Here is a 143,796-nt window from a genome sequence, read left to right as displayed (position 1 = left end):
ATGGTGGGGCTGAAATTTGAGTCTGGTAGTCCGACTCCAGAGCAAAGATCTCAAGCAAATCACATGATTTCTGAACACGTGATCTCTGCCTACTCTCTACCAGGTACTAGCTAAACTAGCTGTTGGCTGTGGTACCCTGCCTCATACTCAACTGGTAATATATATGCTAATATATAGTGTTTCTCTCTCTCTCTCTCTCTCTCTCTCTCTCTCTCTCTCTCTCTCTCTCTCTCTCTTTCTCTCTCTCTCTCTCTGGATTAGGTCTTACACTGTGGCCCCCAGGCTGGCTTTGAACTCAGCAATCCTCTTGCTTCCTCCTATGTGCTGATATCACAGACATAACCCACCAGGTCTGGCTCCACCACACACATAAGATTAAATATTACTTTTGGAAATAGCTCATCCTGCATCTTCATGCCATAGTACTGTTTGGGGTGGTGTGGCAGACGCTGCTGACTCTACGTGGCAGACTATTCACAGAGAAAAGCAAAAAGACTTCGTAAACATTTGAATTGTGTTGTAACAGGTATAGAAGGGCAAGGGCAAGGCTTTGCAGTAGACTCTGTAGGTGACACAGTGCCGTGGAGCATCCAGGACCGGGGTGCAATATGAGAGATGATGCTTTGCAAACCAATGTACAAAGAAAGAGAAAGAATGACAAGCCCACCATGATATTGTTATAGTTTTAAATAATCTTTTTGAAAAGACAGTATGCACACACAGTAAAATATGTCTAAGAGCTCAAAAAATCATTTCTACCTCCCTCTGGCCTTCATCTTCCTCCTTTACTCAGCACCTTACTTTCCATTTTTAATTTTACAATGTATGTAGGACACTATTTCATATCAGCATTTATCTACCAGCCTCCCTGCATGGCTGCATTGAATCTTACAAGATCTCATGGGAGACAAAGGACACACACAGAGGGGAGGAGGAAGGGAGAGAGAGAGAGAGAGAGAGAGAGAGAGAGAGAGAGAGAGAGAGAGAGAGAGAATAAAAATAAATAAATAAATAAATACACAAAAACACATGGAAAATTTCTTCACAAGCACAGAAAACTGGAAACAAGCTAAATTCCCATAACTAGGGAGGGGCTGACTAAATCACATAAATGCTCATGAGCGGACGCTGACGTCGATGATGCTTGTCCCCAGTCTGGGCTTTCACAATGAAGAGCTCAGTGTGTGATTAACTAAGAAGACCATCTTACGAATAGCTTCTTTGTGCAATTAGGTTTCTATAAATTCATTTATATGTTTGTGGTGATGCGTAGGCATGTTTCTTCTGTCTCCATATTGCCTGAGTTTTCTACATGAGTATGTGTTTCTTCATAGTAACAAGAACGACTGAACTGCTTTTCCAATATCTGATTACTCCATAGGCACAGGTTTTATGCAGTATGCACCTGCTGTGTGTCAGTTCTGTTCCAGGTGTTTCCACTGGGGTACCCTGAGCTGAGCCTAGTCTTCAGCTACTGTTTTTCATCTCTAGTCTGATTGTTTAGAATCAGAATGTTGGGCTTGTAAAAACATAGCTTGGGCCCTTGTTTGACAGGTGTCAGTACCAAACCCCAGAAAAGGTAAGTAATTTATTGAGGGTCACACAGCCATCTATTCCCCCAAAATAACAGACAAGCACTCAATCGAACTGTGCTGCTGTCCCTTAAATGTGAGTGCAGATCCCTTCCAAACAGGTTAGTCATCTTAAATGCCTCCTCCCCTGGGAGATCTTGTCTAGGCAAACCTGGGGTGAAACATAAAAGGGCCCTGAGTAAGACTGTCATTAGAGGGGAGGAGCCTGACCCTGCCAGGCTGAGAAGCAGCTTCATTAGAGCTCTCGACTCTGCCTAGGAAGCAGGCTGCAGGGCATCAGCGGTGGAGCTTCCCTGGCCTAGTGCCAGGAGTCACTTAATTACAAGGCACCGTGGGCCTGAAAATGGCCCATTAAACGTGCTCGCATTGCACCAAGCAGAACTCAGCCTCCTCGCCACTTTCTAAAATAATAATCATCAATGAGTTTTGACATTTTATATACTTTCCTGAATGTTTGTGTGATCCCTGGCAGAGCCATGTCACAGGGCACAGGCACGGGCACTTCTTGAGCATCTTTCACAGATACTCCCCTCCTGCCTTGGCTCAGCCCACACCAGGGCTCTCAGAGTCCAAGTCATCCATCAAAGAATTGTGCCTACAAAGAGAAACTTCCCAACCAGCTTCTATAAAAATAAAATTCCTCTATTACATTCCTCTCTAAAATTCTAGAGGGCTAGAATGGCAGAGTTCTGGGGCTCCAATCTTTGAGCTAGGATAGCCCTAAAAACTAACACTATGTATTTGGTTTATAGCTAGCAATCCCCTAAGGTTCTGGGGGGGGGAGGGAGCTTCCCCCCAAAGGCACAGACACGCAATTCTGGAGCCAGCTCAGAGAATCAGCGCTGGCTTTTAATCAAAGAACAAGATTTTCCCTTCTTATTTACATGCTCCCAAGAATTCAGGACTCTGCCCCCTTCTCCCAGCAGGTGGGCTGCGTTAGGAAAGCCTTGCAAGATGCCCACAGCCAAGCAAGACTCTTCCCAGGTAGGTAGACCAGATGTTCACAACATTTGTCTTCTCTCTTCAAAGCTCAGGCTTCCTGTGTGTGTAAGAATGTTTGCACACGTTGAAGGAAATAAACGCACTAGAATAAATGCCCCAACTCCCAGATTCCCAGTGGTGGGAGAACATTCAATATCTGTTGGGGGAGGAATAGTTGAGTCCAGCTTGCAAAGCATGTGTCTCTGCCCACAGGTTATCTTAATAACCCCCTTAGGAGCCCTAGTAATAAGGGGAGAGTGTATTTATACTCTCAGTGTGTTTACCCTTTGCTAAAGCTCAAGGATGGGGAGGACTCACTCTTCAGACCAGGTTGCGTGGGTTCAAAGCTGTCCCTCTAGGGCTCAGGGTTCCTCAACAGAAGCGAGGCCTGTGCTTGTATGTGCAGGGGGTTTTGGTGTGTATGGAGCGCTGGGTGCCATCCCTGTAAGATCACAGGCCAGCGCCTGTGGACCTAGAGGGCAGCTGTGGTCCCAGGACTCTGGGATGAGATGAGAATCTTGCTTAGAGGAAAAGAGACCACCTGGACTGGGCGCCATGACTCCTGGACTCTGGTCCCAGACACTGCAGCTCTACTGACATGCGCCTTCAAACGGCTCTGAGCTCCCAGGTCCTCCAGAGGGCTCCGGAGTAAGAATGGCTGGGAATAGTAACCATTATCTCCCTTCTAGTCTCCTGGGCCGCTTCTCATTAGTCTTGTGACCTTCCTGGGCCTGTTCATCCTGTAATGCAGCCCTCGACTCCATGTTTCAAAGGCATCTTGGCTGGAGCCACTCCCACACCAGACACCTTCTAGGTGCAAACCAAAGCAATTACTGGGTGATTATGTCTCATGGATGTCATTGCTGGAGTGAGGAGGCCACACCTCTTCTCCCGAGCTCTGACTTTGCTGCCTAGGAGTGTCCTCTGATGTTCTTCATTAACGTGGCTCTGACTGGAGATTCTGGCACAACAATCTACACACCGCTGCACAGGGACGGAGGTGTCCATCCGGCTGTTGCATGGCAGGTGAGTGGGCAGTGGCTAGGGACCTCAAGCGGTGGGTGTTCCTGAGAGGAGCTTTTGCACGTGTAGGATGGGAGGCGCTGTTTGGGATGAAACCTTGATCTTTGCTTGTTAGGATTTCAGATTTGGTTAGTCCACAAGATACTCTCTCAGAGTCACCAAGAAATGGAAGAGCTAGCCCTGAATTACCCTGTGAATCATGGCCAAGGCTCAGCTAGAGTCAGATCTGTCCTATATGTCTTGATAAACTAAAGGAAGCAGGAACTGAAACAAGAAGGAAGGACTCATATCTACACACACACACACACACACACACACACACACACACACAAACACACACACACTATACAGATTCAGAGACATTCCTGGACATAGTTGGGGACCATGGGTCAGATGAGACCTAGAAAGAAGTCTCACGTGGAACCTCATGAGCCACGTCCCCTCCTAATTTGAACCCACGTACTTGAGGGGAAGTGCAATTCTCTCTGAGGTGAAAAGTATCAGGTGGCTTTTCATAGAGAGATTTGCCCTTAGTACCTCATCTGAACTACAGGAGTTATAATACAAATGGTTTCACAGGCCTGCTGGGAGGGGGGAGCCAGGGTACTTCACTCTGCCACACAATAGCTCATGTGGGCCTAAAAGGAACAGCAGACTCAGGAAATGTATCCCCACAGAACGGCTCCAAGACAGGGAATAGGAACAGCAAACCCTGTTAGGTTCTGGGGCACAGTGAGGAACACAGCAGAACCAGGAACCTGCAGTCGGAGATCGCTAAGGGATATTCCCTACTTTACACCTTCTGTTTTCCAACACCATGGGAAAACGCATGGATCACCTCTTCTTCAGTTCTTTACTTTTGAACGCAGTGGCCTTTCCTTGTTTCGTAGTTTAACTTCTTCATGGAAGTTGATAACGCTAGTGGGCAGCCATGCCTGCCTGGCTCCTAGATGGGTGCTATCCTCTGAGTGGAGGCTGCGTCTCCATCAGCACTGCTGTAGACAGAGACGGCTTTGTTTCCCTCTGGGTTAGAGGTTTTCATGACCCTCATACTCCTCCCCTATGCATCGATTTAACACAGTCTAAACTTTATGGCTGAGGATGGACAAAGTCAACGAGGAAGCTCCAGTATCAGATCTGTAACTCTTTAGATAGGTGACCACCTGTCTCCATCTGTAAACTATGGGGGTCAAGTGCTAGAGAGATGCCCCTGTGAGCAAAGGCTTGCTTTCTGTACAAGCATAAGCTCCTGAGTTCAAATCCCCAGAAGGCATGTGAAGCCAGGCTCAGTGGCACTCATTTGTAGTCCCAGTATTTTACAATGAGAGAGAGAGAGATTAAAACAGGAGAACCCCAAGGGCTCACTGGCCAGCCAGCCTAACGTGCACAGCAGCAGACAACAGAGACCCTGTCCCCCAACAATGCTGAAGGTGAAGACTGACATCTGAGAATGTCCTTTGGCCTCCAACATGTGTGCCTGAATTCGCTCACGCAAATGCAAACTTACATGCACAGGTCACACACACAAATAAAACGAAATGTTGGAGTCAGAGCTAATATGCCTGGAATATAAACTGAATGTTTTATTGAATTCAATTCCCCAGGCTACCTTGGTCCTCCTGCCTTCTTTGGAGTGTTCTCTCCCTCCGATGATGGATATAAATGAGATATAAAAGCCTGATAACAAATATGTCCATTACAAAAAAGACCTCTCTCCTGCCCTGTGCAGGCAGATGTCACTAGTTGGTCCCAGAGCTCTTTCCTACAGAGCCTGGATATAATCCCAGAATTCTCTTCAGCATGGGTCTTCAGTATTGCTACCAATTGGTCAGTATTAGCAAATGCAGTGAGACCCTTTAGCCATCAATGAATTGCAATAGACTTTGAGATCAGAAATTCTAAGAGCTAGTGGAACACTCTGTATGGTACTGGCGCTTAGGAACCACTGGTTGAAGTTGATGGGCCATTATTTACTTCTGTGAGAGACCTGGCTTCCAACAGGAGCAGGAAGGCAAGGGGGATAAAGCGGGAGCCCCGGGAAGGCCTTAGGCAATTTCCCCCAATTAAGCATTTAGCTATGGAGTTCAGGTGCTTGTGATGCATACCAAAGGCAGAGTCAAAACAGGGCCCATTAAAAAACAATTATGCTGAGGCCCGAGTCTGGTTTCTGCACTCAGTCTTACTAGGTGCCATGCCAGGCTGGGACAGAGAATTGTCACTTAGCTCTGTGGTGTCACTGGTGTGGAAGAAGAGAGGTGTAGAAACTGGGTAGCTGTGGAGATCGTGGCAGAAAGCGATGTGTGTGGGGCACAAGCTTCTACGCATCAGCCTCCTTGTTCTGCTGGTCCTTGAGGACGGCTGGTAAATACATAAGCTAGAAGAGAAGGGAATGAAGCTGGCCTGGATGGGATTGGGGGAGGGCCAAACTGAGAATAGCCTGTAGAGCAATGGGATGTTTCTGAAACTCTTGCCCCTGGAGCTGAAGAAATGACATGTTGGCATTCATACAATAGAAGAGATCCCTGGACCACTTTGAGCCTCGGTGTCTCCATAGCAACGGAACGGCTTGAATAGGATGAACTAAAACAGTCGTTCCAAGGCTGGCAGGGCAGTAACTTCAGGCAGAGCTGAATAAGAGAGAGTGAAAAGAAAGCTAGTGTGTGAGTTGTGGGTAGGAAGGTAGAGTGGGGAAGCGTTTTTGGCAAGGAGACAATAATTTTAACCCCCCCCATCTACAGAGTTCATAATTGTGGGTCTGGGACTGTGCCAGGTGTCTCATTCACAGGGACACTGTCCCTTCTGGTTGGAACCTGTTGTTCAACAGTGTTTGTTAGTGGCTTCTTACACTCCCAAAATCTCCTTGTTTAACTGGTACAGTTGGTCATTGCCTACTTTATGCTTCTCAAGCCATAGGAGGAAGGTCTTATAGCCACCACTTCCCAGGGAAGGAAAGCTAAACCTCAGAGAGGCCCAACAATTTTCACAGGGCCACATAGGCAGTAAGTACATGAGTCAGGACGACACTAATTGGCCGAACACTGGAGTGGCAGCCAGGAGGTATTGCATAAATACTGATGACAGTAACACAATTAAAACATATTTGCTGAGTTCCTAGTATGTGTCAGGTGATGCTCTGAATACTATGGATCATTTCATTTAATCCTCTAATACTTGGTGACAGGACCTAACAACAAGCTGCGTCCACCTGGCGCCTGAGTTTCAGAGAGATTTACTCACTTGCTGCAGTGAGCACAGCCCACAAAGAATAAAACCTATATTGGGACTCAGCTGCATACCTCTGAGCCTGTGTTCATAGTATCTCTCCAAAATGCAAAGAGGAGGCAGTGAGTGCGCAAAGGGAAGGAGCCAGGGAAGCCGTAGGGAGGGCGGGGCATCTTGCAGTGCTCATATTGTGCCCTTTCTCTCTGCCTGGTGAGCACAGCCTCTGACCTAGGCTCTGGCCCAGTTATTGGATGTTCACCCTGCATATCCCTGAGGGAGAATGCCTAGGGGCTGGTAATGTGCTCTCCGCATTGTCCTCAGGCCTTAGGCTTTGTCAACCAGAGATGTTCCAGCTCAGGTCCTGCCCATCCCAGCCCCTCCCTGGCACCTGGCAAGGAGCTGTGTAACCATCCTCACATCTGCACACTGATCAGAAGATCAAGAGGAGCACTTGGGGACCAGAGGTACTTGTTTCAGCAGCTAGCCACAGAACCCCCAACCTGTTAGGTCCTTCTGGGTCATTTCACAGATAGAACCACTGAGGCCCAGAAGAGAGGAAGCAGCTTGTCCAGGTCCCACCAGGGCTTGGCAGCAGTAGGTAAGCATTAGGTTCCTCGCCATATCCCATCTAAGGGTCAGAGAGAAAGAGAAATTCGTCCACTTATCTAATACTCACGGAGCATCTCTTAAGTCTCAAGCCCTAACCCAGGCTCTTAAGGCCCAGGGAGGGCTGGGAGCCAGGGCTGACTGCGGTGGAGCTTTTAGTCCAGAGGAGAAACACATATCGGCAGGCAAGTCTAAAGCATCCTTGACCATGGTTACAGGCAGAGGCTTTGGTTTCAGATCGCAGCATCTGAGCTGGGATGAAGAGTGAGCGACGCTGTGTTGTGGACACCTGGAACCTGCATGTATCTGCCTCCTCCTTTACATTGCTCTGTCGGTCAGATCTCCTCCTCCTCCATGCTTCGTGTCTCACTGTCCCCTTAAGTCAGGGAGACCCCAGTTAGGATAGGATTGGATGTGAGCACCAGAGTGGTGGCTTTGTCCCCTGCCTCCCTTGCTCGCCAAAGCCTGGCCACCATCTCACTCTGATGGGTGTGATGTTGATGGGTCTAGATGACTTGGGTCACCTCAGAAGCATCTCCAGTCCCAGACCGTACCGAGATGGGGGCAGTGACCTCCCGAACTGTGAGGAGGTATAAAGCTGCCGTAAGACGGCAGCTCATGGTTTCCTGGTTACTGTGTCTGCAGAACCACCAAGGCATAAAAGGAAGAGCAACACTGAAAGATGAGGACATGGGGAGGAGCTGAAGGAATAAGTATATTAGCTTAGCAAGAGGAAGAGCGTGTTAATACGTCAGGGTGGGTAAGCTACCTCCTCAAGGGCTGCGACAATTCGGTGGAAGGCTAGTGAGATGATGGCCCAGTGGGTGTAGGCAGTCAGGGTGCTTACTGTGCAAGCCTGGAAACCTAAGTTCAGCCCCCAGAACCCATGAAAAGGTACAAGGCAAAAACTAACTCCATAAAGTTGTCCACTGATCTCCACATGTGAGCAACACACCCATGTCTCCTCATATACAGTATGCATGCATATTTATGCCCCCACACACATTGAACACACACACACTCATAATAATATATTTTAAAGGAATTCAGCTGAGGGATCCAGGTTTAGTGGCAGGTGCCTTTGCTGGCACTTAGGATATAGTAGCGAGAATAAACAGTTCAAGGTTTATCTACAAAAATGTTATGCAGACTGAGCAGGTTGTGTTTATGCACTTAAGAGAGAGAGACAGAAACACAGAGACACAGAAAAACTACTTAAGATAAAGAATTTGAATTTGAAAGAGCAACAGGTATATGGGAGGACCTGGCAGGAAGAAATAGAGGAAAATGATGTAATTATATTATAATATAAAAAAGTGAAAATTATAATTTAAAGAAGAATTCAAGGTCATCCTTTGACTACATAATAAATTTGAGGGAATCCTGGATTACATGAAATATTGTCAGAAAGGAGGAGGAGAGAAGAGAAGAGAAGAGAAGAGAAGAGAAGAGAAGAGAAGGAAGAGAAGAGGGAAGGAAGGAAGGAAGGAAGGTGAGCTGAGGAAACTTGACCCTGGTCTGGGAAACTATGAGAGAGATGGTCTCTGAGAGTCAGGGTTAATGATGACAGTGGTACTGACTCATCCCACAGAAGTAGGAGTAGGGATTGTGGTTATTGGGATGTAACTATCTCAGTCTTGTCGTGCCTGAATATAAAGGGGGTGGGATTTGAGGATTTGATGAGGGTGCTTAGGTCTTGGATCAAAGCAGATGAAACCAGAACCAGAACCTATCACATTCTGAGGCATCTGTATCCTTCTCACAGATAGGCAGGAAAGGATAGGAGGAGAAAGATGGGGAAAGGAAGTGGAGAGAGGCGAGTGTGGCCAGATATTGAGAAATAGCGTGGTTATAAGGAAAATTAGTCGCTGGGGAAAGAGGTCCATGAGCTGGAGGGAGTTTAGGATGGGGGAGGAAGCAAGAAGAGCTAGGATGCTAGCATGGACCATGTGTAAGAGGTATGTGGGATGCTGAAGGAGTCTGGAGGCCAACGTGGGCTCTGCTATGCTACATCACCACAGGAGTCATGTGTTCCTTCTGCCAGTGATAAGGAAAATGACTGCTTTTGATAGAGGGGGGCCAGCTTCTTCACACATGAGGAATTGTGGCTTTTATCTAACAGCCAGAAATTCTCCTAGAGTCCCAGCTGAGCCTGTTTCTGGATACTTGGACTGCTTTGGGAAACGGAGAGTCCTTTGGACCTAACATCCTCCTGGCCACAAGTTCATCCTGTCCACTTTTTCAGCTTCAACTCAGAGAATGTAACTTTCCCTTCTATCTTTTTTTTTTTTTTGGACAGTGACCACAAGCCTAAATGTGCTTTCCCTGACTCTCTGTGCCTTCTCATGGTTTAGCTGAAGAACCCTGCCCACCCCCGCGCCCTTCTACGGTGGCTTTTGATGTCTATTGCTGAATGCGCTTGCTTTCTAGGAGCCTAATGGAGGAGGCATGGCTCTCCTCTTCCCTGTTGGCATCTCTATCCTCCTATGCTGATATTTACAGCCCTGTTGTTTTTCTTTCAAATTCTAATAAAATGCTCAGTGAGCTAAAAACAAAAAATAAAGATCATACGAAGGTACTAGAATCTTTACAAAGGCAGTCATTTTTACCTAGCGCATTGGTTACTTCTCTGCTGCTGTCATAAAAGACCACGACCTGAGCGATTTATACGAGGGAGAGTTTATTTGACTTACTGCCCCAGGGGAATAGGAGCCCATCTTATTGAGGAAGTGACAGCAAGCAGCAGACATGGCAGCCAGAGCAAGGAGCCACCAGAGGGAGCGCAGAGCCTCAAACAAAGCACAAAGAAGAAAGAGAAAACTAGAAACTGGTGTGAGGCTTTTAATACTAAAGCCCGTCCCCCAGGGACACACTGCTGCCAGCAAGGCCACACCTCCTAAACTTCCTCTAGGATGCCTCCAACTAGGGGCCAAGTGTTCAAAGCCTGAGTCTATAGGGGACATTTCTCGTCCAAGCTACCACATCCTAATTCTTGCTCCCCATAGGCTTGTGACCATACCACAGTGCAAAATACGTTTGATCTAACTTTAAAGGTCCCAATAGTCTTTCATGATCTCAACACTGTTTAAAAGCCCAAAGTCTCTTCTGAGACTCAAAGCAATCTTTTAATTGTAACCCCCTGAGAAATTTTTTTTAAAAAAGCAAAGTACGTACTTCCAACATATAATAGCATAGCATATACATTATCATTCCGGTAGAGAAGGTTGGAGAAACAGAAGGAAATACTGGACCAAAGCAAGACCAGAAACAAGTTAGAAAAATGTCAAGTCCTGTAGTCCCATGTCTGTTGTCAAAGGGCTTAGGTGGCTCTACCCTCCCAGCTTTCCCTCCGGCAACACACATCTCTCTCTTGGGCTTGCTCCCTTCCTGTAAGCTGCTCTTCTAGATAGACGGCCCATGCCTCTGCCATCCCCAACATCTTTAATCTCCAATGCAATCCAGGCTTCGCTTTCACAGATTAACGCAATGGCCTCGGGGGGCCTCTTTTCCTCTCAAGGCTTTTATCCAAGGACTCCCTGCCACACGCTGTCTGGCCTCAGCAGCTCTCTGAAACTACACAGGAACAATCCATAAATTCTTTACTCTTCCATCCTTCATGCCCATAAAGCCAGCGCCATATGGCCAACACTGCCAAGTGTGGCTCCAGACTGGGACAGACCCTGGTCCCCTTGACTTACATCAGCACCAACATTTTTGTTCAGTTTCATTCCGGGAAAAGATAACTGCCTGCACTCTTTCACAGGTTGGAAGCTTAGCTGGGTGAGATCTTCCCCTGAGGGAACTCTCCCCTTTATTCCAGAACAGAGCAAAACTCCTTAACAATGGCAGTCTCTCTTCTAGTGCATGTGACTAGGCTGTGACATTAGGCACCCTAGTGCTCCTTTTCTCTCTAAACTGTACATTTTTTATTTCTTTTTGGCCCACTTGCTCTTCCTCACTGGAGACTTGCATACGGGTTATCAAAAAAAATCACCATATCATAGTTCCAACATCACGCAGTCTTGAAATTTCCTCCTCCTACAAAATTCTTTGCTTTTTAATTTAGCTTCAGGTAAGATCTCAGGACAAGACCAGAAGGCAGCTAGATTCTTTGCCAAAATATCACATGAATGGCTTCTGGCCCAATTACTGTTTTTAAAAAATCAAATCTTTGCTTCCTTCCGGACCCTCTTGAGCTAAGCCTCCACAGTTCACATTACTCTCGGCAGGCACTGCTGTCTTCAGGGCTGCTGCTAGAACAGCCCAAGTCCTGCTTACCGCAGTCAACAGCTTTTCTAGTCTAAAGTTCCAGAGTCTTCCATATTCTTCCAAAGAACAACATGGCCAGGTTCTTCTCAGCAGCAGCCCACTCTCAGGTACCAACATCTGTATTAGTTACTTTTCTATGGCTGTAATCAAACAAACAAACAAACAAACAAACTACCATTACTAATAGCAGCTTAGGGAAATCAGAGTTTATTTGACTTAGGGTTCCAGGGGGACAGGACTCTGTCCTGTCCGGGAGGCTTGGCAGCAAGAAGCACAGCCAGAGCAGGAAGCTCACATCTTCAAACACAAGCATGAAGCCCAGAGAGTGATCTCGAGGTGGATCAAGGCTTTTAATCTCAAAGTCCATCCCTGATGACGTACTTCCTCCAGCAAGACCGTACCATCTAATGCTCCCTAAGCAGCAGCACTAACTGCCACCAACTGCAGACCACGTACCCAAATGCCTGCGACTATGGGGACATTTCTCCCTGAAATCACCATACCTACCTTCTTCAGGCCACGACCCTTGCTAACTGCTGTTCTAATGCCTACGATGCAGGGTCCTCTTGTGTTTTAGAGTCCTAGATTTCTGGGTCTGCGATGCTTGGGGGGTCAGAAGTAAAGGTAGCAGTGCACGGGGTTCTACACGCAGACAGACTGCAGTGCCAGAGTCCACGCCGCACTGGTTACAAAGTTCTGTAACTCTTCCTGTTTCCATTTGCAAAGATCATAAGAGGCCCACAATAGTTAATGAAGATTTAAAGAAGCAGCGTGCATAAAAATACTTAGAAAACTACTGTCTCTGCCCACAATTAGTGTATTCCTGCTGTATGCACCAAACAAAATGGAGGCAGAAGCCCGGTTACCCCTAGGCAGGAAATAACTATTTAAAGATATTCCTAACGGTAGAGTTCTTGTTGCTAGGACAAAATATCTCAGAGGGTAACCTAAAGAAAGAACAGTTCGTTTTGAATGACAGATTCAGCAGTTTCAGGCCATAGTCACTTAGCTGCAGACATTTGGGCAGAAAAGCATGGTGCCTGAGCATGTGGGTTTGTTCATGAATATTAATAATTAATATTCATTCATATATTAGTAAAGCCTAGTTACTCCTCAACCAGCAATTTCCCCAAATAGCCACACATGGAGACTATGATTTATTCAAAAACTAAACTCAGAGCTGAGCATAAAATCTAATCTACTCTCCTACTATCACTGTATCTCCCACCCATCCAAGGTCCCCAGCACTTGCAGTTATCATCTCCTCTGGGATCTGTCCTCTGTCCTTCCCTCCTGTATCTTCATCCTCGTGGTCCCTCTCTTGACCTCCCTGTGCCCCGCCCCTCCCCCGTGCCTGAAACTGCACGCCTTCGCTTCCCTCCCTCCCTCTCCCTACTCGGCAATGATAATATCCAATCAGGGATAATTTGGGGGACCAGAGTTACAAATGTCATTTCGGGGTACATGAATGTCTGCTCAGAAAAGACAGCAAGTGGGGAGCGGGGGCAAAGTAATTAACATTAGAATATATAGCACCAGACCAACCCCCCAAGATGCTTCTATCCCATGAAGACAGGAAACAGACCTAAGACCCAACTCTCAAAGCTTCCAGGGCCTTCCAAAATAGCACCACCAGCTAGGAGCAGAGTGCCCGACACATTTTAGGGGCCACATTTTATATCTAACCCATAATAATATTGTTTCATATCACATCATTACATTTCTCTCCTTCTGTGTTGCTTTTAAAATACAGGTGATACATCAAGAAATAGGACGTTTCCTCTCCTTGAGTCTGGGCAGGGCTTTGTAACAGCCATAACTCACAGAATATGGTGGGGATCACAGAGTAAGACTTCTTAGCTCACAACACAGGTTTTTCAGCTTCCTCCGGGGTCTCTTAGGTCACTTGCTTAGAGGTACAGGACACTTCGGCAGTCCCAGGGAGCACCCCATGTGGAGAAGGCTGATGTTCTCAACTTAGGTCTGCTTCTCCATGTAAGTTAAGCCCACTGGAAACTGGTCCTCTAGTCCCAAGCAGGCTTGCAGAGAAGAACAGCCCAGCTGATGGGATTGAGCCCACAAGGAGCCCAGGCTTACGCACTGGCCAGATGAGCACTGAGCAAACTCGTGACTCACAGAAACCACTTGTAGTCAATTTACTTTCTGTCGCTATGATAAAACACTGACCGAGCAAAACCAGCTTGGGGAGGAAGTGGTTTGTTTAGCTTACATGTCCAGGTCACAGTGCATCATCAAGACCAACCAAAGCAGGAGCTCGAGGCAAGCACCTGGAGGCGGGACTAAAGCGGAGCTCACGGAGGAATTCTGCCTCCCAGCTTGCATGCCCTGGCTTGCTGAGCCACCTTTCTCATACAGCCGAGATCCTCCTGCATAAGGATGACAGTACCCCAGCCCTCCTACGCCAAATAATAATCAAAAAGATGCCCCGCAGATACACCCATAGAACAATCTGATGAAGGAGAGTCTTTGATTGAGGTTCTATCTTCCCAGATAACTATAGTTTGTGTCAAGCTGACTAAATAAATAAATAAATAAATAAATAAATAAATGGTGCACAGCATGAGGTAGCAATTCTGGTTTCCCTCAGCTAAACTCTGAAGTAAGCAACAGATTGCTAATATTCTCTTGTTGTTAATTTCTTAAAATGAATTTGATGCATATTATTGACTCCAGTTATCGTTTCAAAAATTATTATATTCTAAATATACCATAAGAGGTAAATTTTAAAAAATCAATTTTAGCTCAATACAGTTAGGCATAGGAATGCTTATCACAACTTTATCAGGACGCATGGCATTCTGGTCAGGCGACATGTAAAATACCAGGGAGTCACCAGCCACAAATGCAGACTTACTCCCATGGCATGTGGTGGGGACCAAAACTCGACTCAAACAGCATCACTATTGGTGACAGAACACACTTTGGAAAGCTCCAGCAATGTGTGTGTTAACAAGTAAACACCTGACATTGAGGAAGGCAGGTTTATTTTGGTTCGTGTTTCAGAGCATAACGTCTGGGTGGTGAGGACGCGTGGCAGGAAAGGGCGCTTCCCCCTTATGGGTGGACGAGAAGCAGAGGGAGAAATACATGGAGGGACTTCGCAGTACAACAGGGCAGCGCGCGGCCAGACAAGTACCACAGCCCAGTCCTCATCTCCCTCCAAGTCTTGGTGGTCTGCTGCTGGCAGCAATCCAGCCTGACAGGAGCTTCTCTTCAAGCGTCAGAAGCCACTGTGTAGGCTGTTGGGTCCCCAGTACTCAGTATGACACCCAACACCTACAGGAAGGGGCCTCGGATAGGCAAAGGGTGAGGACTCTGAGGTGGGCTCGGATTCGTCACTCTTCTCTCCCCTAGAGTGGCCCCGCCAACTGAAGACTTCGCCTCGATGCCACCTCCCCAAGGAAACCTTGTTTGTCGCTCTTAAGACTGAGTGAGGCCCCTCTGTCACTGTCCCTCCAGCTTTTGTCCTGCTCACAGCATGTATCTAAACAGTAATCTACCAAGTGTGGGCTCGGCTACTCTGGTGATGCCCCTGCGGGTTTGGAACATAATGGCAAACAGTTGTTTATTTCTCACACTTCGAGTGCTCTCAATGACAAGGAATTGTCCTCACAACCACTCCAGTCGTGTCATCACTCCCATTCTGCAGAGAAAGCAGACAGATCAAGTCGAAACTGGTCCCTCCAATAGACAGCCAAGTCAGGCTCTGATGCCCATCGTCGTCGACTCAGGGGCCCTACCCATGAGCACTGAGTGTCACCACGCCCTCACCGAGGACCACAGCATGTCTCTCTTGTTCATCAATTTATCTTGGTACCCAGACCCCAGACTGATGAAAAGAATGTGTCAGCAACCCTCCACACTGATCTGTTCTCTAGATATGAAGGAGCCTACTTGCTGAAATTTATTTTTTTTTTACTCCAAAACCAATTTTCTTGGCATTTCCTCGGCTATTCACAGACATCTCAAGCAGAAACTACAGTCTAGTTCCAACTTTCATGTTTCTGCATTTTGTTTGTGTGGGGATTTTTGGGTTTTGGTTTTTGTTGTTTTGCTAGTTTTTTAGGGGCTTGGGGTCTTTTTTGTTTTGTTTGTTTTGTTTTTGTTTTTGTTTTGAGACAGGATCTCACCATGTAGCTCAGGCTACATAGTGGAACACACTATGTAGACCAGGCTGGCCGACACTCACAAAGATCCTTCTGCCTCTGCTGGGACTGAAGACCTACTATCATAGGAACTTTACAGAACCTAAGTACAGTTGAGAACAAGAACCGACGGGCTGTCATAAGTGTAGATGGACCAGCGCTGACAGAGTGAAGCAGGCAGGAAAAGGAATCAGAGTCAGGTACAAAAGCTTGCCCTCATTTCTCTCCTCTCCCTACTCAGGGGTCAGGATCACCAAGGTGGGCTGGCAGCATTCAGAAAATGGTCCTGCCCACCACACCCAAGATTACCCCTGCCCTGAGCTGGTGGTTCGGAGGGGCCAGTTATTCAGGCTTACCCTGGAGCTGAGTGGCGTCCTGGAGAATGAGGAAACCTTCATCTTCACTGTGGAGACAGGTAAAAGGCCTTGCCAAGAGCTGCCCCTCGGCAGGCTACTGATTTAATGACCAGTCAGTACCCTGGGCTTTCTAGGGGAGAAGGAAGTCTCCGGGAAACTGGCTGAATCCCCAGGGGCCTCTGATAACAGTTTCCAAGGGGCAGGTGGAAAATGGCACCTGCCCACAGCAGCCAGCGGGTGAGGGGGACCCCTCTGGAGCCCTGTGTACAGAAAGAAATCCAGAGCTCTTGGTGGACATGGAAAAGTCCGCCACTTTTGGAATCCAACTTCTTTCCTTTTCCAGCCAGATAAAAGGCCAGCTGCCACTTTCTTCTTTGCTCAAGGGATGGTTGGGAGCCATGACAGCGAGAGGTGCCCACTCTTCCCCTGGGCTCCCTGAGCCTGCCCAGTTTTTCCCTTCACAGCCTTCCAGCTTGAGGGACCGAGTCTGGCCTTTCAAGCCTATAGCTTTCGCTCTTCTCTAAAGGAACGTTAGGAGGCAGTCTGTTGATCCTTTCCCCTCCTTTCCAGGGCCCCAGGCATCTGAGGCTCTACACACCAAAGCCATATTCCAGACAGGGGAGCTAGAAATAGGCGATACCTGGACAGCTGCGAAGGGGGACCAGACAGAGAATACAATCACCGTCAGCCTCGCGAGCCCTTCCAACGCAGTCATTGGCCGATACCTGCTGAGTGGCAGGGCCTCTTCCCGCCGAAAACACAGCGACCGAAAGCTGGGCCAGTTTATTCTCCTGTTCAATCCCTGGTGCCCAGGTAGGAACTGCCACATCTGAGACCGAGGGTCTCCTGGAAGCCATCCTCCTCGGAGGTGGGCCAACCCAAGGCAGTGGAGGCGGGGAGCGGCGGGGGGAGGGGGATGTGGAGTGGGGTCAGGGCAGGTGAAAGAGGAAGAAGGCTTGAAAGCAAGTCAAGGGATAGGAAGACAAAAACCAAAATCCAGGACCAGGAAGAGATGGGGAGAGGGGGCGGGGGGGGGGGGCATGGACTAGAAGAGGCTCAGGAGTAGGTAAGAGCGGCAGTGGGGGTGGAGTGTGGGTCGTTTTACTAAGCTGTATCTCTCAGTGTGGCCGGTTCCGCCCCTGCGAAGTGGGAATAAAAATAAACCTAACCCCGGGGATGTGGTGGGAATTCATTTCGGCTGGTGCTGCAACATACAGGTCGCTTTACGAGGTCAGCTAGGATCAGGACCTTGTTAATGTTTACCAAATTTAAGGCTACGCTGCGGGCATCAAGGTGGGGCAACAGACATATCAAGATTCAAGGGGTTTAGGCCCTACTTGGCGGGGGGGGGGGGCACTCAGAAAAGGTGAGTCCCAGCAGAGAAGGGCGTGGAGCCGCGAAGCCCCTTGCCCTGTCAGCATCAGGTCACCCTCCAGGCTCCATCATATTGCTAAGCCCTTCCCAGGGCAGAAGGGAGAAAGCCTCAGCCCACGTGGGGCCTCGCTAACTGCTTTTCAGATGACGATGTGTTTCTGGACTCAGAGGAGGAGAGGCAGGAGTACGTGCTTAACGACAGTGGCATCATCTTCCGAGGCGTGGAGAAGCACATCCGAGCCCAGGGCTGGAACTACGGGCAGGTCTTCAGGGGCACAACCAGACAGGGCGGGGAGGGGGGCTTGGGGGGCCCGGGTTGCGGGGAACCTGGGCTGGGGTGTGATAAAGGCAGCCTAGAAGACATCTATCTACTCACCTCTTCCTAGAAGGGGCAAGCTGTGTAGCCTCTTCCCGCCCCCCCTCCCCCATGCCCCAAAGACAAGGTTTCTGTTGGTTGTCCTAAACTCACTTTGTAGACCAGGCTGGCTTTGAACTCACAGACATCTGCCTGCCTCTGCCTCCCCGGAGTGCTGGCCCGCCCAACAGCTGGGTAGACTTTTAAGGCAGGCAAGTTCACTCATTCATTAACTCAAGTACTACCCCTGTGCCAAGGCCTGTCCTGAACCCCTGGGAAGGGGGAGCTTGGCTGGATGCAGTTTAGAAGTAGAAGTCAGTTCTGTGTGGAAATACACATGGCTTCAATCAGTGGCTCTCAAGCAAGCGCATGCATCAGAGTCACTGGAGGTCTCCTAAAAATCACAGGTGGCGGGTGCCTCCCTCAGAGAGGTGGGCTTAAGCATGCATGGGAGCAGGCCTAGAAATCTGCATTTTAAGCACTCTCCCAAGTGATGCTGACGCTGTCAGCTGAGACCCAGCTTTGACAGCCCCTCTGTGTGTGTAAAGAGCTGATTCCGTATCCAGTGTAGGGCTCAGCTCCCTTCTGTAAGAGGTAAAGATTGTGTGGGGCCTGAACCCCTGTGTGTGTGCTCAGGCCTCTCTAAGTCCTAAAGCAGTGGAAAGGCTGCACAGTTATGCTGCATTATTCAAGGAATAATGGGAGGAAGGCAGACACGATGCAGACACAAGGATGCGGAACATGCACACGCAGGGCTGACCGTAGGTGAAAGGAGCCACATCTGAGACTCTGGTCCTCAGAGTCTGGCAAGACGTAGGTGGGGGCGAAGGGGCGGGAGAGCAGCAGCCCAAGCTACTGGGAGCAGAAATGAAGGGAATACAGGGTCTCCTGAGGGACTCTGCCTGCTGGGGCTCCTGGTGCCACCTTGACTGCCCAGCTAGAAACAGGCTGGAGCTCAAAAGCACTAAGTGCTCGGGGACTGGTCAGCCATAGCACACTGCCAGTTTGGGGTCCATCTAAAAAGTCACCACCCTTAGCTTTAGCCTCCTCCTCCCATCACGGGAGCCCAGGGCTGTTAAACCTTTCCAAATTCTCAGAGGGAGTTTGAATGGAACATCCTAGTTGTTCAGTGTCGTCAGCTGATCCAAATGCACATGAATTATGTGGAACAAGTGAGCGTGTCAGTCAGATAGGTGTGTGGCCCAAGGACCGTCATAGGAAACCACGGGAAGGTTGGATTTCTGGTTCCACGGTGGCTATTTGAAGAAGGATTTTTAACGTCCCCAGGGGGAGTTGGTTCAAATGGCACAGACACAAGGGACAGATCAGGTGGGCTTGCGGGAGGGCCTGGAATACGGATAAGTCTCTGGCCTCTGAGTACAGCTTCTCTGGGGGCAGTTTGAAGAGGACATCTTGAAAATCTGCCTTTCTATCCTGGACCGAAGCCCTAGTCACCAGGACGACCCAGCCACCGATGTGTCCCACCGCCATGACCCAGTCTATGTCACCAGGATCATCAGTGCCATGGTAAGCAGGCCGCTACCATCCTTGCATAGCCTTCCTTCAAGGATACCCCAAACCAGTACTGTACCCTAGGGATCTCACTAAGTTACCTCTTGCATTCCACACTGCTGCGTGACCAAAGCACCCTGTGTTACATTCAAGTGTATAGGCCAAGAGTTTGGCAGGGCACCATGAGAATGGCTTGCCCCAGCCTCTGGATGCTTCTGCAGGGGGTTCCCAAGTGGTCAGGGAGAGTCACATATCTCAAGCCTTTGGCTCAGGTAGTTGGTAGCTCCGGGTTTCCTACTCATGCTGTGCCTACTAGACTTCCCGACCCTCACCTAAGCCTCCAGGCTGGCGGGAAATAGAAACTGGGACTGGCCAATGACCATCACTTCTGTGATCAAAAGCACTCCCAGGACATTTCAGGCAGAAGAATATAGGCCCAAACCCTACTTCTCCAGGAAAGGAGCGCCTACTTTAACATATCATAAGCTGGCGGATATAGGCCACAAAAGGCACCAAGCGAGCCTACTACTTGTATTGGGTTTTATTTTTTAATTAAAATACAATTACATCATTGTACCCTTTCTCTCTCTGCCCTCTAATTCTTCCCATGTACCTCTCCCCTTGCTCTCTCCCAAAATCATGGCCTTCCCCCCACCTCCGTTGTCATTGTGCGTGCATGCATACATGCAAGTGTGTGTCTGTGTGTATGTGTGTCTGTGTGTGTGTAATGCTTAAATATATAATATTTAAATATATAAATACAGCCTGCTTAGTCTGTTTAGTGTTACATGCATGTATATGATTTCAGGACTGGCCACTTAGTATTGGATAACAAATTAGGGCCCTCCTCCCTAGGGAAGCCAGTTTCTCCCAGTCTCAGCATTCCTTAGCTGTCTGTAGTTCTTTGTCTATGGGTAGGGCCCCATGGGATTGCCCTCTTCAGCATTAGCATGTCTATGGGTGCTGTGCTAGTCCAGGTCCCCTTTAGGCAGCCATACTACTGAGGCATCCTGGCTGAAGTTTCCCTGTTGTTCCTAGGAGACTTCCCTGGTCCTCTGTGGCGCCTTCTACCTCACAGGTGATGAGGTCCTGGTTGGGGACTTGGGATTCTAAAAGTAAATCTGTATTTCTTAGATGCTCTCAGATCCCCCAAGACTTCAGAAGGATGATGGAGGCCAGAGGGTCGGCAGCAGTGACAGATTCTAGGCTTGTCACAGTGCAGCCCTGGGACAGCCATGCCAGCCACAAATCTAAGTCCCAAACTCATGTATCACTCCTTTGCTAATCAATTTGGGCAAGTCTGCTAATTCCTCTGAATTGCACTTTTCTCTTCCTGGGGGGAAAACACCAGAGGATAAGAGGCTTTACCTGGTAGACTTAAAACAAGGTAACTCTCTGACGTACGTTAATCCATAGGTAATCCTTGGGCCAGTGCTTGATGCACCTGGCGGCAGCTCTGATTTCGTACAGTACCTCCAACAGCCCCCAAATTTAACTACCACGCGGATACTTAAAGCAGAAAATGCCCCCAAATCATAGGTGACTTTTGACAACAACAGACTATCCAAATTGAAGATAATTGAAAATTATCAAGTGTAAAAAGTAGGCTTTCTTTAGTTTTGTGTTTGGAGAGGTGTTTGCATGTTAATCATGTGATCTACATTCTAGACAGACAGACAGACAGACACAGAGAGAGAGAGAGACAGAAGCAGAGAGAGCTGTTTTAAGAAAGCAGAGTGCCCTACTTTTCAGGCAACTTAAAGGCAAAGAGTGGTCCCATGGACTTGCGATTCCAACGTTTGGAGATGCTTTTACAGAGCAAGCGGGGATGCCTGCCCAGTGACTGACTCCCAGCTCCTCTGCTCAGGTGAACAGCAACAATGACCGGGGTGTGGTACAAGGCCAGTGGCAGGGCAAATATGGCGGTGGCACCAGCCCACTGAAGTGGCGTGGCAGTGTGGCCATCCTACAGAAGTGGTTCAAGGGCAGGTACAAGCCAGTCAAATATGGCCAGTGCTGGGTCTTCGCTGGAGTCATGTGCACAGGTATGGAAAGACTTCTCTTCAGCACACACAGCCCTTAAATTTGCATATGTTTGCATAGATTTGCATTCGCTGCAATCAGTTTTCATTAATGAAGGGGAAATAGAAATCTGGTTAAAGAAGAGAGAAACCAAACAGTTCTTTTGTTTGAAATGTGTTGGTCTTTTACTTGGAATCCCTCATTGGGTGTCATGGATCAGCCCTGTGGTCCTCAGATCCCCTCAGAAAGGTACATGGATGGCACTGTCGTGTGGATCCAGATGAGGGTGACAGTAGCATCCTCAGAAGCCTCTGAGAGAATGCAGAAGACTTGGTGGTTCTTAGGGAGGAGCACCACAGTGGAGAGGCTGGGGATTGAGTTTAGAGAGGCAGATCAGCCAACCACAGTCTCCCTGCTCCACAGTCCTCAGGTGCCTAGGGATTGCCACCAGGGTGGTGTCCAACTTCAACTCAGCCCACGACACAGATGGCAATCTGAGTGTGGACAAATATGTGGACTCTTTTGGCCGGACTCTGGAGGACCTGACTGAAGACAGCATGTGGTAGGTCCTGGGCTGCCCAGCCCAGCCCTAAGTGTCTGAGCCTCTTCTCTTCTCCTTGTCAGACATCCCTTCCTGATGTTGTCACCTCCCTCTAAGCCCCAGATGTTTATCCACGTGTTTCTTACTGCCCCTCCTAACCCCGGTTCAGTAAAACAGGAATCAGGTTCCCCTCTGCTGCTTGCTTCCTGTGTGACCCACCCCCACCCCACCCCGCATGAGTGACCACTGCTCCTAACCTCATATTCTCACTGTGCACATAGAAGGTGACAATAGTCCAGACCTCCTCACCAGGGCTTACACTCTGCCTGCACCATCCCCACCCAAGATAAGCACAATTCCCAGCTCTTGAGCACACGAAGAATCCCCTGTCTCCTGACCTTCGTATATACTATTCCATACCCAGAATACTGTTCCCTTTGGTGTTTCTCTGGCTAATTCATTTGAATACAGGCCTCATCTTAGATGTCACTTACCTAGAGTAGGCTTCCAGCAGCCATTCTCCGGTGTAACCCCTCTTCTGCCCAGCATTTATTATAGTGTTGGAGGCTTTCCTGGCTTCCTGTCCATCCCTTTCATTAAAATGAAGACACACGTATGCACAAGGATACACACACACATTTCATACACAGAGACACATGCACACAAATAAAAACAGGCATACAGATACACATATACCTGCATACATGTAAACACACAAAAACAAAATATATACCAACATACAAGTAGAAAGATGCATAAACACAAAAACACACAAACATGCAAGCACACAGACATACAAACGTATGCTAGCATACAAGCACTCATAACAGACAAGGGCATAAACACCCACAACCAAGCAATCATGCACACACAAGTACATTCAAGCACACACAAACATAAAAGCACTCAAACACACAAGGGCACAAACAAAAATATGCAAGCATGCAGACACATAAACACAAGCATATGCACACATGCCCAGGCACGCATATTTGCATGTACACACATACACTACACACATGTTCACATAAACATAGACTCACATACACATACATAAAGACACACATAACAATTGGCTACGATGATGTCCTGACATTTTGCCTGGCATGGCAGTACATGCTTGTCATTTTAACACTCAAAGGGCTCAGACAGGAAGATCAGAGACCAGCCTGGCCTATGTAAGGGATTGCAAACCAGCCTGGCCTACATCAGCCAGATCTGAGTGACATCAAAAGTTCCTCGGCCTTACCTGCAGTTGTATTTCTGGTATCATGAAAGCAAGTTGTCGATACATGTATGTACAGACACGCACACACAAATGTGAATGTGCCCATCAGACCAGGCGAATAAGTGGTTCATGAGGTGCAGACCCAGCACTGGCTGGTCTACAAGAGGGCCTTCCCCCACTGTAGGTGCACAGCTGCCTCATCTATGTGTCTCCGGCAGGAATTTCCACGTCTGGAATGAGAGCTGGTTTGCACGACAGGACCTGGGCCCATCCTATGACGGCTGGCAGGTTCTGGATGCCACGCCCCAGGAGGAGAGTGAAGGTAGGGGTCATTGGGTAGACCCAGCCCCCCCCCTTGGCAGCACACTGCTCATGCTACCCCCTCCTGCCCAGGCATGTTCCAGTGTGGCCCTACCTCAGTCACCGCCATCCGCGAGGGTGATATACACCTAGCCCACGACGGCCCCTTCGTCTTTGCTGAGGTCAATGCAGACTACGTCACCTGGCTGTGGCATGAGGACCAGAGGCGGGAGCGAGTGTACTCAGACACCAAGAAGATTGGCAGGTGCATCAGCACTAAGGCTGTGGGCAGTGACTCTCGTGTGGACATCACAGGCCTCTACAAGTATCCAGAAGGTGAGGGCCGTGGGACAGCCTTTATCAGCCTCTCTGTGGCAGTCTGTGGGCTGCAGACAGCACCCGGAAAATCTGGGGCCAGATCTCCAAATGTGAGAACAGAGACAGTAGCTGCAGTTCACAGCATTGACTGTGCTGCCAGCATCTGCCTCCTCTGCTGGCTGGGCCGCTCTCCTGGGTTAGCTTTCCCATATACAGCAGTAGTAGTGCTGTTTCCTCAAGCATTTGCCATATGCCAAGGACTGTACAAGTATGCACATGGGGTGATAATTGGACAGCGAGTGATCATGGGGACAGTGGCAGGTGGTACAAGTGGCAGGTGGAAACACAGACTAGACTCCGTGCAAAACAATAGTAGCAGCCACTGGTGTCTGGCACCTCCCAGGCCTCTGCCACAGCCCTAGCTCCTGGTTTATGGAAGAACCTGCATTTGTTGTAGGTAGAGAAATAAGACAACTAGATGTTTTTTCTCATTGCCGCCTCCGGTACCGTACCCTGAAGGTCTCCTTTTCTCATAAGTAAGCAGGTCCCTGGACAGGGTGGTAATCTGACCCATATGTCCAGTCATTTCTGCTTGTAAGACATGCTACCAAGCGATCAAGATCTGCTTCAAACCAGAGTCAGTTTGTCACTGCTGCTCGTTGAGCACAAACCAGAGCGGGCGACACTAGCAGGTTACAGGAAGGAGGAAGAAGCTGTTTTTGGATGTCTCTGCCAAAGCTGCTGTGTCCACCCTAGTGGGCCCCTCAGGCTTTGCCCCTGCCCAGATAATCTGAGGCACCATAGGACTGGTGAGACAGCCATGGGGCTACCTCCCCCTTGTGGCAGGGTGCTCGATGTTTACCAACCACTCTGCCACTCTGCGTTGAAGCACCCCAAACCTCGCCTCAACTGTCGCAGGCATCCCACAGACACCAGCATCGTCTTGGTTCCCATCTCTGCTAGGGATCCCATCACCAGCCTTTCGTCCTCTTTTCGTTGCATCAAAAGTAGGCTGGTGGGCGAGGAGAGCTGGTCCACCATCTGCTGAGACTTTCTGGAATTCAAAATGTTGGAGTCTTGGGATTTTGTGTTCTGTCCTGAGTTGGCCTTGGCCTGAAAAGAAATCAGCATCCTATTATATGAGGGTAATAATGAGTTTCTTTTCACCCAGTTGTCAAAAACGCTGAAAATCTGCATTTGTATGTGAAATCTCCTGATCTGATGTGTTAGCAACTGTTGTAAAGTATATTTAAATAGAGATGCAAACCAGGGAATTTGGCAAAGGGATCCCAGTTTGAGCCCTCTAAGAACTGTGGGAATTGAAGGTGGTGACAAGCGTGGTGGGTTTGCCCAGAACAACAGAGTCTGGACCAGGGGGAGAGGATACTTCCTGCCCCTAATGTGAGGGTGCCCTGCAGGGTCACGGAAGGAGAGGCAGGTGTACAGCAAAGCTGTGAAGAAGCTGCTCAGCGTGGAAGCCTGGGGGAGGAGGAGGCGGATCCACAGGGCCGGCCTCTGGCGTGATGACCTCCTGGAACCTGCCACCAAGCCCAGCATCACCGGCAAGTTCAAGGTGCTGGAGCCACCGGTGCTTGGCCAGGACCTGAAGCTGGCTCTATGCTTGACTAACCTCACCGACAGGGCCCAGCGGGTCCGAGTCAACCTGAGCGGAGCCACCATCCTCTATACCCGAAAGCCAGTGGCAGAGATCCTGCGTGAATCCCACACAGTGAAACTGGGGCCACTAGAAGGTAAGATCAGGGTGGTCTATTGGGATCTGGCCAATACACCTACTTTCCCAGGTTCTCTGGGGGGATGAACAGCATTGCCAGGCGTTCCCAGATTTACATTCATCCTCAGGGAGAATAGCCCTAAGCTTTGATGTCAGTGCCTGCCTCTTGTCCCCACTTTACAGATAAGAAAATTGAGGGTCAGAGGAGGAGGGAATCACGATCATGTGGTTCACTGTCTTATGATGGCAACGTAAGTCCACAGGTGGCAAACCCAGCCTTGAGGGTGAGGGTGACTTACGTCCTAGTCATCACGACCAATGTGATTGTTTACAGACCAAATAAACACATGATTGAGAGCATGTCACGATGCACAGGACATGCTCTGTGTCCCTTTTCTAAAGTCTGCAGACCTCCTAGATACCGGCAGTGGCTCCATCCTTCAGAGAAGTAAACCCAAAACCAGAGTTCAAATTCACACGTGCTACACATGGTGATAGGACCCAAGCCCAGGCAGCCTGGCTTAGAGGAACTCCTGACCCAAGGCAGCAGGGCTAGGGTCCCACTCCCAGAGACTGCCAGTGCCCAGCACCTAGGTGCTCAGTCGTTTATCTCAGGCTAAGCAGTGGATGGCTCATCCCTGCCAGTGATGCTCGGTCGCTTGATGGAGCATTTGCCTGAAGTCCATATTTGGCATTTCACTGCAAAATGGCATGAGCCCACGCCTTTTGATAATTTTTGAATAATTTTAACTGGCCGTGTCGCTTTTCTTGTAATTCAGCAGGGATGTTTTTCATGCGCCTTGAACACGTCACACTCGGTGTTTGATTTCCCAGATGGACCTCGTTTGTTTACTCTCTCCTCCTTTTCCTAAGTGGGCTCTCTCCGTCTTGTTATCTGTCTCCACCTCACGTTTCACACATGCTGTCCCTTCGTGTCTCCCTAGCTGTGTGTCTCTCTTTTCTCTGTCTCTGTATGTGTCTCCCATTTCTGTCTCTGTCCCTACTTATCTTCGCTAACTCTCTAAATCTATGTGTGAGTTGTGTGTGTCTGTGAGTGTCATGTGTCTGTCCCTGTCACTTTTCTCACATGCCATTTGAATTCTAAGGATACGGATAAACAAAGTTTAATTGCTGTCACCCCTCTGGACCAGTCCCTGGCAAATGTGCCTTGTCAGCTTAGACAGGCATAAAAAGCCATGAGGGAGGTGCCACCCATCTTTTAGCTCTTTTTGTCATTTCTTGTCACAAAATCTTAATCACAAAATAACACTTCATAATGGAATAAATTAACGTCTCCTGCCTTTTAGGGTTTTTTTTTTCATGTTCAAAATAATACATATTCATTAAAGAACTCAAAAGCAAAAGAGAAAAATCTCTTATCTCACCACCTACCTACGGACTGTTGACAGGCTTTTTTTTTTAAATGTGCACTGCTTGTTTGCCTTTTGAAAAGCATAGTTCTAATTAAATATTGCCATGCTGTGTGCTCTTCATATTATATTATAGCTCATTTTTATAAGCTCTTCATAGGAATCATTTTACTTGGTTTAAATTTTTAGATAAATTCAAGGTGGCTTTTGGGTTTTGGTTTTTTAGGTTTGGAGTTTTTTGCCCCAAAGAACCAGTGTGAAGTTTGGTTGATTTTCTTTTCTTTTCTTTTCTTTTTTAATTTTTATTTTTATTTAAGTAATTTCTTCAGATTATATCTCAGTTACTATCCTCTCACTTGTATCTTCCTGTTCCGCCCTCCATCCCTCTTTCAGCCTATCCCCTCCCCCTAGGTCTGTGACAGATGGGGACCTCCTTCCCCACCATATGATCACAGCCTATCAGGTCTCATCCTGGTAACCTGCTTCCCCTTCCTCTGAGTGCCACCAGCGCCACCCCCAACCAAGGGAAAGTGGTCCAATAGAGGGCACCAGGGTTTGGTTGATTTTCAATACATTTTTTTATTTGTTTAATGTCCATTGATTTCTACTCTACTTAATATTATCCCCTTTATCTTCCTTTTGTATAGTTCTTTTTGTATGACTCCTGTGTGTGTTTCTGGTTGGTTGGTTGGTTGGTTGGTTGGTCGGTTGTTATAATACTGCAAATTAAAAATGTGAGGCTTTATGCTTTGTAGAATCTGCATACTGAGCTCCAGCCGTGCTCTCTTCACTTTTTCATTTTATTTTGAGTTGGGGTCTCACTTTCTTGCCCAGGCTAGACTTGAATGATCTTGTAGGTCCAGCAGGACTTCGAACTCGTGGTCCTCCTACTTCAGCCTCCCAAGCCACTACAGCTACAGACCCAAGCTGTCATCAGCTAAGGCTACAGACCCATGCTGGCAGCTACGTACAAACCCGTGCCATCAGGCCCAGCTGTTTCTATGCCTTTTCTTCTGCTGTGCTTTGGCCTTAATTTTCTAGCTTCCTATGGACGCTTAGATTAATGATTTTAAAGCCCCCTTTTCACTTAATATACTGAATGATTAAAATTTCCTTCTAAATCTTCTTAACTCTCACACAAACTCTGGTGCCCCATATTTGATCATGTCCCTTGGATGGAGATGCCTGGTGGCACTCAGAGGAAAGATAATAGGTCACCAAGGAGAGACTTGATACCGTATGAGCATATTCAGGGGGAGGAGATCCCCCTCAGACACAGACATAGGGGAGGGGAGTAGGGGGGGGAAGTGGGAGGAAGGGAGGGATGGGAGGATACATGGGATGGGCTAACAACTGAGATGTAATATGTATAAATTAATAAAAATGTATTAAAAAAAAAAAAAAAAAGAAAGTTATCTGAAATATAAAAAAAAAAAAAAAAAAAAAAATTTCCTTCTAAGCTCTCCTTTTGACATTTCCCCCACAAAGCATTCTCAATTTTCATTTTGTTCAAAGTATTTAAAAATGTGTCTTGATATTTCTTCCTTGACCAGTGTTCTTTTAAAAGTGTATTGAGTGAGGCACAGAGGAACAAACATATAATTCCAGTAGTCAGGAGACTTAAGCAGGAAAAGCCTGAGCTCAACGCCTGCCTGAGTTAAGTAGCGAGATTTATCTTTTTTTATTTCAAGTAATATATCCTTTAATCTGCTAACATTTTTTATTTTCCAGTTCTCTTCTTTATTGCTTTCTGTTAGGTTTGCCATGGTCTGAGGGCACATGTTATATTATTTCTATTTTGTAAATTTATTAATATGATATTTACATATCATGAAATATGATCTGTCTTGGTGACAGCTCTTTATGGTCTTGGGAAGAAAGTGCATCTGTTGCGTTGGATGACTGTTTACTAGTTGACTATGACTGCCAGCTGCCTGAGGTGCTGTGGAGAATCAGAGTCTCAGCGTGTCTTAACTGGGAATGGAGTTTATGATTTGGGGGTCTGCACACTGCAAGAAGCCACTTTGCTCAGGGGTCTAGACTGGTGCCAATGCTCTGCCGAAACACGTCGTTGGTGACATATGTTTGTTCTCTAAGATGAAGCTCAGGAATTTGCATTCCAACGAGTTTCTAGTTGATTCTGATAATGCTGGTCCTAAGACCACGCTAGGAGAGCCATGGCCTATGACCATAGACTTTCAAGTATGAGTGTACTGGCAAGAAATATCAGTGATGCTGGCTCACAGCTGACAGAGCTGACAAAAGCCAACCATTCATGGTCAAGAAATATTTGGAGACATTTCAAGGAAGTTTCCCTCAGTGAGCTTGGAAGTTGAAAGCCATTGTTTGATCTCTGTCTTCTCTGGACCTGATACATAATAAACTCTCAATAAACCATAAATAAATCCCAGGTGAGATGGACAGGTGGTGTATCAAACATTTCCATCTTAAATAATTATGAAGAGTTTGTGCAGATGTCTGAGTACTCTTGGAGAGACAGTGTGGTTCTTATAGTCCTCACCGGCCTGGATTTGAATCCAGTTGTTTGTGGGCTCCTTGCTGTACTTGCTGTGCACCTTTGGGTAAGAAAAGACCCTCTCTGAGGCTTGGGTTTAGCACGCCCCCCCATCTGCTCTACCTTTCAGAGAAGAAGATCTCAGTCACAATATCTTACTCTCAGTACAAAGACGATCTGACAGAGGACAAGAAGATCCTGTTGGCCGCCATGTGCCTGGTTAGTAAAGAGGAGAAGCTCCTGGTGGAAAAGGACATTACGCTGGAGGACTTCATCATCATCAAGGTGACTCTTGTCCCCATCATGTTCCTGCAGAGCTGGCGGAGGGCATACAAAGCTGGGGTCTGAGCCTTGGGCAGCAGCTTCATCTAACAAGATGCGTGGGGGGCGGAGGTGGATACAGCTAATCCCACTTTCTCTGGCTCAGCCAGAACCGTGGGCTCCAGGGAAGTAGGGATGAGGAGGACGCCGGGTGACTCGTGGGTACTCCTCTCCAGGTGCTGGGCCCAGCAGTGGTCGGAGTGGCAGTCGCTGTGGAAGTCTTGGTGATCAACCCCCTCTCGGAGAGTGTAAAGGATTGTATGCTGATGGTAGAGGGCAGTGGCCTTCTCCAAGGACAGCTCAGTATTGAGTAAGTGCTGGGCTATTGATTGACAAGGACAGGGCCAGATCAAGGAAGAGGCACTGAGAAGGTAGCAGGAGAGACGCTGGGCTTCAGGGACACACCCACTGCCTGCAGCATCAGCCTATGTCCATTTAGCCATGAGTTCACTGCCTCAGCAGATCTGCCACTCACACCTATTACCGACATTTTTATTCATTTACCCTCTTGCTTATTCACTTGCTGTCTTTGTTCAATTTGTATTTATTTATATATAAAGGTGTTGTGCCTGCATGCGTGCCTGTGCACCATGTTTATGCCTGGTCCCCAGAGGACTCCAGGAGGCATCAGGATCCCATGGATCTAGAGTTACATTAGCTTGTGAGCCGCCGTGTGGGTGCTGGGAATCAAGCCCACGTTCTCTAGAAGGCAGGCAGTGCTCTTAACCTCTGAGCCAATTCTCCAAACCCATTTACTGTCCTTCATTCATTCATTATCCACTCTTTAGTGCATATTGTCACTTGTCAGTTATTCACTCAGCTGAGTCATAACAGGTTTATTCATCTACCAATCCATTGATTAATTTGCTCCCTCATTTATGCATTCATTTACTCTTTTTATACAGCCCTTGGTCATACTGATCTGTGCTCTGAGCAACATGAAGCTTATTAGGGATGCTAAAATGGCTGCTCCCATGAGAAGAGTGTGAGGGATAAATCCCCATGGTCTAGGAGACCAGAGTCAGCCCTTGAGTGACGGTGGGGTGGAGTAAGGGAAAAGTTCTGGTGCCGTTGACATTTGGACTGGCCAGTAAACAACAATGCGAGGTGCTTTTCTGACTTTGAGAAGGAAGGCAGGGTTCCCAGGCAGAGGTCTGAGGAAAGGGAAGGTCTCCTTAGGGAGAGATTTCTGGTTCTGGTCCCCCTGGTGTGTTGGGAAAGGAAAGGGCAGCTAGAGCCAAAAGCCAAGAAGGGAAGTGCAAGATGTGCTCAGGACAGGGTGGGGGTAGGGTGGAGGGAGTGGGAGACTAACATGGCTAGAGTTGGGTAGAGGGAGGGTAAAGCTGGGAACATGTTGATCCTCCTAAGGATCTGGGGCACCCAACCTGACAAGCAAGACTCAAAGAGAGAGGACTGACTGTCTGCCTTTTTCCCTGCTCTTATCTCAAGGGTGCCCAGCTTGCAGCCTCATGAGAAAGCCTTGGTCCAGTTCAACATTACCCCCTCCAAGAGCGGCCCAAGGCAACTGCAGGTGGACCTTGTCAGCTCACAGTTCCCAGACATCAAGGGCTTTGTGATCATCAATGTGGCCACAGCCAAGTGATGGGCCAGGACCGACTTGGGGGAGGAGTCTGTCCAACTGCTGCTTCTCCCATGTGAGAGCCAGGTGTCCTGGCTTAGTCCTGCCTCTGTCTTTGCCCTCCTTCATGAGCTTAGGCAGGTCCTTCCGAGCCCACTGAGGTGCTGGATTCAGTAGGTCCTCATCTTCGGGACTAGCGGCTGACGTAAGAGAGGGGTTCTTCAACTCTCATCGCCTTGGCCTAGTTAGCTTTGCCATCACAGCCCAGGAAATTCACAGCTCCTTGTGTCTCTCTCATCTCTTCAAATGTCCTGGCCACATTTAGGCCCAAGAAGTCTCCAGGCCAAAGCACTCTCACTATAGAGGAGCCTTGCTGGAGCCACAAGGCAAAGTCGTAGCAAGATGGAGAATCCGCCATTCACCCAAGTGTTATCCCCAAACTTGTGTTCTTTCAAAAAAAGCATTGGATCATTGGATTTTAAGTAACAGGAGAGCTTTCCCTAAGTGGGGACACTGTCTCTGGATTGGGCGGGGGCGGCTAAAGCTGCCTGAGAGCATCCAAAGAAGACAAAACAGTTCTCCCCTAAACTCAGTAGCAGGAATATGCTCCAGCTCTGGCCATCCTGAAGTTCACAGGGCCACCCCCAGAACACTCAGCATCTTTTCTTGGAACCAGGATGGCTCGCACCGTACAGATCCTACACTTGGAGTCAAAGCAGGGCACGGCTGCCTGGAATAAGGACCAGAGTAGGCAGCACCAGGCCATGAAGAATACGACACTGGCTATAAAACTTAGCACTGAAATTTTCTGGACAGCCAAAGAAATTAAAATTAAGCAACAGTTTAAGAACTTTGAGCAAGACAACAGGTGCATCAGCAATGCAGTGTCGCTTGATGCAAATGAGGTTGAGGGGGCTGGAGAGACTAAAGGGACCTGTCTGCTCTTCTGGAGAGCATGAGTTTGGTTCCCAGAATCCATCTCAGACAGCTCACAACCTCCTGTGACTCCACCTCCAGGGGTCCAACAGTTCTGGCCTCTGTGGCCACCTACACTTACATGCACATACACCCTCCTCCCAAACACAATCAATTGAAATAAAGGAAATTTTTTTTAATACAGACGAGACTAATGTATGTTGAGAGAGATGATTCCTGTAGCACCACCACTCCGGTACTTCTCTGACAATTCTACAAAATGTGAGAGGAGACTTGGAGGCCAGATGTGTGTGAATGTGTCAAGAGGCTCAAAACAAGCCATGAGCTCAAAACCAACCTGGGCTACATAGTGAGTTCCAGGCCAACCTGAGCCACAGTATCAACACTGGTAGAGGTCAAGGGGGCAGGAGTAAACAGAGGGAGCAGCCTAGCCCTGATGAAGGCCCTGTGGCATCAAGGAAGGTGGAGACATGCACAGCCCTGGAAGTAAACTCACAGGGATGGTGTTTGTGTTCTGAAGGGGAGGAGGACTGCCTGCCAGCTCGCTGCTTCTCGTACAACTCCTTTTCCCTTGGTGCTTCCCATCTGACCTGAGGTAGACCTTTAATGGGAGCAAAACTGGCTCCATGAGATGTTCTATGCTTGGCCGTCAGCACTAAGGCTTTACGTGAGACTCAGACTTTCTACTTCCTTTAAATCACTCCATCCCCTAAAGAGCATCTGTTTTCCTGAAGTCTCTGAACAGCAAGATAGGTGAGGAATCATGTCCTCCACGTGCCACGTCTCCCCCTTTGCCCTTCCCAAGTCTTTAGTGCAAAGGCTGGCAAAGTCCAGCCTAAGAGTTTTAGGCTTTGCAAACTAGAAGGCCTCTGGTTGTAGCTGTTCAACTTTGATTCTACAGCATTGGATTAACATAGATGGTGCACAAACAAATATAGATCGTGATAAACATTACTTAAAACATGGCTGCAGGCCAAGTCTACCCACAGTTGGAGTTACCCAACCCTTGCATAGAACAGGAAGGGTTCCCTCAAATGCTAGGCTCCAGCTCAACCCAGGGCTAAGGCAAGCTTTGAAGAGACCCAGAGGGAGGCTAGAATAAACTCCTCACTTGGGACAGTGATTCTAGATTGAGTCATGACTCAAATCCAGGCTGGATTATAACACTGATATTAAACCAAATCATAACCCTTGTCTTCAAACCAAGTCCTGGCTGATACCAAACCGAATCCATAGCAACACTGGACCAAAGCTACAACTCAGAGGCTGGATGATGGTTCCTGCTCAACACAAGGTCCTGAGTCTAGCCTGTTGGTTGAGTCCTGATCCTAGACTGAGCCCTGGCCTTAGTTAGAACTTGTTCTAGCCTTTAGCTTTATCTGTTCTCTCCGAATCTGTGCTTCTAAAATGGGACCCATACCTGCTGTCCCAGTCACTGGGTGGATATGACCGTCTTCCTGGACCAAGTCTTCAAGCATTACCTTCCATCCTATTCAAAGTCACAGGGCAGACATACTGAAGAAACATGCGGCCTCCCACTCACCCCCTTACTTCTCACTGAGAGAAGCTAGGTCCGCAGTGTGGTCCTCACAGAGTGTGTTAGCCGGGGTTCCTATTGCTGTGATAAATACCATGAATAAAACAACATGAGGACAAAGGGGCTTATTTCAGCTTACAGTCCCACATCACAGTCTATCAGTGAGGGGAGTCAAGAATGAGAACAAGAATCAGGAGGCAGGGAATAAAGCAAAGACCATGGAGGAGTGCTGCCTACTTGCTCTCCATGGCTTGCTCAGCCCAGGACCACTGGCCCAGGGATGGTAATGTCTACAGTGAGTTGGGCCCTCCCATGTCAATCATTAATCAAAAAGATGTCCCACCGACTTCTCACAGAACAGTCCTCAAGACTCTCTCTTCCTGGGTATGCCTAGGTTTGTATCAAGTTGACAAAGTCCAACCCAGCACACAGAACATCTGATCAGACCTGTCTCTTCTGTCAGATGGGTCCCACTTCTCTGATGCATTGTCCCTAAAGAGAGAGGCACTATGAAAGTACCATCCCTGGACAGAAGGTCACCTGCTACTCCTATTGAAAGAGATACTCCCCATGCACAGCAGGAGCTACTGCTCAGCAGCGAGATGAGTCCCCTGGGTCTTCCAACAAGTCTCCAATATCTTCCAAGCTCAGCTGCTGTGGGTTGAGCTTCCCAAAAGATACTCAAAGGTGGAGTTTAGAATACAAGATGTTTCTAAAGCCTAACCTGGGGGTCCAACACCCATGGGCAGGGTTGGGAAAGCTGGAGTGAGCAGAGAGAGAAGTTAATCCATGATAGAAGCCCTGTGATAGCCCTGGGCAACGTGTCCCCCTCACCTCACCTCAGATAGCTCCAGAGCTGGAACTGCCTGTTCGAGTGTCCGGGTTGTCTGGCCAGCTGTGTTTCTCTGATGGAGGACATCACTGACTTGCCTAAGAACACGATGCTGAGCACAAGAGCTCTACAACTGGGATGTCCCTAAATAGACAACAGCATCTACTAGCACTGCTCCCTGCACTGCAGGCTATGTAAGTCCAAGGACAACACAGCGCCATATGTCCCTCACGCACTCTCAAGCCAGTGAAGAAACATGTTCAATCAGGACATAAGAGTGAGAAATAAAAGTAAACACATAAAGAAATCATTGAATGAATCAACTAATTGAATTTAGTGTTAAATTCCAAAAAGAAAACAAAAGTAACAGCCCCCTCACTGTGCCTTATTTTTAGAGAGAAGAGCCAGAGGAAAACTCTCTGAGAAGATTGGGGTTTTAAGTGCAATAAAAATAGTGGTTGAACTTGTGCATGCTGGGAGCTACCTTAGGATCCTTACAAATGTTCATCTTTCCGTCACAGCAACTCTATAAAGAAGACTCTATTGTTCTCCCTTCTTTGTAAAGAGAAAAAAAAGACAGAGTACAAAAAGGTTAAGTCGCTTGCATACAACCCATGATGGCTAATGTTATGTTTTAGCTTAAATTACTGTATTTAAGAGATCTATAAAACAAAAATGCCTCTAACCTGTAAACCCCACTTGCCAAAGGGCAGATGACTTCCTGGGATGCTGTGGGCTGTTGTTCAAGTAAGGTAACATGCCACGTGTTTTCACTTCTGTAAACAAGGTTGGTTGCCCCAAAGGCCCAGGTTGTGTGCATCATCACATGTTGGCAGGAAGTATGTCAGAATAGGTTCTTGTCTCTGATTGCAGGACAAAAAGGTAGGAAGTTTATAAACCCCTGACTGATGTAATTCAGCATCCTGTTCTCAGTACGTGTTTCAGGTATGGCCTGACCCAGTATCCATGGTCCTGGCCATATTGAATAAAGCCTCTTATTTGTGAAAAATTTATGAACTGTCAGACTGGTGAATCTCTGAGCAACCCCACACCCGTAACACACCTAAGCGGCAGTCTGCAGTATCAGAAGTTTGCTGCATATGAAAAGCAGGCTGTACAAAGATCTAAGAAACTCTGTTCCAGGCAGAGGAAAGTCTAGGGTTTGCCTTAGCTTTCTGTTACTATAACAAAATACCAGAGATGAACAGCATATATATGTGGAAATGTTTGGAGGCTGGACAGAGAGCTTAGTGGTTAAGCACAGGCTGCTCTCCTAGAGGGCCTAGGTTTGATTCCCGCCACCCACACACTGGCTTACAAACGTCTACAACTCTAGTTCCAGAGGATCAGTGCCCTCTTCTGGTCTCCATGGGGAATAGGTATGCATGTAGTAAGCAGGCATACATGCAGTCAAAACACCCGTATACATAAAATAAAATAAAAATTTAAGAAAAGGAAATGCTCATCTTGGCTTGTGATTTTGGAGAGTTCACTTCATGATCGTTTGGCCCTGCTGTGCTTGGGCCCATGCTGAAGCAGTGCATCATGGGAGGAAGCCCATGGTGGAGCAAAATTCCTTATCCATAGTGACCAGGAAGTGAAAAGGGAGTAAGGAGAGAGACCAGCGTCATGCCCACTTCAGAGGTCTGACAGATTTCCAACAAAGGCCAACTCCTTAGAAGTTCCAGTACCCTCTACTGGTGCCATGGCAGGGACCACACAGACCTGTGGGACTTCTATCAAAAGCATAGCAGGAACATTCAGGTAGCAATGATATTTGGCTCTTGGCTCCCATCTCAGCCTCTCTCTCTTCCTCAGGCTGAGAAACACTAAGTCTTCTTTAGTGTGTCCCAGCACAGGCTAGGCTGAGTGTCCTGACCCAGATAGCCATGTGCTGGAACTTTGACCTTAGAGATTAGAATGGAAGAAATGTGCAAAGGGCATTAGAGATGTTGGTGGTGTTGGCAGAGCCCTCAGTAATGGCCCAGATTCTGCCATGACACATTTGCTGTGTTCAGGTACCAACTGCTGCATAACAAGGCACCCCATAATTTTAGGGTTAGAATAATGACAAAGTGCTCATATCTGCCATCTGGATAAAGTTTGGAAGGGAGAGCTGCTCTCTGCTCAACTTAGCTCAACAACAACAACAACAATAACAACAACAACAACACACACACACATGTGCATTCGCAATCTCTCCACATGTCCTGGGTTTCCTTACCACGTGGCAACTGGTTACCCAATCACAGTCTGTGTAGAAGATGCTCTCTTATGCAGTAAGCACTTTTGTCCCACCCTTGCCTTCAACTGATGAGATGAAACCCACCCCCATTGAGGAGAGCTATCTTTTTACTCAGCCTAATGACTCAAATCTCACCGACAAGCACCCAGAATGTTAGGTCAAGTTTCCAGGCACTCCAAGACCCACGTAAGTTGACCCCGAAGCACCAGAGTGCTGCAGATGGCTGGCAGCTGTGTGGGCCTGGACCTGTAGTAGCAGTGTTACTTAGACACACTCTTAGGCTTTGGAAAGCTGGTCTGCACCAGCAGAGGCATAGGAGGCTAGGCATTCAACCGTGTGACAGCAGCACTCTGTGCTTCCCACATGACAAGCACACAGCCCATACTCTTGTTTCTGTTTTATATTCTGTAGATGCTGGGTTAGGCAGCTTCCCACAGCATAAGAAGTCTCCAACAGAGGAGCAAACAGTGAGCAAATGGAGGCCACCTAGGACCAGGACCCATGCCTACCACCCAAGGGGATGTGTCTTTAGCTCTTCGTGGTTGTCTGTGGAGTGAGCTCTCCTGATCACAGAGGCTGGATGGCTATGCCAGCCTATAGGCACATGTGTGGGGGAGGTTGCTGATATAACAGCAACTTGTGACTCTTACAGACTACATTGGCTGTGACTTCTTCCTGCAGCATTCACGGAAGTACTTAATTTAGGTGAGTGGAGTGGTTCTCAAATTTAAAGTTGTCAATGCTGGAGTTCCAAGAATCCCTCATACCTTAAGACAGCTTCCGGGTGAGGCTAGGTTCCAAACTCATGTTTTACTAGGACAAGGTCAAAGGTTATAGGCCAACCTGCAATGTCCCCTTTTCACTCTCTCGTGCCTCAGGAAAAGTTGTCAGGCAAAGAGCATGTGAGAATGGCTGTAGTCTGTGAGCTGAGAGATGTTACTTGGGACTGGAGACTTTTTTTTGCTCATTGTAAGTCTTCCCACTGCCACACACCTGAGCCAGTCTAACGACAGTGGCATGGTGATGCATTTCCATTTAAAGTCGTGCCCGGCATAGCTGAAGGCAAGGGAGAGTTGTGTCTTATCATTACTGTTCCTTCGCTTCCTACTGGAGTCCCCAGTGCAGTAAAAATAAGAAAGCACAACAGCGTCTCAGAGTTGGAGTCAACAAATCTTAAAAGAGAAAAGATGGAAACTAGCTGTCCACAGGGGACTCTGGAGTGCTCCAACATAGGCTTGGGACCTGGAGAGTGCCCAGGACTGGGTGCAAGCCAGGAACGACTAGAATGTTCTAAACAATCACCCCACCTCTAGCTGACCTTGCAGGTGGGCACAAGCAAGAAGTAAGGGGTAATGAAGAGTGGCGAACTTCCGGCCAAAGAATGAAGGTGTGTCTCACCTCCCAGAGAACCACAGGCAGCCTGGGAGTTTCCCACTCGAGGCACTTTCCAGCTAACACACCAAGGTTCCAGTGTCTCCACAGAGCTCTGTTGTTAGGTCAAGAAACTCACTAACAACAAAACCCCACAGCAGTACACACTGGGGAGACAGGGAGCTTGCTCCCAGATTCATTAGGTAAAAGTCTGGGTCGGGGATGAGGGGCCGACATATAAGAAGTGACAAAATATGGCACACGCCCAAAACAAAAACCTTAGAAACAAACTGTCCCTGAGGAAGCCCAGACAACAAGCCCACACAAAATCCACTGTCTTGAATATATTTTTTTTAACTAAAAGATGAAAAAAAAAAAAGAGTAGCTCAGTCAGTAAACTATTTGCTGTGTAAGCACGAAGACCAGGAAGCATAAGCCTCTAACGCAAGTTCTAGGCCAACAGCTCCCTGGGGCTTGCGGCTAGTTTGGACCAATCAGTGAGCCCCAGGCTCAGTGAGAGACCCCGTCTCAAAAACAAGGTGGAGAATGATTGAGGGTGACACCCAAGTCAACTTTTGGCTTCCATACACACGCATGCATGCATGCATATAACACACACACACACACACACACACACACACACACACACACACGCATATACCATATACACAGAGAAGAAAGGCATTAAAAAGCTAGAAGATGCTGAAAGCAATATCTTAAGACAAAAACTACCACTAAATGGTAGACATTCGATATAAGAATTAAACAGAAATTCTGGAGTTGTGACTAACAAAAACTTTGCTTCCAGTGCTCAACAGTAAATCTGTACTGCAGAGGGGGGAAAAAAACCAAAACAGATTTTCTGGGTCTTTGTTTCCTTGTGAGCATACTTTTAAAGCTGAGTCTTTGGGCAGTTAATTTGTAGGCTCAGCCAGGACTCTAGAAATAAAGTCCCAACTTCACATACACAGCCCATAAATTGTAATCCTGTTTATTAATGAGAAATGGTATTCACACAAAAATCTGAGTATCTATGTTTGCTGCAGCATAAGAACCCCAAAATGAAATAACAACCTACTTGTCTGTCTTCAAGTCTTTAAGTGCCTGGTGAGCATTTAAACATCTTGTAGCATACCCACGCTGTGGAATACTAAGCAGCCCTGAAAAGGAAGGAATATCAGTAACACCTGGAAGAGTGTAACAGAATTATGCCAGTTTTTGTTTTAAAAGCCAGGCTTAGAGCTGGATGTGTCACTCATTGGTAGAGTACTTCCCTAGGATACAAGAATCCCTGAGTTTGCGTCTAGTCCTGCATACCCTGGCTGTGGTGACATGTGCTCACAATCCAGCATCTGGGAGGGGAAACTGCAAGATCATGCTTGGCTACATAGCAAGATCAAGGCCACCTGGGGTTACTTGAGATCCTGCCTAGAGAATTCTAGAAGGTTACATCCTTTACGACTCCATTTAAAATGGTCTTAAAATGAGAAGGTGATAAGAATGGAGAACAGGGGGAAGAGACTCCCTGTCTCCCAGGGTCTAGGACACAGTGGGAGGAGTCTGAGTGTGGATATAAAGGAACACACAGCACAAGGAGGCCCCTGGGATGGACTTATGAACGCATTAAAGATAACATCTTAGCTGTAATTCTGTCTTACAGCTTTTCAAGATGTTACCACTGGGCCAAGTATGTGAAGGATACAGGGGATCTCTCTGCATTGGTTTTCAGTTGCAGATAAACATATAGTCATTTCAAAACAACAGGCTTAATTTTAAAAAATAATTGGGATTTATTTTAGTGCCCAGCATTATCAAGCCTCAAGAATGTCCCGTGTGTGCTTTGGAAGAATCTGTATATTGCTATTGGGTACTATAGTTTTGCCAGGTCAACACATTCATAATAACTGATGTCTTTGTCGGCTAAATCTAAAATCTTGGGCCACTTCAAGATTTGTGTATTGATTGCTGCCCATCAGCTTTCTGTTGCTTTGACAAATATGCCTGAGATGATAACTTATATAGGCAAACATGTAATTGAACAAAGCCCGTAGATCCTCCAGCCTTTGCTAAGTTTCAAGAACACATTGAAAGTGCCGGCTGTTTCCAAGCAGACAGCATCTTCCCTTTATGCTTTCAAGACCACACATTGGTGAGGAAGAAGTAGCCAACTGGTACACTCAGCCACTCAAGGTTGCTCACAGTCTCTGACCTTATCAAGATCTCTGGGGTGGGTCTCAATTCAGGCGAGTCATTGACTTGCTATTCCCTCAATCTCTGTTCCATCTTAATCCTTAAACTTGTTGTAGGTAAGACAAATTTTGGGTCAAAGGTTTTATGGGTGAGTTAGTATCCTTCTCCCTCCACAGGAAGTCCCACCTGAATACAGGAGATGATGACTTCAGGCTCCTTCACCCCCCTAATGCTAGGGTCACCCCCATAGACTCCCAGGATCCTCCCCTGTCCTGGAGTTGCCACTCACCACAGAGTCGCATTCTCTCTCCAGGTCTCTCCCTCCCAGTTCCCTCCGTACCTGATCCTCACCTGTTACCCTCCTCACCGCCTCTCCTTCCCAGTCCCCTCCCGCCATCTACTTCAGATGTCTATATTATTTCCTCTTCTGAGTAAAATTCCAACATCTTCTCTTGGACCCTCCTTGGCTTCTTTGGGTCTCTGGATTATAGCATGGTTATCCTGTACTTTATGGCTCATACCCACTTATAAGTGAGGACATACTATATGTGTCTTTCTGGGTCTGGACCTAGACCCCCTACACATATGTAGCAGATGTGCAGCTTGGTCAACATATGGGTCCCCTAACAACAGGAGTGGCGGCTGTCTCTGATTCTATTTGTCTGCCTTTGGATACCTTTCCTCTAGCTGGGCTGCCTGTGAGGCCTCAGTGGGAGAGGATGCACTTAGTCCTGCTGTGACTTGAGGTGCCAGGGTTGATTGGTATCCAATGGAGCCTCTCCCCTTCACTGAGATGGAGATGGGAGAGTGGGAGTAGAGGAGAGAGGGCTGGGACCAGGCTGTGAAGTGATTTTAAAGAAAAACAACAAACAAACAAACAATGACAACAACCAAAGCTCTCTGGGCTAAGAATGCATCCCAGTATAGAGCTGGATGAAGCCCCATTCATGCCCAGTGTAAACAAGCATTTCTTTGGCTTTCTTTTTCCAGCTCTTTGAGATTGCTGACTGGTCTCTCTGGTTGTGCCAGCTAGCGGTGACGTTGGCTTCTCTGGTTGTGTCCTAGCAGCTCTGAACATGAGTGTGCTGCGCCCTGCTCTCCTCACAGCCTGTGCTCAGCCTGCACAGGAGACAGCAGCTCTAGCCTAAACCACCCTGAGTTTTCATTGTTTTTACCAGAGTCAAACGGGTTTCCTTAAATGAATGCTCCTCAGTCTAGTGTTGGATGTCAGCCAGTACTCCTTGACTTACATTGCAGTTACAACCCAAGAAACTCACAGCAAAAATATCACCAGGTGATGCCCTCGACCTGCGCAGACTCCTTTTTAAATCTGCTAGAACTATTCATTAGTAAACTCCAACTCTGCTTCAATTCTTTTCAGAAGTTAAAAATACATTTAATGCCCTAACCTACAGAGCATAGGCCTGCATCTCAGGGCACTGCCATGTCTGGTTATTTGCCCTAGTGATCATGTTGCTGATGGAGACTGCAGCTCAGAACTGTTGTCAACACTCCAGACAGTACCACACAGCTTACCACTAGACTAGGAACAGTCTAGATTTATTTGAAGCATCATTTCTACCAAACACATGGCTTTTCTACAACAGTAAAAATCCAAAACTCCTAGATCAATCTTTTAAGGTGTAGATCGTGTGTGTGTGTGTGTGTGTGTGTGTGTGTGTGTGTGTGTGTGTGTGTGTGTCCTATTTTTTTTTCACTTCACCAAATCCAGCTGTCAATGTATCCATTTTACGTTCAATAAACACACAGAATATGATCCCATCATCACCAACTCCACTGGGACCCATGTCATCATCACCTTGCTGGGAACTTTGCAGTGACCTCATTAGCCTGCCTAGTTGCATCCCTCAGCCTCCCCCATCACTTCTCCAGGCACCCCGTCCCACTCACGGTGAAAGCGTCCTTCAGGGTTCTCTAGATCCTCTGGCTTCGTCTGTGATTATCATTTTACAGCTGGGGGCTGCATCAGCCAGGTCTCCTCAGAAGACAGAAGCTATGGAGTGATTTGTTAGTGAGAAATAGGGATGGCCAGAGAAGAGGAGAAAGACAGATTTCTAGAGCAGCTATCACTGTTACCACTGCGACAGAGTGTCCAAAGAAGGGCATATTCCCTGTCTGCCCCTACCAAGCCTGAGACCCAGGCCTAGCTGGATAAGGAGCCTGGGGCTCAATGGAGAAGCCACTGTGGCATCTCCTTATCAGAACTTTCTGTAAGTCCGCCAGGGGAAAGCATTGCTGAGGAACTGCCCACAAGCCACCATCCAACTATGCCCGAGGAAGCTGCTTAGTGCCTGTGCCCACTGTAAATTACAAAAGCCATTATTTTTCCTAGCTGAATCTTGGTCCCAGAGAAATCACCCAGGCTGCAAAAGAGAAAGCCCTGACAATGTCTCTCCAGCACCTGCTACTGACAAACCTGAACATCTGCCCTGCATAAAAAACAAAAGCAAAAACAAAAAAAAACAAGAAACTTTCCTGGTGTTGTCTGGAGAACCAAGTACACTCACATAGCAAGACCAGTGCCTCTGCACTACGTGGAACGCTCTCTCACCTCTCTTCCTCCTCACATGGCCTGTCCCCTAGCTTGTTCTTTGTGAAGAAGGCCCTTTGCAGTCACTCCAATGAAACAGAACCATATTCCAGACACAGTCCATCTCCTTCACAGTGATTATTACAACTTAGCACTGTTCATTTTCCATGTTCCCCTTCTAAATGCAAACTCCTCAGGTACAAGGAAATCTATTTGTTCACTCCTGTATGCCCAGCAGAGTTGACTAGACACAGTAGGTGCTCAATAAATATGTTTGGATGGAGACAGAGTTTCTCTGTGCAGCCTTGGTTGTCCTGGATTCACTTTGTAGGCTAGGCTGGCCTCGACTTACAAAGATCCACCTGCCTCTGCCTTCCTGAGTGTTGGGATTACAGGCGTGCACCACGACTCCTGGATGCCTGGTTTTATATTAGGAGCATATAGCGAGAGAGGACAAATCAGCCAGGATCATCTGGACAGAAACACACTTCACATGGTTGCAGTCTCTTTTACACTGTACCCAAGAGCTCCTGGTTGTCATGCTCTTCAATCCTTTTATAGGGCTTATGTACACCCAGAAATGTATTCATGTCAAAAATGTGCAGCACTCAGCAGGATGGAACAGGAAGATCAAGAATTTGAGGCCAGCCTGAGCTACATAGCAAGCCAACAACCCAAAACAGGAAGAGCTAACTGCATTCTGTCACAGACTAAAACACACACACACACACACACACACACACACACACACACACACTTCACACACATACACTTCTGGGGCAACCAGGACTCAGAATAAAGCCTCACCAGCCCCTGCATGCACCATCTGTGTCACTCTCCAGGGTCAAGGCTCCTCAATTACAGACGTTAGCTCTTCTACTTCATGAATGGAATTACATTGTCTGCACGCTTTGAGTTTGGACTCTGACATCTGTTACTCAAGGCTTTGTTTAGAAGATTCAGGTTGCCTTGCGTTGCTGAAGACCCACTGTGCGTCTCCTTTAGTGTGAGATACTCCACTGTACCAATATACACGCTGTCTAATTTAATGGTGATGAGTATTTAGGTCTTGTCCAATTTGTTAAGTGCAGGTGTGTGTGTGTGTGTGTGTGTGTGTGTGTGTGTGTGTGTGTGTGTTGGTTCCTTGAGACAAGGTTTTTCTGTGTAGCCTTGGCTGTCTTGGACTCGCTTGGTAGACCAGGTTGGCCTCGAACTCACAGAGATCCACCTGCCTCTGCCTCTCCAAGTGCTGGGATTATAGGAGTGCACCACCATGCCCAGCTTGTATACATTCTTATACATTTCTTTTTGTGAATATGTCGGCATTTCTATTGGACATTCATTTTAGTATGGAAACACTAAATCACAGGATCTGTGTGTGTGTCCAACTTTACCAAGCAAGCCCCCGCCTAAGACTGACTCTTAATCTGTTAGTTAATGCACTCTAGCCCAACTTAAGCGAAGCACCCAGTGATATTCACAGCCCTTAACAAGGCACTCTGGCAATGGGCACATTTTTCCTTTGACACCCAACTGAACACTGGTTTATTAAGCAGAAAAAGACAAAGATACAACATGCACAAGAGTAACCAACTCTGTAGCTAAGTCCATAGCTACAGATCTCACTCTTAAAGGGAAAAAAAAGGAGCCAGGTATGGTGGCACATGCCTTTAATCCCAGCATTCAGGAGGCAGAGACAGGCGGATCCCTGTGAGTTCGAGGCCAGTCTGGTCTACAAAGAGAGTCCAGGACAGCCAAGGCTACACAGAGAAACCCTGTCTTGGGGAAAAAAAAAAACAAACAAACAAAGACAAAACAAAAGAGGAAAAAGGGGGTGGGGTATAAGGAAAGGAGAAGAAAAGAGAAATGGAGACAGAAAACGCAAAGCAGAGAAGACGCAAACCGCAGTCCTATCATCCGTGCTTGAGAGCCCACACGTGCTGTGCAAGTCCTCCTCGAAGAGCGATGCTGCCCCCTGGTGGATCTGGACCTTTCCAAGATCATCATTTTAAATATCTCTGATTTACAAAACTAGATGATGCGCATATTTAAAAGGCTCCACATGATATTCAGTACAAATTTCCCCTTTCATTTTTGTTCCTCTCAAAGCAGATTCTTCCCGTAAGCAACCAGTTCCATAGACACAGAGATAACTGGTATGTGCACCTGGATTCAGTAGTTTCCTTCCTCCTTTCTTTTTTTATATTTTTTAATTTATTTAATTTTTTGTTTTTATTTTCTTTTTTAATTGACTACATTATTTATTCCCTTTACAGCCGTATCTCAGTGCCCCCCACCTCTCTCCTCCCACTTACTCACTTTCCCGTCCCCACCCCCCACATCTATCCTTTCTCTCCTCCCTAGAAAAGGGGAGCCCCCCCCCATAGTCATCAGCCAGCCCTGGCACATCAAGCCACAGCAAGACTAAGCACTTCCTCGTCCACTGAGGCTAGAGAAGGCAGCCCAGTTAGGGGAAGGGATCCAAAGGTAGGCAGTGCAGTCAGAGACAGCCCAGCTCCTGCTTTAAGCATCCCACATGAAGACCCAGCTGCACAATTGTTACACACGTGCAGAGGGCCAGCTGCAGTCCCATGCATGCTCTCTGGTTGGCCGTTCAGTCTCCATGAGCCCCCATGGGCCCATTAGTTGACTCTGTAGGTTTTCCTGTGGAATCCTCAATCCCCCTGGTTCCCTCAATCCTCCCCCCCCCCCCCACCCTCTTCCACGGGATTCTGGTCTAACTAGATGTCTGGATGTAGAAGAACACAAATAGATCCATGCTTATCACTCTGCAAAAAACTTAAGTCCAAGTGGATCAAAGCCCTCAAACTGGATCTGTTGGCACAATGCTCCTGTAGACTGTGTACACTTTACCCTTGTTCATTCAGATGCTGATTTCTGTGCCCCACTATCTGGCTTCAATCTGGACATTGCCTCATGGTGTTTATTCTAAGTATCCTCTGTCTCAAGTTTGTGTAAACATGTCACCATTTGTTCTCTGTATTGCCAATAAAAACCAACTAGCCAGTGCTGAACAATAACAGCCATCCTGGTGAGTGAGGGGAAGAGAAAGAGGAGGAAGGACAGGATGGAGCTATAAGGAAAGGACTGGGAAGCACCAGGAGAAATGACCTAGGATATGAGTAAAAAGCAAGTATAATGTGGGAAATCTGAATGGGAGGAAAGACTAACGTGGAGGTTTAGGATGGAGTAATCATTGCACAGCATTGTGCTATAGGCTAATAAAATAGATCCTAGTCTCTCTGTGTAGTTATTTGGGTATAAAACTGGTTAAGGAGTAACCACTGATTTCACTAAAATAATAATTCAATATTAAATATTAATAATCCTTCAACATGAAACACTAAGTCTAATAGAAGAGAAAGTGAGAAAGAGCCTTGAACACATTGACAGAGCAGGCAATTTCTTGAACAGAACACAAGAGCTCAGGCACTAAGATTGACAATTAATAAATGGGACCTCCTGAGGCACAGGACACTGTCAAAAGGACAAAACGGCAGCCTATAGAATGGGGAAAGAACTTCGCCAATCCTACATCTGACAGAGGGCTGATATCCAAAATATATAAAGAACTCAAGAAACTAAACATCAACAAAACAAGTGACCCCGTCAAAAATGGGTACAGATCTAAACATAATTTTCTACAGAGGAATCTTTAATGGCCAAGAAGCACTTAAAAGAAATGTTCAATATCCTTGTCATCAAGGAAATGCATATCAAAACAACTGTAAGATTCCATCTTACACCTGTCCAAATGGCTAAGATCAAAAACTCAAGGGACAGCACATGCTGGCAAGGATGTGGAGCAAGGGGAACACTCCTCCATTGCTGGTGGGACTGAAACTTATACAACCACTTTGGAAGTCAATTTGGCAGTTTCTTTAAAAGCTGGTAATAGATCTACCTCGAGACCCAGCTATACCCATATACCCAATAGAAGCTCCATCATACCACAAGGACACTTGCTCAACTATGTTCACAGCAGCTTTATTCATAATAGCCAGAGACTAGAAAGAACCTAGATGTCCTTCAGTGAAGAATGGATTTTAATAAGATGGTACATTTATACAATAGAGTATTACTCAGCCGTTAAAAACAATGACATCATGAAATTTGCAGGCAATAGACAGAACTAGAGAAGATCATCCTGAGTGAGGTAACCCAGACTCAAAGATATGAACACAGTATGAAGTGGATATTTGCTATAAAGTACTGGATAACCATGCTGCAATCCACTGACTCAAAGAAGTGAAGTAACAAGGAGGGCCCAAAGGGGCACGCTTGCCTCTCACTGAGAAGTAGAAATAGATTAGACATGGGGGTGGGGGAGGGGGATGGAGGAGGATGGAAGGAGAGAACTGGGTGAGGAACAGGAGGGATGAAGTAGGAGGACAGAGGGAGGGGGCACTAGGAGAGACAACTGGATTTGGGGGAGGGGGCATCTGTGGGATAAGCTAGAAACCCAGGACAATGTTAACTCCTAGGGATCTATGAGAGTAACTCTAGCGAAGACTCCTAGCAATGGGGGATGTGGAGCTGAAGCAGCCATCTCCTGTAACCAGGTAAGACTTCCAATGGAGGGACTGGGACATCAACCCAACCACAAAACTTTTGACCCACAATTTGTCCTCCCTACAGGATGTGCAGGGGTGGGAGATGGAGCAGAGATTGAGGGAAGGGCCAACCAATGACTGGCCCAGCTTGAGATCCATGCCATGGGAGGCAGCCCAGCCCTGACACTGTTGATGACTTCCTGCCAACTTGCAGGCAGGAGCCTGGCATAAATGTTCAGAAAGGCTTCCCACAGCAACTGTTGGAAGCTGATGCAGAGACCCACAGCCAAACACTGAGTGGAGCCTGGGGAATCTTAATAACTTTTGACTTTAGATCATAAATATTGCTCCTAAACTTTGGAAAATCCAAAGAAAAGAATTTCCACACAATCTAACTGTATGATTTGTGGTCATTAAAAAAAGAAAAATCAGGGATATGAACTCCCAAAGTGGGAGGAAGGACCAAATGTGTCTACCCATTGGTGCTCATTATGAACTCACGAGTCAATGTGGCAGCAACCGTCTCAGCAATCCTCTTTCCTCAACACAATAATAGGTGGAATTAATTTTATACTGCAAAAATAGGAACAACACATATATAGTTGGCACACCATCTCTCAGCTGTCACAGTAAACTTTTTCTTGATAATTACCAATTCTAAGGAGCACCTCGCAAACTGTCATCTGTGTCTAACAGCTCACAGGGCAAATAGACTCAAACTTTCAAGGTAATTAACTTTAATCAACTTTCTTGATAATTAAAATGTTTACCTCCTTTAGACTCAGAAATTCCATTTAATTAGCTATAGAGTAATATTTATGCAAAATACACCCATCATATTGTTAGTGAAAAAAATAAGTTAACTGTCCAATGACAGAGAAATAATTAATAGTAGTTCATTCATCATTATGTTTATAAAGATCTGAGGATGTTTTTGACAATACAAGCCTGTAATCCCAGCTACTCAGGAAGTGGCAAGGGGGACTAAATTTAAGGCCTGTCTGGATTTGAGTAAGCTCAAAGCCAGTATGGGCTACTTCAACTTAGACATCGTCTCAAAATAAAGAAGACTGAGGACATGGCATAGAGCAGTAGAGAAATTGCCAAGAATGGTCCAGGTCCTTAGGTTCAGTCCCCAGGACTACCACAAAGAAGTTCTTTATGGGTTGTTAAGATGGTTCAACAGGTTAAAAAAAAAAGTATTTGCATGATGACTGGAACCCACAAGGAGTAAAACAGCCTCCGTAAGGTATCCTCTGACCCTCATGTTCACACACATGGCATATACACCTTCACATACACACATTAAATTTAATTAATTATAAGCAATCAGAAAGGCTGGGCAAACGAGATGCTTATCAGTACCGGCTGCTCTTGCAGAGGAGTTGGGTTCAGTTCCTTACACCCACGCGGTGACTTAAAAGGGGATTCGGTGTTGAGGGTTGGTCTGGTGCACTGTGTGTTTAGATGCTGAATTCTGTACCCTGACATCTGGTTGCAGTCCAAACCTGGACATTGTCAGGTTCATTGTTAGATGTTCTGTAAACTTTACTCCCTGATTACTTCTGATTGGTTAATAAAGTTGCTAAAAAGCCAATAGCTGGGCAAGAGAGGACAGGAGGCAGGACTTCCGTTCCCAGTTGAGGAGTCTCAGGTAGGGAGCACACAGTAGAAGAGAGAAAAAGGGGGAAAGAAGAGTTAGAGAAAGGATGTGGTGAGGACTGACCTGATGGAGCAGTACCAGCCCAGGCAGGACCAATATGGTACTTAACTCGGCAAATGGCTGGGAAATAACAAGACTAACTCAGGTTAGAATAGATCAGTATCGCCCAGTTATAAATCCTAACGCTTATTAATAATCTAATAGGTCTCTGACATTCATTTGGGAGCTTTAATGGATGATCAGAAAAGGCCCACTAAGCTTGGCATGGTAGCACACATCTGTAACCCCAGCACTCAGGGAGGCAGAGGCAGGTGGATCTCTGTGAGCTCAAGGCCAGTCTGGCCTACAAAGCGAGTCCAGGACAGCCAGCCTATACAGAGAAATCCCATTTAAAAAAAAAAAAAAGGAAAAAAAAGAAAAGATCCACCTAATTATGACCTATCTTTACAATTTGGCACCTTCTTCTGGGGACAGTGGGCAGGGAGAGTGCACTTAGGTACATACCAAAGATATTCATGCATGTATATCTTTAATATGAAAAAAAAAGTTTAAGTATCTAAGATAAAAGAATAAACAAAAATAAAGCAACCAACACGCAGACAAAAGGCAAGCATTGGCTGCTAGGACTCCATTTTCTTTCCAGTCACTTTATTTGCAAACCTTCTGGCCCTCTCAGCTGCTTCATGTTGCTAGCATACTTTGGTGCACTAAACTTCACAGTTCTGATGAAGTCCTGGGTACCTATTTTCTTTTGTTGCTTGTGCTCTCAGTATCAAATCTAAAAACCCAACACCGTAAATAATGTAGTAATAATGACTTATATTTCCTGATTGGTGTATAGTTTTAGCTATTCTAGATTATTGAGTAATAAATGGAATGAGGCAGAGGTTTGCGGTCATTCTTGTTTCAACATTACTTGTTTTAGATGCTTTCTTTTAATGACTGCCAGCCCTACCTAGCTCATGAAGGGCTTCTCTTTCATTTCCATCACTACTCGGTCCTTGTTTAGATGTCACTATTGTATTATCATAGCTTCGACGGATACCTAGTGTTGCAGGGTATTTGATCCCCTTGTGAAGCCTGAGGTTGTGAGCTAGAAAAATGTTTCTTGTTGTGGTGTGGCTCAGCCCTGGCACATACCTTTAACCCAAAAGCTTTCTGTAAACAAGAGCTAAATAAAGCTGATCATAGATCAAGACGTGGATCATGCAACCAGTTGACAAGAAATTAATGTAAGTACACACAGGAAGGAGGGACATTGAGTTGAAGAGTATTCAGGACAGTGTGGGAAGGGCTTTTTTTTTTTTTTTTGGACATCGGTGGCTGAGTAGGAAGGTCAATTGGGTGCTTTCTCTGCCTCTCTGAGCTAAATGTTCACCCCAGCATCTGGCTCCTGAGTCTTTATTGGTAAAATGGAACATTTGGGTTTTTGTTTATAAAAACAACTAAACCCTCAACATCTTTGAAACTTTTGGCTTCTCAAGGCTCCCTATAGCATACAAAATTAGCATGTTTCTTCTAACTATAGCACTAGACTTTTTAGAGTACCGAATTCACTTAGGTACTACTAGCTTAAGATGAACATAGAACCTAATAATAAACCTATGAACATGAAGCATCTTCCCTCACTTCCTGTCACAACTGTTCATTTTCAGATTATAACCTTACATCTCTTTGATTCCTATTCTTCTAGTTGTTATCTGTGATGACTGTTTTTGGTTGTTGAGTACATCTGGAATTAACTAAAACTCTAGCAGCTGGGTACACCTATGAAGGATTTTCTTTTCTTTTTTTTCTTTTTCTTTTCTTTTCTTTTCTTTTTTTTTTTTTTTTTTTTTTTTTTTTTTTTTTTGGTTTTTCAAGACAAGGTTTCTGTTACACAGAGGCCTGGCTGTCGTAGATTCTCTGTAGACTAGACTGGCCTCGAACTCACAGAAGTGGGAAGACTCAGTTGCCATCTGGACCTTTTCAAGTGGTGAGATCCATCTTTAATCTGGGTCACACCTTCTGATGGCAGCCTGTATGAAGGACACAGGAAGACGGAAGCTTGCTCTCTGCCTTCTTGCTCTCCCTGGTGGCAAGTCCATTCCTTCACTAGCATTAGAGCCACTTCTTTGGAATTCTGGTGATTACCTATGACCGACATCCAGCCTTGTGGACTTAACTACTGGATCCTTGGACTTTGCACTGTTAGGCAGCCATCATTGGACAGCTGGACTGCGATCTGTAAGCCAGTCTCATAAAATCCCCTCTATATATTCATTTTATAAATTCTGTTCTAGAGGACTCTAATACATGATCCCAAGTGAAATTCCTAATTTTCTTTTCAGACTGACACTGGTATAGTTGTGTTGATTTCTACCCTACAACTCTGCGGAATTCATTCACACTGGCTACCTTATGAATTATTTGCAACTTCCTGGACACACAACCTTGTCATCTGCAGTTACTCTCCTAGCTACACATTTTCTCCCCAGCTGCCCTAGTTTCTAGGCCCAGGAGGCTTACAGTGAAAGCAGCTTTGTTGCTGGCTATGCTGCCACTCCCCTTATCCTGACAGTGCTAGGAATCAATCCAGCTTTGCAAATACTGGGCAAATATTGCATCACTAAGCTACACCACCCCAGCCCTAGCTGAGAGACTATGTCTAGAATTTCCTCTGTTCCCAATTTGATCATGAGAGGATTATGGATCAATCACGTTCTGTTATTTGACCGCTGCTAATGTGACTTCCAGGAACTCCTGCTGCATGCCAAGACACCCACCTCCATGGTTCGCCTCTAGAGCTGCTGTGGTAAGTTCTACAGTGCTGCTCAATATCTCACCATCTCACCCCCCAACCTGGGTAGAAGAAATCATGACAATCCCACATATAAGCCAGGTTATGTAGTATGTGCATGTGTGACCTTGAGACAAAGTTCTCCCAGCCCCTCTTGAGAAGGTTCTGCTTTTAGTGTTTGCTTCATGAAGATCTGCCTAACCAAGGGATGCAAAACAGCAGCGTATTTTTGTTCCTCAAAAATTATCTTAATGTTTGATGGGCAAGAAGCCTCATTGTAGTTCAGTTTTATAATTTTCTTAGTTCAAACAGTAAAATATTAACAGGAAGCAGCTAAGAGTAAGGTTAATTTTTCCAACGTAATCCTTACTCTTAGGGACTCAACATATCAAAGGCTTTTCTTTCTTTGGTTTTAGTTTTTCGAGACAGGGTTTCTCTGTGTAGACTTGACTGTCCTGGACTCACTTTTGTAGACCTCCCAAGTGTTGGGATTAAAGGCATGCGCCACCACCCCCTGGCTTCAAAGGCTTTTCTAAAGGAAAAAAAAAAGATGTATCAAGTGCATGTATAACAGTCTCTTAAGAGTTTATTATAAACCAGCTTCATAGGCCACAGGGGAAAAGGACTATGTACAGCCTTCTGGGAAACAGGCAAGGAACTGAGGAGGACCAAGCTGAGTCTAGGACCTTGGAGGGCACATTCCCCAGGGAGGGGGCCCTGAAAGGGAAACCAGACAATCCAGTGAGACTCTGTTAACAGCATAACAAACAAACAGGTCTGTGGTAACTTGGCCAACACCTCTGTGGAGCTACTGATGTAACGATGTCCAAGGATCAAAGCAGACCTGAAGCAAGAGAAAGTTCAGTCAGAACCTGATCTGTAACTCAAGTCCCAGTATCCCACACTCTGCAGGTAGCTATCAAGTGACTACAGGGACATACAGCACTAATTGGAGACATTCCTGGGGTTGACTCTGCTATGTCTGGAAAAACTACAAATGCAAAATCAAAGAGACATGAAACGGTCATGATTTTTTGTTTTTTGTTTTTCAAGACAGGGTTTCTCTGTGTAGTCTTAGCTGTCCTGGACTCACTTTGTAGACCAGGCTGGCCTCAAACTCACAGTGATCCGCCTGCCTCTGCCTCCCGAGTGCTGGAATCAAAGGCGTGGACCACCACACCCAGTGAAATAAATGGTCATAAAATTTGACCAGTAATTATCTTAAGACCTAGGATGACTTCATGGAAAGAACACAGGGCTGGTAGCCAAGATGCTCTCTGCCTTCCTGCTACCCTATAAATAAATAAATAAATAAATAAATAAATAAATAAATAAATAAATAAATAAATGCTCTCTGCCTTCCTGCTACCCAATAAATAAATAAATAAATAAATAAATAAATAAATAAATAAATAGATAGGAAGAGAAGAGGAAGAAGAAGAAACAGTCTCATTATAGACCTGGCTGTCCTAGACCTCTCTATGTGGACCAGGCTGGCCTTGAACTCAAGAGCTCCACCTATCTCTGGAGCACTGGGATTAAAGGCAGGAGTCAGCATGCCCAGGAAGAGGTACTCTGAATTAGTCAAGGGCACTGTAGTCTCTGCTGCAGGAATCTCAGCTTACATCCAGGGTATCTGGGGGGACACTGACCACACCTCTGTGCCACCAGGTGGCAAGGCCAACCTGTTAACTGCTTACTCCCTCCTCTGCTCTGGACACAGCTAGCCTTAAGAGCTCACTTCTCTAAATTGAGGCCCAAAACCAGATCTGGTCAAAAGCTAACCTCCAGTTCCCACCCCAGTAAGCTCTAGGAAAGGAAGCCAAAGTCACTATTGTAGGCACTTACCCCGCATGCCTGGAGGAGGAGGTCGCATCCCAGGAGGGGGCATGCCCATTGGAGTTCCTCGGCCTGGAGGGATCCCCATTGGGGGACCCATGGGAGGCCTCATGCCAGGAGGTGGGCCCATCATACCTGAAGAAGAAAAACCCAAGAATATAGCTCAAGTGACTTTTTAAAAGATGGAAGGAAACATACAAACTGTCTACCAAGTTGGAGGGTCTAGTCCATCCTCTTAGCCTCTATAAGCAAAGTGGCCCTGGAGCCAGAGTGGGACTCTTGTCCAGCTAGTTCCCAGTTCAGTCAGCCAGGCTGGATCTCAGAGTAATCCTGCTTAACTACACAAACTCATCACCAGTTTCAGTCAAGGATCTATTTCATCATGAATCCAGCTACGGCATCTTGTGACTCATTAGCACTGGTGTCCTTTGAGGCTATTCACCTGGAGGAGGTGCCCCTCGGCCCATAGGTGGAGGAGGACCGCCACGGCCAGGGGGGTACTGAGTTGGGGCTCCTGCAATACTGGCTGTGGCTGCAGCTGCAGCAGCTGCAACAGTGCCTCTTCCTTGTGGGGTCATCACCTAAGAAAACAAAGAGGAATTAGAACACTAGTCAGCTCATCTTCCCACTCTTCTCCCCGACTGCACTGAGCATCGTCTCCTAAAGCCACAACTACACCATCAGACTCTCAGCATACAAGTCAAGTATTAGGAAGCCCAAATGAATGACTTCCAGCCCCCTGGCCTGACATTAGTATTAAGGGTTCCCAATCCAACATGAGAAAAACACTTGCACTTTCAGTTAAAACTGATGACAAGAAAAGAGAAAGTACATTTAATGTCACAGGACCATTTTGCTAAATTCAGTTGACTAGAATACTTTTTGTACATCTCTTCTCGTAAATGCCAATAGCCTGACAACCATGACCCGTCACGTCAAGAGACTGCTCATTCTGGACTCTTAAGCTGCGGGTTCTCCCCTATCCTCTTGGCCACCAGAAACTGGAAGTCGTCCTCCAATACTTACCTGCTGGGATGGTCCTCCAACACCACGGACTGGCCCAGCAAGTCCTGCAGGGGCCTGGGGCATGGGGACACCAGCTGGGATTCCTCTGCCAGCAGCCCTGCCGATACCTGGCCCCCCAGCGGCTCCAGCAAGTGGCACTCGGGCAATGCCAGTCTGAAAAAAAGGAAAGAAAGATGCTGAAATGCTTAGTGGCCTAAAGAATTCTAAGTATGCCTTTGGAATACTGCCCAAGTCTCTCGGATTTATAAGACATCTAAACAGCACTAACCATATACATTAACACCATTCCACCAAGAATCTACCTAGCACCCCTTTAAGAAACTAGAGAAGCGTGTCACTCAATACCTATAATCCTTCCTATGAAAATAAAACCCAGAGGCAAAGCCAGGCACAGTGGTGCACACCTGTCCAGCACTCAGGAGGCAGAGGCAGGCAGATCTCTGTGAGTTTAAAACCGGCCTGGTCTACAGAGAGAGTACAGGACAGCCAAAGCTACACAGAGAAACCCTGCCTCAAGGGGGGTAGGGGAGAGAGAGGTAAGCACTCTTCATTCACAATGGATCAGTAGGCAGAGCACTTGACCTGGTAACAGACACATACGATCCACTGACTCTCTCTTACTAAGTAACAGTGGCCAAAAATAATACCTCTTACACACATTTACAAATGAAAAAGGCTTCAATGTAGAGCTCAAAATAATGAATGAGATAAACTACTCTGCACTCGATTGAGAGGCTATCTGTGAGGTCTAAGGCAAGAGGGCAACTGAAGAATGTTTACAAACTGAGAAGACAAAACAAACGTTTCCATGTGGTTCATGCAAAGAAGCATGTGTATGTGCAACATTAAACACAAAGGCGCTAAGGGTGCAACTCAGCAGCAAGAGCGCTTGCCCAGCACACAAAACACCTGGGTTCAACCCAAGCACTGCAAACATTAACACACACACACACACACACACACACACACACACACACACACACACACACAAATACAAGCTAAGAGTATTCTTCTGGTTAGCAATGTCTTGAAGAGAAAAATGTGGTTAGGTTCTTGTTAGACAGCTCTATTTATAAACATAATGGGTGTCCTGCAGAACCAAGATCTGGGATCAGTGTCAGGTTTTCCATTTACTAGCTGTGACATCTTAGGGGAGCTACTAAACTCACGTTTATTTCATCCATAGGGTGAGGATATCTCAAGAACAAACTAAAAACCTCTTATAATGATGCCCCTGGTACACAGGTAATAAATAATAATAAATACTTTTTAGTCTGTAACTACCAAATAAAGCTCCGTAAATTATACTATTTGGAGCTGTTCTGTTGCTGTGAGAGACAGGCTCTTACTGTGTATCCCTGGCTAGTACTGAACTCAGAGATCCACTTGCCTCTGCTGGGATCAAAGGCTTGTTCCACCACACCCAGGAGGAGCTTTTACTTATTTTAAATTATTTCTTTTTGAGATTATTATTAGTTTCCCCTTTCCATCTCTTTTCATTTGTTGTTATATACATATATGGAATTGCAGAATGGCCAAATGGCCTCACTCAACTCCCCTGCTGATTAGGGTTCCATTGATGAGGCGGTTGAAGTCACAAACTAGCTCTCTCCACTCACTGGCGGGACAGCTGTGTGATTACCTCATTTATTATCTGTGCAGGGGTGCACAGCTAGAGTACCTAACAGAGTTTGGCTCCCATGAGGGTGTTCCTTCTACAGACAGGTACTCAGGAGGGACTTACATCTTTAGGAGGAGGTCCTTCTACTGTCATGGAAACCAAGTTCTCCCCACGAAGCAACACCAAACCAAGGACTCGCTTCTCTTCCCTTTCTGCTTGTTTGGAGTTCTTCGGCCTAAAAGAAAAAGCAAATATTAGAAGAGAGGGAACCCCGGCTTACCTATCTAGGAACCACCAAGGCTGGCTGTAGTATTAATTACATCACCTGACTAATAGTAGAGATTTACAACTTTCTAAAACAGGTCCTCTGGACAGTTTCCCAGGCCCAGTGACTCATATGGAGATGGGTGGCTATTTTCTACCAAGCCAAAAAGATACAGACCAGGAAAAAGGACAAGCAGCAAGAAGGCCCAGGCCTGGCAACAGTGCCCCCAAAGCCAACTGCAAACGCCTTTCTCAGCTTTCTTAGCTATTACCTTGTTCTCCCTCTTCAGCGTAAGACCTCGCAGATAAAAGGCAGGCTGGACAATTCCTCAACCCACTCCACACCCACACAGTGTACAATTCAACCTCAAGGTCTACAATTCCACCCTCACCTTACATGAGAAATTGAAGGAATAGAGGAAAATAGAGGCATAGAAGTAAGAGAACTTTGATGCACACAGGAGTTGAATTTTTATAGTCACATAGAAACCTCACATAGATAACCTCAAACCAGTACCCAACCCAAACAACAAAGATGAATGAAATGAAAATATAAATCAAGAAAACCAACTGCAAGATGGGAGCAGGAAGCCAAACCATGGTTCTTAAAATAAAGACAAAATACCCTTTTTTAAAAAACTTAATACTTTACTTTTTTCCTTTTTTTAGTTCATACTGCCTGGAAAAGTAGGTATTTAAGCTTTTTCTCATTAATTTTATTTTTAAAATATTTTCCAACTTTTTAAATCAGAAAATAAGTGTCATTTTTAAAAAGTTCCACACTGACACTCTAACCCCACTCTAACATGAACCAGGCAGCCAGGTATCTCTACATTTTTATTCCATCCTTTCTTGGGCCACAAAAGAAAACAATCTCAAAAAGAATTCAAGGGAATTCCATCAGCACACAACACGAATGCTGCATATGGTGAGAGTTGTATATGACCACAAAGTCACACCATCTTGCTGAGCCTCAAGATGTCCTGAATACATAAAACAGGATTGAAATAGACCATTGTTTTAATGGGCCTGAAAGAAGTTAGCTAATAACTTACAGAACTGCAGCAAACCAGAAAATATCTCCAAATTTTTAGAAAGTGTCAACAAAAATGACTGGCCCCAAGCCCCGTGGGGAGCAGAGCACTTACCCTGAAGAGGGTCAGAGGCTTCTTAAAGCAGTTTCAGGCCAGGCTGCACTAGGAGAGCCTTTAGGCTACAGCTTTACAAATAGGTAATGAGGCCAGAAAATCAAGCTCTCCCCCCTCACACACCTGTGGGGAGAACATGAGAGCCCTTTACCCTAGTACCTGGGGGTGTGCAAACTCAGAGAAATGCAAAGCCTAGCAGCCCTCCTCACCAACTTCCACTGTGCTAGAATCCGAGAGCAAGGTTTGCTGGACTAAGGAAGTCGTCTTAGCAGCCAACGTTCCCTCACGTCACTCCCTCCACACGCACCAAGCACTAGCACCTAGCTGCATCACCTTCCCACACTTGGCCGCCCATCCCGTCCACTCCAGCCCCTGTCCTTCTCCCTCCCAAAAGCCCTCTCCTTACTTGATCTTCCTGAACTCATCACAGTCGCAGAGGATCAAATTCATATGCTTGTCAAAAGCCTTGAAGGTCCCGATGAAGATGCGGCCATCTTGCAGGATGCACCGCATCCTGTAGTCAATATGCTGCAGCATCTTGCTGCTCTTGCCCACAGTCTGCAAGAGGAGAGCAGGCAACAGTGAAGGCAGATCTTTTGGACTCACACATGTCTGGCCCTCCCCCAAATCTTCCACCACAGACTAACTTCTCAACAATTTCCAGCCGTCTTCCACACGAGGCCTTTGAATCTTCATTCAGCCCGGCCTTCAGCCTTGACTTCCGCCCAGTAACCTGCTATTCTCCCTACCCTTAAGAGTTGGGTGGTCCACGCCTTTAATCCCGGCATTCTGGAGGCATGGGCAAGGAGTTCAAGGCCGGCCTATTCTACAGAGTGAGCCCAGGACAGCCATGGCTACACAGAGAAATCCTGTCTCTACGGAATAAAATAAGATTGGCTGTAAAAAAGCAATCTTCCTCGAATTATATTGACTTTGTCTATGTTGTGTCTGCCTCAGGAGACTGTAGTATCCACAGATGACCGAATCCATGCACACTAGACATTAAGCCACTGTGCAGACTCAACGCTGTGAACATCTAAACCCATCTAAATAACTAAGGACTGGAATTTGACCGCCACTAGAAATCCTCTTAAGGAAAAGCTTATTACCAGAAAGCGAATCAGCCCCAAAGCAAGAACGGAGTCCTCAAATCAAAGTTCGTTAGTGTACCCCCAGGGCTTTTTGTAGTAGGGTAACTTTTCTGGTCTAGAGTGGTAATTAGTTTAGGTACTTAATAGTCTAATATATAACTTGTAACCCTTACTTTTTAATTAAGGCCAACATTTTCTATCCTGGCTCCCAATGTAGCTTTGCAAAAATAAAGACGAAGCCTATACACATCCCTGTCTTTTTTAGAAGCCTATCAGCTTCCCACAAACCTAACTGGCACTATGTCACCGCGTAACTACCCAAGTACCTTCTCTACCAGGAACTGCGAATGCTGTTCACCCCTGTGAACATTATCCAGGCCTAATCTGACGCCCAGATTATGTCTTTTCTGCTTAAACAATCATCTTAAAGAGCTCTGTCCTGAGGACCAGCATACATTGATCCATTTGCCTGGTAACAGCTAACACTTTATTGCGTACCCCCTTTATACCTCAAAAGGGACTGTGTATTTACTTCATCTGATCCTCAAAATTGGATCCACTGTCACTTTTTTTAATATAAAACAGGTTACAAAGGCTGAAAGGTAATTAAGGACTTGTCTTGCAACTCTCAAAAACGATGTACTACTGCTTCGCTGCCTCAGGTTTCTTCAGGTACACAGCTAGAGTAATATTTTGGGGATATTCGAGGTATTTATTACATCTTACTCTGTAGCCAAAACAATGTCAAGAGCCTCCGTCTAACTAAGAACAGAAATCACAAATTAGAAAACTGAGATTCCAAGCAACGCCAGTTTCCCTGGCTGAGCTTTCTAAGCCCAACTTAATGCTCATTGTGCTTGTTTGAAAAACAAAACAAAACAAAAAAAACCAAAAACCTTTCGGCGGCGATGTTTGACTACCACCATCAGGACAAAGCCAGGTTGGGGACTTGAGCGACCAGGTTCCTGCCAACTTCTGGCCATCTTAACTCCTTCGCTTTTGCAGCTCTCCAGATTCCCGCGGGGGCAGCCGGGCGGCTCCAGAACAATCCCCGGGGAGTCTGCTCTGGACCCACCTCCAGGGGAGAGCCCTCTCGCCCCGCCCCGCGCCGTTACTTTCCCCTGATGCTAAGCTAGCATACTGAGTTCTATTAGAACTGGCTGGGCGGGACACCTCAACTAAGGACAGAACTTATTTCAGGGTGCCAGCACCTGACAAACCCCAACATTTAAATATATATATTTAATTTATATGTATGTGGCGGGGTGGCGCTCTGCTTGTAAACACTCTCCTCCTCCTGCACCCCAGCGCTCCCTCCATCACTCGACTCGGGTCCCCGGCCGTGGCCTCCGCTCCCCCTCCGCCTCTCCGGGCGCTCCCTGGTCGGCCCGAGGCCCGCGTGGGCTCCAGGAGCCGGGGCTCACATCGGCCCCCAGCTACCGAGGCCGCGAGGACTGTAACCACCGCGCCTCCGGGAGACAACGTCCGGCGGTGGCCGACCACGCACGGCGGCCCCTGCGCCCCCGGTCGGCCTTCCCCTCCGCCAGCCCAGGGCCGAGCGGACTAAGCGGTTCGGCCCGGACCTTCTCCGCCCCAGGGTGGCTGCGACCCGCGGACGCCATCCAGCCGCCGCCCCGCTCCGCACCCCCCGGCCAGCCCGCCCTCCTCACCATGGTGGCGGCTCCGATGGCGCAGATTCGCGCCGGATTCGCTTCCACAGAGGCCTAGGCTCCAGCCAGCTACTCGACTCCCGCCGCCGCCGCCGCCGCCAACGGAAATGCAGCCTGCAAAATGCCGCCGCTTGTAAAGCTACTTCCGGTCCGGCCTCAGCCCTTGAGTTCCGGTCTCCGAAAGCCGATTAGGGCGCGGAACGGCCCTGCGGATGGTTTTGTTCGGGATTTTTTTTTTTTTCCGTTTTGATTTTTGGTTGAGCACCCCTCCCCCCTTTTGATTTTATTGAGCTTTTCCCCTCTTTTTGTTTTGCTTTAGGCTGAGTCTCACTATGTCGCCCAGGCTGGTCTTGAGCTTCCATCCTCCTGTCCATAACGTCCTTAGTGCTGGCTGCTGGCGTACACCATGCTACGCGGAGGCAAATAGCAAACTGAACGCCCTTAAAAGCCTTGAATCCTCATTGGACCTGCCCTATCAGTTAAAGAAAGCATCTTTTGGTACGCTTCAGTTGCCAGCATCACCAATCAAGTGCTTTAAGACTATTTTTATAAACCAGGATTTAGCCAGGCTCTGTTCTACAGAGCAAGTTCCAGGATAGCCTACCCTGAGAAACCCTAGGTTGAAAACAAAACAAAACACGAAAGAAAAGAAAACCCAGGGCCTACCTGAACACAATACAGGTCAGCCAACGTGATGATCCCCAGGACTGCTAAGTGGGTAACATATACAGCGCGGACACCTGCACAGAGGGATGATTTGTGGTTAAGGCGAAAACAGAATTTCCTCGTGCCATTCAGGATGGTGTACAACTTAGAACGTTAGTTGCTTACTTGTAGAGTTTTCATTCAATATTTTCAGACTGCTAGACCAAAGGTAACAGAAACCTGGGTAAGGGAGGAGTACTGTATGTATTTTAAGCTACTTTATTACCCCATTAGAGTGTAAGTGTCACTAGAATATGGATTTTTTTTTCTTTGTATAGTGTTTTTTGCTTAGATCACTGCTTAGCATCAAGGACTCAATAAATGTTTGTTTAGTGAATTCATCTCATTCAGCTCCATGACTTTTAATTATTACTTATATGCCCAGGACTTTCTAATTTATTCCTCCAACCTTGCTTTTTGTTTTTAATCTTGTAACTTTTGGTCTTTTGTTTGTTTGGTTGGTTGGTTTGTTTTGTTTTTCCAGACAGGGTTTCTCTGTGTAGCCTTGGCTGTCCTAGACTCACTTTGTAGACCAGGCTGGCCTTGAACTCACAGCAATCCACCTGCCTCTGCCTCCCGAGTGCTGGGATTAAAGGCGTGCGCCACCACACCTAGCTTAACTTTTGGTCTTTTATATAAAGCCACTTGCTTAATGTCCTTCCAGCAGATACACTAAATTTAAACATGTTGAAAACTGAACTCTTGGCCTTGTTACTCTTCCTCCAAACCACTTCCCTCAGAAGTTTTGCTGTGTTAAGAAAACAAGGAATGCTGCTACGAAGAATGTAGCACGCTTAGTGGAGTGCTTGTGGAGTGTGCACACAACGCCCCAGGTTCGATCCCCAGCACCACATAAACTGGGCTTGGTAACAGACGCCTGTAAATCCTAGCACTCAGGTAGTGGGTGGGAGCACAAAGAACTGGAACCCAGCCTGGGCTACACGGGCTCCCGTCTCAAAGCAAACAAAACAGCAGGGTAACGAGGGCATAAAGCACAGTTAATTCCTTTCTTCTGTTTTCTAATCTACCTGTCAGCAAATTGCATGGACCCCGTCACTGCTAGTTCTAGCCACCAGCATCTCTGGCTTGGATTACTAAATGAGTCCTTAATTGGTCTCTTTGCCTTCATGTTGTTCCCACTGCAGCCAGAGGGCTTCTTCTGAAGTGTCCTGGGATTCTCTCAAATGGCCGCACACCTGCTATCTACCTCCCACTGACTTCCCAGGACTCATGGGGGGAAAAGTCCAGCCTGCACTCTCCTTGGCTTCATCTCCTTCAACATCCAGCTCCTCAGTCAGTTTCCAGTTGCACTGGTCTCCTTGGTGACTCTCAAACCCAGCAAGGGCACGGTACCAACTCAGAACTCTGCCCCCTTCGCACCGTGTCTATGCTCTATCTCCATTGTCCCACTTCTGTCAGCCTACAGGTAGAGACATGGAGGCCCAACATGATAAATTAGCACGCCCAAGGGGACAGAACCAGAATGAAAATATAGAGAGGTCCATCTGACTCTGCTGTTTATTTGTCCCCAGCCTACCCAGTCACCAGATGCATAATTCATGGACGCATTTAGAAAGACCTATTTAGAGCCAGGCACGTGACACGTGCATACCCGTATATACCCAAATCACTTGAGAGATGGAGACAGAAGGAACAGGAGTTCAAAGCCAGCTTCAGCTACACAGCAGAGGTGTGGCTAGCCTGGGCTCCACAAAACCTTATCTTTAAAAAAAAAAATGCAAAACAAAAAATTTGTTTTGGATAAAGAGTATCTTGTCTCCAGAAGTGTTCTACTGAAAAAAATAAATATATAAACCAAAGGAATAAGTATATATAATGCACTATTACAGTAATGGGAACAAAAGCCAGCTCCATATAGGAAGTGGTGGTACACACCTTCGGCTGGGTGATTAAGGAGAGGCCCTTGTGCCAGTGCTTAGATTGAACTACGGATACCCCGCAGGTCCACAGAACTATGCCCAGACAACCACAGTACTCCCAACTTCCCAAGCTCATGCTAGTTTGCTGTAGCTCATCACATTTGCACATCACCTTTCCTTTCCAATGTGCCTCTCCGGTGCTCAGAAGCATCTTTTCCACCGTTTCTACCCTCTCTAATTTTTTTGCCAGTATATTCAGTAGTAGGACCCAATCTTAATGTTCTCACAGTTCCACTAATTTCTTCCCGTACATCCCTAATGTTGAAAAATATATTTACTCTAAGATTTTCTCACAGGTTACCACACACACAGACACCTCCCAAATCAAATAAGCCTCTGATAATAGCAGTTTACCAGACCTAAGTTTCAGACCTTCTACTTTTACTCAGGTTAATAAAATGACAAAAATCTCTCTTTTAAGTACTATTAAAATTCACACAACTAAGCCAAGTAGTGGTGGCTCACGCCTTTAATCCTAGCACTCAGGAACCAAAGGCAGGCAGCTCTCTGAGTTGGAGGTCAGCCAGGGCTACACAGAGAAGCCCTGTCAAAAAATAAATAAAATTAGTAAAATGTCTTTTTTTTTTTTAATTCGCACAATGGGCTGGAAGGATGGCTCAGAGGTTAAGAGCACTGACTTCTCCTCTAGAGGTCGTGAGTTCAATTCTAAATGGCTCAGAACCATTGGTAGTGTGATCTGGTGCCCTCTTCTGGCCTGCAGTTGTACATGCATGCAGAGCACTGTATACCTAATAAATAAGTAAATCTTTAAAAAAAAAAATCACACAACTAAGCTTTCTACCCACACCAAGAATGAAGCTGTCTAGATCCTAGATCCTAAAGGAGTGGAAAGTGGGGAGGAGATAAAGCCATGACTACTAGCAGTGAGGATCCTGCTGAGCCAACCGTGTTATGGCAAGGATGTGGGGGGAGGGGGAGGGGGCAAGGACTTGAGAATTGACCTGTGATCTGCATGAGCGGTGAACTAGAGTGTCGTAACCCAGCCTTGTAGACCGAGCCAGTCCTTAGCTCTTAGCTGTGCCCCACCACTCAAAGAAAGGATGCTTTATCCTTGTAAGAATACTAGCAAATGGCACACTGCAAACCTGGGAGTGTGTTTGTTAAGGGCTTTAGAATCTTGCGTTTCAGCCTGTCTGGACCGTCTCCATAATTAAAGAGTAATTTTTATTTAGCCGTTCTCCAAATTTCTGTATTAAAATTCACAGGTCTATATACAAAATGAGAATATGGAGTTAATATCTTGTATGCTTCGTGCGTATCTGACGGATATATAAAATACAGGCGCTTGTTCAAGCTCAGGGCCTCACCAATCCTCAAGGGGACAGGGTTGGGGGGGGGAACACTTTCCTCACTGGGCCCCTCATAGTCCAGAAACAGTCAGGGTATTTGTCCTGTTTTAAACTTGACCTGAGCCTGAGTCCCTTAGATGGAGACTGACCTTCCATCACAAAGGAGAGAGGGACACTCTACTTCCAGTGGTCACCCACTTTGCAGATAAGACAAGACCCCAGGGGAGGACTATATCCCCGTGGCCTTGGGCACTCCCAGGTGCAGTGTCTGGGTGGGCCACAGCAATAGCAGGAAAGGATCCTTTTCCCTGGGGCTAGGTTCTTTTATTTTTTTTGTTTGTTTGTTTGTTTTGTTTTGGGGGGGGTTGTTTGGTTTGGTTTGGTTTGGTTTGGCTTTTTGAGACAAGGTTTCTCTTTGTAGCCTTTGGCTGTCCTGAACTTGCTTTGTAGACCAGGCTGGCCTTGAACTCACAGAGCACCGTCTGCTTCTGCCTCCCTGAGTGCTGCCATTACAGGAGCACCTGTAGAGAGATGGTTTTCTTTACTGCCCATAACACCTGACCAAGCATGCCCAGCAGGCAGCTTGGCTTCCACTCTAGATTGCTATGGGTTCCAATTTCACACTCCTTCGTCCTCAACATACCCCTCAGGAGACAGACACAACAGGCTTTACCACAGCCATCCTGGGGGATGGAAACAAGCCTGTCTTCCTTCCATATGGAAAATCCTTAGCTGTTTTTACCAGGGAGTCCTTGCAGTCTGTTTCCAACTACAGTCAAACTACTGATGTAGAAGAAACTCCAATGTAGGATTGTTGTTAGAGAATGTGGTATTAGATTTCCTTAGGAGACATTAAGTCTCACACAAATAGACTTTAGGTAAGGAAGGGCTGCCTCCAAAACACCCCAGAGGTAAATAGGGTGCTAACCAGGCCTGCTAGAGATAAGTGAAGCTGTAATGCTAGGGTGTAAATGTTTGTTCATGAGGATGCACTAGCCTCACGCCCAAAGAACATGCCTCTAACAGGCAGCTCAAGGGGGCGCCACAGTGTCACAGTCACTATTAAGGCCCAGCCTGCCATAAGGACCCCAGCTCTCTTGAGAAAAGTCTAATCCTGTCAGCTGGGCAAGATGGATGACCCCAGGCAACCACTGTTTGAAAAGAGCAACATCACTGGACTTGAGAAACAACACTGGCAACACCTGTGTTGTATAAATCTCTCATCTGCCCAAACAGCCAGACTTGCAGTCTCCTGTCTCTGCATAAATTGTTCAAAGTGTAACCTGGGGCCTGGACCTGAACGAGAGATTGAAAGATGACAGCACACGTGGAATACACAAGCCTGAGGTGTGCATAAGTCAGTAAATCTTCTATCCAGGGCTGCCTCCTTTATGAGCACTATAGCCCAAGCAGGACAGATGCCATTAGAGAGCTTTCCGTCATTAATCTAAGTGTGCAGAGTGACTCCTCACTGCAAAGGAAACAACACGGGGCCCGCCACTGTGGATTCATCCATCCAGAGTTAAGACTCTCCATGACCAGAAGCTTAAGGTGCCTATTTCTTTGAGCCTTTTGAAAATCTGTCTCCTCCTGGGATGACATCCAGCTGGAAGCCACCCACAGACGTCTCCAGACCCTTGTGAGTAATCAAGACTCTCTTACTCTTATGAGTTCTATGACATAATTTTACAAACTCTCTCCTCTTGCTCCCCAGAATACCAGCATGTCCCACTACAACACCACTTGCAGCATATGGAGAACAGGCATGGTGTGGCATGGTCTTACATTATAATAACCTGCTCCTCCTCTAGCAGCTGACATGCCTTTAGACATCCCCATGGCCTTACGATCTCCCATAAAGCCCTACCTCTTAACTTCTTCACCATCTCACAGTACTGTTATGTCAGGGACCAAATCTCCAACACATGAATCTTTGGGGACAGATAATACATAATGGCCACAGTATCTCAATCCCTGAAGGACTCTAGAAGTCATAACACAATGGTATCCATACATCAGCTGATGAAAAAGAAGAAGAGACAGAAAAATCTCCAGTGTGTTGTTCATGGTCCATTCATGGTAGAGACTCATGGGGATGAGACCTCTGACTGATTCAGATGACTCCCTAATACAGTATTAAAGAACACATTTGCCTTGAGGGAATTGCAGCTGTGAGCTGTCTCTATCCCCTGCATGAACAGAAATAGCACAGCCTCTGAATCTTGGCTCTCTTTTCTCTCCCTGTCACTTAGAACGATGAGGAATGGGATGACTGGACCAAACAAAACAAAACAAAACAACAACAACAACAAAAACAAACAATGATGCTGGGGCTGGAGAGATGTCCCAGCAGTTTAAAGCACTGGCTGGTCCTCCAGAGGACTCAGGTTCAATTCCCAGTACCCACATGGTAGCTCACAACTGTCTAAAACTCTAGTCCCAGGGCTTCTGATGCCTTCTGGCCTCTAAAGGTGCACATGGTGCTCAGCTTTATGTGCAGGCAAGCACTTATTCACAAAGGGTAACAATAAATAGCACATACGCAGGATTCACAGATCCATAGTTGGTACCTGGCCATGAGTTTCATTGTGAGTTTTGTAAGATGTGCCTTTTGGTCACTTGGCTTTTCTCAAGTAACATCTGTCCCCTGGTTTGGGAAGTCGGTATCCTTCCCAGATTCAGATTCTGGGTGTGGGTTTGACATTGTAAGGGCCTTGAAATGGCAGTGACTACCCCAGCAGTCTCCACTTTCTTATGGCACACCTGCAGTGCCATAAGGCAAGGACGCCAACACTGCTCCAGTAAGCCTCAGAAGCTGCTCAGACTTCAGGCCTCAAATACGTGAAAAAACACTCTGCCTTCATCCAGAGTTCCCTGGCATCTTCCTCTGATGCACCACAAAATACCTAGTAAGGAGCTCTCTGCTGTGGGTTGGCAGGTGCAGGGCGACAACCCATGACAGCACCAGATCATGTTGTCCGGTGAAAGTGTTACCTGCAACGGATCCCTCCTCTGGGCTGCTTTACAAGGTTCTGCGAGTGGCACTGGATGTTTAGTAAGCAGACACCCATAGCTAATTATGTATATACACTTTTAATTGGAGAGATAAATTAACGAGCCAATTCAAGAAGCTTCTGTTGGTGAAGGGTTTGGTGACGCCCTGAAACATTCTGTTGCTCTTCTTGTGCCTTCGGCTTCCTCTGCTCACACATCAGAGGGATTCCTGTGGAATTCATCACCACCCTTAGCTCTAGCAGTAATGGTGTTCACCGTTCTCACCAGACACTATGTGAGACATTCCTCTGTTTTTTTTTTTCTGTTAAGCATGTTTTTTATTTGGGTGGCAGAGGTCAACAGAGGGTTGACCACCTGAGCACATAAATGCAGAGGGAAATTCCTAGTCCTGCCCACTGTTTCATTTCAATAATGCTGTCATAGTCAGGGGAAAATAAGCAATGAAATAAAAAAATACTGAAGCCTAGCATAATCAGATACACACACACACACACACACACACACACACACACACACACACCTACCTCTGACACAATTCTAATAGAAATAAAAGTCTATGAACAGGAACGTGTTAGGGTACTTGGTTAAACACAAAGCGCTGATGGCAGTCATGTGGCGGTGAGGTCAGCAGGAAAGGCTACTACAACAGCACCTGTGGCTGCGTTTATAAGAGAAGAACACCTTCGCCTCCCGCCTGGAGACACCCCTCTAGTATGATTACTTACCAAGAAAATGTTTGTTTCTGTTAGGTTGAATTTACAATAAATGTTAATCAAATGCTAAGGCTTCCTGTTAAAAGAAAAAAAGACAAAAAGTTTGCTGAAAGGACAGAAGGTGCATCTTTGTGATAGTTTGCTCTTCTCGAGTGAGATTTTTCTCCTGACTTGTAAATGTGTGAACTCAAGAAGTTTCTCACTGATTCATGCAGAAATCACCTAAAATAAAAGACAAGTCTCTATGAGATGTAACTATTCAGGCCAGAGAAAGAGTTATTTTAAAGGGAGACATTTGAATTATCAGACTATTGAAACAATGGACCCCAGAGAATTACAATTTCCCAGGGAATTAAGGAAGAAGGGACAAGCTGAAACCCAGGAACCTTACATTCTGCTGTGTCAAGAGATTAACAGAGTTCTGAACACTCCTCGGACCACCTTACAGGACAGGCCTCTGGCCCATCATTTATATCTAGCATAGTTAGTGCCCCAACTGCAGACTTGGGAGCTCACAAGATAACCTTTGTTTGTTCTTCTTCCCAGTGTGACCTCACCGAATGAGTCTTCCTCTGTCTTTCAGCATTGCTTATCCCTTTAATTGGTGTATTGGGCATGAGCAGCCATGCTTAGCTTATCAGGACTGTCAGAGCCAGAGCTTTTTCTCTTTTTTAACTTTTTATTGGTTCTTTGTGAATTTCACACCATGTACCCCAGTTCCGCTCATCTCCCTGTCCTTCTGTACCTGCCCTCGGCCCTTGCAACCTCCCCCTACCCCAAAAGAAAAAAGCATCTCATTGTAGAAGCTGTAGTGTGTCACCGTGTGTCACACAGTGTACCCTTCTGGCTACACTTCTTCACTCGCAAATGTTCTCCGAAGTGAGTCGCTGTCTGGTTCAAGGCCTCCAGCTTCTGCTACACCAGCAAGGCTGGATCCTCATGGGATTCCTCACAGACATCCTGTTGTTACCCTGTGTCATGGAGAGCCTACAGCTTTGGACTGGTAGGACCAGCCCCTTCACATGCTCCAGCAGTTGGTCTGTGAGGTAGATGTTGGGGTGGGCCAACTCAAAGCCCTAAATCTGGGCCTGGGTGGTGGTAGGTGAGTTGGTCAGCCTGCCAGCTCTCTTGCACCCACACCACCATGGCAAGCTCCCCAGCACTGCCTTAGATACAGGGGCCTGAGCTTTGACCCTAAAATCCCCAACAATAATTTCGGAATGTTGGTTTGGAGAGATTTCTTTCTAGATAAAAGCACTGGCTATGTGAGCAGAGGAACCGAGTTCAAATCTTCCACACCCACATAAAAGCCACACAGGACAACGTGGGCAAAGAGGTGGGAGGGCCACTTACTGGATGCTGGCCTGGTCCAGATACAGCGAGAGACCCTGTCTCAAAAGGATAAGATAGAAAGAGAGGACAGGGCACCATGTGCAGGCACGCACATGTTTGTTTATACACTTAACCACAAGCATGCACATCCCTCCCTATACACACACAACAGTTGTGGATTGTCAAGCCAGGAAGAAAGGCACCTGCATTCTGAATTGCTTGCAGGGAGTCAGTCCTGACTGGACCAGAAGGAGAGAGAGGATGAACAGACCCATGCAGCTTCCGAAGCCATTTAACTTCAGGAGCTTTTCCTCTCTACTTCAACCAATATTAACTGCTTTCTCTCTACTCAGTGATGCAGAAAAGGGAGTGGGCTCTAGAGACCCAGAACTTTGACCCTTAGTAACCTCAGGGTTAGCCATCATTTTTTGGGGGGGGGTGGTCAGGTTTGGTGTTTTTTAGTTGTTTAGATTAAGCCATTTGGCCAAATGTCATTTGTGTGACTAGCCTTATCTTTTGGGACTTTTCTGAATCTACAGGCTCTTTTTGTTTGGGTATTTTTGTTTGTTTGTTTGTTTGTTTGTTTGTTGTTTGTTTTTGAACCATCTGTTCAATAACTATTTGGGGGAGGGGAGGAGCTATAGATGTGCTATTTGTGGCTGAGCACTCCTTAAACAGTTATTTTCTGCACTTTGACCAGTTTATGCCCTTTGTATCAACTGCCATTTACTACACATAGGAGTGTCTCTGCTGAGGACTGAGCGCTGCACTAATATATATATATATATATATATATATATATATATATATATATGTGTGTGTGTGTGTGTGTGTGTGTGTGTGTATGTATGTATACACTAGCATGTGTATATATATAGATATAGATATATACACATATATAACTTTATACTGTGTCCTTGTAGTAAAACAACAGTGGCAGCTTCACTACTAGGGCCTATGAACTCCCAGACACAGGTTCTTGGGCAGATTTACATACCAGGTATGAGTTTCTGCCTGCAGGGTGAGCCTTATAATCAGAAAACAATTGATAACTCTGTAGCATTTATGCCACCATTTTACCCATTGCACTTTGCCAGGCTGGTCATTATTGTAGCACACAGGGTTTGTAGCTGGATAGGACTGTCACTGAGTAGTATGGACATCATCTTTCCAGCACTGTGAAGTCTAGCCAGCAGGACGGAAGCTTCTAGGTTGGAACCAGCTTGATCTCTCCATGTTCTGTGACCAAAGTGTGTGGTGTCTTTGTCATCAAGTTCTGATGAGCATCAAAAAGCAAGGGCAGCATCCTGTATCATCTGGGGAATTCCTAGGACCCCTATGACCAACAACATGTGGGAGGTTCACTCCACCTGGCACTGGGCTTTTCATTTGGCGGCCTATGGCTTCTAGAAGTAGCAGAAACCCCTCTAGTTAAACTTATATCCCCTCTAGTTAAACTTGTGGTGTGTGTGTGTGCGCACGCGCATGCACCCGCGCATGTGTGTTTTGTGCATGTGTGTGCATGCATGTATGTACATGCATGTGTATGTGTGCGCGCGTGCATGCATGTGTGCAGTTTATGAAATACTGGTTTTCAGGTTACACTAAGGCTTTGCAGCTCACAACCAGATAGCTCTTCTGGCCTCCATGGGTGCCCGCGCACACATGGCATATACACATACATATAAATAAAAGTAAGTCTAAAACAACTGGGTTTCCATGTGTCCTTTTTAATATACTCGGCATTAGTTATCCCTCATCCTACCCTCTCCTCTGCCCTACTCTCCCATCCTCCTCCCTACTTAAATCTCTCTCCCTCTCATTCCCCCTTTCCTCTCCAAAGCGCCAGTGTTCTACCATTCCCTATCCATCAAGATATTTAATACATACATGCCACTACCACCCTTCTCCAGTTTCAACAGGTGCTCCAAGTTATACACAAGTTATACACAAATGTTAAGATTCCACACTAAAGACGGGTGCAGTGGCGCCCACCTGTAATCCCAGCACTCGAGGAGGCAGGGGCAGGTGGATCACTGTGAGTTTGAGGCCAGCCTGGTCTACAGAAGGGGTCCAGGACAGTCAAGGCTACACAGAGAAACCCTGTCTCCAAAACCAAAAACCAAACAAACAAAAAAGATTCCACATTAGGATCTACTTACAAGTGAGAACATTCTATGCTTGTCTTCATGGACCTGGGTTACCTCACTCAGAATCTTTCCTAGTTCCATCCATCTAAGTACAAAGTTCATCCTTTTACTTTACAGCTGAATAATATTCCACTGTGTAAGACATTTTCATTATTTGGTCATCAGGTGATAAACAGTTAGGCTGCTCCCACGCCCTGGCTATTGAGCACAGATCTCAGTTGTAAGATATGGAATCCTTTTGGAATATGCCCAGGAGAGATATAGCTGAGTCGTATGATAGATTTGTTTCTAGTCTTTTTGCGGAAAAGCCACACTGGTTTCCATAGAGGCTGCACCAGTTTGCACTTCCAACAATGAGGGGTCCCCTGTCCTCAAATCCTTGCCAATATGTGTTAGCATTTGTTTCTTTAACTTAGCCATCCTGACTGGGGTAAGATGAAATCTCAAAAGTAGTTCTAATTTTCATTTTCCTTATATTGAGGATGATGAATATGTCTTGAAATCTTTTCAGCCATTTTTATTTCTCCTCCTGAAAACTCTCTGTTCACTTCCATAGCCCATTTTTAATTGGGTTGGTTTTTTTTTCTTTGTTTTGTTTTGGCAGATAACCCTCTGTCAGATGTACAGCTAGCAAAGATTTTTTTCTATTATGTATGTTGCATCATCAGTCGATTAACAGTTTCCTTCTCTTTCACAGAAACTGGCCAACACAGCAAGTCCCAGGCCATCCAGGACTACATAGCAAGGCACTGTCCCAAAGACTAAGTGGTTGATTTACGACTCCTGAGTAAGACAGCATATTAGAAGCCTTGCCAAGGAAAACAGTTGAGATAATACACAATATTTACTTTTCCAGCAAGGGAAAAGGTCTTTAAATCAACTTATTAATACAGGTAAGATTTCCACAGGGAAACAGCTTGGAGCCATGTAAATCAAACCCTGGCTGGAGAAAGCTTCACTAAGGAGTGCTGTACAAAGCAGGGGGAAGTGCTCCTCCTCGCACAGGCCAGCCCTGCCAGGGAGTTTTGTGGAAACTGCTGAGAAGACCCTCTCTTCCAATACTAGACCTTCAGGGTTAAAATAAACTGAAATACAGACAGTGGGTGAGAAGCCACCAGGCTACACCTTACAACCACCCTACTCCACACACCAGCGCGGAGAACACTGAGAAGATGGGTCTCATTTATCCTCGGACAGAGCACCTGGCTGACCTAAGCTGAAGGAACACCAGACTGACTGGACTGCTTCATGCCTGCAGCCTGCCAGAAGCTCACTTTGAAAGGAAGGAAGCCTCCTCCAGAGACACTTCCAGATGTCAAACCAAGAGCTGGAGCCAGAACCAAAGCCAGCCAGAGCCAGAGCTCTATCTAGACTCTGAAGGAGAACAGTCCCAGATAAACGATGCAGGATATTTGATCCCGTTATGAGCCCCGAGATTGTGAACTATAAAAACCTGTTTCTTATTGTGATGTGGCTCAGCCCTAGCACACAACTTTAACTTAATAGCTTTCTTCCTTCCTTTCTTTCTTTCTTTTTGTTTTGTTTTGTTTTGTTTTGCTTTTGGAGACAGGGTTTCTCTGTGTAGCCTTGGCTATCCTGGACTCATTTTGGAGACTAGGCTGGCCTCGAACTCACAGCGATTCGCTTGTCTCTGCCTCCCAAGTGCTGGGATTAAAGGCGTGCGTCACCACGCCCGGCTCAAGAGCTTTCTACAAACAGGATACATTAAAGTTAACCCTAGGCCAAGAGACAGAGCAAGCAACAAGACTGACAGGAAGCGAACGTGGGAAAAAAGCTTAGAGAGTGAGAGAAGCCTGGAGGACAGACAGACACCTAGGAAGTAGGAAGGAGCTGGACATGGTGGCACACACCCTTAGTCTAAGCACTAGAGAGGCGGAGGCAGGGGGATCTCTGTGTGTTTGAGGTTATCCTGGTCTCCAAAGCAAGTCAAGGACAGCCAGGACTACAAGAGAAACTGTCTTTAAAAACCATACAAGGCGGGGCGGTGGTAGTGCACGTCTTTAATCCCAGCACTAGGGAGGCAGAAGCAGGCAGATCACTGTGAGTTCAAGGCCGGCCTGGTCTACAAAGTGAGTTCCAGGACAGCCAAGGCTACACAGAGAGACCCTGTATCACAAAACAGAAACAAACAAACAAGAAAACAAAACAAATAGAAAGGCAGGGCATTGGGTTGAAGCAGCATGGAGAAGGCGAAAGGGCTTTTTCCTTCTGGGTCATGAACTGAGCAGGAAGGTCGGCTGGATGCTTTCTCTGCCTCTCTGAGCTGGCAGGTTTCACCCCAGCATCTGGGTGCTGAGTCTTTATAACGACAGGAGGTGGTCAGTGGTTAAGAGTGCATGCCACTCTTGCAGAGGGTCAGAGTTTAGTTCCCAGTACCCACATGGGTGACTCTCACAACCTCTAACTTCAGCTCCACGAGATCTGATACCATCTTCTGCTCTCTGTGGACACTGCACTCTACACACACACACACACACACACACACACACACACACACACACACACACACTTAAAAATAAAGTTAAAAAAGAAAACCACAAAATACTACAGTTGTCCACTGCCAGACGCATTACTATACCCACCATCCATCAAAGCTGTGTCATAATTCTTGAAGAGGGAACAACATCCTATGAGAAACGCAGGCTAAAGACATTTATGACCACTAGGAAAGCTCTGTCTGCAGAGGGTACCGTAAGGACTTCTTCAGACTGGAGAGAGTGATTAACGTGCCAAAGAGACTCCGGGGAGTGAAAATGGTACTAGAACAGTAGCTAAACAAATAAGGATTAGGATAATACCAACACTGCAAAATTTTGTGTAAGGTAGGAGGCTGGAGAGACGGCTCAGTGCTTAAGAGCATGTTCTGCTCTTGCACAGGACCTGCGCTTAACTACTAGCACCCATGGAGGGGGCTGCTCATAGCCAGCTGTAATTCCAACTCCATGGGGACATGATGCCTTTAGCCTCCACCGTCATCTACACTTGTGTGTATGTGTATATGTGCATACACACACACACACACATACACGCACACACTCCAAATACTTAAAAATAAAAATAAATCTTTTTAAAATGCAAGAATTACTGCATGCCTGAGTTACTAATACCTCTGAATATTAATGGTCTCAGTTTCACAATTAAAAGCACACAAACTAACAGACTGGAATAAAAGCAGGAATCAAGACCTACAGAGATGGCGCAGCAGATAAAGATGCTGCTCTGGTTGGTTTTTGTTTTTGTTTTTTTGTTTTTTTTTTTTTTTTTTTTACATCTTGACACAAGCTAGAGTTCTCTGGAAAGAGGAACCTCAATTGAAAAGAAAATATTCCCCATCCCCTTGCCCGTAGGCAAGTCTGCAGGGCATTTGTTTGATTAATGATTGATGCCAATGGACCCAACCCACTGAGGGTGGTGCCACCCCTGGGTAGGTGGTCCCAGGTGGTATAAGAAAGCAGGCTGAGCAAGCCAGTAAGCAGAGATTCCCCATGGCTTCTGCTTCATTTCCTGCCTCCAAGTTTCTGCCTTGAATTTATATCCTGCCTCAGTTTCCCTCAGTGGACTGTGACCAGGGATAAGTAAACCAAATAACCCCTTTCCTCACCAGGTTACTTTTTGTCAAGGTGTTTTATCACAGCAGTAAAAAGCCCATCCGAGGCAGATGCTTGCTGAAAAGACTCATGATCTGCATTAGATCCCCAGAAACCGACGTGGTAGGAGAGAGTCCTCCAGCAAATTGCCCTCTGCCCTCTACATGTATGCCATGGCTTGCGTGTGTGTGTGTGTGTGTGTGTGTGTGTGTGTGTGTGTGTGTGTGTGTGTGTGTCTGCACACACAGAAAGAGGAAAAAGAGAGAGACAGACAGACAGAGATAGACAGGCAGAGAGGAGTTTTATTGTGGCTCATATTAAATCTGCTTTTAGTAGGAGGGTAATATTAATAAAATTAATTCCTCCAATCATGAGCATGAGAGATCTTTCCATCCTCCAGTGTCTTCCTCTAATTCTTTTTTCAGGGTTTTCACATTTTCATTGTAAAGATCTTTCACTCCCTTGCTTATTAGGTTCATCCCAAGGCATTTTATTTTGTTTCCAGACAATTTTGTGTTTTCTGGTTTTCTTCTTCATTATGTTTACTAGCGTATTAGGAAGGCTACCAATTTTGGTATGTCAATTTTGCATCCTGACACTTTGCCGATCTACAAGTTTTCTGTGGGGATTTTGCAATATCATATATAGAGAATTGTATCCTACGGAAATAATACTTTGACTTTCCTTATTTGTATTACCTTTATTTTTGTCTCTTGTCTTATTGCTGACTAAGCACTGTAGTGAATAGAACTGTAGAGAGTTGTCACCCTTCTCTTTTTCTTGATCTTAGTGGGGACACCAAAGACCATAACACAAGACCTGAAACAACAAGTGGGAAGACACAGGCATAAGTGAGGACTTCTGAACAGAACGTTAGTCCTTGGGAAACAGGGATAACCACCAATCAGTGAGACCTCAGAGCTCAAAACGCTTCTTTACATCAAAAGAAATCACCAGTCACATAAAAGACAACCTAGAGAGTGGGAGAAAATCTATGCCAGCTATACAGCCCACAGAAAATTAATATTCAGAGTAATCAAACAGCTGTGTGGTGGTGGCACACGCCTTTAATCCCAGCACTAGGGAGGCAGAGGCAGGTGGATCTTTGTGAGTTTGAGGCCAGCCTGATCTACAAAGTGAGTCCAGGACAGCCAAGGCTACACAGAGAAACCCTGTCTCGAAAAAATAAATAAAATAAAACCAGATAATCGAACAAACAAGGAGGAGGAGGAGGAGGAGAAAATGGATGACTCAATCACAAAGAGGACTAAGGCAGGAGTAGGCTGCCTTCCTTCAAGATGCTTATCAGGGAGGCTCCTGAGACCCCCAGCTCACAAGGCCTCCTGTGCTCCCCTCTGAAGCTGACTGAAGCCGGTTCACACTCCTGGCACGGGCACAGAGGCACCCCAGAGTGCCTAAGGGTAACCTACAGCCTACCATAGTACCACTGGGTGGAGCTATAGAATGCTGGTGAGACATGAAGTTGTCTGGAGAACTATGCGTAGCAGGGCATGCAGGAAAAAGCCTCCCTGTGCAAGTGAGCCCCAGAGACCACACTAAGGTAACAGGGAAAAAAAACAAAAACAAAAACAAAACTCACTCTGCAGGATGGTTGAGCTGCTGAACCTTCCTGTCTCACCTAGACTCCTCCTTTGGAAATGTATCTCTTCCTAATACTGTTTCTGCTGCAGCTCAATTCCTTCTTAAGTGATGGAGGAGGCTGGAATTCCTCTAAGGCCACTCGACAAACTCCAGAATCAGCTGGTGACAACAGGAACCTTGGTACCATAGTGGTTCTGCAGCCTTGCCGCATCACACGATAACAGTGGTTTTCACAGCAGCCAAATGAGCCTTCCCTAAAGGCAGGCCGCTTTAGAGAATGAGTAAGCAAGCAGGTGACTTTAGGAGGGACAGTCACCAGTGCTGGCTCGGGTCCCAAGTGTAGATTCCGGGACCCAGGAGTGCTTGCCTTGCACGCACAAGGCAATGCTGAGCACCGGAAGGGGAGGCGGGAAAGCAAGGAGATCCCATTGTCCATATATATATATATATATATATATATATATATCCCACACTTTAAACCGAGCCCAGATGATAATTTATACCTTTGTCCCAATCAGGGATTCAAGACACTGGGAAAGAGCCGCGCAATAGAGCTCACGCCTTCCCTGGCTGGGATGCAAGTGGGTATCATTGTCAGGAGATGAGCCTGCAGTTCCTACCCCGCTAGGGCTCTCATGTATAAGTGATGCCTGAAACGTGAGGCCACACTGTCCTTGGCAGAGAGACCAGAGCAGAGGCGTGTGTGGATGGATTGACGTGCGGCAAATTGTTTCCTTCCCCATCTTTCGCCCCAACAAAACTTATACCTCTACCTTTAACCTCAGAGGACCGCAGCTGCTGTCGGGAAGAGGTCCTGGAGCATGACAGCACCCGGGGCTGGAGGCATAAAAAGATGTGAGCCAGAGCCAGAGCCTTGAAATCTCGGTGACCATGAGCCACCAGTTAAAGAGCCTGGAGGAGGAAGGTGAGCCTTCGTCTTCACCCTCATGGGTCCTACCTACCGGGCCTCTAGGCAGAGTGGGTATAGGAGGAGGCGCAGACTCAAGGGGCGTGGGAAGGCCCTGCACTTGAATTCAGACTCGGCAGCTCGAGTTGAGAAATCCCAAGGTTCCTACCCACCAATGGGATAAGGGTAGTTGTCACTCCCTTGCAGGGCTCCTAGAGGAAATGACAGTGACCTGTGCAGAAAATCATGCGGCGTCTACAGTAATGACCTTGCCGGAGCTGGCCACTCTTTGACTCTTCTGCATGATCCTAAGAGCCTATTGTTTGCAGCTGTCCCTCCTTAGCGATCCTCATCCATTCTGTCTGTCTGTCTGTCTGTCTGTCTGTCTGTCTGTCTGTGGCGCAGGGGATGAGGAGTAGGGGAGAGTTCTGAACTTAGGACTTTTCCCAAGGGATCAGAGAAATGTTGGACTTGGAGCTTCTTGCATAAAGTAACTGGAGCCGAGTTCCAGTCTGCGGGCCCCCACGGTGAACGGGGCTGCGGCCAGGAGAGTTTCAGACGGCAGCCACTGCCTCCTTCTTCCTGTCCTTGGCCACAGGAAATGAGACCGCCATGAGAGCAGCTCTCATGCAGGGAGGATGGGGTAGATGGGGTGAGGCAGTGTGGGGGAGCGATGGCCTCCTGGGTAGTGTGCCGGGCTCACACTAGCCCTGAACCTGAGCCACTCAACCCACATTTTCATTCCTCTATCCCCCTGCCCCCCCCACCCCCACCTCCATCCCCCACCCCCAACCCCGTCTCTCCCCTGTTTTTCATTCCCACTTTCCTTGATCATTAACAAGCATGAGCCGTTTCTGGGAAGCGTTTGGTTTAACCGGAAAGGAGGCATTAGGCCAAGCAGAGACGGCCTGCTTGCTGCTCAGCCTCAGCTTTAACAAGGACACTCCCAGAATTAGAGACACTTCGAGCTTTGCCTTGTAAGTAAGCTATGAACATTCGTTATCCCAGGGACAAGGCAGCACCTAGCACGTGGTACAGCCAGGACCCACACCCGAAAGCTTAGGCAGCTCCCCCGCGGACTGTGACTACAGCATTTCAGGGAGGCCCAGGCAGAAGGCTCTCAGGGAGGCAGCCCCAGGAAAAGCTAAAGAGGCCAGAGAAGCTACAAACAGAGATCTTCCTCCATTGCCGTGGCTTCAACTTCCTGTGCCAATTAAACATACCCTAACACAGAAGATCATGCTAACGCATGCTAGGTCCTGCCCGCTACTGCCATTTCCTGGTCTTCTTGTCCTTGCAACTGCATCCCGAGTGATGGGATGACAGCATGTGCCACATGCCCAGCTCCTTAGAAATAATTTGAAATACTTAATTTGTATAATCACTTATTTATGTTATAAGCCAATCCCATGAGCTCATTTAATTTTTTAATTTAAAATTTTTCATACACTATATTTTGATCATTTTTCCTTGCCCCCCCAAACTCCTTTCAGAGTCCTCCTACCTCCCTACCCACCCAATCTGATGTTCTTTCTCTCTTGATCACTCTTGAAAAAGAACACACACACACACAAATGTAAATCAAAACTAACAAGCAAAACTGAAAATGCCAAAACAAAACAAAATGCAACAAGTCCATGAAAAAATGGAGTTCGTTTTGAGTTGGGCAGCTGCTCCTGGGCGTGGGGTCTGCCTTGGAGTGTAGGTGACACACTCAGTGACACTCCATTGAAGAAAACTGATTTTCCCTTTCCCAGCAGGTATCCATTACAAAGGTCCTTTTTTAAAAAATTTTTTACATACACATTTATATTATTACACATATACAAAATAAACAACATATACAGCAAGAAGAACCACGAAACAATCAGGAATCATATTAATGTTATATTCATAGCGTTTTGGCTGTTTGTATTTAGCAACCTTGAAGAGAACATCTTTCCTATCTTGGTGAGTCTAAAGCAAGCAGTTTCTCAGTTAGGGGTGAGATCTCACATCTGCTTTGCCTCGCAGTGCTGGAACCCTGCCTGGCTTGGATCCTTGCAGGCCCAGTGTGTGTTGCCATGGTCTGAGTTCAAATAGGCATCAGTCCTGCTGTGTCCAGAAGGCAATGTTTCCTTGGCGTCTTCCATCTCTTCTGGCTCTTACAGTCTTCCTTCCTCTTTTTCCTCAGAGATCCCTGAGCTGTGAGAGGTGTGGGGTGTTTGATGAAGACATCATATTTAGGATTGAGTGCTCCAAACTCTTTCACTCCCTACGCATTGCCCAGTTGTTGGTCCCTGTGTTGACTCCTGTCTCACTGTAAGAAGTGTCTTTGATGTGGGTTAAGTGATCTATGGGTGTGGCGATGCCCCATTAGAAATCATTTTATTTCTATGATCTTTTAGCAGAATAATAATAGCATTTGGTTTTCCCCTGGGCCCATGGCCTATCTAGCCTCGTGCTCTAGGCCACTTTAGCAGTGTTGGATAGATATGTGTGAGCACCTCATGGTGGCCTTAAACCCAATTTTTTATAAAGTGGTTAGTTACTCCCACAACATATGTACCGCTATTGCACCCGTAGATCTCGCAGGAAGGTTGCTGTTGCGGGTCACAGGGTTTGTAGCTAGGAGATACTGATGATTCCCTTTCACCTCTGGCAGTGCAGAGTACCTTACAAAGCCAGGAACTCTGTTCAGGAGGGCCGAAGCTTCCAGTTAGGCACCAGCTGCACTTCTCCATGCTGGGTAACATAAGGAAGTGTCTCCAGCAATAGGGCCTTCCCATCAGGCGTGGAGACCAACCAATAGCCTGTCGTGTTTGGAGAGCTTCAGGGGACCCCTTTGGCCAATGGCCCAGCAGGATGCTGCCCATTCCTGGTACTGGAGGTTTTTGTTTTTTTTTTTTTACTTGATGGCATAAGATGTCTAGCTGTAGCATCGCCTCCCCGATTATTTTGGGATGCCATCTGTATTCCTTTCCTATGGCGTTTGTTTTAGGAGGCTTCTACAATAGCGGGTTTCTATTTGCTTTTCCAAAGGCCGTTAGTGTTAGCTGTCCCTCCCCACACCCCCTCTTTCCCACCCCTCTCCGTATTTTATCCTCCTATTTTAGTTTCCTCTTTACCTCTCCGCTAACACTATATTCTATTTCCCCTTCCTGAGGAAAGCCTCGCCTGCCCCTGCTCCTAGCCTCTGTGGTTATCCAGATTGTAGCACATGTACTGAAAGCCTAAACGCTAACATCAACACGTAAGAGAAAAACACAATATTTGTCTTTTGTGATCTGGGTTACTTTATTCAGGATGACTTTTTTCCCCCCTAGCTCTATCTATTAACCTGCAAGTTTCATAATTTCGTTTATCTTCCTTTATGGTGAGATGTATTGCTTGGATGCAGCAGAGAGAGGGATCTTGTCTTCTAACCCAGACTGTTAGTCTGTGTCTTTTTATTGGGGAATAGAGACCATTAATGTCAAAAGTTATTAACGAGCAATATTTATTGATTCCTGTTTTTGGTTCTTGTGGTGTGGGCATGTTTTCTTTTATTTACTGTTCTTAAGTTAATCATTCCTTGTGTCCTTTGATGTAGCTAATCTCTTCCAATTGAAGTTTTTTCTTTTAACGCCTTCTGTAGAGCTGGATGTATATACTGCCTAAACTTGGTTTTATTGTGGAACATTTTTCTTTCTCCGTGTACTGTGACTGCAAGTTTTGCTGGGTATGGTCGTCTGAGCTGGCATCTGTGGTCTCTTAGAGTTTGTAAATCATCTGTCCAGGCCCATCTGGCTTTTAGTATCCATTGACAAGTGAGGCATTATTCCAATGGGATCTGCCTTTATATGTTAACTTGGTCTTTTTCCTTTGAAGCTTTTAATATTTTTTGTTTGGTACATTTAGTGCTTTAGTTGTTATGTGTTGTGGGAGTTTCTCTTCTGGCCACACCTGTTTGGTGTCCTGTATGCTTCTTGTATCCTGATAGACATCTCTTTCTTTAGATTAGGGATTTTTTTTTCTATTTTTGTTTAAAAAAACAAACAAACCATTTTCTGTGCCTTCGACCTAGATTTCTTCTCCTTCCTCTATTCCTATTATTTTCAAGTTGGGTCTTTTCATAGTGTCTCATATTTCTTGGCTGCTTTGTGCCTGGATTCTTTTAGGTTTAGCATTTTCTCTGACTAGGGCATCTGTTCCTTCTATCTTATCTTCAAGACCTGAGAGTCTCTCTCCCATGTCTTGTAATCTGTTAGTGAGGCTTATCTCTAAGGGCTTTGTGTGATACCCTAAATTTTTCATTTTTGGTTTTATTTCAGTTTGCGTTTTCTTTAGTGATTATATATATATATTTTTGTTGTTGTTGTTGTTAAATTCTACTTTCATATCTTAAAATGTTTTCTTCATTCAACTGTGTTTCTACAATACCTTCTTCGAGGTCCTTGAGCATATTCGTAATTGCTATTTTGATATAATTGCTATTATAATATGTCTTGTACTTCAGGTACATTGCTTTTCTCGGGGCCTGTTGCAGTAGGCTTTCTGGCTTCCGGAGGAGGTGTGCTGGCTCCTTGTGTTTGCTTTTGTGCTGGGATCTAGACATGTGGACTTTTGATGTTTGAAGTGTTTATTGGTGTAGATACCTGGTCTCATCCTCACTGGGTTGGTATTCTGATCTTTGCTTGTTGTTGTTCGCTCTAGATCTTAGGCAACTGTGGCGGCTGATAGGCCCCTGAAGGCTTTTCTGATGGGCTTCCCGTAACACAAAGCAATAGAGGTGGGCTAGCATGAAAGGTTGGGAGGGACAACAGGAAAGAGCCATGGGGACTCTGGGTTCACACCAAGAGGCCAGAGTCTCCAGGAAATGGGGGTGGGGTGGGAGGAAAGTTTCCTACAGGCAAGCTATAGTAAAACTAAGGGTAAAGCCTGGAAAGGCCAGGATGAAAGAGCTAGGGGTCCTTAGGTCTGTACCAAGGACTCCTTAATCTTTAAAAGGATATTTTTTGAGTGTTCCCTCAAATTATCTCATTGATAAATCATCTTTTCAAAAAAAAATGTGTATGTGTTGTTAGACTGCATGTGTGTCTATGCACCCACATCCATGCCCAGTGATCAATGAGGCCAGAAGAGGGTGTCAGATCCCCTGAACCTAGAGTTGCAAGTGGTTGTAAGCCACCATGTGAGTAAAGAATTGAATTTAGTCCTCTGTAAGACCAGCCAAAGACCTTAACTGTAAAAAGAATTTTTATTCACCTGTTTCAGTTGTTGTCTTAGAGGTTTACTGCCTCCTTCTGCTAACCTAGGTCTAGTCCTGGAAGCTTCTAGCCTCCATACAATCTAACCTAGGCCTAGGATGTTTTCAGCCTCTGAGACTTACTGCTTAACAAGCTCACCCTTACTTGTTCTTTCTGAGCTCTGGGCTGGCTGATTTAACTCAGCTGTTCTGGCTCAAACTCTTCTCCCAACTGACTGATTTAATCTGGCTTCTCTTTCAGCCTGGAATTGCTCTGCTTGGCCTCAAGCTAATTCAGCAATGTGTTCTTATCTTTTGGCTTCTTCTCCTTTTTCAGCCTGTTCCATCTTCACCTGAGTTCTCTCTCTGCAACCCATCTCTCTATTACTGTACTAGTAAAAACTGCCTCCTCGCTCTGAAAAACTGCCTCTTAAGTAGCTTCCCTTTCCTCTCTCTTTTCATGAGAGTTGGGCGTATCCTAGTCTGTCAAATCTTCTCTGATTCATCACCTTTTCTGCCACTCAATTAGACATCACTTTCAAACATGGGTGCTTCCTTCTACAAACTAACTTTATCTTTGTTTGGGATTAAAGGCATGTATCACCATGCTTGGACCTAAACTTTTCTTTACCTGATATTGCTCTATACCCGGCTGGCCTTGAACTCAGATCTTTTTGCCTCTGTCTCCTGGATTAAAGGCATGTATCACCATGCCTGGACCTAAGCTTTTCTTTACCTGATACTTGCTCTATACCTGGCTGGCCTTGAACTCAGATCTGTTTGCCTCTGTCTCCTGGATTTAAGGCATGTTTGTATTCCAGTCGGATCACACAGACCTAGATCATCTTTGGATGTGATCTCTTGCCAGAAGAGCCATGTTCTGAATTAACATTCCTCTACACTTAACCATTAAGCCATCTCTCTAGCCCCAATATTTTATCACTTTGTATTATATTAAAGTTTAGCATAAATTACCTTCCTTTTTCCTTGCATTAGTGTGCTACATATTGTAAATCAATATTGATATATTCTTGTTAAAGTCCAGAATTAACACTAGGCTTCATTCATTGTGCTGTATAGTCTATGGGTGTTGAAAGTGCATAATGAAATAAGTATACTGTCACAATACTGTACAGAATAAGATGTTCCCAACATACCTTGCAGCCCACCTGTTCAGTCTTCTCCTCCCACTCAATCCTGGCAGCCACTGATGGCTTTATTGTCTTTGCGGTTTCAGCTTTCCCAAAATGTTGTGAAGTCCATATGGTGTGAAGCCTTCAGGGGGCCAATTCTCACTTAGACAAGTGTGCTCAGGGTCTCCCAACACTGTCCTTACATAGCTTGAAAGTTTATTTCTACCACTTAGTAGCGTCCCATCGTTACGTCTCACTGGGCATGTGACCTTCACATGTAGCCAGTTTCTTCCATCCTTAAATGAAACAGGGAGGCTTGAAGGGGCTGGAAGCAGACATCTCTTTGGCCCTGGTCCATTAGTTTCACTCTAACAAATGACTCCTCTTAAGGGCAGCACGTAGTAAGGACAGTATATTAGGGTTACTATTACTTTGATGAAACACCATGACCATGACCAAAAACAACTTACATTACCACATCACTGAAGGAAGTCAGGACAGGAACTCAGGAACTCAGGAACTCAAGCGGGAGCTGCCTGATGCAGAGGCCATGGAGGGGTGCTGCTTACTAGCTTGCCTATCATGGCTTGCTCAGCCTACTTTCTTATAGAACCCAGGATCACCGGCCTAAAGATGGCACCACACAGTAGGCTGGCCCCTCCCCCAACAATCACTAATTTGAAAAACGCTGTTATGGCTGGGTATATTATGGAGATGGATTTTCAGCTGAGGTTCCCTCCTTTCAGATGACTGTAGCTTCTGTCAAGTTGACATAAAACTAGCCAGGACAGACAGCATAATATTCTGGGCATGTTTCAAAATGTTCTTGCTCCTCCCTGATGGAATCACCAGTCTTCACAAGCAAAATGCTCTTGGCAGGAACACACATGAAAGTACTGAGGTGAAAGAAAAATGAGGAAAGTGGAGAGGACACGGAAGAGACAGAGCGCCTCCTCCACCTCCTCTTCCTTCTCTTCCTGCTCCTTTTCCTCCTCTCCCTCTTCCTCCTTTCTCTCTTCCTCCTCCACCTCCTCTGCTTCCTCTTCCTTCTTTTCTTCCTCTTCCTCTTCCTTCTCTTCCTCCTCCTCCTTTTCCTCCTCCTCCTCCACTTCCTCAGCCTCTTTCTCCTTCCCCCCTCCTCCTACCCCCCCCCATTCAAGTTTTCCATTACATGCTGGTTGAAATCAAGAAACTGCAACACAACTGATAAATCTAAAATCATCCACAGACATAAGGATCAATTTCCAAAGGACTTCTCAAACAGTCATCTTGAAATATGAAAATAAGTAAAACGTGTTTATTTAAGGTCAGAATATTTGTAGCTCTAAGTTGAAACATATTAGCACCTCTCTCCCATCTTCAAACCCAAACAATGCACGTCATAAACCTACCTTGCAGTCTCATTTACAAAAGGAGCTTTTTGTTAAAAAGATGAGTAAGCTAGCTTATGTTTCATTCTTGTTGGCTTTCTTGCTGCTGTGATAAACACCGTGACCAAAAGCAACTTAGAGGAGAAAAGATTCATTTAACTTCCACTTCCAAGTCCATTACTAAGGGAAGTCAGGGGAGAAACCGTGGAGGAACGCTGACCGGCTTGCTCTCTGCCTGGCTCCTAGCTGACCAGCTTGCTCTCTGCCTGGCCCCCAGCTGACTTTTGTTATATGGCCCAGGACCATCTACCTTAGGAATAACTGAGGCAGTTCCCCACAGACATGGCCACGGGCCAATCTGTTTGAAGAAATCCATCGGTCCCACTTCCCATGTGACTCTAGATTGTATAGACTCCAGATCAGCGGTTCTCAACCTTCCTAATGCTGTGCCTCATGTTGTGGAGACACACCCCCTCGCTCCAACCATAAAATTATTTTTGTTGCCATTTTATAACTATAATTTTACTGCTATGAATCATAATGTAAATATCTGTGTTTTTCGATGGTCTTAGGCAACTCCTGTGAAAGGGTCATTCAACGCCACCAAAGGGGTCATGACCCACAGATTGAGAACCACTGCTCTAGATTAAATTGACAATAAAAACTAACCATACCATATTTTACTTACATTTAAAGTTTTATTTTTAAGTGTTATGTGTATGGGTGTGTTCTGTCTACATGTATGTCTGTGTAGCATATTCATGCCTGCAGAGGCCGAAGAGAGCATCAGATCATCTGGATCTGGAGTTCCAGGCACTTGTGGTCCTCCCTGTGGGTGCTAGGAATGGAACTCGGGTCCTCTAGAAGAGCAGCCAGTTCTCTTCACCTCTGAGCCATCTCTCCAGTCCTGGTGTTGAGTTTTATAAAGTTTTAAAGTTTAAATTTTTCTTAATATTTAAATCTTGCTGTAAATTACACCTTTTGCAGGTACAACTCAAAAAGCCACAATATCATACACTGAAAAGACACTTGAGTGAGATTTTTTTTCTCTCTCTCTTGAGAAACCCATTTCATATTCTGACTAGATTCCCAGCCTCCTAAAATACAGTGTGTGTGTGTGTGTGTGTGTGTGTGTGTGTGTGTGTGTGCGCGCGCATTCCTTGTATGTCTGCATGTGAGTGCAGGTGTCTATGGAAACCAGAAGAGGGCGCCAGATCCCCCTGGAGCTGGCGTTTCAGGCAGTTGTTAGCCTCCTGACAAGGTAACTGGGAGATGAACTCAGGTCTCCTGCAAGAACAGTATGTGCTCTTAACCACTGAGATCTCTCCCTACCCCATCCCACGCCCATTTTTTAAGACAGGATTTTATGTCTCCCAGGCCAGCCTGTGTCTGAGGTTGGCCTTGAGCATCTCACCTCTCTGTCTCCACCTCCTAAGTTCTAAGAGCACAGATGTGAATGTCCAGGACCACTAAAAAGTGGCTGGAGAGGCAGCTCGGAGATGAAGAGCACCTGCTGCTCTTACAGAGCCCCCAAATTTGGCTCCCAGCATCCTTGTTATTTAGATCACGAGCGCCTGTAACTCCAGCTCCAGGGGACCTTGACACCCTCTTCTGGCTTCTTGCTGGTACTCACACCCGCATGCAGATATATACACAGAGAGGCATACCCAGAGGTACACAAATAAATAAAAATAAAAATGAATCTTTTTTTTTTAACTGCAGTAGCTTGCCTTAGATCAGGAAATGGAGCTCAAAGGACAAAGGCCTGTGTGAAAACAGTTCTCCAAGCTGGGTGTGGTGGCGCACGCCTTTAATCCCAGCACTCGGGAGGCAGAGGCAGGCGGACCACTGTGAGTTCGAGGGCAGCCTGGTCTACAAAGTGAGTCCAGGACAGCCAAGGCTACACCGAGAGACCCTGTCTCAGAAAACCAAAAAAAGAAAAAGAAAAAGAAAGAAAAGAAAAAAAGAGAACAGTTCTCCTACACTCCAAAGAGCATGTAGAGCTTATTTAATCAGTGAGGCAGGATGCACAGAATTGAGAGTGACTGTCACAGAGGGACACAGAGGAGGGATGCTCACAAGAGCTTCAGAACCAAAGACCCAAAACTCGAGGGAGAATTTCACTTTTATGAACAATTTGTGTTGGAGAACAATAGAACATGTGTTGCGGTTAATTTAGAAGTAAGGCCTAATAAATATTTATTATTAGGCTAATATTATTATGGTAGTATTTCCTAACCTGCTAGCAATCAATGAAAACACAGACACCGGATGCATTTTAGAATGAGCCTTTGCCTGGGGCAAGACAGATATTACCTCCTACGCTGTCCTCTAATAACTCCCAGTCTCCATCCCATTCCGTCTGCTTCTAATAATTTCTATTTGTGCTACCTCCCATCCAGAATCCCAAAATACTTGCTAACGTTCTCCACTCTTTCCAGGCGGAACTTCAGAGCTCCTTCTCCGGGCCCACGCGGCTCTATTCCTATCCCACGGCAATTCTCCTCCCATCTCTCCTAGCTCCCAAGATCCTCTCTCCCCAAAGCGCCTCCGAACCTTCCCTCCGCCCCTTCCTCTGCCTCACCCAGGTGTATTTTATTCAGCCAACCAGGGAGGCAAGGTTCAGGGCAGTAACTAGATCTTTCCAGCCGGCAATTAGCCTGAGAATGCATCAGACCAACCTCCAACAAGCATGAGCTAATGTCAATCAGACATGAGAAAGCCAGTCTGTCCAGTTTCATCTTCTTGGCTTCTCTTCTCCTAACATAGGACTGGACACCTCTACATCAGGGTGGGTCTCCAGGGATATGACGGAAGGTCAGAGAGGGACCATCTGTGGTGTCTCAATGTTCTTTGAGGACATCGTTTTTCTGAACTCAACAGAGCTAGCAGGCTCTGGGAAGCATGTTGGATTTTTGTTGCCCAACCCCCACAAGGGGGAGCTGCTCACATGGGCTGAGTCTTGTGGAGCCACCATTGTCCGTTTTCTGCTCTTGCAGGTAACAAGTGGGGAAGAAAATCCTCAAGGAAACAAACTTCCATAGCTGCATGTCCCCAAGACAGGCACTGCACCCAGGCTAGTCGGAAGGCGCCTGCTAAAGGTAGCCCGAGGCCAGGCTCTTCCCGGAAGAAGCAGATCGAACATGGAAGTTATCACAGGGGACCCCGGGGACCGAAACCACGCAAGATGGAGAGGCCTTCCCAGGGGCAGAAGAGGGACCGGAGGACTTCCCTCAAGGAGCAGAAAACACCTCGAAGGAAGGAAAAGGAGACTCTGAGGAAGGAGACTGGCAAGCAGCCGAGAAAGCCCAGGTGCGTTGTGGCTCTGATTGGGACTCTCCCTGTCTGCTCGGCTACCCACTTCCTGGCCCTGGCAAGGGTAAGGTTTTCACCTGTGGGGGAAAAGAAGCTACTGCTCTTGCTCCTGCGTTCCCAAACCATCACAGGTAGACCAGCCCCACGACACTGGTTTTGTTGTTGTTGTTGTTGTTTGTTTTTACAGCATCTCATTTTGCAAGTGATACTCTGTGTGTTGCGAGGTGGCCCAGACGCAGAGTGGAGATAAAATCTCAAGGTTCCCGACTTTCAGCTAGTGACTCCAGACTAATTAATGGCACTAGACTTGGAAGTCATACAGGGATCGCGCGCACTTTCCCTATGTGTATATACCCCCCCCCTTCCTTTTCTTTTGTTTTGTTTTTCGAGACAGGGTTTCTCTGGACTCACTTTGTAGACCAGGCTGGCCTCCAACTCACAGTGATCCACCTGCCTCTGCCTCCCCAGTGCTGGGATTAAAGGCCTGTGCCACCACACTCAGCTACCCCTCTCTTTTTAAAAATTTGGCCGTCTAGAACTTCAAGAGTTCTGCCAGTCTGAGGCCATGGACATTTGGGTAATCGACTTGGAGCCCTTTGTCCCACTAGCAAATGGGCAGCAGCTGTGTATACAGTAGTAGACAGGCAACTTATGGAACCGTCAGCTTCGGTTTCCTTCCATTTTGTGGCTACCAATTTTGATGGCTACTCTTTGGCACTCGTTAGAGATAGTCTATGATTTCCTCTCTTCTAGCGTTATTTGAAGAATCCCTCTTGATTGTGGGTGAGAGAAGCGTTTGAAGCAGGTGTGAGAAGCAGGGGTCTGGCAAACACTTGAGGTTCCTTCCGGTTTCCAGCATGCTTTCTTTGTTCAAACTGTTGACAGACTTAGTTAGGGCCAGACCCTGAACCCTGGCATATTCAGTAAGAGGAAAGAGAAAGGAGATTTACTAAGTGTGACCACGTTGGGCTGAGGAACAAAGAAGTCCAGTAGTCACACTCCAAGTCTGTCTTGGCCCTGACATGAAGTTTAGGCTCAGAGAAAAGGCAGGAGGTGTGTATACTGGGCAGCCCTGGTCGGGGTATGGTCCTGCCCATCATCATTTTGGGTCCCATCTCTCCTGCAAGGTGGCCTGACAAGCTACGAGAACCGTGTGAAATCTCTTCCTCTTCTTCCTCTGCCTGGCACCAGGTTCACCCATTTTCTTCTCCCAGCATGAGATTCCTTGGAAATTCTAATTCCCAGGGTCCATTGTTCTAATAATCTCCTAACCAAAGGGAGAGGCACGCAAGTGTTTCTTTGGAATGTCTTCACTCCAGGCTGGAGAGATGGCTTAGTGGTTAAGAGCACATGCTGCTTGCTCTTCCAGAGGACCCAAGTCCAGCTCCCAGCACCGACATTGGGCAGTTAACTCCCGGTCCAGGGGATCCAGAGCTCTCTCCTGGCCTCCTCAGGCATTGTACTCAGATGCACACAGCACATATTGACACACTTTTGTTTGTGCTCAGAGGCTGTACTTACTGCACAGTATTAACAGGCCTCAACTCTCAAGTGCTGGGACTATAATCAAATGCCACCCATGCCCAGCTTTTTCTTTTGGTTGTTTATTTGTTGTGCCCAGGACTGAACCCAGGTCCTTCTGTATTCTAAGCATATGCCTTACCATTAAGCCCCACCTCCAGCTGTTTGAATACATTGCCCATTACCCTCAGGTATCTCATGTTTTAGAACAAACACATACCCTAAATGACACATACAATATAAGGAGTTACCAACAAGGACCCAACGGTGCCGGCTTTAGTTGACTGCCATGACAGGGATAGAAAGATAAAAAAGACTCAGATCTGGTTCCCCAGATGCTGATTGTCTAGTAGGAAAGATGAGACTCAATTAAGACAAGACAGAAAGCAATGTGCACACAAGACAAGATAAGATAGTGTTGTACTGCTGCAGCCCTGGGGCATCACGTTTCCTCTACAGAGAAGGTGAGCATTTCAGTAAGTATCTGGAGAAGGAACAGCATTTAAACAAAGACAACTCCCTCCAACGAGGGAAACCATCATACAAAGACTCAAAGACAGCTATCACTGGGAATGTGTGTAGGGTATGACCAAAGGTAGCTATGCTAGGCTTTCCAGGTCCAATAGTATGCTACGATTCCTTTGTTTCCAGGAGTTAAGAAGCTCACACTCATTCACAGAGCTTTCTGTAAACTTGTCTCTGAAAGCTGAATTAGTCCTGATGACTCTCCTTATGAGCCTCGTTAAGGTTATCCAGACATAATGTCTTAGTAGTCTACTGCTATGAGGGGACACTATGACCAAGGGCACTCTTATAAAAGAAAGCATTTAATTGAGAGCTTGATTACAGCTTCAGAGGGTCAGTCCATGGTCACCATGGCAAGAAGCAGACAGGCGTTGCTCTAGGGCAGGAGCTGAGAGACAGAGAAAGAGAGTGGCAATGGGCCTGGCTTAGACTTTTGAAACCTCAAAGCCCACCACAGTGACACACCTCCCCCAACAAGGCCACACCTCCTAATCCTTCTAAAACACTTCCACCGATTGAGAACCAAGCATTCTAACGTACGAGGCCACATTCGTCCAAACCACCGGGCGTAGACTCTCTTCTCACCTACCCTGTCAGCTACTGTATCACTTTGTCACTGAGGCCATACTGGGCACACACAATAATTTGGATCCTATAACAGCTGATCAGGTAGTATTACCAGGGCATGGGGAGAGGCATAGCATGGGGACTTGACAGAAGTCCTCTGTAGTTGTTAGTATCGCCAACACAATAACCATTAGGCAACAAGCACTCGACAGGTGAGCAGGGAGACTGACGAAATGAGTTTCCAATTTATTAATGTAGCATCATTTAAAATTGACATGAATGCAACCGAGTTAACATAGGAGTTAGTGGATTTATTGAACTTGGACAGACAGATATGGTTTTGAAACTGACCTGAATTGACTTTGGAATCAAAGTATTTTGTTAATGATAAAAACATCGAAGAAAAACCATCATATACCACTTGACTTGGAGGAAACTTTTTAAAGTGCGTCTAAAGCAATTTGCATATGTGAATCTACTTTTCCAACTATAATTAAACTTTCCCCGTTTTGTGAGCCTGTGAGCTGATCTTTGCAGCCATAGAAGTCTCTGCTGTGTCAGAGGGCAATTCCTGTTTTTTGTGTCAATTCACGGTCTGGTCTTATCTGTAACCTGAACTGCAGCCTGGCTCTGAGTTGGAGTGAGACACGCATCCTCAACCTAGGATACACTGCCCTGGACCCCTCTTTGAGAGGGACATCTTTGAGTTCCCATGACACACCCTGACACACCCTGACACACCCTGACTGCCATCTGGGCTCATGAATTGCCACTAGCTGTTCTGATTCAAAGTTCAGTCTCATATGACCTGGTGCACAGAGATTTCATTGGTCATTCTCCATGTCACGTTACACTCAAAGAAGGTTTCTAACAAACTATTGATACAGGAGAAGTTGAGGTTCCCCTTGAGGTTCTGGGCCTCATTAATAAAAGAATTTAAGAATGGACTCAAATGGAAATTCAAGGACAATTTTATTAAGGTTTGAAATAACCCTAGGGCAGGCCAGCTGTAAACTACAGCCGCTGCCCAGAGAGCAGAGGAAGAAAGGGGAAAGCCATGCCATTTGAGATGGTACGGAAGCCAAGTATATGATAAATAAGACATCACATGGTATGGAGGGGAGCTTTAGAGAAAGCATAAGGAAACCCAAAATGGGTAAGCCCAAAGTGCTAAGGAAAGCGTGCTTGGAAAAGACGAAGAAGAAAAGAAGTTATGCTTTTCCAGATAACTCAAAGAAGCAAACCAGCTTATAAGCTACGTGACTGTAGCCTTGTAAACTACTACACTGGGGACCTGGATAGGGGAGGGGAAGGGAGGGGAGGGCAAGGGAAGGGAGGGGAAGAGAAGGGAGGGGGAGGGGAAGGGAGGGGAGGGGAAGGGAAGGGAGGGGAAGGGAAGGGAGGGGAGGGGAAGGGAAGGGAGGGGGAGGGGAAGGGAGGGGAGGGGAGGACCATCTCTTATCTAAGGACTAATTATTCTGCCCATGTTCTCAGCTTGGCTTCCTATGGGCGGTCCCTGGGTCAAGGGATTGACTCTGCCCAGCTGAAATGTTAAGTCTCCATCCAGGTCAGGGATCTATTCTCTTGACCAGGAGTTGTTGCTGGTTTCACTTAATGGACTTTTATGATTAAAAGGATCAAAGAAAATGGGTGAGTTTTAAAAATCCGTGAGATGGAAACACTTATTGTATGAGTTTGAATACTTGGGCATCCAGGAGGAGTATTACTTGGGGACAATTTACCCTTGTTAGACCATAACACCTAATTTCTTCCTGCTCAGTGTAGGGTTGAGCTCTAAATTCTGAGTGGTGCAGCAACCTTCAACCTCAGCACTCTCACTACTTGAGGACTACTGCCTCTTAAACATGAGACTAATATCTATGGTCACATTTCAGCATTTTCAACAGGAGCTTTTAAAATAAAAAAAGGGGGGGCTATGCTGTTCTTATTTATCAACAATTTGGGGATAATAAAGGGCTTTCTCAGACTTTAAATTTGTTTTGTTTTGGTTTGGTTTGGTTTAGTTTTAATTTGGTTTTTAAGGGGGGGGGGGAGAGGGTGTCTCTGTGTAACAGCCCTGGCTGTCCCCGAACTCACTCTGTAGACCAGACTGGCCTCGAACTCACAGATATCCACCTGTCTCTGCCTCCTGAATGCTGAGATTAAAGGCGTGGGCCACCACCACCCAGCCCAGACTTTAAATTTGTAATAAAAAGCATTTTAAATAAAGTTTTTGAGATTTAAAAAAAGTATTAGTGTGCGTGTGTCTTAGTTAAGGTTTTTATTGCTGCCGTGACCAGAAGGCAAGTTGGGGAAGAAAAGGTTTTTTGGCTTACACTGCCTTATCACTGTCAGTCATCAAAGGAAGCCAGGGCAGGAACTAAAACCAGGGCAGGAGTCATGGAAGGGTGCTGCTCACTAGCTTGCTCTCCATGGCTTGCTCAGCTTGCTTTCCTATAGAACTCAGGACCACCAGCCCAGGTGTCTTACTTAGGGGTTCGTTGCTGTGAAGAGATGCCATGACCACGGCAAGTCCTATAAAGGAGAACATTAATTTGGGGCTGGCTTACAGTTTCAGAGCTTTAGTCCATTATCGGTATAGCGGGAAGCGTGGCAGTGTGCAGGCAGACATGGTGCTGGACAAGGAGCTGAGAATTCTACATCTTGATCTGCAGGCAACAGGGAGACCTCAAAGCCTGCCCTCACCGTGGCACATTTCCTCCAGCAAGACCACACCTACTCCAACAAGACCACACCTCCTAATAGTGCCACTCCCTATGAACCTATGGGAACCACTTTTACTCAAACCACCACACCATGCATGGTACCAATGACAGTGGGTTGGGTCCTTCATCATCAATCACTAATTAGGAAAAAATGCCTTTTAGGCTTGCCTACAACCCATCTTCTGGCGGCATTTTCTTAGCTGGGGATTCTTCCTCAAAGATGAGACTAGCTTGTGTCAAGTTGACATAAAACTACCCATCACAGTGTATGTGAATTTGAAGTGTATCTGAAGGTCATAGGACAACTTTGTGGAGTTGATTCTCTCTCCTTTTGCCATTATGTGGGCTCCAGAGAGCAAACTCAAGTCTTCAGGCTCATCAGCTTGAATGGCAAGTGCTCTGTCCAGTAAGCCATCTTGTCAGCCCTGAAATCCTTACAAGGAAGGAAGGAAGCAAGCAAGCAAGGAAGGAAAGAAGGAAGTAACAAATGAATGAACAAACAAAGAAAAAGTTCAAATTACAAGTGGCTCACCTTTTATTTCTGTTGGACACCACTGTGCTGGAGAGTGGATGGATGGAGAAATCAAGTTCGAGAAGGCAACCTAGTCATACCTTAGGCTACAGGACACAGTTTTGGCCACCTCTAGCCAGCAGTGGTAGCCACTGCCAGTTTCTGGCGGGGATGTCAACCCTGTGAGTGTCAAGGGCTCAGCCCATCTTTTCTGTGAATTCCTCCCCTGTCCAGAGTCTTTCTAACTCTTGTCTGCATCTGCCATGGCCCTGCCTCTAGGTCCACTTCCTTGGCCTCCAGTGTCTCTACTGGAGAGTCCCTGGCTGAGGAGGAGCTGGCTCAGATCCTGGAGCAGGTGGAAGAGAAGAAGAAGCTCATCGCCACCATGCGGAACAAGCCCTGGCCCATGGCAAAGAAGCTGAGGGAGCTCAGGTGAGCGGGCTACGTGCAAGCGATGGCGCTCATAACACAGAAGGTTCACCTCCCGCAGTGAAGGGGCATGCCTTCCTCTTCTTGGCCCCAGTGGGAGTAGACAGGAAATGAGATTTGCCCTTCCAGCCTCCTCACTGTAAGCATGGCACAGCTAGATACACGAGAGCCTGATGGTCTTTAACATTTGCCAGCATCAATCTGTACCCAGGCCTCCAATTGCTTTATAGTCATCTCTTCTGTACCCTACCTCATCTGCTGGTTCTGTTCCTCTGTCACGACCCAACACAGAAATGCATTCTCCAGGAAGCTGTCTGAGATGTCCCTTCTCAGCCTGCTTTAGGCTTTCCTGCCCCCTTTTTTTCTTTTCTTATAATTTATTCAGATTACACCAGGATTGTTATCCTCTCACTTGTATCCCCCCCACCCCCACCCCTTTTGCCCTATTCCCCTCTCCTAGACCTCTGACAGAAGGGGACCTCCTCCCCCACCATATGACCAAAGCATATCAAGTCTCATTGGGTAACCTGCTTCCCGTTCCTCCGTGTGCTGCCAGGCCTCCCCACCAGGGGGAAGTGATCAAATTGGGGTCACCAGCCTCTGACAAGAACTCTAATGGCTTGTACAGCAAGTGCAAAGGTCTGTTAGCTTGTCTCTCAGGCAAGGGCACACTGGGAACGATGCTCTGTTAGTGCAGGTTTGAACCGTGATACCACTCCCTACTTGTGCCATTTGACCCTTATTTACAATTCAACATTTCCCTTGAGTTGAATACAAAAGGCTGATACACTATTTTATTATTCCTTTTTAAAAAATATTTATTTATTTATTTATTATGTATACAGTGCTCCACTTGTATGTACAACTGAGGGCATCAGATCACATTATAGATGGGTGTGAGCCACCATGTGGTTACTGGGAATTGAACTCAGGACCTCTGGAAGAGCAGTCAGTGCTCTTAACCTCTGAGCCATCTCTCCAGCCCCTATTTTATTATTCTTGATTGTCTGAAGCAGTTTTGAGCTTAAGTCCTTCCTACCATTACCTTTCCTACCCCAAATCTGGCCTCCATTTTCAACCACAGCGACTCACTTCTCCCTGTAAATCTCATTTTTCTTTGACTCCCCTCAAACACAAATTTTCTCATGCTCAGATTAAACTCCTATTATTATAGAGAGAGATGCAGGAGTCATGTCTTGACATTATTATTTCAAAAAACAAAACAAAACAAAGCAAGGATTCTGGCCACCTTAACATGGTATGGATCCTGACAATGGTTCTAACAAGTGAAGCTGACTTTGTTGCAGGACAAATCACCACAGTGTCCCTTGTGGCCGTGGAAAGCAGCTCCCAGCAGTTTCCTGGACCTGCAGTGCTGACCACCAGAACTTCCTGTCGTGATAGAAATCTCTTAAATCCGTTTTTTCAGATGCACCAGTCACTAGCCACAAGTGGCTCTTGAGCACTAGATAGCCACCTAGTGTGACTAACTGCACTCTTGTTTTGTTTTGTTTTTTTTTTTTAACATATTTGACTTTATGTTCAGCATAGTGATAACAACAGTTGTGTAGTTGAAAACTGCTGAGAGAAAATACTAAAAGGTTCTTGCTACCAAAAAGCTGAGGATTTAGTATCTTAATTATCTTGATGTAACTGTCAATGTCTGCTATAAATATATACATTTGCCAGTTTAAAACAGTGTGGGCGGGGGGGGGGGGCTGACTTCTTCCAAAAGTTCTCTCTCCTTGGGTTCCAGGCTGGGTTTTTCCTCCTGCACCCATGTCATTGTCACAGAACCTCAGACTCATGTGCAACCCAGACACAACTGTTATTAACAGTGGGAAGAGCATCATCTGGACACTTAGGAAATGAAGCCTCCAAGTGGCCGGGCATTCAGGGTCCATGTTACTGTCAAGGTTGGCAGTGACTATGCCTCCTTCACTTCCACGTCTCTGCGTCAAAGAGTCAAACTCCTTCCTTCCTTTTGCCCTTCTTCCTGCCTCCAGGATGCTTGACTCAGGCCTCAGGTTCCCCAGCCTCTAAGTGTCCATCAGGCAGGCCTCTGCCTAAAGACCTTTGCTTTCTTCCGGTTCATCTCACTAAAACCAGACATATGCTGGTAATTAGTAACTCCGGAGATCTTACACTCAACTGTCTCATCCCAAGATGTCAATATTTAAGTGGTTCCCTCTCTTTCCACACTAGAGGAGACTTGTTCCCACTTCCTGTCCACCAGTCAGGTCTCCCCTCCTTCAAACATCTTGAGCCATCCTCCTCCAGGGACACCCCTCCTTTTTCTTCCTTCAGTGGTGCGACTGTACCCAGGAGCTGGCTTCGGGGGGGGGCAGGATGATAAGGAGCTGCTGGGGCGTGATGGCGTTAGCACTCAGTTCTGACAGACTCTGTCCCAGGCACAAGGCAAAGTTCTGACTGAGCATATCCGGGTCTCATGAAGAAATTGCCGAAACCCCTGAAGAGGGGCTTCATAGTTGCTGTGGTGTAGTAGGGTACCTGTTTTTCCTTCCATTCTCAAGCTCCCAGAATAATGACTCATAAGACTCAAAATATATTTACAAATACCTAGGCCATATAGCTAGGCTCTTCTCTGACTAGCTCATAACTTAAGCTATTTATACTAATCTAGATTCTGCCATGTGGCTGCTTACCTCTGCTCAGGTACCGTGAGTCTTTCCTCCTCACATCTTTGGGCACAAATCTCTTACACCTGGCTCTATCCCAGAATCCCTTCTGCCTGTGGATGTCCCACCTTCTATTTTACCCTTTCCTACAGGCCATAGGGGTTTTTTGTTTGTTTGTTTTGTAATTGACAAGTGTTGCATTCATACAATACACACTATAGTCTCCTGCTCCTTGGTGTGGTCAGTCTAAGAAATAAGAGAACACACAGTACAAAACTCTGAAGTGGGGCTTTGTTTTCAGTCAACGGTTTCAAGGCCCACCCCATATTGAGTTCCATCTGTCTCTTCAGCTGGCCCGTTGAGACACTGGGTATTTATTTCTGAACAGCCACCTCTTCAGTCATCTGGAGATGCCTCCAGGGGCTCTGCTAAGCATGTTGACACTCACAGATAGCTGCCAAAGCTGACAGGGAGGCCCGGCACTCCTACACCAAGACACTGGGTAGTTTTCCAGAATGCTCCGTGGGAGCACTGATGTGTGATGAATCTTACCTGATTAAATCCCATACACACAGTGAGACTTGGCCAAGGGTCCCTCTGAAGGGAAGTCCCTGCTACCCCTTTCTGCATTCAGGCTGTATGTTCTTGCTTACAGAGCTGTTCCCAATCACTATTTGCTGAATATTCCTTAGACACTAGACCATATTGTGAGTGCAGTAAGTATAGCAATCCTACTTTCTCAAAACAACCCTATGATGCAGGTACTATTATATTGCTCAATGTACTGATGAGGAAACCTGGTTACAGAACCACCAAGTAATCTGCCCAATGTTTCACAGCAAGTTAAGTGATCCAGTCTGGATTTGAACTCAGAAACTCTGGCTCTAGAGCTTATACTGTTAAGTACTTCTCCAGAATTACCAGACATTGTAGGATGCACCCCCTCACCTGCTGTATGACTCTTCTGGCAGTGAAGTCTCTATCTTAGTTACTTGTCTATTGCTGTGATATGAGACTGTGCATGACCAAGGCAATTTATAAAAGAACGGTAATTTAAGGCTCATGGCTTTAGAGGGTTAGAGTTCGTGATAGCAGAGCTGAGGTAGCAAGCAGCAGGTGTCCTGTCCAGCACAGCAGCTGAGTGCTCACATCTTGAACTACAAACAGGAGGCAGAAAGCACAGGTAGGGATGGAGTGATTCTTCTGAAAAACGCAAAGCCCATCCCCACCTGACCCACTGACACACCTCCTCCAACAAGGCCACGCCTTCTAATCCTTCCCAAATCATTCCATCAAGTGGAGCCTAGGTATTCAAACATGAGCCTGTGGGGGCCATCCTCATTCAAACCTCCACAGCCTCCAACTTCAGCTAGCATCCCTAGAGACTACATCCTCTTTTTTTTTTTTTTAGAAGCAATGCTATGTTCCTCAGCCTCTGACACACTCATGAGACTAGCTGACACAATCAGAGTGGCTAGAGACTATCTAAGAAGGATGGCAAGATACAAACATCAATGACAACCAAACAGAACAAACCTGAGTTTTTGCCCCTGCCCCATCCAAGTGTTTTTGTTTTGTTTTGTTTTGTTTTGTTTTGTTTTGTTTTGTTTTACTGGCTCCTTAGTCACTCACACTGGCCTCCTTCTCCTAGCCTTTCAACTTCACATTCCTCATTTATAAAGTGGAGGAAATACATACCTCATGGGATTGTTCCACAAATTCAAAATAATATCAAGTGCCCTAGACAGAATTAATAAGCAGTAGTTGTTAATATTAAAGCTTAAACACCTTGTCTGCCAGTTTCTATGCTGAGTCCTGAAAGATGAGGTTGGAGAATAAAGACAAATCAGAGAAGCACACAGACACCACTAACAATGCTATAAGGTAGGGGGTGTTATTAACATAAGAATGTCCAGTGCCCCTGAGTTGAGGATGTTACTTTCATCATAGTCAGGTGGTTCCTGAACTGGATCTGAGAGCATCGCATGAGAGTAGAATGCTTGCCTGCCATGAAGAAGGCCCTAGGATGAAGTCTCAGCAAGTGTTGGGGGGCTAGCTATAGAAGCAACTACTTAAGGGAAAAATCTTATTCTGACTCACGGTTTCAGAGGCATCAGTGTATCGTGGTAAAAAAAAAAAAAAGGCAGAGCAGAGTTCTTGATGGTAGGAGCCATATTGAATCACAGCAGGAAACAGAGAGAGCAAGATGGAACCAGGGACTAGACATAACACTCAAAGCCTGACCCTCCATACCTACTTCAACCAACCAGGCTCCGTCTCCTAAAGACTCGTAGGGGTCATTTCAGCTTCAAATCACAACAGTCCCACTATAATTAAAACTCTATGGCGTGGTAGGATGTCCCCAGTGATAGCCGCTTGCCACACAAGCCTGACGCCCTAGGCTAGAGCCCCACGATTCACAGCAGATGGAGAGAATTGACTCCCAAGACTTGTCCTCTGACCTCCACAAATGCACAGGGGCACACATAAGCCCATGTACACACACACATCCTCAATAAAATAAATAAATTAAGACAAAGAGTTATGATGCTTTTAGTCTGACTTTACCCTCTGACTCTATTTTTTCTATCTGTCTGTCTGTCTGTCTGTCTGTCTACCTATCTGTCTATCTATCTCTCATCTATTTATTATTTTTGGTTTTGTTGAGACAGGCTCTCTTTCTATGTAGCCCTGACTAGCCTGGAACTCACAGATATTTGCCTTTCTCTACCTCCCTAGTGGGATTAAAAACTCATGCTGCCATGCCCTGTGAACACCTCTTTCCCACCCCCCCACCCCCGGTGGAGGGGGAGGTTCAAGACAGAGTTTCTCTGTGTAACCCTGGCTGTCCTGGAACTCATTCTGTAGACCAGGCTGGCCTTGAATTCACAGAAATCCCCTGCCTCTGCCTCCCAAATGTTGGGATTCAAGGTGTGCACCACCACCACCCCTCCGGACTTCCCAGTTTTAACAATGTTAATCTCCATTATTCCTGTCATGTAATTTTTATTCACATATGTAACACCAAGGGACAAATTCTTGGAGAGCAATGACGAAATCCTGTCTATCCACATCTAATGTAAGCCTGGCATTGGTGGCATTAGGGAAAGTTGGCAAAATGGCCTAATTCATAAAATCGATATCCAACTAAGGGTATAAACATGTAAGGCTTTTAGCCGTTAGATTTCTGGTTTAATTCCTGTGTTTCCTCGCCCCTTGTTTTTTTTTCTCCCTGACCAGGGAAGCCCAAGCATTCGTGGAGAAGTACGAAGGAGCCTTGGGGAAAGGGAAGGGCAAACACCTCTATGCCTACAGGATGATGATGGCTAAGGTATGTGTGAGCCTCAGACAGCAAACTGTGGGAGAGCCTGCCCAGCATGAAGACATGGGGACCACCACAGACACCTGCCAGCTTGCACGGGGACCACCACAGACACCTGCCAGCGTGACCACTGGTGTCAGGTCTGAATGTGAGATTCACTAGAGCATTCTGAGTCCCCCAGGGATGGAAACCAATTAGTCCATGCTTACTTGTGGGGCTTCAACGTGTATGAGATTTGTTTCTGCCTCAGTAAATACACTCACAGAATGAGTGGTATTTAAAAAAAAAAAATCACCGGTACTGAAAATAGAAAGCTGGCTGGGCGTGGCTCACACCTTTAATCCCAGCACTCAGGAGGGAGAGGCAGGCAGATCAGTGTGAGTTCAAGGCCAGCTTGGTCTACAAAGCAAGTCCAGGATAGGCAAGGCTACACAGAGAAACCCTGTCTAGAAGAAGAAGAAAAAACAACAACAACACTGGTATTTGTTTTGTTTTCTAGCACTCAAATCAAGGCATTTTGATTTGGTGGAAATGCAGCCAGGCTGTTGTGTCATCAGGCTTATGTGAATTATAAATGCCCCCATAAGGGGTGGGCAGCTCTGCTTTATTGAGCTGTGGTAGGACCTGCTTTAAGGAGCTGGGGTTTTACGTGGGTCTTATTGAAGCATCCTTTCTTTTTTTAAGTTAATACCTCTGACTTAAAAGCTGTGGTTCTGTATTCATTTAGTCCTTTAAGTGACTCTCAACCTTTCCCTTGGACTTTCACAAGCCAGGCCTCTCTCAACACACTTGTCTTCAAGGCTCCAGAAAACAGCTCACCAAGCTTTGAACACTCAATGGCTTTTCTAGCCCAAAGTTCCAAAGTCCTTCCACAATCCTCACCAAAATGACATGGTCTGCTCTGTCACAGCAACACTCCATGATCCTAGTAACAAATTCTGTCCTAGTTACGGTTACTACTGCTGTGATGAAACACCATGAAAGGGTTTGTTTGGCTTACCTATCCCACGTCACAGTCCACTGAGGGATGCTAAGGCAAGAACTCAAAGTGAGTGGGAACCTGAGGGCAGGAGCTGATACAGGGGCCATGGAGGAGTGTGAGGCTTGCTCTTTGTGGCTTCCTCAACCTGCTTTCTATAGCACCCAGGACTAGCCCAGGGGTGCCACGCCCCCAATGGGTTGGGCCCTCCCACATGAATCACTAATTTTAGAAAATGTCCTACAGGCTTTGCCTATAGCTCAGTTTTATAGAAGTGTTATCTCAATTCTAATATTCCCTCCTTGCAGAAGACTATAATTTAAGTCAAGCTGACATAAAACTAGCCAGGATAAAGATTTCTAGCAACAGAGTACATGGAACCTGAAATGGCCACCTCCTGTAGACAGGCAAGACTTCCAGTAGAGGGATGGGAAAAACCAACACACAAAACCTTTGACCCAAAATTTATCCTGCCTGTAAGAGGTGCAGGGATAAAGATGGAGCAGAAATTGAGGGAATGGCCAGCCAATGACTGGCCCAGCTCGAGACCCATCCCACGGGAGAGAGCTAATCCCTTACACTATTAGTGTTACCCACTATGCTTGTAGACAGGAACCTAACATAACTCCTCTGAGAGGTTTCACCCAGAAGTTGATGGAAACAGATGCATAGATGGAAACAGATGGAAACAGAGACCCAACACCAAACATTAGATAGAGCTCAGGGAATCTTGTGGAAGAGGGAGACAGAGGATGGAATGAGCCAGAGAGGTCAAGGAAACTGCAAGAAACCTACAGAGTCAACTAACCTGGGCCCATAGGGGCTCACAGAATCTGCATCACCAACCAGAAAGCATCCACAGGACGTATCTAGACGCCCTACACATACATAGTAGATGTTCAGCTTGGTTCTCATGTGGGTCCCCTGGAGCAGGGATGTCTCTGACTCTGTTGCCTGTCTTTGGATCCCTTCCCTCTAACTGGGCTGTCTCAATAGGAGAGTTACCTAGTCCTACTGCAACTTAATGTGCTGAGGTGGGTTGATATCCACAGGAGGCCTCTCTTCTCTGAAGAAGAGGCAGAAAGGGAAGTTGAGGGGAAAGGAGGGACTAGGAGGAGAGGAGGGAGGAAAGACTGACATCAGGATGTAAAGTAAATAAATCAATAAATGAAATAAAATGGGGGGGGGACCTAGCCAGCACATCAGGAGAAAGCACACCTAAATGTGGTGTACCATTCCTACCTGGAAATGCAGGTTCATGGTTCTCCAGAAGTTTCTATTGGCAATGCTTAAATAAGTCTCTATGTCTGCTTATCAATTTAATGAGAGTAATTTCAGTGTTTCACACAAAGTTTATGAATGTTGTCAGCCTGAAGCAAACCTTCTCACAATCAAAAACTATCCTGTAGTTATAATTAAAGAAGGTTTTTGTTTTATTGTATTAAACGCCTTTTCCCTTTCTGCTATGAAACCTTCCTTTCATTGCTGGGACAACCATCAGTCACAGTATAGCTTATTTTTACCTTCATAAACACATGAGATTTTATGGCATCTTATTTATGTCCTTGCGAGGAGTTTTCTTAAGATTGGTCTGAATTTTAAATCATTTGTACCTTTATTTATTTATTTATTTATGTTTGTGGGGGGTTTTGGGGGTGCACCACAATGTACCTACAAAGGTCAGAGGACAACTTGAAAGAGCTGATTCTTCCTTCTACCATGAGTGTCTTTGAGAATGGAACTGAGTTCATCAGGCTTTGTGACAGGCACCTTTGCCCCGAGCCTGCATATTGACCTCAAACCTGAATTTTTGTATGTAATGTGTGCATCTATATACATGCATGTTATCTGTCTGTATATGTGTGTGTGTACATATACTTGTGTGTGTACATATATTTGTATGTGTATATATATTTCTATGTGTACGTGTACACCTCAATGCCCAGCTTTCTTCTCTGCCTCTGCCTGGCTCCAAGGCATTTTCAGTACAAGATGTCTTGAGGGACCATCGGGTGGTTGCCAAGGAACTCAGCAGGAGGCTGTAACTCCAGGAGCTAAGTTTATAAGACTGTTATATAAGACCAGATGTTGTATTATTAATTTGCAAGAGAAATAATTACTGATACAAGAACCAGGGAACATGAAATCCAGATCAGCAGTCTTGGTGTTGGTCTGGTTTTTTATGTTTGGTTGATTTAGTTATATGGGAAATTAAAGCCAAAATACACAGCCCAGATGAGCATGGAGAGTCCTGTGTAGGCAGCTTTGCACAGATGGCAAAAACTCTGAGGGTTGCTTAGCACAGAATCAGAAGGTGGGTGAAGGCAGAGAGCTACAGCAGCCTGGATCTGTCATCGACTGTCCCCACATTCTTCCAGACAAAGCAATCCTACCAAGCAGGACATGGCTTATGGACCCCTCTTTGCAAACATCTCTGTTTTCTGTCAGTTGGCATATTGTCAAACCCTGATCCTTTCACATCTGTCTTTTACTGGCTTCACAAGGAAGCATGACATTTCACACACACATACACACACACACACACACACACACACACACACAAAACTTTTACAAAAGAATCCATCCAAGCTTGGGCCAGAGAGACGGCTCAGCCACTGAGAGCACTTGCTGCTGTTACAGAGGACCCAGATTCAGTTTCAGCACCCACAGCAGATGACTCACAACCCTCTGGGGATCTGATGCCCTCTTCTGGCCTCTGTAGACACAGCATGCATGTGTTATACATCCATGCAAACAAAACGCATACCACACACACACACACAAAAAAGTAATTTTTTATTTTATTTTAAAGACTATGATCTTGGCATCTGCATCACACAACTTCTGAGCTTACAATTCTTTGTGACAGATTTTGGTTTCGTGTTTGTTTGTTTGAGATGATGTTGCAAGTAGCCCAGCCTGGCTTTGAACTGCATTCCTCCTGCTTCTAATTCTAGAATGCTGAGATTTCGGGTATGAACCTAAGTATTTCAGTTTATTTTCCTGTTGCTATAGTAAAACACTCTGAGGAAAGCATCTTAAGGCACGAGGGAATTACTTTGCAGCTGGATGCAGTGCAGCGTGGCAGGGAAGCCTAGTGGTGGGAACTTGAAACAGCTAGTCACCTTATATCCTTTATCACAAATCCGAATAAACACGTGGAGAGGCTTGGCTGTAAAGCCTGAAGGCCTGACGTCAGGGACCCACTTCCTAAGGGTTCCATAACCTCCCCTCACACTACCTGAGGACCACGTGTTTCAAACAGGCAAACCTTTGGGCAACAGTCACATTCAAACAGCTATACTAGGCAAGAATTTACAGACTGAACCACATCACTGGCCCCTGCAGTTTTGTCCTTGCTCTTTTTGTTTTAGAGGTTTTGTTTTTATTGTTTTATTTTTGTTTTAAGTTTTTCATTGTATGTTTTCATTGCACATGTTATTGTTATATAGGTGCATTTTGTGGAAATATATATTGTACATTGAATGCATGTCGTCTTCCCTGCCCCTTCCTCAATCCTATCCTGTCCCATTAATCTTTGTCAATTTCACTTCTATTTTCATATATATATATATATATATATATATAAACATACACACCAATGTACATATATATACATGATTTTACATATCTATATAAAAATCCAGCAGTCACACAGGAGAGAGGCACCATACCTGTCTTTCTGAAACTGGCCTGCCTCACTTAGTATATTATCACCAAACTCTGTTAATTGTGGCCAAACAGACTTCCATTGTACATAAACTACACTTTCTTTGTTTGTTCCTCTGTTCTTGGACATTTAGCCTGGTTCCATGACTTTACTGTTGTGAACAGAGCTGCAATAAACCTTGATGTCCAAGTATCTCTAATGAAATATTAACTTGGAATCTGCTGAGTAAAATACTCAGGAGTGATTAGTAGATTTATTTTTGAGAAACCTTTATATGGGTTTTCATAGTACCAGGATTAGCTTATATTCAAGACTTGTACAAGGTGTCCCCTTGGCTTCCATCCTCACCAGCATTTGCTGTCCCTTGTTTTCTTAATGACCACCAGACTGACTGAGGTGACATGAAACCACAATATAGTGTTAATTTGCATTTCTCTGATGCTTAGCGCAAGAGGTTGGATGTTTTCTCACATGCTTCTTTGGTTGTTCATTTGTGTATCATCCTTTGAAAATTCTCCTTTCATTTCACTAGCCTTTTGGAGGAGGCAAAGTCTCTCTATGTGGTCCCCCCAGAACTTGGTACATAGAACAGAGAGGCCTCAGACTCACAGAGATCTCCCCGCCTCTGCCCGGCAGGTACTGGAATTAAAGGCACGCGCCACCACGCGCACCCAGCCAGCTCCTGCTTCTGCTGCGCTGCTTGATTTCTTGCTGTTCGCTGGCTGTTCTAGTGGTTGTTTCTGTCAGATGTGTAACTGGCAAAGACCCTCTCCCGCTCCATGGGGTCTCTGGCCTTGCGGACTTGGTCCACTGGCCATGAAGATGGCTTCCAGGAGGGTCGTTGGCACTGTCTCCCCAGTAGCAGGAGTTCTATCTAGCCGGAAGCCCTGACCTATGGCTGCATCCTGATGGGCTCGCCCCACTTCTCTCCACAACGTCAGCATTCCCAGCCCGACCCTGAGGCCTCCGATCCGTCGGGCATGGATTTTTGTACAGGGCAAGAGAACAGATAGTCTCACTCTTCCGCATGTGGATTCTAGCTTTTTCTATTTGTTGAAAGAGGCTGTCTTTCTATAGTTTAGGCACCTTTGTCACAAATCACATGGCTGCAGTCACGTTAGGTTTGTGTCGGTGTCCTCTCTCTGTTCATCATAGAGGTATGTCTCTTCTTTAGTTAGCTATGTTTCTAAATACTTAATTTTTTCGGCATTAGTTTGAATGGGGTATTTTTCCTAATTTCTCCAAGAGTATATCATTGATATATGAAGGTCACTGTTCTGTATATTGATTTGGTGCACTGCAACTTTTTGGGTTTTTGTTTTGTTTTTTCGAGGCAGGGTTTCTCTGTGTAGCCTTGGCTGTCCTGCACTCACTTTGCAGACCAGGCTGGCCTCGAACTCACAACAATCCACCTGCCTCTGCCTCCCAAGTGCTGGGAATAAAAGCATGTGCCACCACTGCCCAGCTTGGACTCATTTTGGAAACCAGACTGGCCTGCAACTCACAGAAATCCACCTGTCTCTGCCTCCCTGAGTGCTGGGATTACAGGAGCATGCACCACCACACCTGGCTATGCAGGTGTTCTTTCAATCTATATTTTATTAATTTCTTCATTAATCTTTATTATTTCTTGCAGTCTACTTTAGGATTGTCTGCTTGGTTTTGAGAGTCTTTGGAAAGCATCGTTTGGTTGATTATTTAATAGCTCTCAGATTTTGCTGTTGTTGTTGTTGTTGTTTCCAGACAGGGTTGCTCTGGCTGTCCTGTGTAGCTCTTGATATCCTGGAATTCATTTGTAGACCAGGCTGGCATCGAACTCAGAGATCCACCTGCCTCTGCTTCCTGGCATGTGCTGCCACACCCAGCTCTCAGATTTTTTTAATATGAGCACTTATTGCTATAAACTTTTCTCTCTCCAGCCTTAGCTGTGTCCCAGAGGTTCTGATAGGATATGCTTTCCTTATCATTCATCTCTAGAATTTTTAAATTTTCCCCTCTGGTTTCTTGGACAACCCACTGTTCATTCAAAAACATGTCTTTTAGTCTCCAAGAATTTTTGTGGTTTCTGTAGCTTTTCTTGTATAGATTCCTAATTTTAGTCTACTATGGTTTGATAGGACACAAGGAATTATCTCATTTTTAAAATTTTGTGTGGACTTGATTTGTGACCTTCAATATGATTCATTTTGGAGAATGTTCCATGTGCTTCTGAGGGGGAAAAAAAAAGTGTGTTCCCTATCCATTAAGTAGAATATCCTGTCTATGTCTGTTAAGTCCAGTTCATCCAAAGTATATTTATCTCTGAAGGGTTTTTTTTAATCTGTTCTTTGTTTGGAAGCTCTATCTAAATATCAGAGTGGAGTATTGAAGTCCTCCACTATTACTGCAACAGGGCCTCTGTGGCCTTTTCTGCCTCTTAGTGTTGTTTTATGAAATAAAGGCCTCCAGTATTTAGTGCATAAAAGTTTACAACTGGAGCCAGGCATAGTGGCACAGGCCTTTAATCCCAGCACTCGGGAGGCAGAGGCAGGTGGATCGCTGTGAGTTCGAGGCCAGCCTGGTCTACAAAGCAAGTCTAGGACAGCCAAGGCTAACACAGAGAGACCCTGTCTCAAAAAAAAAAAAAGTTTACAACTGTTAAATCTTCTACATGAATTGTTCATTTGATTTATATGTAGTGCCCTTTTAAAAAAAATCTCTTCTAATTAGTTTTGGCTTGAAGTTTAGTTTGTCTGCTGTAAGGATGCCTGAACCTGCTTTTTATTTATACACATAAATGTGTATTTGCCTGCACATTTATATTGCATCCTTCAGTAGCTTTTGAGGGGTTGTTTTGTTTTTGGTATCTTTGCCAACTAAGTATGTTTCTTGAACACAACATACCAGTTTTTTCTTTTTAAGTTTTACTTATTTATTTTATGTATATGAGTGCTCTGTTTTTATGCACACCAGAAGAGGGCACCAGATCTCATTATAGATGGTCGTGAGCCACCATGTGCTTGCTGGGACTTGAACTCAGGACCTCTGGAGAAGCAGTCAGTGCCCTTAATCTCTGAGCCATCTCTCCAGCCGCCACCCCCAAAATACAGTTTTTAACCCGGCCATTAGTCTGTATCTTTTCAGTGGTAAGATAAGGCCATTTGCATTTAATGTTATACAGAAAGAGGTTTGCTGTTCACTGTAAATCTGTTAAGTGATAGTCTGGTTCACTAAGTTATCTATTGATAGATAGGTCTGTGTGTGTGTGTGTGTGTGTGTGTGTGTGTGTGTGTGTGTGTGTGTATGTGCACGCACATGCCTATGTGTGTATGTGTGCATAGACACGCAAGCGTGAGTGCATGCATGTGTGTTTGCCTATGTGTGTGTGTGTGTGTGTGTGTGTGTGTGTGTGTGTGTGTGTTTGTAGCTGTAACACACTCCTGAGATAATCAGCTCAGGCACCTGTGAGTGCATGCATGTGCATGTGTGTGTGCATGCATGTGTGCCTATGTGTGTGTGTGTGTGTGTGTGTGTGTGTGTGTGTAGCTGTAACACACTCCTGAGATAATCAGCTCAGGCACCTGTGAGTGCATGTGTGTGCACATGCCTATGTGGATGTGTGTGCATGTGTGCCTGTGTGTATGTATGTTCATGCATGTGTGTGTGTCTATCTGTATGTGTGCTTGTGTGTGTGTGTGCGTGTGTGCGCGTGCGCACGCGCGTAGCTGTAACACATCCCTGAGATAATCAGCTCAGAAAGAGGAAAGAATATTTGGGTTCACACTGTTTCCTAACCCGTGGGTAACCTTGTTGCTTTGGGCCCATGGATGTCACAGCAAAGCACGTCCAGGATACACACAGAAAGAAGAGGCCAGATGTGATGCCCATCTGTAATCCCAGTACCCAGGAGGCTGAGCCAGGAGAACAATGAGCTCCAGGCAGCCTGGGGTCATAGCAAGACCCATCTCAGAAAGGGGGGTGAGGAAGAGAGAGAGAGAGAGATGAAAACTGGAGCAGAAAATTGCTCAGTTTGAGCAGACACCCAATGGCCTGGAGACCTCCCACTAGGCTCCCTGATCTAAAATGCTCGCCATCCCTCTGAAGCACTCACTGCTCTGAGAACAAATCTTGAGCTTGCCCGCCTTAGGTGGACAGTCAAGCTCCAAACTACAGCAGGGAGGAGGGACTCTCCTCCCTAACTCCCCTCAGCCCAGCAAGGCGAGTGATTCCCCGGGAAAAGAACAAGTGAGGCCTGGGCCGAGATCTCTCAACGCAGCTTAGCAACACGTCCAGCAAACTGATGATCTTGGCTCCCTGCTAAACATGAGTTATGGGGTTTCTATTTCCTTGGTTATGGTGTATCAGAGGACCCAGGAAATGTACATAGAATTTTAAATTTTATATCAAAATGTCCAGATTTGAATTGTCGTCTGCACTCCAAGCATGCAGTATGCCGTAGCCCTGGCTTCTGCAAGTGTTTCCTATCTCCATACAGACCCTCACTGCCACTGCCCTGCTTCTCTCAGCACCCTCCCCTACTGCTGCCAGGCCTTCTGGCCTCTGTATCCATGCCCCATTCTCTGCCCCATACCTCAACATTTACACACATGTGCACACACACTCACGCTCACATGCACACACAGTCACACTCACATACACATACACACACTCACATACACACACTCACACTCTCTCACACACACATACACACACTCACACACTCACATACACATACACACACTCACATACACACTCACATACACATACACACACTCACACACACACACACTACCACAGCCCTACTTCCCTCAGCATCCCGCATGACCTGACTGTCCCCCTTGGCGCTTATGGTTGACATGTTGGTGACTGAGGGTTTTATCTGTTTCGTTTCAGAAATGGGTGAAGTTTAAGAGGGACTTTGATAATTTCAAGACTCAGTGTATTCCCTGGGAAATGAAGATCAAGGACATTGAAAGTCAGTATTTGGCGTCGCTGTTTTTTTAACCGGTTTCCCTAGAGAAGTCTCCCCAAGGCTTGGATTCTGAGTTGACTCTGCCTTCTCGTCAGGTCATTTCCTAGCTCCTGTCCCTGCAGGAAAAGTGGCCATTGCATGAGCATAGGAACAGACTCAAATGCAGATCCCTCAGCTTCCGGTGTGAGAGCTCAGGAGCTCAATTCCCTCACGGGAGTCATTTTTCTGCCATAAGAAGGCAGCGCCCTCGCTGTTTATTTGACAGACTGATGTGAAAACCGCACCCAGGCAGGCAGCGCCAGGTTCCTCACGGACACATGTCACCACGCCATTCTTTCTCCCCCATCCAGGTCACTTTGGTTCTTCGGTAGCGTCATACTTCATCTTTCTTCGATGGATGTATGGGGTGAACCTCGTCCTTTTTGGTTTAATAGTTGGTCTTGTCATCATTCCAGAGGTAAGAGCAGAATTCTCTGTGCCTTTGACTAGTGCTGGGGCTTTCCTACAGCCTACAGTATCTTCATTTATAGTTCCAAATACTCTTTTTTATAAAAACTATAATCTGTCATTCTTTTAAAAACAATTTTTTTTTGAGATAAGGTTTTGCTATACAGTCCAGACTGCCCTCAAACTCACAATCCCCCTGCCTCATTCCTCCCAATGCCTGAATTATAAGCATGCACCACTATGCACAGCTTTGTTTAAATTAAGTACTCATGTCAGCTGCCCTGGTTGTTCAGTACAAAACATGGAACCAACATACGTAGAGTTCTGAATTAAGAAACCGATAACACATTTGCTGCTTTGTCTGTAACATACTTCCCAATAATAGGATAAATTAAAATCTAACCAAAAGCAAACAAACAAAACAGAACAGCTTGGGTGACACATACCTGTAATATCAACACTGGAGAGGCAAAGGCAGGAGAGCATTGCAAGTTCTAGGCCAACCAGAACTACAAGCCCAGACCCAGGGAGGGCCAGTGGCGGGTGGGAGGACAGACAGACAGGCCTGAACTCATGAACCTAAAATTAACCAGCAAAAGTAATCTCACATGGTGAAACAGCAAAACCAACACCACAAGAACTAAGAGCAATGGCACATGTCTTTATCTTTAGTATTTCTGAATATTTTATAAAATTTCTCCATTAGCCAATAGGTCAAAATATTGAACAGTTTGCATATTTTGTATTAGAAATACAATCTGTCTACAAGTAATATCACTGCAGAACCCCCAAATCCATGTATCTTACCGAAAAGTATTTGGGTTTATATAAAAGATTATACAAAAATGATCACAGTCATTAAATAGGCAAACACTGCCAGCAAATCCCTACACTCCTGCTCTCTGGTTTGTAATGCTGACACAAGAAAAATAAATCTAGAAGATCACTAGTAAAAATTAACAGACTAGGAGATTCCTATGAGGGTGCTGTGCAGTTTGTTGGACAAAAAACCAAACCCCCTTTTTTACAAAGCCAATCTAGAGTCTGGAGGTAGAGCTTAGCTGGTAGAGCAGGGTCTGCTCTTCGGGAGGACTGGAGCTCTGTCAGGTCAGGTGGCTCACAACCACTGGTGACTCCAGCTCCAGGGAACCTCACATCCTCTGCTGGCCTCCTCAGGTGCCCCATATACTCACACAGACAGACAGACACACACACACATACATGCACACACAAATAGAAAATAAATATCTTTTGAAAAGCCAATCCATCCTATCTCAGTGTATAAATCTGATCAAGTTCCGATCTTTCTCGTAGTCAGGGTGTGAGTGAGGCTCAGCTGACAGAAGGGCAAGGGATTTGTTAATATATTCATGGTTACAGTTTGCATTTTCTCCACTTACTCCTCTGTTCCCACGCGAGGTGCTGATGGGTATGCCCTACGGAAGTATACCCAGAAAGACGGTGCCTCGAGCGGAGGAAGAGCGAGCCATGGACTTCTCTGTCCTCTGGGATTTTGAGGTACAAACATGGTATCAACGCACTACCATTTTCTGATTATAAAGTTGATGTCCTTCACTCTCAAAGTCAAATGGCAGACCCCTCAGAAATGGGTGACAGCAAATTGGAGTAATTTCCCTGCTCCCAGCCTCATTGCTCCCAGCCTCACTGCTCCCAGCCTCACTGCTCCCAGCCTCACTGCTCCCAACCTCACTGCTCCCAGACTCACTGCTCCCAGCCTCACTGCTCCCAACCTCACTGCTCCCAGCCTCACTGCTCCCAACCTCATTGCTCCCAACCTCACTGCTCCCAACCTCACTGCTCCCAGCCTCACTGCTCCCAGCCTCACTGCTCCCAACCTCACTGCTCCCAGCCTCACTGCTCCCAACCTCACTGCTCCCAGCCTCACTGCTCCCAACCTCACTGCTCCCAACCTCACTGCTCCCAACCTCACTGCTCCCAGCCACACTGCTCCCAGCCTCACTGCTCCCAGCCTCACTGCTCCCAGCCTCACTGCTCCCAGCCTCACTGCTCCCAACCTCACTGCTCCCAGCCTCACTGCTCCCAGCCTCACTGCTCCCAACCTCACTGCTCCCAGCCTCACTGCTCCCAACCTCACTGCTCCCAGCCTCACTGCTCCCAGCCTCACTGCTCCCAGCCTCACTGCTCCCAGCCTCACTGCTCCCAACCTCACTGCTCTCAGCCTCACTACTCCCAGCCTCACTGCTCCCAGCACTTCTCTTAATCCTTTATTTCATCCAGAATCCCTAAGAAAACATCCTATATGTAAGTGGGTAATGTGAATGTTGAATTAATTGTTGAAAAGTGATACTTTCTTTAGATATGACCCTTTCCCACCCCTTACGTCTGTGCTGTGCTCATTTGATCAGGGCTGCTGTCAAAATACCCTGCCTGTTGTGTGCATGGGGGGGGGGGGGGTAACATCTCCATTTCCTGGGCTGCCAGAGTGAACGTCCTAAAATGCAGATTGCAGCGAGTTCCTCTCCTACATGAGCTATTCCTTGCTTCCAATTCCCAGTGGAATTAAAGCCAGAGTTCTTCGATGGGCTTACAGAAGAACTGTGTGCCTCCGACTGTGTGTCAGTGCCCCATATTATCACGTCAGGGATGTCTCTACGCACACAGCAGGCTAGCCTCACCACCCTGCTGATGGGCCTCTCCCTGGGATCTTCTTCCATCTTTTATCAGCCCTCATCCTCAATGCCTGTCATCTGTAGCTTCAAAGGGTCCCTGGGGTCACACAGCCTGGCAACAGTGCTGCCTACAACAGGCCATGGGCCTGGCATCCTCCAACTACAGAGTCAAACTTGAGTCTCCTCAGTAATGAGTAACGACAGGGTGGGGTAATTTCCCACGGTTCCCAGCCACACTGCTGCCAGGGATTTTCTTTACTCTTTCTTACCCGGGAATCCCTGTTGAAATCTCTTCCCTACCAAAAGCAAATGGAACGCATTCAACAACAGCTCTTTATGTTGTGTTGAGCAAAGAAATATAAAAGCACTAAAAACCTAAACTAGTATTATATATTTTAAAAGTTTACTCATTACTAAATCCAAGAACACTTAAAAGTCAAAAATAAAACAGATGAGATGGCTCAGAGGGTAGGTATGCTTGCCTGTGAGACTGACAACCTGGGTTAACCCCCCCCAAAAAACCCACATGTAGAAGGAGATAATTTATTCCCATGGGTTGTCCTCTGACCCCCACATGTGTACTGTGGCACATGTGCATCTACACATACATACACACACACACACATACACACACACACACACACACACACACACACACACAATTAAAACAAAACCAAATGTAAGGTTTAGGTTGTCTGGGGTCATTTTGAAATGTTATGAAACTCCACAGACGCTTGTCTATTTCTGACACATTAAGAACATAGCTATTTAACACAATAGACTCAGAGCTATGCATTCTTGAATGCTCACGCTGGGCACATGTGCTCACACGCATACACACACTGGCCTCTCCTTCCCGAATTCTCCATGCACTCTGTGCAGTGGAGGAACGGCGAAGGGCTGGGTAATGGCGGCAGGTGGCTTCTGGAGACACTATGAATTGAACAGTTAGACGCGTCCTCTCCGTAGGCTTGTTTTAAAATGCTAAACAGAAATCCCTGATAGAACGGCAGTGTGCAATTAGTCTCCTCTGAGGTTATAATCCCAGAGACTTTGGATGTCTTTCCTACAGGGCTACATCAAATATTCAGCTCTCTTCTATGGCTACTACAACAACCAGAGGACCATCGGGTGGCTGAGGTACAGGCTGCCCATGGCTTACTTTATGGTGGGTGTCAGCGTGTTTGGCTACAGCCTGATGATCGTCATTAGGTCGTAAGTGTCTTGCTTGCGGGGTTTGATCTTTCGTCATTCAAACAACTCTCCTCTGACTCCTCTGTGCAGCCTTACTCTTACGATAATCAAGAGGAAGCAAACAACCAACCTCTACAAGTCTCCTAGTTCCTTGTGTTATGGCTGTGACATGGTTACTGACAAAGGCAACTTAACAGAGAAAGGGCTTATTTGGGCTCACAGTTCTAGGCACAGCCCGTCGTGCCTGGGAAGCTCTAGTAGCAGGAGCTTGAGGCACCTGGCCACGTTGCCTCCACAGTCAGGAAGCAGAGAGTGATGACGGATAGTCGCCTCAGCCGTTGGGTCTTCCCAATGCTACTACCCTAATCTAGATAACCCCACAGCAACGCATCCAGAGGTTGTGTCTCCTAGGTGATTCTGGAGCTTGTCAAGTTGACAATTAGGATTAGTGATCATATCAAGCTAATGCAGATGATGAAAAATATGTAATAAGCCAGATAATATGTGAAGCTCTGGGAAACGAACGTTATGAAATGAAGCACCTTTAAATAAGGCAGAGGACAGTTATGCTAAGTTTGAAGTGTAAAATGTAAGCAGAAAAGGCACGCATGCAAAGACCCAAAGGCAGCAAATGATTCTAGAATTCCTATCTACGTAGCCCGTCCAGTTTCCCCTAACCAGCAAAAGGCTACTGCAGCTTAAGAGGGTGTGTGGAGCCTGATAAGGTGGCCGGGTGTTTGCAGGTCTGTTTCTGCCTTTCTCCATGGCCCAGTCTCTTCAGAAGAACCAAAGAAGGTGCCAGTCCTGTCATTTACAAAGATACAGCAAAAGGATTTGTATGTCTGTGGTTAATCACGGCAGCCTCTCTAGCTACAGTTCTACCTTCCTGTAGTCAAAACTGGCCTTTACATGCTGGTGCCTCATTTTCTTTTTATATATATACTCCTCAGTTGCTCTCTGTCTTATTCTCGCTGAACCTGAAGTTTATCAATTCAGCTGTACTATCTGGCCAGTGAGCTCTGGAGATCCCCCTGCCTCCACCTCCCCTCTAGTGGCAGACACACCCAGGGCCTAGGAGCCCCGACAAGCTCTAACAATGAGTCTACCTCCCCCAACTTTATCTGTTCCTCTTAATTCATGTTCTTTGAAGAAAAATTAGCTCAGTCCAAAAATATCGGATGTTTCTGTGATAAAGCAAAAATACCTAGGTCCAGTGGAACGGCAAGTCCAAAACAGACAACAGGCAAGATAGAATTAGGGAGGAGCAGAAAACCCCCACACTATCTGGTGAAATTCATGGCTAGAATTCTGTGGTTTCCATGGGGCTGAGCACCAGGGTGTAGAGAGAGGCTGGGTCAGGTAGGACAAAGCAGGCAGCCATCAAGGAAGATGAAGTGTTTCCATCCAAGCCTGCTGAAGGGTGTATTAACCAGATCAACTATGCAACATCCTCAAGAATTACTGAATTTCTATTAAATACCTATTTTATGTATATGAGTGTTTCTTGCCTACATGTATGTAAATCTACCACATGTATGCCTGGTGCCAGGCAAGGTCAGAAGAGGTTGTCAGATCCCCCGGATCTGCAGTTATAGACAATTGTGGACCGCTGTGTGGGTGCTGGGAATCGAACCTGGGTCCTCTGCATGTGCAACAAGTGCTCTTAACAGCCGAGCCATCTCTGCCCAAGTTGCTGAGTGTTATATCAGAAAAAAAAAATGCATAGCTCTAGCCATGAAAGTTAGGTAACTTAGACCTGTTTCTGTTTGAGAATAGGGTTCCCAGGTCTGCAGACTGGGACCCAGACTGGCTTGACCCAACCGAGTCAAACCTCAAGAAAGCTAATGCAAGGACAGAAAACATAATGAGCTGTCCTCTGTCTTACAGACTCGTCACCCAACTAACACCATGGCTGCTTGCAGGGAACTCTGAATTTTGGGAGAACAGTTCTCTGATGTAATCAAAACTGTCCTAGCTAACGTTCCCTCCCTGGCTTGTCCCTTCACTGGATCCCATCTTATCCTTGTGCCCAAGGCTGACTTAGGCCAAGGATCCCATTGGCTGACGTAGCAGCAAAGAGGCAGGTGTAACAACAGTGACCGTATGTCCTCCAGGATGGCCAGCAACACCCAGGGGAGTACCAGTGAAGGGGAGAGTGACAGCTTCATCTTCAGCTTCAAGATGTTCACCAGCTGGGACTACCTCATTGGGAATTCAGAGACAGCTGACAACAAATATGTCTCCATCACCACCAGCTTCAAGGTAGTGCCTGGGGCTGCTCCTCCTTCCCGGTCCCTCTGCCTACTGGGAAGCTTCCCCGACTGGGTGAGAGGAAACGGGGTCTCCAGATAATCTCTGAGAGGCAGGGCATTAGTACACCCCCCTTCTAAAAAGTTGTTCACGACAGGAGCACTCTAGGAATCTTCTTACATGGCAGAAAATCCTGACTTCTCAAGTCTGGCCTGCCTTTTCCCTCGCGATCCTGCTTTCTGGTGGAATTCGTGGAAGGATTCATTGGGAACAATGCATGTCAGCCTTCTCTATGTGCCACAGCTGTCTAAGGAGCTTTAAAACTGTCCTGCCCAGGGAGGGCCTTTGGGATTCTTATGTGATTGGTTAGCGTTGTTGTTGTTGTTGTTGTTGTTGTTGTTGTTGTTTAGGTTGGCTGTTTGTTTTTCTAAGGTTCTCTAAGTACTAAGACACCCATTTAAGGATGTGGAAATGAAAGAATTAACATTGTGTTTCTTTATCATTTTTACATATATGTATGTATGTATACAGTGCTCTGCCTGCATGTACACCTGCCGGCCAGAAGAGGGCATCAGATCACATTTTAGATGGTTTGTGAGCCACCACGTGGTTTCTGGGACTTGAACTCAGGACCTCTGGAAGACCAGACAGTGCCGTCTCTCCAGCCCAACACTGTGTTTTTTACAGTCTGTCTCTTACAATCCTCATTATTTTGTTCACAAGAAATCTGAAGTGGGCTGGGGAAATACAGTTCAGCCAAAATAAATAACCTGACCAGAGTGTGGTAAACACTCGCAGTCCTGACACTCAGGAAGGAAGGTAGGAGGATCAGGGGTGAGAGGCCAGGCTGGGCTACTTATACAGCAAGACCATGTCTCCATCAAGACAGCATGAACCAGACAGGAAATAACTGAATAGAGGCAGCCATTCTCGGAGACGTCACGTGTTATATTGTACCTCTGTGGCTGTGAAAACAACTACAAGCCTTTGAGACAGGGGTTTTATTATGTAGCCCAGGATGGCCTTGAACTTGTGGTTCTCCTGCCTCGGCTTCCTGAGTGCTGGAATTAGAGGAGTGGCCTCACTATAAGCTGGCTTCCACTCCAAGACCTTGATGGTTCAGTATTTCTCCCAGCTGACTTGAGAGACTCTTTGCCAATGACTCAGCCCTTGCTGAGCATCTGTTGTGTTTAGCTCTCCTTTCATTTCCCCTCAGTAGCCCAGCCCTACCTGGGGGGAAGAACGGGTCTTCGGCTCACAGTCAGCAAAGGATTTGAACTCACTACTCAGTAAACGGGTTTGCTGTGCCCGGGTCCTGTTCGCCTGGCAGTGGGTGGATGGGGAGCCCAGTCAGCTCTGGCCTCTCCTCTCAGCAAGTGGGCTGTGGCCAGCTGCAGCCATGGGCAGAGAAGGCTGGAGTGGCTGTGGCTCTTCCTCTAGACCAGACCAAGGGTCACGCCTTGCCTACGAAGCACTGAAAATAATCAGGAATAAAGCATTTTTTACTAAAAGCAGAGGTAATACACATACACATACTATGGGTAGTCTCTATGACAACCAAGGCCAGCAGAGTCAAGATCCACATGAGGCAAGAAGGATGTCTGGTTAAGCACAGCTCAGTAGCTAGTGTTGGTCCAAACTTCAAGATTCTGACACTGAGGAGTTTATTTTAGGCATATGTAAGGGCAGCACAGTTAGGACATTTTCCCCCCTGGTGATAAATAATTCAATCCCAAGTGCATAATAAAACTTAAAACAAGACTACGCTCTTTGTAAGTCAATGTGATGTCTTCCAAGATGGGGTCCTATAGCTTGCGGCATCCCAAGTGTCTAGACAAGGTTATAGTGTGGTGTCGGTCATTCAGGTACCGCAAACACCACCAGGCTGGTAACCATCTCTGCTCCCAGCCTCTGGGCAGAAAGCAGGCTATACATCTCTCCCTGTGAAGAGACAACCCTGTGTGTGTAAAATCTCCAGTTTTCCTAGTGCTTGCCTGTGAGCACAAGAGCCTCTGTGCCCCCTGCACATAACAGGGTGGCTGTGAGGCGTCTGTGAGCTAACATACACTGCCTGCCTGATGAGTGAGCTAAACCTCAGCGTGAACACAGTAAGTGGTGAGTGGTAGAGAGGCCTCCTCCCAAGCACACAGTCCAGGAGACCACGTTTACCCATCCCAGTCTGCCTGTGCTGCTCATGTCTTCATAGAGTTCCCAATGCAGGACACAAGCACAACACTCAACTGTATTTTATACTAACAGAAAACAGAAAACAAATAAACCGATTTTAAGTTATATATAACAATGTCCCAAACATAAATATCTAGCAATAAATTAAGACTTCTTCTAATGAGAGAGAGAGAAAAAAAAAAGATGAGGACCAAATCTAGACTGTTGCTTGGTTTTGTAAATAAAACTTTATTGAAACAAAATCATGGACATTTACTTATATATTATCTATGGTTATTTTCATTTAATAATGGTGGTGGTGAAGTGGTGAGAGAGACACATGGACTGCAAGGCTAACAATACCTACTATGTGAATTTTGTAGGATATTTGACAACTCCTGTACTTAAAATCTCTAGATTAGAAGTTTAATCTGAGGGGCTGGAGAGATGGCTCAGAGGTTAAGAGCACTGGTTGCTCTTGCAGAACCCACACGGCAGCTCACAAATGTCTGTAACTCCGGTTCCCAGGGACCTGACACCCTCCTCTGGCCTCTACACACACTAGGCATACATGTAGTACACAGGCATACATGCAGGCAAAACATCTATATACATTTTTAAATTTTAATGAATTAATTTTTCTTAATTTGAATGTATTTGGTCTATTGATTTAAAACAACCCTAGATAGCTCATTGACGCTACTGTGGGCATTTATATATGCAGTGTGGTCAGTAATATTAACTGTCCTATTGGTTCACTGTTAGATTGAGAAATAATATTTAGTACTAGGTCTCACACATAGTAAATCTCAGATTTCATTGTTACAAAATAACCAAACCCAAGATAACAATAAGAGCACATATGTAAATACATATATTACATATAACTGTCTATGGGATACTACATCAACTCCTCTGTATTATTTACTGAAATATAAACAAGTATTCTCAGGGATCCAACAACCATAGGTGGCTGGGTTCCTTGCCTGACGTTATTCTCATCTCGTTTTCACATACTAAGGAATCTATCGTGGATGAACAAGAGAGTAACAAAGAGGAAAATGTCCACTTGACAAGATTTCTCCGTGTCCTGGCCAACTTCCTCATCCTCTGCTGTCTGTGTGGAAGCGGGTACCTCATTTACTTTGTGGTGAAAAGGTCTCAGGAATTCTCCAAAATGCAGAATGTCAGCTGGTATGAAAGGAACGAGGTAAGACGGGCATCTCCAATGAAGCCAAGAGTGAGGGAAAATACCGACCTCACTCTGATGCCACCCAACACCATCTTTTGGCCTCTGCAGGCACCCAGGCATGCATGGATGCACATATACATATGCAGGCAAAACACTCACATTTATAAAAATAATTAATTATTTATTTTTCAAAGACACATGATACTCTAATTTTCTTTTCCTTATAAATCAATTGCTCCTTTTGCGTTGGGTTGGGGGGTGTTGAGACATTATTTCTCTATGTAGCCCTGGCTGTCTTGTAAACCAGGCTGGCCTCAAACTCAGAGATCCACCTGCCTTTGCCTCTCAAGTGCTAGGATTAAAGACATGCACCACCACAACTGGCAAATCAATTGTTCCTACTGCTAAAAGAGTTTCTTTCTTCTTCTTCTACTCCTTCTTCTTCTTCTCCTTCTTCTTCTCCTTCTTCTCCTTCTTCTTCTTCTTCTTTTCTTTTCTTTTTTTTTTTTTCTTTTTTTGGCTCACTAACTTCACTAGGCTAAATTGTGGTGTGTTAGTCTGGGTTAACATTCTCTGCTAGATAGGATATGCATTCTGAATTCTTAATTTGGGTCATTATGTTTTGTTTCATATTTAAAGAGTGAGTTATTGAGTTATGATTTTAGAGTTTTGGCTTTTTTGTAGACTTTTCCGAGTCTTTGCCTATCTAATACTTTTTGTTTTCCTAAAGTTCTTAACGTCTGTCTTCGTTTATTCCTTATTTTAAAACTCTCCTCTCTTCACTGCTTCAGGTGGAGATCGTGATGTCTCTGCTTGGAATGTTCTGCCCGCCTCTGTTTGAAACCATCGCTGGCCTGGAGAATTACCACCCGCGCACTGGGCTGAAATGGCAGCTGGGGCGCATCTTTGCACTCTTCCTGGGGAACCTCTACACGTTCCTCCTGGCTCTCATGGATGACGTCCGCCTTAAGGTAAAGCCCACACACTCCACTGTGACTTCTGCCTCCCGTATCCCCTTTTATAAATAATGAATTTACCATGCATAATTTCTGTTAATTAAATAAATGTTGGAAGTATATGAAGAAAAACGAAAAAGAGGGTATCTCCAGAATCTATAACCCAAAGGACACAGTCGCAAACATTTGCTATGTTTCTTTCCTGCTTTCTACATCATGTCTATATCACTTAGTACTCTTGTATTTTTTAAAATATTTGTTAAAGATTTATTTATTTGTTTTTATGTAGACAGTGCTCTGCCTGTATGCACAACTGCAGGCCAAAAGAGGGCATCAGATCACGTTATAGATGGCTGTGAGCCACCATGTGGTTCGGCTGGGAATTGAACTCAGGACCTCTGGAGGAGCAGTCCATACTCTTAACCTCTGATTCATCTCTCCAGCCCCTACTCTTGTACTTTTATGCAGGTTTTTCCATGTTGCTTCACAGCTGTCATGGCTAGTCAATAACCAAGTAATTGCCCACTGATGTGATAGGTCATGGTTGGCCAAACTGCTCATCAGTGCTTGTCAGTCGTGTGGTGGAACACTTGTGTGTTACACTCTTGGGTACAGCAGGGAGCTAGACACGGTCCTGGTCCAAACAGCTTCGCCCTTGGGGTCAGGAGACAGACTCATTCGCTATAACACACTGTGAAATACATTTCAATGGGGCACAAGTCTGAGGCAGCGGGTCAGAGCACAGGAGAAGCTGAATCCCCAGCCCGGGGAGTATCAGCACTTACTGGAGAAGCTCAGGGAAGAGCTGCTGCTAACCGGGCACTGCAGGGTGGCTGGAGAAGGGAGAACAGAGAAAAGAATAGAAATGTGGAGGGAGGGCTGGAGAGATGGCTCAACAGTTAAGAGCACCGACTGCTCTTCCAGAGGTCCTGAGTTCAATTCCCAGCAACCACATGGTGGCTCACAACCAACTGTAATGTGATCTGATGTGCATGGTATACATAATAAATAAGCAAAAAAAAATATTTTTTTTTTTAAAGAAAGAAATGTGGAGGGAAGGGTGAGCCTTGCTCACTCCTCGCCCTCACTGCTACCCTGTTACTACTCTGCAGGAACTTTGCCCTGAGGTCGATTACAGGAAGTTATTGGAAGGTTCTAACAATGCAAGTGACTAGCACGGGTCCATAGTCCTTCCACCGCCTCTGGCTTCCCTCCTTCCCCCAAGAAATTGCCCCACCCTACTGTGCCTTGTAGTTTCCTCTGGGGGTATAGTTCTCTGAGCCTAGTTGGCTAGTGTCAGATGTCACTGCCTCGAAGGAAGCCTCTGTGCTCCCCACTACCTGAGGTCCCCAAAGACAATTTCCCACAGTTCATTATCTCCCTGTTTTCTAAATGTGCATCTCTGTTTATTTGCTAGACTGTGGACTTCCTGAGAGAAAACCCTTTTCCTCACTCTTGTGTCACCAGTGACTTGTATGTACAGACTAGACCCTGAATAGATGGGTAGGCGGGCGGGTGGGTGGATGGATGCTAACTTAGAGGGGGGGGGGAGAAACTCCACGGAAAATATCAAAGGGCGTCAGCCCGCTGCACCCTGTCTTGGTGGATTGAAAGCCTGAGAAGATAATTTCTGAAAAGATTGTCCAGGAGTAAAGCGAAGGCCAGATGGCAAGGTTGGAGCTATCTTTACTTGTTCCCATGGAAACAGCTGAACTACCCGTGCCTCCTTCCAACTCCCCATCACCACGCTCTCTTCCAGCTTTCTAATGAGGAGAAGATCAAGAACATCACTCACTGGACCCTGTTTAACTATTACAATTCCTCAGGTGGGAATGAAAGTGTGCCCCGGCCACCACCACACCCTGCAGACGTGCCCAGGGGTTCTTGCTGGGAGACAGCTGTAGGCATTGTGAGTAGACACCTCCGAAAAGGTGACCCTTGTTCTCAGTTCTTTCTTGTTCCTTCTTTGATCTTTCCACTCGGGAAATATCCCTGAAAACTCAAATGACCATCAAGCAGGCATTTCCTAATCAGCTTGGAAGGTCCAGGATGAATAGAGCAGACCCTGTGCATCCTGGAACCTCGCATCTATCTGCTGTCTTTAAGCTTGTGACAACCAGACATTTCCTGGGGAGATGCAACACACATGGCTACTCACCCCAAATAGGGTACTCAGGGCAGACCAAAGTACAGACACCACTAAAGTCCGACAGGTGAGTGATGGGTTTTATGGAGGCCATTTATAGGAATGTGAGTGAAGGGTTACTTACCAGAGCAGAAACAATTCAAAGGCAGCTACATCACTGAAGCCCACCCCAGCATGGGGGACAGCTCACAAAAGCTGGGAACCTGGAGCCCACTGCACAGCCTACAGGCAGTTTGACAAGTTGGAGTGTCCTTCCCAGGTGCCTCAGTTGGTCTGTGCTTCCTATGGGCAGCTGCTGGACTTGGGGGTCTTTGCAGCTTAGCTTGTCTGAGAGTCTTCTTTGCAGCTCAGCAATTTTTATTGCTTCCTTTTGGGAAGGAGGAGCCTTGTGTTTCTGGTAGGTTTCAGGGAGTTCCTGAAGCTATTTTGAGTTGTTTACCTTCTAGCTTAAACAAACAAACAGAACCCAATCAGTGACATTCACCCTATGGATGTGGAGAAAGCTTTGTCCTTTGTTTCTGCTATGTGGTCCTTTGGTTTATTTTCTCTATATACCAAGAAAAAAATTTTGATTAGTAGGAAGTATTGTCCCAAGTAATTGATGGTCACAGTCAATCCTCGTGGGGGCAACCAGGACATCAGAGCAGATGGGAAAAGCAAAGAGTGAGCCTTCAGATTCTAGCAATGATAATCAGATTCTAGCAATGATAAATATGGAGCGCTGGTCCATACTAATAAACCAGGCAGTTTGCCTACTTGGCTGATAGGCTTCCCAATAACTCAGCAAGCATGATATTACTGACTCGTAGAGGTTCAGATATTATTCTAACGTTATTTAGTTAATAAATGACTTGTATAGCCGAAGCTTAAATTAAACTTTCTCCAAAGTCTGAGGTCCTTTCTCTAGACCACTACTCTGCCGAGAAGAACCAGGCCATACTGATGGATTCGGATGAGCGGGTGAGAGTATTGTATTACTCTGATCGTTGGAGAGAAGTTCATATCCGGCCACTCCAATTTTCCCGTGTTCCTCCCTGCAGGAGTTTATGAGGCTGACGGTGTCTGACATGCTGGTGACGTACCTCACCATCTTGGTGGGGGATTTCCTCCGCGCTTGTTTTGTCCGGTTCATGAACCACTGCTGGTGCTGGGACCTCGAGGCTGGCTTTGTAAGCTGTTTCTTCATATAGTCCGCGCTCGGGTGCAGTCACCTCCCTCGCTGATGTTTGTATTCAGGTGCACCCTTGTGCGTTTCATTCCTGAGGATGCTTAAAGCAAGTCTCTGTTCTGTGGAGTGTCGCGTTCCATCATGTTTGCTTAAGAGTCCTCTTAGCAGTCACGGAAGCAGCTCCACTGTTTCCCATTGTGACCTTCATTTAGAAAATGGAGGTACGGGGGCTGAAGAGATGGCTCAGTGGTTAGGAGCACTGGCTGGATTCCATTCATGGCACCCACTTAGTACCTCACAACCATCTCTAACTCCAGTTCCGGGGGATCTGACATCTCCTTCTGGCCTCCATGGGCATTGGGCACTCGTGTGGTACATAAGCACACATGCGGGCAAGACACAATGCATGTAAAATACTGAAATAAAAAGGGTTTTTTGTTTTGTTTTGTTTTGTGGTTTTTTGTTATGGTTTTTTGAGACAGGGTTTCTCTGTGTAGCCTTGACTGTCCTGGACTCGCTTTGTAGACCAGGCTGGCCTCGAACTCACAGTGATCTGCCTGCCTCTGCCTCCTGAGTGCTGGGATTAAAGGCGTGCACCTCCACACCCAGCAGGTTTTTAAATATTTTAAAGAAAGTGGAAGCGTTCAGCTTTAGGAAAGGGTGGACCACATCGTTCAAGGCCAAGCAGATGCCCGCTGGAGAAAACCTGAAAGACGTCTCATGAGGAAAGCTGAAATCTCAGAATGGATAAATATTTCAGAATTCTCAGGCCAGCCAAGAGCCTGATGTCCTTCCCCTAACTTCTGATTATGCTTTGGGAAGCCTCTTTGACTCTTACCTCCTCCTCCTATTTCTCCTCCTCCTCCTCTTCCTCCTCCTCCTCTTCCTCTTCCTCCTCCTCTTCCTCCTGAGAGCCCCTCTTCCCCACCTACCTGGTGAAATGCTCATCCTGAGCATATGCCGTTTTCTCCTTACGATGACCTTCTATGAATTGCCAGAACCCCAGGCCCACTCGCTGGCCCAGTGCATATCTCGTCCACAACATCTCATTATACTTCTCATTAACCATGTTGGGGCAAGGACTTACCGGAACTTCTGGTGAAAGACTCCGTATCTTGGTTACCTATGTCGCTCTCACCCTGGCCTGTAGGTGCCTGACACCTAAGGGCCACAGTACAGACTTCTGGCATACGTTTTAAATAAGCCTATTCAACAGCTCCTTGGCACCAGCAAAACTTTGTGTCTGTGCCTGAGAAAAATGATGTAGGACTGCTGTGCTAAAAAGTGATGACATCGGCCGGGCGTGGTGGTGCACGCCTTTAATCCCAGCACTCGGGAGGCCGAGGCAGGCGGATCGCTGTGAGTTCAAGGTCAGCCTGGTCTACAAAGTGAGTCCAGCACAGCCAGGGCTCCACAGAGAAACCCTGTCTCAAAAAACAACCAAAAAAACAAAAAACAAAAAAAAAAAGTGATGACATCTTTGATAGGAAGACACAGGATTGCTGTCTTCAAATTAATTTCTAAATTCGACAAGATTGCAAAGTTATAGTAAAATCTGGTAAAAAAAAAAATTAAACACGTAAAACATATAGGAAAACTTTTTTTTCTGAGACATGGTTTCTCTGTGCAGCCTCAGCTGTCTTGGACTCACTTTGTAGACCAGGCTGGTCTTGAACTCACAGAGATCCACCTGCCTCTGCCTCCCAGAGTGCTGGGTTCAAAGGCATGCACCACCACAGCTGGCTAGGAAAACTCTTTGGAAAGAAAAAGGGTCTGTACTGACCACTCTATTGAGATATCTTATGAAGCCAGGCTTGGCAGTTGGATATATGGGTCAGTAGGTATGAGCACTTGTTTTACAAGCACAAGGACCTGAGTTCAGATCCCAGCACCCATGTGGAAAGCCACACCGGGCCACCAGGCACAGAGGCACACGCCTTTAATCCCAGCACTCAGGAGGCAGAGACAGGAGGATCTCTGTGTGTTCCAGGCCAGCTTGGTCTACAAATCGATTCCAGGACAGCCAGGGCTACACAAGAAACCCTGTCTTGAAAAACCAAAAAGAAAAGAAAGCCACACAGGATCATGTGCACACCTGTAAGATGAACACTGGGGATCATGGGGGTCTGCTGGCTGCCAGCCCAGCTTCAGGCTCCATGAAAGCCCTTGTCTCAAAGAAATGAAGCAGAAAGTGAGAAATATGTACACATACAGCTGCATGCACACACACACACACACACACACACACACACACACGCACATAGGTGCCCAAGTATCACACTCACATACACATACGTACAAAAAAAATGCGAGAGGATCAGGAGCTAGCCTGGGTTATATAGTGAGACCCGATTCCAAAAAGGAAAAGTATGACGACACTGCAGTAACTAAAACTGGAATTGGAAAAAGCATGCTTGCCAATGGAACAGAATATAAGCTATGGGGGAAAGCTATAAGGAAAAGAAGCATTACATAAAAATAAGCTTATAAGGGCTGGGGAGACGGCTCACTGGTTAAGAGCACTGGCTGCCCTTCCAGAGAACCTCGGTTCAATTCCCAGAATCCACATGGCAGCTCCCAACTGTCTATAACTCCAGTCCCAGTGGATCAGACACCCACTTCTGGTCTCTGAGGGCACCAGACACACACATGGTGCACAAACATATATGCAGGCAATATAAATAAAATGTTTTTTAAAACGTTTTTAGCCAGGCGTGGTGGCTCATGCCTTTAATCCCAGTACTCGGGAGGCAGAGCCAGGCGGATCGCTGTGAGTTTGAGGCCAGCCTGGTCTACAAAGTGAGTCTGGTACAACCAGGGCTACGTAGAGAAACCCTGTCTCAAAAAAACAAAAACAGGAACCTTTATAAAAATGATCTGTGGATGGGGAGAGAACCATATCCTTCACTTCACCTAAATAAATTAATTATAGGGCAATCAAAGATTTTAGGGGAGGAGATTTGGGGTTTTGTTTGTTTTGTTTTGAGAAAAGGTCTTTCTATGTATCTCTGGTCATGTAGCCCAGGATAGCCTCAAACTCACAGCAATCCTCCTATCTAGCCTCCATAGTGCTGGGATTATAGGCATATCCCATGATACCTAGCTTGAAAATGGAAACATAAATCAAGATTTTCATTTAAAATACATTTATACACTTATAATCTTGGGAGTGAGAAAATATCATTCTGAGCAGGACACCAAAAACAGTAGATGAGGATTTTTTTTTTTTTTTTTTTACTATTTGGGGGTTTTGTTTGTTTTTAAGATTGATTGATTTTATGTACATGTGTGTACACCTGTGTGCATGTATGTGCACCACATGCTTACAATTCCCACGGAGGCCAGAGGGCGTTGGACTCCCTGGTACTGGAGTTACAGACTCTTGTGAGCTGGCAGAGGTAGGTGCTGGGAACTGAACATGGGTCCCTCGGAAGAGCAGTGAGTGCTCTTAAGCGCCGAGCCATCTCTCCAGACCTGTTTCTGTAATATTAGTTAAATTTTAAGTGTTTTACATCCATTTCTCCAGCGCATAAATTATGCGTCTTTGCTCCTTTGCACCGTGCCTCGCTGGCCACCCCCTCTCTCCTGTCCTCTCACTGTCCTCACACCTGTTGTCCGTGTCTCCGCTCGGGAGACAAACGGGAAGCAGACCTGAGTGCATCATGAGGACTCAGCACTCGCACGCTCGGTGTCCTTTCAAATACCCGTGGAGAACCAAGCTATGAAATAATCAGCTTCCGATCTGAAGTCATTTGTGCTCTTTCTGCAAACTCTTGTCAACCTGGAGGCAGGGGAAGGGGAAGGCGGGTAGAGATCGAGGCAGGGGAGGGGGAAGGCGGGTAGAGAATGCTTCCTCTGTGCTTGTTTTAAAGCTGCCTTCTCACTTTGTTTCTCAGCTCATTATTTGCATTTCATTAATTTCATTTGCTTTCTCCGTTGATTATAATTTTGAGGTAAATTTCTGATTAAAACATGGACGAAATGTATTCTTAGGAGATAAATTCCTCTCCAAGACAAAGAATCGGGCTGCAGCCTGGAGAGGTAAAAATACAATTTGTTGTTGCTGCTCTTGTTACAAAAAGCCTCAGTTCTAATAACTTCAAAACTCTGGGGGCTGAGAAGATGGGTGAGCAGTTAAGAGCACTGTTGCTCTTGCAAGGACCTGCCTTAATCTTCCAGCACCCACACAGCAGCTGACAGTGTCTGCTCCAGGGGATCTGGCGCCCTCTGCTGGCTTCTGAGGGCGCTACACATATGTGGTGGACAGACACCGGCACAGGCAAAGCATCAATACACATAAAATAAAAATCATTAAATTAAAAACTTCAAAACTTTTCTTCAAAAGTTGAAAGCAAGGATGGGGATATAGTCCAGTTGGTAGGACACTTGCCTAGCATGCCAGAGATCCTGGGTTCAATCCCCAGCACTGCATAAACCTAGTATGGTAGCACACACCTGTAATCCTGGCACTTAGGAGTTGTAGGCAAAAGAATCAGAAGTTCTAGCTATGTTACATCTTAGAGGCCAGCCTGGGCTACAAGAACCATGTCTCAAAATAGATACATGTCAAAATCCTATTAAAGAACCAAAACCCTACTACCGAGTATGATGCTTTAACCTCAGAGTTTAAGAAGTTGAGGCATAGGGATGACCATAAATTTGAGGCCGGCGTGAGCTATGTAGTGACAGTGTTGAAAATTAACAATATAGCCGGGCAGTGGTGGGGCACACCTTTAATCCCAACACTTGGGAGGCAGAGGCAGGTGAATCGCTGTGAGTTCAAGGCCAGCCTGGTCTACATAGTGAGTTCAGGATAGCCAAGGCTACACAGGGAAACCCTGTCTTGAAAAAAAACAAAAAGAAAAGAAATGAAAATTGACAATACAAACAAACAAACCAGGACCCTGAACCTCAGGCAGGCATTTTGGGGTGCACTGTCTTGACTTGTGGTAGTATCTAGTTGGTATCATCTGACGTTTGCTTGCTCACTCCCGCCTCTTCCCCTTGCTCTCTCTCTCTCTAGCCCTCATATGCCGAGTTTGACATCAGTGGAAATGTGCTGGGTTTGATCTTCAACCAAGGAATGATCTGGTGAGTTTTCTCTCCCATCTGAGGAACATATAATTTGGGGAGTGAAAAAAAAAACCAAAATAAAATCTCTAACGTTGTCTCTCAACAAGCCTGGAGGGGACCAGCAAATGCCCCCCACCACCACCACTCCCAGCTCCCTCTTCCTGATGAGCAGACCAGCGTGAGAAGCAGAGAACTTTCTAGCTAACCAGTGTGCTACAGAGAAAGTAGAAACGGGGAGAGAGGGGAGAGGAAGGAAAAGGGGGAGAGAGAGGAAGAGAGGGAGGAAGAAAGAAAAAAGGAAAGGGGAAGAAAGAGAAGAAGAAAGGGGAAAGGAGAAGAAAAGAGAAAGATAGGTTCTGGGGGGGGGAGAAGAGGACGGTGGTGAAGGAAGGAAGGAACTTCCTCCTCCGGAGTCTGCATGACGTCAGCCTCTGGAGATGCAAAGATGTCTGCAAACCACTGTCTGCCAGTAGGGCTGGCATGGTCCAGAGACCATGTGATCTGCTGATGCTTCCTAGGCAAGCAGTGATAAAAATCCTGGCCAGGGTCCCAGCCAGTAGTGCCCAGAGTTAGCTCTCTCTCCAGGGGACTGGATGCTTCCATCCTGATAGCAAATGTCTTGGCTAAACAGAAGGCCTCTGCTCTCAGGCCCTTCAGGAAAGTAGCTTGACTGCATGCCCCTAGTCCATCCCGTTACCTTCTGCTAGCCTTCCCTCGCCTTTCCTGCTGCCTGGCCAACCAGGTATCCTGTTTCTGACCTTTCAGGATGGGCTCCTTCTATGCTCCGGGATTGGTGGGCATCAATGTCCTGCGCCTGTTGACCTCCATGTACTTCCAGTGCTGGGCGGTGATGAGCAGCAACGTGCCCCACGAGCGTGTGTTTAAAGCTTCCAGATCCAACAACTTCTACATGGGCCTGCTGCTGCTGGTGCTCTTCCTCAGCCTTCTGCCCGTGGCCTACACCGTCATGTGCCTTCCGCCCTCGTTTGACTGTGGCCCCTTCAGGTGCACTCTTTGTTGCTGGGGACAGTTCTTCTCCTGGGTCAGAATGCCAGTTGTGGTTTCTCGTGCCGGCCTGTAAGAGGCTTTGGGGCTTTGGGTCAACCATCAGAGCCCTTCAGCACGTTTTCTGTAAGGAGGGAGGTGCTCCATGTGGTAGCAGGCAGCCACTGAATGCTCGAAGAGGAGAACTGGGAAAGCTAATTTCTCATTTTTTTTCATTGTAATTTTGATTTTAACAACCACAAATGCCTGGCTGCCGTATTAGATGGTCCAGTATAACCGTCTAACAGTAGATAATCTGCCACCTATGATTATCTTAGCACAGGATATATGATGGAGGGTACTGTAGCCTCCATCCAGATGTGAATCAAGTATAGCTGGTCTTGATGGAGACTCTCAACTTGGTCCCCACAGTCTATAGAACACTGCTAGAAATGAAGGTTTGCTGGGAGATTGGGTATAGTTACATAAGGAGGTAGAGTGAACAATAACGCGTATTGACTATTATCTTTATAAATATGTGATCCACTGCAAACAAATCCCTCTACTCCCTAAAAAAAAAAAAAAAAAAAAAAAAAAAATTCTAGAACTAAAGGTGCTTGGAGCATGGTACTCTTTTACGAAGTTCTTCTAGTTAGAAGTTTTCTATGTGTCCTCCTCAACTATCTTATAAGTTAACATGGATAAACTAGTGTTCTCACCCTTGATGAATACCTATCCCAGACAAGAAATGGGGTAAGGCAGTGTGAAGGGCCATGAACAGCCCTTGCATGATCCCAAGAGCAAGTATCTCCTCTGACTAAAGTGGGTGTGCTCACCGCCTCTAGGGTCAGCCCTGCATGCCAGTGTGAAGTGTCCTGGGGGGAAAGCTGATGGTCTCCTTTTCTGCTTAAGATGGGCCTGAAGCTGACAGAACTTAGAAGAGGTATTCAATGGGGTGTCCTGTCAGAGCATGATCTGGTCAAATAAGAGTCTACACAGCGGGGCTGGAGAGATGGCTCAGAGGTTAAGAGCACTGGCTGCTCTTCCAGAGGTCCTGAGTTCAATTCCCAGCAACCACATGGTGGCTCACAGCCATCTATAATGAGATCTGGTGCCCTCTTCTGGGCTGCAGTTGTACATGCAGGCAGAACACTGTACATGTAATAAAATACATCAAAAAAAAAAAAAGGCTACACAGAAGAGAGAAGGTAGCAGTCAGAGTAGAAAGGTGTAGGAGACTAGAGAGGCCAGAGTGAGGGAATAATCGTGTGAAAAAAGACTCAGTTTCTTCCTAAGGAAGCCTGGACGCAGGCACTGTCACCACATTCTCAGGCTGTCCATCTGTGCCCAGGAAAGATGGCTCCTTGGCCTGCGTCATGCTTGTTTCTTGACATTTGTGTCCCTTTTGCCATATCTACTTTCCTGGGTGTCCCTGGCAACCTATATTAGATCATAGGAAAAGAGAGCTCACCTGAAACTCAGGGAAGAAACATGGTTCCAGCCTCCACAAAGAGGAGCCTTTGCTAGAGTTCCCAGCTGAAATGCATGCACACACACACACACACACACACACACACACACACACACACACACACAGAGAGAGAGAGAGAGAGAGAGAGAGAGAGAGAGAGAGAGAGAGAGAGAGAGAGAGAGACTTATTTCTGTTTATATCCTTTTTACCCGCAAAAAAAAAAAAGCATGTGCTGGGCGTGGTGGTGCACGCCTTTAATTCCAGCACTTGGGAGGCAGAGGCAGGCGGATCACTGTGAATTTTATGGCAGCCTGGTCTACAAAGTAAGTCTAGGACAGCCAGACTGTGTTCCTGGTTGGGCATGGTGACTCCCGGCTATAACCCAGCACTCAGAAAACTGAGACAGTAGAAGCCTGAGTTCGAATCCAAACACATCTCACTAAGCAAACAGATCAAACATGTTGCGTCTTTTCCTTGTTTATCGTATTACTTTCTCCCAAAGGACAGAAGATCCACAAAGAGATGCCTTCTCCCTCTCACTGCGTTTACTCTGTGTCTGGAAGAAAATAACTGCCTTGTGGTCAGTGTTCAAAGGAGACTCAGAGTTCAAAGCCACCCCACAGAAATCGAGTCGCACAGGGAAGAAGTTAGGGTTTGGACCCCACTAAAAGCCTACGGGGGCCCCAGCAGGCAACACAAATGACTGAGGTGGTTAGCGGCACATAGCATACAATCACAGTGGAAGGTGGAGGGCTATGTATGCCCTTTGGAACAAAACCGAAACACCTGCTGGTTTTGTGAATAAAGTTTTATTGGAGCACAGCCATATCACTGTGCTTGTGTTTACCCATGGGCACTTCTTTATGGCAGCAGTAGGACTGTGGGGTTGAAGTGAAAGCCATCCTACTTACACAGCTAAAAATGGAATCGTTTGGGTCCTTGCAGAAAAATCACCTGCCATAGAGAGCAGATTTAAGTGGCCACTCTTCCACTGATCAGTTCTGAACTCTGTACAGACTCATTTCCTAAAAGATGGAAATTCTGGTAAAGTTTAGCCCATAAGGCTGTTTTAAGGATCAGCTCTGAGCTCTGTACAGATTCATTTCCTAAAAGATGGAAATTCTGGTAAAGTTTAGTCCATCGGGCTGTTTTAAGGATCTAATATGTTGTTCTTTGTAAAGTGCTCAGAGCACCCTGTAGGTCTTTAGTAAGACCATCTGTGACCCTGTTAAGCCTGAGCTCTACCCAAGTTGAGGACAGTTGCTGCTCACCTCAGCAGCTATCACCATGAAAACCATGGCCCATTATTACAGGCTCTTCAGATCCTCATGAAAACCTGAACATTGATTTGGAACCAGCCACCTCTTTCACTTAAACATTCATTCCGATTTTTAAGCATTCTACATCTGCCCACAGAACTAGTCTGTGAACCTGGGCTTCATCTCGGCCAATATTTGATCTGCTCTCTCCAAAGCAGCTTGTAAGCTACTCAATGTGCATGTATCCAGGTGTGCGAATCAGGAACACAGTAAGGCGGGAGCTAGGAATGTTGGGTTATGGGCTCAGGCGTTTTCTGTGGCCCGTGAGCCAAGTCTTTAGCCGTCTGCAGCAGATTTAGATCAATGTAGTGTACTCAGGATTCTGAGGCGTGCTGCTCGCTTTCATATGAATAACAACATGATGCATGTATGCGTGTCTATTTCAACTCCTTCCCTCATGAGTTCACTTATCTTTGAGAGAAGAGAATAAGCAGTCTGAAAGCGGTGGAATTCAAGGAGGAAGGACCGCAGTGTCCGTCACGGGAGAGAAGAGCTGCCCCCGGGTCCTCAAGTCATTTGTCTGTGTTTGTAGCCCAGGTGTTTTGTTTGTTTGTTTGTTTTTCTTTTACTTGTAAGGGAAACAGGATGGCTTTGATTGACCCTCCCGTCTCAGTCTGGGTTTGTTGAGATTGTACCAGCAGCGTTTGCAATTGACAAGAAGGAGGAAAAAAAAAAGGAAGAAAGGTGCCAAGGACCTCCCAAATGGCCACATGCTTGCCAGTGAAAGCAGAGGTAGTGATGTGGAGGCAGCCAAGGTATTCATTCTAAAAGCCTAGGTTGGGACAATCGCTAAAAGCCTAGGTTGGGACAGTCGCTAATGAGGAACATATTTAGTGCTTATAATGCCACCATCAGGGGGGAGACGCTGCACTAAGCATTGGATAACTGTCTATCTGTAAGGTGCCCGACAGTGTATATTTTAAACTTTGGAAGTTACTAAGGCTTGAGTATGATTCATTGCCTCTGAAACTAATGTTGAAATCCGGCTGCCATTATGTCAACTTGACAAAGCCTGGACTTTAGATGGGGATTAATTACACAACAGCAGTGCCATTCTCTCATGAAATTGGTCTAGCAATCATGGTTGTGAGCGAGCTCTCACTTGTGAACCGGATTAGTTAATGGAAGAGTAACTTGTTAGAAAGCAAGGCTGTCCCTGGCATTGCCTCTTCTGCATGCATCCACTCACGCTTTAATTTCTTTTCTTAAAAAAATATTTTATTATGTCTGCATGTACACCCGCAGGCCAGAAGAGGGCATCAGGTCACATTACAGATGGTTGTGAGCCACCATGTGGTTGCTGGGAACTGAACTCATGACCTCTGGAAGAGCAGGCAGTGCTCTTAACCTCTGAGCCATCTCTCCAGCCCCTCACACTTTAATTTCTACCGTGAATGACAGCAGCCCAAGATGTGAGGTCACAAGTGAGAGACACCATCAAATAAGGACAGAGGTCAGGGTGACTGTGAAGGCAGAGAAAGATTTGAAAATCCATGACACTGGCCCTATAGATGACAGAAGGGGACTTGAGCCAAGGGACGCGAAGAATATACTCTTCTGTGGATTCCCTCGGAGATTGTGGCCCTAACAACAGCTTAGGTTAACCCAATGGAACCATTGTTGGTGTCTGGCCTTCAGAGCTGTAAGACAGTACATGTATGTTGCATTAACCCACTGGCATGCTAAATTGTCATGTCAGCCACCACACTAACACTTCAAAGAGAAAATAACCATCAGCCTTGACTTAAAACCATAATATTTCAATTTCCCTTTTTTATTATTTCTTCATGATATGTACTACTAATTAAAAAAAATAAACCAAATATCATGACATGTTGCAGATTGGTTGTCGAGACAGAGTGTCTACATGATCCCCCTGCCTCAGCTTCCCAAATGCTGGGGCTACTGGCATGCAACACAGCAGTGCCTAGTGATGAAACAGCCACACATGGTCCCTGATGCAACTGCTCAGCTCTGTGATTATAGGAAAAATATATGTATACCATTGTATATGTGTGTGTGCATGTGTGTGTGTGTGCATGCGTGTGTGTGTGTGTGTGTGTGTGTGTGTGTGATACACCATTATAGCTCAGCCATATACACTGTACCAATGAATGAGCATGGCTGTGCTCCAGCAAAAGTTTATAGACAGTGAAATGAAATGTAAAATAATCATACTTCAGTTTTTGTATGTCATAAGGTATTATGCTTGATTTTTTTCCAACCACTTAAAAAATGTAATAATTAGAAAGAAAGAAAGAAAACTATTTTAGCTTACAGGTGACAAGCTGATTTGTCCCTGAGGACAAATTGATATGTCAATCTGATCTTTGCACAGAGAAAACTAAACATGCTGACTATTAGATTACAGGACACAGTTTAACAGTGCTATCCTCAGCTCCCGCTGGCTTTGGCTGTCCCTCTAACGGTGTTAGCATCCTGCCTTAGTACCTATAGAGCTATGTGAAAACTAGAGCAAAGAAAGTTTCAGCAGCTTCTCCAGAGATTAAAGCTTATCACTTCCAAAAAAAAAAAAAGTGAAGAAAAAGAGCTGGGCACAGTGGTGCGCATCTGTAATCCCAGCACTCGAAAAGGAGGAGGCAGAGGCAGGCAGATCTCTGTGAGTTCGAGGCCAGCCTGGTCTACAAAGCGAATTCCAGGACAGCCAGGGCTACCCAGAGAACCCCTGTCTCTGGGGGGAAAAAGAGCTCAGCATTTCCAATAGTGAGAGCACTTTATATCCACTCTTCCACCACAGTCTTCCTAATATACTGGGTGGACACTTGAAATATTAGTCTAAAAAGCAAATTTTTCACTTTAATTACTTTTTCTATTATTTCAATGGTCACATTTGATGGGATAACTCTAGTGGATATGAATGCAGTCTTAAAGAGCATGGGGAAATGCCTTGACCATTGAAATGCTTGCTGCTCAAGCCAGGCCCCCCAGGACCCCATAAATGCCGGGTAGGTATGGCTTCCCCTGCAGGCCCAGCCTCTGAAGGATTCTCAGAGAAAGCTGGCTACATAAACTAGCCGTACTGGCTAAGCTTTGGGTTTGAAAGACCCTGTTTCAAGTAAGGGAGAGCCCAGCACTTGGGAGGCAGACCCAGCACTTGGGAGGCAGAGGCAGGTGGATCGCTGTGAGTTTGAGGCCAGCCTGGTCTACAAAGTGAGTCCAGGACAGCCAAGGCTACACAGAGAGACTCTGTCTCGAGAAACCAAAAAAAAAAAAAAAAAAAAATCAAGTAAGGGAGAGGAACATTTGAGAAAGACTCCTGACACCAACACCAGAGCTCCATATGCACAGGCACACACATGCATCCATAGATAGACAGGAGATCGGTGGATGGATGATAGAAAATGGATGATAGATAGATAAATAGATGATAGGTAGATAGATAGATCATGTGCTCTATAAAAAAAGAATTTGAACCAGAATCTTCAAACTTAAGTCTACTTCATAGCAAAATTACTATTCAAGATCCCCCCAGTATCTAGGTGTCACTGGGAAGCATTTTTAGAGTCAATCTTCATGATAATTCTAAAGAATTAGAGAGAAAATGAGGCTATTATTGTAACTAGTGCAGTAGCCCATCCTGGGACACTCCAGTTTCCCGGCTGGAATATTGACTGTATATATTTTAGAGATTCTGTGACATTTCCACCACATTAGAGCACTGCTTCCAGGCCAAGGAGCCTAGAGGAGTCCATGCTTGTCTTATGACTAAATCATAGACAATTTTCTTCCCGTAGAATATATGCAGACGTACGGGACAGAGATGTATGGCTATGGTACCAGCCACTTGGAGACTGAGGTAGAAGCACCACTCGAGGCCTGGACTTCTGGAATAGACCGGGCAGCATAGCAAGACCCTGTTCCCTATAGGAAAAAAGAATGTGTGAGAAAATCCACTTTTTCTGTCAAACACAGCAGAGCAGTGTAGTTTGAGGGTCTGTGAGAATCTGAGGGCAGGAAGCTAGTGGGTGCTGTTCGCCAGCCCCAGATGCCTGTCCTAGACAGAGTGGCAGCTCCTCCTGGCCTCTTCTTTCTTGGTCCATTCGGAGCAGAGCTCTGGTTCTCTCAGAAAAGCAGTGGTGCGTGGCAGCTTTGGAACCATTGGGGTCAAGGACATGACTGCGCGTACCATGGGAGCTTTGCGCACACTATAACGTGTCCTGTCCTCTCTCTAGTGGGAAAAACAGAATGTATGATGTCCTGCACGAGACCATTGAAAATGATTTTCCTAAGTTCCTGGGCAAGATCTTTGCATTCCTTGCCAATCCAGGCCTGATCATCCCAGCCATCCTGCTGATGTTGTAAGTTACCCAGGGCGCCCGGCTCTGCCTCGTGGAAACTTCTCCTTGTTGCTGAGGCTTTCTGGGCAGGGGTTTTCATTTTACTCTGTTAGTCTGGATTCCCCCAGAAGTAGACCCTGAGACAGATCCAAACACAAGTAGTTTATCAGGGAGCAGGGAGAGTGAAGGATATGGCTATGTGGATGAGTCTCCTGTAAATCTTTCTGAAAACCCCAAGGATACAATGTGCCCCAGAGTTACTTGCGTAGAGGTAACGAGTCTAGGGCATTTGCAACCAGCCAGATTGATTGGAATAGCAAAGAGCTGTGGGATCTGAAGCTGAGTGTGTTACACTTGGACGGAGGCATCTCCTGAGGACCATTGCTGAAGGCTTGGTCCCCAGCTGGTGGTACTCACTATCTTTGGGAAGTTCTAGAAACTTTAGTTGGAGCTAGCTCGAAGGAGTAAGTCATTGGGTGTATTACTGTTGGGTCACTGTGACAATACCGAATGTTGCATGACACTAGTCCTGAGGAAGTGTGAACAAACTCTACTCACTAAGAATAGCACCAAAGTCCAACTATGTGGACCAGTGAGTTGATTAGTGTTACTTACAGGAGTAGGGGTGTGGGGTCACTTACAGGAACAGAAATGGCTCAGTGACGAGTGCATCACCAAAACCTACCCCAGCGTGGATGACACCTCACAAAGCTGGACCTTTGTCACTCAGCCGGCAGGCAGCTGGACAGGTCTCTTCCAGGCAATGCCACTGGTCTCTTCTGTTTGCTTGTTTGTTTGTTTGTTTTTGTTTGAGACAGGGTTTCTCTGTAGCCTTGCCTATCCTGGACTCACTTTGTAGACCAGGCTGACCTTGAACTCACAGCAATCCACTTGCCTCTACCTCCTGAGTGCTGGGATTAAAGGCGTGCACCACCACGGCCCAGCTTCTTATCATTTTTTAATACCTGAGGACAATAGGGGGAACGCTTTTTTCTCTTTCAGTCTGGCCATCTACTATCTGAACTCAGTTTCAAAAAGTCTTTCCAGAGCTAATGCCCAGCTGCGAAAGAAAATCCAGGCGGTGAGTCTCTCAGGAGCTACACCCTGAACTCCAGAGCCGTGTTCTTGTTTCTTGCTGATTTGCTCTCTGATCTCAGCTGTGTTCTTTCAATGGTTTCCTCATAAGCCAAATCCCAAAGCACTTGTACTGCAGGAAGTTGCCCTCCCTGTAGGGTTCAACCACGTGCCTATACAGTACGAGAATATTTGAGAGGCTGAAGGGACAGCACAGTGGTAGAGAAAGCGCTTAGTATTCATAGGCTCTGGAGTCAGGTGCCAGCACTCATGCATTTGCACAAACACACAAGGGGAGGGGGGACACCTTAATGCTATAAATACTAAAAGAAATGACCAAACAACGTATTGCTGATCTTTACCCTAAAATGTCTCCTCAGTCTCCTTGATACACAGGCAGCTTCTTTCAACAGCGCAGCTGAAACTCTGACTGTTCTCTCTGGACAGACAGGCAGACACACACACACACACACACACACACACACACACACAGAGAGAGAGAGAGAGAGAGAGAGAGAGAGAGAGAGAGAGACAGACAGACAGACAGACAGACAGACAGACAGACAGACAAACTCTAATAATCCCTGAGTCCTGTCACTCTGTCGTGCTTCTGGAACTGACTATGTATCTGGCTGCCAGTTCCCTACTCACGCCTCCTCCTGTTAGCCTTGCTAGGCTCTTGCCCACATACAGGAGAACACTGAAATAGAGGTTAGATGTTAGATGTGCCTTCAAGTGCTGTGCAAACCTGAGCCACACCCTACACTCCAATTAATTGTGCAACAGGCAGTTGAATGTAGTCAGTAAGAGCTGCAAACACATCCTCCTCCATCATCTCTCATCATCCAGGGCTTGAAGCATCAGACATCCATGCCCCTCGCTGCTGTAAATAATTCATTGGTTTTCTGCAGCTCCGTGAAGTTGAGAAGAACCACAAATCTAACAAAGGAAGAGCCATAGTCACAAATCCAGAGGACACACCTAAGAATAGCTCTAAAAATGCCACCCACCTACACCTCACTAAAGAAGGTAATTTTTTCCATGATAGTCATTTTTTTTCAAGTCCACATGGGAGTTATGAAGAGTATATGATGTGAATTTGGACTGGTCTGGGTTTAAGATAAGGACACTGATGATTATTTAGCAATACGAAGAACCTACCTTGTGGGATGGTGGGAACAGAGCATGTAGTGTGCTCAGTGGAACTCCTGGAAAACAGAATAAACTAGCAAACAGGTGCTAGAGGTAATAGATTGTAACTTCTAAAAAGAGACATGCTAGCCAGGCGGTGGTGGCTCACGCCTTTAATCCCAGCACTCAGGAGGCAGAGACAGGTGGATCACTGTGAGTTCGAGGCCAGCCTGATCTACAAAGCGAGTCCAGGACAGCCAGGGCTACACAGAGAAACCCTGTCTCGAAAAACCAAAAAAAAAAGGGGGGGGGACATGCTAGGGTTGGAGAGGTAGCTCACTCAGAGGCTAAAGCACTGGCTGCTCTTCCAAAGGATCAGGTTCTATTTCCAGCACCTACAATGGCAACTCACAGTCCAATGCTGTCTTCCGCCATCTATGGGCACTGCTCACACATGTCACGTAGACACACATGCAGGGAAAATGCTCATAGACATAAATAATAATTAAAACCTTTTGCCAGGCAGTGGTGGTGCATGCCTTTAATCCCAGTACTCCAGAGGCAGAGGTAGGTGGGTCTCTGTGAGTTCGAGGCCAGCCTGGTATACAGAGCAAGTTCCAGGGCAGCCAGGCTACACAGAGAAGCCCTGTCTCAAGAAAAACAAAACAAAACAAATGGAGGAGGAAGAGAAGATGAAGGAGAAGAAGAAGAGGAGGAGAAGGAGGAGGAGAGGAGGCCAGCCTGGTCTACCAAGCGAGTCCAGGATAGCCAAGGCTAACACAGAAAGACCTTGTCTCGGAAAAAAAAAAAGAGCACTGTCTGCTCTTACAGAGGTCCTGAGTTCAATTCCCAGCAACCACATGGTGGCTTACAACCATCTATTTTGGGATCTGACGCCCTCTTCTGACATGCAGGTGTACCTGCAGATAGAGAGCACTCATATATGTAAAATAAATAAATAAATCTTTTAAAAACATCCATAGGAGGAACGTTGCCTCTTCTGTTCCATAAGGAGGAACTCAGTTTAGGAAGGAGCATGTCCTCATCTTAGAATCAAGAGCGAGAAAGATAAGTAAGTGACAGAGCTGAAAATGGTGCTGTTTTCTGGGAGTTTACATAGCCTCTTCCCTTCCATCATCAGCGTTGACCTGGCTGTCACCCGAGAGGCTGCTATCACTACTGTCCCAATTTTTACTCTAGAAAACCTAGAATAAAGCTCTACCCTTGTGGCTGGAGAGGTGGCTCAGCAGTGAAGAGCGCTTGCTGCTCTTTCATATGCTACAAGTTCACCCTGAATACACATTGTGGGGCTCACAACCCCTGTAACCCCAGCTCCAGGGGATCCAGTGACTTCTCCTGTCCTCCTCACAGATACCTGCACACACACGTGACATGCATTCACATCACACACACACACACACACACAGAGAGAGAGAGAGAGAGAGAGAGAGAGAGAGAGAGAGAGAGAGAGAGAGAGAGAGAGAGACTTTTAAAATAAATGTAAAAAACAAACAAAAAGCCTCTAGCTTAGGCCAGAGTTCAAACTCCAGTTCCCTAGCCAACAGACAGAAGCTCTTCCTAGTCAAGAACATACCAGCCCACGAGGGCTCTCATAGCACCAAATGGGACTGGAATCTACATAGACAGGAGAGCAACCCCAGACCGCTCCAACTGAAAACAGACAAAACCTTCCTCATCTTTCTTCTTGTCTCTGTTTTCCAGAGCCCACATCTCACTCTCCCAGCCAAATCCAGACCCTGGACAAGAAAACACAGGGCCCCAGCACCTCCAGCACTCATGGTGGCAGGGCCTCACAGGCCACCTCCTGGCACCTTGTTGAATCTCAGCCACCGAGAGTCAGACAAGATTCTGGCCAAGCCCAGTCTCAGACTTGCCCAGGCAGGTCTGCTTCTGGAAAGAGAACCCAGAGGCCTCACAACTGATGGCTAGCCGTTATGGGTCTCCCAAGTCCTGGCCTTGATCCTCGGGCTCTACTGGTTTGTTCATCCCTTCCCTTCTTCCCTCACACACAGACATGTTCCTGTATGGCACATGTAACATGTCAACTTTAATCCTTGCTCTTCAGCCCTTGTTTAGTACCCCAAGGGAAGGGCAATGGCTTCCCCTGATTTGGGGAGGGCAAGGAGCCAACACCTTGCTCAAACTAACTGGCCCACCCAATATCTTGTTCAGACAACCCTGGAACCCCACACACTAATGGTTTCCCTTGGCTCCAGACTTGAGGAGATGGAGAGGCAGCCATGACTCCCTGTGTGGACTTTTTCCACAGTGTACATGTTGGGACCCGGTTTCTGCAGGCCCCCTGAGCAGAGCTATGCTGTGGAGGAGCCTACGGTTCTGACAGCAGCCCCATCTAAAGGAGCCTAGATGGTTCAAATGGCAGGTCCAAGCCAAGGAAAACAGAAGTGAGCGAGCCAGAGTCCTCTCAGCAGGAAGATCAGTGACACCCAGCACCCAGCCTGAGGGAAGCTGATGCCAATTAAGCAGAGAAACAGCACCGGAGCCTTCTAGCAGCAAAACAAAAGACCACAAAGCCAGCACCACCCTCCTGATCCAAATGAAGAACACGTGACCATTGCTCAGGACAGGAGTCTTTTTCATGCATCAAATCCTAAAAGGAAGTAGACAATCTGTTTCCTGTATGAGGGTCCTTGAAGACGGTGGTTCTCTGCAAACTGTCTCCTAGCAGGCATAAGCCAGGGAAGCCAGGCCACTGAGAAGGCTTTGCTAGGAGCCAAAGGCTGAGCAAGGTGGATGTCTTAGTTGAGGATTCACTAGGAACCCCAAGTGTTCCTTAGACAGGACTTTCCCCTACTCTATGTTCCCAGGCCCAGGTGAGCACCAAAGCTCCAGCACCAAGGAAGCACCTCACTCCACGACTCTGAGTCTTCTGAAGGGAGGCCTTTCTTCTGGCCGTTACTTTTGTTGTAGCTATCACAGAATCCCCTGGAGCTCTCACAGAAGCACACACACACACACACACATACACACACACACACACACACACACACACACACACTCATACTATACATCAGGCAAAGCCCTGGTAGCAAGAAACTTCACAGCTACTCATGAGTTATAAATAAAACAGTTTTCACACACGTACGCTGCAATGGGATGGGAATGTGGACGCCTGAGCAAGAGAAACAAGGTTACCTCACCTCAGTCCATCCTCCACGGAACCCCAGCGAGCCTCCAGAGCTGACAGTGCCCGCAAGTCACACACTGCCTCCTGGGGACAAACATCATTCTGGCTGCACGCTTACCTAAGAAATCAGCCCAGGAACTCGGGCAGTCTAACCCACGCCAGCCAGCAAAGTCCACAGCAGCTCCCTGGCCTCCAGCACCATCTCTCGTGGGTAATGCTAACTCAGAAAAGAGAACAAGTGG

At 46.2% G+C, this 143,796-nt stretch overlaps 3 protein-coding genes and 1 long non-coding RNA gene across 6 annotated transcripts; 2 read left to right on the top strand and 2 right to left on the bottom strand.

Moving 5' to 3' along the window:
- Positions 1 to 3,353: 3,353 nt before the first annotated feature.
- Positions 3,354 to 32,501, top strand: TGM6 (transglutaminase 6). 2 transcript variants are annotated; one of them, XM_084777858.1, is made up of 13 exons: positions 3,354 to 3,599; positions 16,101 to 16,274; positions 16,786 to 17,028; positions 17,734 to 17,852; positions 19,343 to 19,471; positions 21,324 to 21,501; positions 21,902 to 22,040; positions 23,466 to 23,569; positions 23,641 to 23,883; positions 25,284 to 25,616; positions 29,613 to 29,767; positions 29,980 to 30,113; positions 31,253 to 32,501. In XM_084777858.1, the coding sequence occupies exons 1-13, from the start codon at positions 3,593 to 3,595 to the stop codon at positions 31,404 to 31,406; spliced, it is 2,112 nt and encodes a 703-aa protein (XP_084633984.1). In that variant the 5' UTR covers positions 3,354 to 3,592; the 3' UTR covers positions 31,407 to 32,501. The 2 variants fall into 2 exon arrangements, with proteins under 2 accessions (XP_084633984.1, XP_084633985.1); XM_084777859.1 differs by lacking the exons at positions 3,354 to 3,599; positions 16,101 to 16,274 and having other exon boundaries at positions 16,887 to 17,028; positions 19,390 to 19,471.
- Positions 22,285 to 23,795, bottom strand: LOC311595282. The gene is made up of 3 exons (XR_014778392.1): positions 23,663 to 23,795; positions 23,269 to 23,477; positions 22,285 to 22,609 (listed from the first exon to the last, which is right to left on the bottom strand). It is a non-coding gene; the product is annotated as an uncharacterized lncRNA (long non-coding RNA).
- An 18,556-nt stretch (positions 32,502 to 51,057) lies between the features above and the next one.
- Positions 51,058 to 60,878, bottom strand: SNRPB (small nuclear ribonucleoprotein polypeptides B and B1). Of its 2 annotated transcripts, none has more exons than XM_084774255.1 (7): positions 60,720 to 60,878; positions 58,365 to 58,516; positions 56,670 to 56,781; positions 54,922 to 55,078; positions 54,342 to 54,480; positions 53,909 to 54,034; positions 51,058 to 52,904 (listed from the first exon to the last, which is right to left on the bottom strand). In XM_084774255.1, the coding sequence occupies exons 1-7, from the start codon at positions 60,720 to 60,722 to the stop codon at positions 52,616 to 52,618; spliced, it is 978 nt and encodes a 325-aa protein (XP_084630381.1). In that variant the 5' UTR covers positions 60,723 to 60,878; the 3' UTR covers positions 51,058 to 52,615. The 2 variants fall into 2 exon arrangements, with proteins under 2 accessions (XP_084630381.1, XP_084630380.1); XM_084774254.1 differs by having other exon boundaries at positions 52,761 to 52,904; positions 54,926 to 55,078.
- A 27,639-nt stretch (positions 60,879 to 88,517) lies between these two features.
- On the top strand, positions 88,518 to 142,459 carry TMC2 (transmembrane channel like 2; the record flags this gene model as incomplete). The annotated part of the gene is made up of 19 exons (XM_084774529.1): positions 88,518 to 88,527; positions 88,710 to 89,022; positions 95,155 to 95,307; positions 101,184 to 101,274; positions 110,787 to 110,868; positions 111,216 to 111,322; positions 112,732 to 112,830; positions 115,036 to 115,178; positions 117,272 to 117,419; positions 120,595 to 120,783; positions 121,557 to 121,736; positions 123,481 to 123,630; positions 124,908 to 125,036; positions 130,059 to 130,126; positions 130,874 to 131,113; positions 138,076 to 138,201; positions 139,183 to 139,261; positions 140,166 to 140,283; positions 142,108 to 142,459. 19 exons carry the CDS (start codon positions 88,518 to 88,520, stop codon positions 142,326 to 142,328), a joined length of 2,646 nt encoding a protein of 881 aa, XP_084630655.1. The 3' UTR covers positions 142,329 to 142,459.
- Positions 142,460 to 143,796: the final 1,337 nt, after the last annotated feature.

The sequence above is a fragment of the Acomys minous genome, assembly GCF_964271855.1.
Source record: "Acomys minous genome assembly, chromosome: 3".
NCBI classification, from domain to species: Eukaryota; Metazoa; Chordata; class Mammalia; order Rodentia; family Muridae; genus Acomys; species Acomys minous.
The sequence above is the reverse complement of the archived record's forward strand: the minus strand, read 5'-3'. Positions and strand labels throughout refer to the sequence as shown.

What these genes read in the sequence shown, in the direction of transcription:
- TGM6 (XM_084777858.1), top strand. An exon ending in GCCCCAGGAGGAGAGTGAAG is followed by an intron (nt 23,570 to 23,640) that starts GTAGGGGTCATT and finishes CCTCCTGCCCAG; the next exon opens with GCATGTTCCAGTGTGGCCCT. An exon ending in CCTCTACAAGTATCCAGAAG is followed by an intron (nt 23,884 to 25,283) that starts GTGAGGGCCGTG and finishes GGTGCCCTGCAG; the next exon opens with GGTCACGGAAGGAGAGGCAG.
- SNRPB (XM_084774255.1), bottom strand. An exon ending in GATGAGTTCAGGAAGATCAA is followed by an intron (nt 56,782 to 58,364) that starts GTAAGGAGAGGG and finishes TTTTTCTTTTAG; the next exon opens with GCCGAAGAACTCCAAACAAG. An exon ending in TCCTCCTCCAGGCATGCGGG is followed by an intron (nt 52,905 to 53,908) that starts GTAAGTGCCTAC and finishes CTCTTGCTTCAG; the next exon opens with GTCTGCTTTGATCCTTGGAC.